General features: G+C 42.4%; 1 protein-coding gene, 2 non-coding genes and 2 pseudogenes across 6 annotated transcripts; 3 read left to right on the top strand and 2 right to left on the bottom strand.

The window, feature by feature from the left end:
- The first annotated feature begins 38,417 nt into the window (after positions 1-38,417).
- Positions 38,418-39,167, top strand: LOC128585237 (ran-specific GTPase-activating protein-like; annotated as a pseudogene).
- A 12,002-nt stretch (positions 39,168-51,169) lies between these two features.
- On the bottom strand, positions 51,170-51,275 carry LOC128592688 (U6 spliceosomal RNA). The gene has a single exon (XR_008381974.1). It is a non-coding gene; the product is annotated as a U6 spliceosomal RNA (small nuclear RNA).
- Positions 51,276-53,403: 2,128 nt separating this feature from the next.
- GPBP1 (GC-rich promoter binding protein 1) lies at positions 53,404-134,899 on the top strand. Of its 3 annotated transcripts, none has more exons than XM_053590291.1 (13): positions 53,404-53,509; positions 55,022-55,987; positions 62,072-62,174; positions 87,682-87,801; positions 104,261-104,384; positions 104,842-105,065; positions 108,699-108,765; positions 119,934-120,118; positions 121,350-121,490; positions 122,892-123,059; positions 123,555-123,742; positions 131,523-131,625; positions 134,410-134,899. In XM_053590291.1, exons 4-13 carry the CDS (start codon positions 87,739-87,741, stop codon positions 134,566-134,568), a joined length of 1,422 nt encoding a protein of 473 aa, XP_053446266.1. In that variant the 5' UTR covers positions 53,404-53,509; positions 55,022-55,987; positions 62,072-62,174; positions 87,682-87,738; the 3' UTR covers positions 134,569-134,899. The 3 variants fall into 3 exon arrangements, with proteins under 3 accessions (XP_053446266.1, XP_053446265.1, XP_053446267.1); XM_053590290.1 differs by lacking the exon at positions 53,404-53,509 and adding an exon at positions 53,536-53,806; XM_053590292.1 differs by lacking the exons at positions 53,404-53,509; positions 62,072-62,174; positions 87,682-87,801 and adding an exon at positions 53,536-53,806.
- On the bottom strand, positions 86,011-86,142 carry LOC128593311 (small nucleolar RNA SNORA51). Its single transcript, XR_008382323.1, has one exon. It is a non-coding gene; the product is annotated as a small nucleolar RNA SNORA51 (small nucleolar RNA).
- On the top strand, positions 131,657-132,602 carry LOC128585221 (28S ribosomal protein S35, mitochondrial-like; annotated as a pseudogene). The gene has a single exon (XR_008379951.1). The product of XR_008379951.1 is annotated as a 28S ribosomal protein S35, mitochondrial-like (transcript).
- Positions 134,900-144,179: the final 9,280 nt, after the last annotated feature.

The following is a 144,179-nucleotide window of genomic DNA, read 5'->3' as shown; positions in this document are numbered from 1 at the left end:
AGCTCCTCTGAGACCTTTCTGGGCAATCAGGGAAGGCTTCCATAAAAAACTAACATGACCTGTGACCTGAAGAATGAGTAGCAGTTAATTCAACAAAGAAAGGAGGGCAGAATTTCCCAGCCAGAGGAAATAGCAAACGTAGGAGCTGTGAATGAGGAAGGAACATAACGATGGAAAGGGATGGAGAGGCCAGTGTGGTATGTTGCGTGACCCGAGACGCGAACGAGCAGCAGCTTTGCTGTAGGTGTAAACTCGCTCCTGTAATTATTAAGTCAAGAAACAGACTATACACCGTGGGATGGCATATAGCAAAGTTCTTTATTCCAAGTTTAAGTTTTATACTCTTCCAGTCACGTACACACCTAATCCATTATCTATTAGCTGAATTTTAATTTGAAAGGAAATATTTATCATATCAATGTAACCACTTGTGTAGTAAATCTCTTCCTCTAAACAGTGACTAGTTTTCCGAGCAGGGCACAAAGACGAAAACAGCTATAGGGGAACAGAGTTAACAGAAGAATATCTTCAAGCATTCACTCAGTTTACTCAGTATGAAGTAATGATTGTGACCTTCCTTCAGGGCAGAGCACCTATAGACCTCTGACAATATGTTGTTAACATATGTCTACCCTCTGGCCCGTATCTCTGAGGAAGGGCGGCATGCCCTTGGATCTCAGGCTTGTACTGCTTCAGAGAAAAGGCCTAAGGAATTTTTACAATTCCAAAAAAACCTAACTCTGTGACTAACCCAGGGGGGTCCAAGCCTCTTAAGCCTCTGGAAGAAAAGCATGTCATTTTAAACTCACACTGAATTTACTTTGTGTGCTTGATGTAGGATAAGTTTATTTCTAAATATTATCCTACATGGTAGACGCAGGGTGAGGTGAAAACGGAGAAGCAGTTTCCTATAAACTGTATTAAGGGTTTGCTCTTTGGATTTAGAGCCATAGGATACAACTGAGATTTTTTAAGCACAATGGGAGTAAGGGAGTGGTAATATTATCAGATTTATATGTGCACAAGCTTGTTTTTTCATTTGTTTGTTTTTAGAGATAGGATCACATTATGTTCCAGTCACTGGCTGGAAGGCAGTGACTAGTGACAGGTGCAGTGACAATGCTCTATCGCCTTGAACTCCTGGCTTCAAGGTTCCTCCTGCCTCAGCTTCCTGAGTCCTGAGACTACAGGCCCACTCTACTGTGCCCATCATCTATATATATGTATTTTAGGGCAGCGCCTGTGGCTCTGTGAGTAGGGCGCTGGCCCCATATACTGAGAGTGGCAGATTCGCACCCGGCCAAACTGCAAAAAAATAGCCAGCCTGTAGTCCCAGCTACTCAGGAGGCTGAGGCAAGAGAATCACCTAAGCCCAGGAGTTGGAGGTTGCTGTGAGTTGTGACGCCACGGCACTCTACCGAGGGTGACAAAGTGAGACTCTGTCTCTTAAAAAATAAGTACATACATACATACATACATACATGTATTTTAAAAACTTAGCTGGTTCTTTGAGAAAAGCAGTAACTTAAAAAAAAATTAGTTGGTTATTATAGGGAGAATAGATTGAAGGTTATCAGGAGTGATACAGGAGAGGAAGTACAGAGCCCCATGCATGCCAAGAAACTTATCTTGAATCTAATCAAGATGATAGATCTAACTACAAGTTTATAGGGAATATGGGAGAGGAATATGTTGTTAAACGGTGCCATTGGCTTGGCGCCCGTAGCTCGGTGGTTAGGGCACCAGCCACATACACCGGGGCTTGTAGGTTCAAATCCTGTGGGGGCCTGCTAAACAACAATGACAACTACAACAAAAAAATACCTGGGTGTTGTGGTGGACAGCTATAGTCCCAGCTACTTGGGAGGCTGAGGCATGAGAATTGCTTAAGCCCAAGAGTTTGAGGTTGCTGTGAGCTGTGACGACATGGTACTCTACTAAAGGTGATACAGTGAGACTTGGGTCTCAAAAACAAAAACAAAAAACAGTGCCATGAACATACAATCAGCCAAATCCAGAATATGGGATATTAAGGACAAATGACCTGGTTTCCTCACAAAATAAATGTGATTAAGAGGAAGAAAAGAAGGAAGCAAATTAATATGGATCCTGATTAAAACAAATCAACTGCAGAAAGATATTTTGATACAATTGGGCAAATTTGAGCATCTGTCGGGTGTTAGATGATATTAAGAAATAATTTTTTGTGTGGCTTGGCACCCGTAGCACAGTGGTTACGGTGCCAGCCACATGCACTGAGTTTGGCAGGTTCAACCCAGCCTGGGCCAGCTAAACAACGATGACAGCTGCAACAAAATAAAAAATAGCCGGGCATTGTGGCAGATGCCTGTGGTCCCAGCTACCTGGGAGGCTGAGGCAAGATAATCACTTAAGCCCAGGGGTTTAAGGTTGCTGTGAGCTGTGACGTCACAGCATTCTACCAAGGGTGACATAGTGAGACTCTGTCTCAAAAAAAAAAAAAAGAGGGCAGCGCCTGTGGCTCAAAGGAGTAGGGCGCCGGCCCCATATGCTGGAGGTGGCAGGTTCAAACCCAGCCCTGGCCAAAAACTGCAAAAAAAAAAAAAAAAACAAGAAAAGAAAAGAAATAATTTTGGAGGCTGGGTGAGGTGGCTCATGCCTATAATCCTAGCACTCTGGGAGGCCAACGCGGGTGGATTACTTAAGCTCACGAGTTTGAGACCAGCCTGAGCAAAAGTGAGATCCCCATCTCTGCTAAAAATAGAAAAACTGAGGCAATAGGATCACTTGAGCCCAAGAGTTTGATGTTGCTGTGAGCTATGACGCCATCACACTCTACCCAGGGTGACAGCTTGAGACTGTCTCAAAAAAAAAAAAAAGACAAGAAAAGAAAAGAAATAATTTTTTTTCGTTAGGTGTGGTAATGCTATTATAATTTGTTTTAAAAAACAACTAACTTGGGTGGCGCCTGTGGCTCAGTCGGTAAGGCACCGGCCCCATATACCGAGGGTGGCGGGTTCAAACCCGGCCCCGGCTGAACTGCAAACCAAAAAATAGCTGGGCGTTGTGGCAGGCGCCTGTAGTCCCAGCTACTCGGGAGGCTGAGGCAAGAGAATTGCTTCAGCCCAGGAGTTGGAGGTTGCTGTGAGCTGTGTGATGCCATGGCACTCTACTGAGGGCGATAAAGTGAGACTCTGTCTCTACAAAAAAAAAACAAAACTAAATTTTTATGTTATATCGTTTTGAAAGACTTGGGGCAGGACCCCCCACTCTGTCCTGAATGACGACGACCCCAATCAACCACAAGAGACAGCACTTGATGCAATCAGCAAGAGGATTTTATTCCAGCATGCTGGGGCTTAACTCGCAACTCTTTTAGGAGCAGAGGAGTCAAGCCCTGAACAGCAGGTTTTACAAGCTTATAAAGGCAAAAACCACAAAGTAGGGAGGGGTAGCAGACATAGCAGGGGCTTTAGGGAGGGGTAGCAGACATAGCAGGGGCTTTTCCAGATAAGAAGAACTCTGGTTCATTACTCATCTGTCTTAAGACAAGATCAGCAGTTAAACATTTGCTTAGCTTTTTTCTTTCAGAACCAGTTACCGGTTATCTGCTTCAGCTCGGGCCTATTTCCTAGGACAGTTACAAAAGGTCACATTCTTATGGTAGGGGGCGAGAAGTGCTGCTACATGGCTGTTCCCCCCCCCCCTTTTTGGATTTGGTAGTACTTTCCTTCAGTTTCACCTGCAAATTCACATAAATGGATTTAAGATTTGGTTTAAAATACTCTGGAAAAGGGCAGCGCCTGTGGCTCAAAGGAGTAGGGCACTGGCCCCATATACCAGAGGTGGTGGGTTCAAACCTGGCCCCAACCAAAAACTGCAAAAAAAAACAAATGCTCTGGAAAAAAGAAAAAAGAAAGGTAGAACAGCTAGCAAAATGTTAACAATTACTGAAGCTGGGGTGAATGCTCCAGAAGTTGGTGGGTTATTATACTATTGTCCATTTTTGTGTGTATTTGAATGTTTTCATTATAAAATTTTTGTTTGGGCAGTGCCTATGGCTCAGTAAGTAGAGCACCGGACCCATATACCGAGGGTAGCGGCTTCAAACCCAGCCCCAGCCAAACTGCAACAAAAAAATAGCTGGGCGTTGTGGTGGGCGCCTATAGTCCCAGCTACTCGGGAGGCTGAAGCAAGAGAATCGTGTAAGCCCAAGAGTTAGAGGTTGCTGTGAGCCGTGTGATGCCACGGCACTCTACCGAGGGCGGTACAATGAGACTCTATCTCTACCAAAAAAAAAAAAAAAAAATAGCTGGGCATTGTGGTGGGTGCCTATAATCCCAGCTACTTGGGAGGCTGAGGCAAAAGGATCACTTGAGCCCAAGAGTTTGACGTTGCTGTGAGCTAAGATGCCATGGCACTCTACCAAGGGTGACCAAGTGAGACTCTGTCTCAAAAAACAAACAAAAAATTTAAAAATTGTTTTAATTTTTTTTTTTTTTTTTTTAGAGACAGTCTCACTTTATTGCCCTGGGCAGAGTGCCATGGTGTCACAGCTCACATCAACCTCCAACTCCTGGGCTTAGGTTATTCTTTTGCCTCAGCCTACCAAGTGTGGGGACTGCAGGTGCCTGCCACAATGCCAGGCTATTTTTTTTTTTTGTAGAGACAGAGTCTCACTTTATGGCCCTCGGTAGAGTGCCGTGGCCTCACACAGCTCACAGCAACCTCCAACTCCTGGGCTTAAGCGATTCTCTTGCCTCAGCCTCCCGAGTAGCTGGGACTACAGGCGCCCGCCACAACGCCCGGCTATTTTTTGGTTGCAGTTTGGCCGGGGCCGGGTTTGAACCCGCCACCCTCGGTATATGGGGCCGGCGCCTTACCGACTGAGCCACAGGCGCCGCCCAGTGCCCGGCTATTTTTTAGAGATGGGGTCTCACTCTGGCTTAGGCTGGTCTTGAACCTGTGAGTTCAGGCAATCCATCTGCATCGGCCTCCCAAGTGCTAGGATTATAGGCGTGAGCACTGCACCAGGCCTATAAAAAGTTTTTTAAAGATAAAGTCTTTTTTTTTTTTTTTTTTTGTAGAGACAGAGTCTCACTGTACCGCCCTCGGGTAGAGTACCGTGGCGTCACACGGCTCACAGCAACCTCTAACTCCTGGGCTTACGCGATTCTCTTGCCTCAGCCTCCCGAGCAGCTGGGACTACGGGGGCGCCCACCACAACGCCCGGCTATTTTTTGGTTGCAGTTTGGCCGGGGCTGGGTTTGAACCCGCCACCCTCGGCATATGGGGCTGGCGCCCTACTCACTGAGCCACAGGTGCCGCCCTAAAGATAAAGTCTTAAACAATAGAAATAAAATTAAAGATGACTGAATTTTATTTATTTATTTATTTATTTATTTATTTATTTATTTTTGAGACAGAGCCTCAAGGTGTGATACTGGGCAGAGTGCCATGGTGTCGTAGCTCCCAGCAACCTCCAACTCTTGGGCTCAAGCTATCCTCTTGCCTCAGTTTTTCTATTATTAGTAGAGTCATGGGTCTCAATTTTTGCTTAGGCTGATCTCTAACTTGTGAACTCAAGTAATTCACCCACTTCGGTCTACCAAAGTGCTAGGATTACAGGCATGAGCCACCATGCCCAGCCAAGATGACTGAATTTTAATAACTGAAAACCATAAAGCTGTGGAATCTACCCAAGTTATCACTGAAGGACAGAAAAGCAAAGTTCCCCAACAGCACCACCATCAACTACAGCCACCACCAGTGAAATAATAATTGGAAAATAATGAAATCATTTCATTTCTATGTTCTTCTTTCTGTCCTGCTGCCCACCCCACCCCAAAAGAGTGGATACAGTAAAACAAACTGGAATTCTGTCCAGTCGCCTAGTCCAGGGGCAGCTTGGACTAGGGAAGCAGAAGTGGAGATAGATTAAAATGTATATGGGTTTGACCTGGGCACAGTGGCATGTGCCTATAATCTCTTCTATCCCAGAGACTGAGGCAGAATGATAGGATTGCTTGAGCTGAGGAGTTGTTGATCAGCCTGGGCAACATAGCAAGACCCCATCTCAAACCAAAAAAAGAAAAAAGGCTCGGTGCCTGTGGCTCAAGCAGCTAAGGTGCCAGCCACATACATCTGAGCTGGCGGGTTCAAACCCAGCCCAGGGCTGCCAAACAACAATAACAACTACACCAAAAAATATCTGGGCATTGTGGCGGGCGCCTGTAGTCCCAACTACTTGGGAGGCAGAGGCAGGAGAATCGCTTGAGCCTAGGAGTTGGAGGTTGCTGTGAACTGTGATGCCACGGCACTCTACCCAGGGGAACAGCTTGAGGCTCTGTCTCAAAAAAAAAAAAAATAGGTTTGTTCACAAAGGTACTATTTATAAAGTTGCAAATATAGGAGAGTCCACAAGGGACAGTGCAGTGATCAACTGCTGGTGGCACCCTGGATGTTACCTTCCCCAGTGCAGAGACTTGAGGCAGGGTTCATTGGATGAACCCAGGGGGAGTGTCATATAAACTTGACTTCCTTTAGAAACCAGGTGGCTTTCAGTATCTAGGGTACAGCAAACTTGAGGCAACCTGAGAGATGGAGCCAGAGGAACCAACACTCTGACCTCGGGCTTCTCCCTCTGACCACTGCAGAGATCATCAGTGGCTGGCCTCAGTGGGAGACCGGCATAGCAACCTTCAGTGCAGTCCTCACAGGCCTCCCCTGGGGCCTTGAGCAGGCAGAGCAGCAGGACAGGGAACTGGGAGGGCAAAGGCAACCTCTCCAGCACATGTCACAGTTTTGCATGACGTGTGACGTGAGGTTCACTGTGATCTGAACGCTCCCTACTCGTCTTGCCTCTTCCCTAGCCACAAAGGGTAAAGGAGTCTAACGCATAACTGCAAAGGTCCAGAGGATGAAACAGTTAACTGGGTAAAGCATTTGATTTGACATAGGGCTTGACTATAGTAGGCACTCAAAAACATTACCACGTCCTTCTGAACACCATTCCCTCTTTCTTCCCAGGTATACTAGAAACCACATCTGTTTCCTTTTGTTTTGTTTTGCTTTGGTTGGTAACCCCACTACCAAGCACAGCATCGGAAACACAGTGGGTAGTCAATATGTATTTGTTCAGTGAAGGAGTGCTTACTGAGTATCTGCACTAGGTGTTTCAATTTGCATCCTCTCAAGTACTGCAGCAACCCTATATAGCAAGTGTCATACTTGTTTAAGGAATGAGGCTAGTTGAGGCTCAGCAAGTCTCAATGATTTGCCCAAGGCAGACCAAGCTTTAAAGTCAGGCCTGTCGGGCGGCGCCTGTGGCTCAGTCGGTAAGGCACCGGCCCCATATACCGAGGGTGGCGGGTTCAAACCCGGCCTCGGCTGAACTGCAACCAAAAAATAGCTGGGTGCTGTGGCGGGCGCCTGTAGTCCCAGCTACTCGGGAGGCTGAGGCAAGAGAATCGCTTAAGGCCAGGAGTTGGAGGTTGCTGTGAGCTGTGTGATGCCACGGCACTCTACCGAGGGCGATAAAGTGAGACTCTGTCTCTACAAAAAAAAAACAAAACTAAATTTTTATGTTATATCGTTTTGAAAGACTTGGGGCAGGACCCCCCACTCTGTCCTGAATGACGACGACCCCAATCAACCACAAGAGACAGCACTTGATGCAATCAGCAAGAGGATTTTATTCCAGCATGCTGGGGCTTAACTCGCAACTCTTTTAGGAGCAGAGGAGTCAAGCCCTGAACAGCAGGTTTTACAAGCTTATAAAGGCAAAAACCACAAAGTAGGGAGGGGTAGCAGACATAGCAGGGGCTTTAGGGAGGGGTAGCAGACATAGCAGGGGCTTTTCCAGATAAGAAGAACTCTGGTTCATTACTCATCTGTCTTAAGACAAGATCAGCAGTTAAACATTTGCTTAGCTTTTTTCTTTCAGAACCAGTTACCGGTTATCTGCTTCAGCTCGGGCCTATTTCCTAGGACAGTTACAAAAGGTCACATTCTTATGGTAGGGGGCGAGAAGTGCTGCTACATGGCTGTTCCCCCCCCCCCCTTTTTGGATTTGGTAGTACTTTCCTTCAGTTTCACCTGCAAATTCACATAAATGGATTTAAGATTTGGTTTAAAATACTCTGGAAAAGGGCAGCGCCTGTGGCTCAAAGGAGTAGGGCACTGGCCCCATATACCAGAGGTGGTGGGTTCAAACCTGGCCCCAACCAAAAACTGCAAAAAAAAAACAAATGCTCTGGAAAAAAGAAAAAAGAAAGGTAGAACAGCTAGCAAAATGTTAACAATTACTGAAGCTGGGGTGAATGCTCCAGAAGTTGGTGGGTTATTATACTATTGTCCATTTTTGTGTGTATTTGAATGTTTTCATTATAAAATTTTTGTTTGGGCAGTGCCTATGGCTCAGTAAGTAGAGCACCGGACCCATATACCGAGGGTAGCGGCTTCAAACCCAGCCCCAGCCAAACTGCAACAAAAAAATAGCTGGGCGTTGTGGTGGGCGCCTATAGTCCCAGCTACTCGGGAGGCTGAAGCAAGAGAATCGTGTAAGCCCAAGAGTTAGAGGTTGCTGTGAGCCGTGTGATGCCACGGCACTCTACCGAGGGCGGTACAATGAGACTCTATCTCTACCAAAAAAAAAAAAAAAAATAGCTGGGCATTGTGGTGGGTGCCTATAATCCCAGCTACTTGGGAGGCTGAGGCAAAAGGATCACTTGAGCCCAAGAGTTTGACGTTGCTGTGAGCTAAGATGCCATGGCACTCTACCAAGGGTGACCAAGTGAGACTCTGTCTCAAAAAACAAACAAAAAATTTAAAAATTGTTTTAATTTTTTTTTTTTTTTTTTTAGAGACAGTCTCACTTTATTGCCCTGGGCAGAGTGCCATGGTGTCACAGCTCACATCAACCTCCAACTCCTGGGCTTAGGTTATTCTTTTGCCTCAGCCTACCAAGTGTGGGGACTGCAGGTGCCTGCCACAATGCCAGGCTATTTTTTTTTTTTGTAGAGACAGAGTCTCACTTTATGGCCCTCGGTAGAGTGCCGTGGCCTCACACAGCTCACAGCAACCTCCAACTCCTGGGCTTAAGCGATTCTCTTGCCTCAGCCTCCCGAGTAGCTGGGACTACAGGCGCCCGCCACAACACCCGGCTATTTTTTGGTTGCAGTTTGGCCGGGGCCGGGTTTGAACCCGCCACCCTCGGTATATGGGGCCGGCGCCTTACCGACTGAGCCACAGGCGCCGCCCAGTGCCCGGCTATTTTTTAGAGATGGGGTCTCACTCTGGCTTAGGCTGGTCTTGAACCTGTGAGTTCAGGCAATCCATCTGCATCGGCCTCCCAAGTGCTAGGATTATAGGCGTGAGCACTGCACCAGGCCTATAAAAAGTTTTTTAAAGATAAAGTCTTTTTTTTTTTTTTTTTTGTAGAGACAGAGTCTCACTGTACCGCCCTCGGGTAGAGTACCGTGGCGTCACACGGCTCACAGCAACCTCTAACTCCTGGGCTTACGCGATTCTCTTGCCTCAGCCTCCCGAGCAGCTGGGACTACGGGGGCGCCCACCACAACGCCCGGCTATTTTTTGGTTGCAGTTTGGCCGGGGCTGGGTTTGAACCCGCCACCCTCGGCATATGGGGCTGGCGCCCTACTCACTGAGCCACAGGTGCCGCCCTAAAGATAAAGTCTTAAACAATAGAAATAAAATTAAAGATGACTGAATTTTATTTATTTATTTATTTATTTATTTATTTATTTATTTTTGAGACAGAGCCTCAAGGTGTGATACTGGGCAGAGTGCCATGGTGTCGTAGCTCCCAGCAACCTCCAACTCTTGGGCTCAAGCTATCCTCTTGCCTCAGTTTTTCTATTATTAGTAGAGTCATGGGTCTCAATTTTTGCTTAGGCTGATCTCTAACTTGTGAACTCAAGTAATTCACCCACTTCGGTCTACCAAAGTGCTAGGATTACAGGCATGAGCCACCATGCCCAGCCAAGATGACTGAATTTTAATAACTGAAAACCATAAAGCTGTGGAATCTACCCAAGTTATCACTGAAGGACAGAAAAGCAAAGTTCCCCAACAGCACCACCATCAACTACAGCCACCACCAGTGAAATAATAATTGGAAAATAATGAAATCATTTCATTTCTATGTTCTTCTTTCTGTCCTGCTGCCCACCCCACCCCAAAAGAGTGGATACAGTAAAACAAACTGGAATTCTGTCCAGTCGCCTAGTCCAGGGGCAGCTTGGACTAGGGAAGCAGAAGTGGAGATAGATTAAAATGTATATGGGTTTGACCTGGGCACAGTGGCATGTGCCTATAATCTCTTCTATCCCAGAGACTGAGGCAGAATGATAGGATTGCTTGAGCTGAGGAGTTGTTGATCAGCCTGGGCAACATAGCAAGACCCCATCTCAAACCAAAAAAAGAAAAAAGGCTCGGTGCCTGTGGCTCAAGCAGCTAAGGTGCCAGCCACATACATCTGAGCTGGCGGGTTCAAACCCAGCCCAGGGCTGCCAAACAACAATAACAACTACACCAAAAAATATCTGGGCATTGTGGCGGGCGCCTGTAGTCCCAACTACTTGGGAGGCAGAGGCAGGAGAATCGCTTGAGCCTAGGAGTTGGAGGTTGCTGTGAACTGTGATGCCACGGCACTCTACCCAGGGGAACAGCTTGAGGCTCTGTCTCAAAAAAAAAAAAAATAGGTTTGTTCACAAAGGTACTATTTATAAAGTTGCAAATATAGGAGAGTCCACAAGGGACAGTGCAGTGATCAACTGCTGGTGGCACCCTGGATGTTACCTTCCCCAGTGCAGAGACTTGAGGCAGGGTTCATTGGATGAACCCAGGGGGAGTGTCATATAAACTTGACTTCCTTTAGAAACCAGGTGGCTTTCAGTATCTAGGGTACAGCAAACTTGAGGCAACCTGAGAGATGGAGCCAGAGGAACCAACACTCTGACCTCGGGCTTCTCCCTCTGACCACTGCAGAGATCATCAGTGGCTGGCCTCAGTGGGAGACCGGCATAGCAACCTTCAGTGCAGTCCTCACAGGCCTCCCCTGGGGCCTTGAGCAGGCAGAGCAGCAGGACAGGGAACTGGGAGGGCAAAGGCAACCTCTCCAGCACATGTCACAGTTTTGCATGACGTGTGACGTGAGGTTCACTGTGATCTGAACGCTCCCTACTCGTCTTGCCTCTTCCCTAGCCACAAAGGGTAAAGGAGTCTAACGCATAACTGCAAAGGTCCAGAGGATGAAACAGTTAACTGGGTAAAGCATTTGATTTGACATAGGGCTTGACTATAGTAGGCACTCAAAAACATTACCACGTCCTTCTGAACACCATTCCCTCTTTCTTCCCAGGTATACTAGAAACCACATCTGTTTCCTTTTGTTTTGTTTTGCTTTGGTTGGTAACCCCACTACCAAGCACAGCATCGGAAACACAGTGGGTAGTCAATATGTATTTGTTCAGTGAAGGAGTGCTTACTGAGTATCTGCACTAGGTGTTTCAATTTGCATCCTCTCAAGTACTGCAGCAACCCTATATAGCAAGTGTCATACTTGTTTAAGGAATGAGGCTAGTTGAGGCTCAGCAAGTCTCAATGATTTGCCCAAGGCAGACCAAGCTTTAAAGTCAGGCCTGTCGGGCGGCGCCTGTGGCTCAGTCGGTAAGGCACCGGCCCCATATACCGAGGGTGGCGGGTTCAAACCCGGCCTCGGCTGAACTGCAACCAAAAAATAGCTGGGTGCTGTGGCGGGCGCCTGTAGTCCCAGCTACTCGGGAGGCTGAGGCAAGAGAATCGCTTAAGGCCAGGAGTTGGAGGTTGCTGTGAGCTGTGTGATGCCACGGCACTCTACCGAGGGCCATAAAGTGAGACTCTGTCTCTACAAAAAAAAAAAAATAAATAAAGTCAGGCCTGTCTAACTCTAAAACCCGTGCTCTTTGCCCTGCACCCTGCCCTGCTGCACGCACTGAAAGCTTTCTGGCCAGCAGAGCACACTCTGATCACTTCACTGTGAATCCCAAAGGTTGGGTCTCCATTGCCAAGGCGACCACTCACTTTTCATCTAACAATAGCCTCCTGGAGCACAAGGTCTTTGTATCATCTTTGTGTGCCCATAAGACACCTCATTTAGCTGGGCCTGGTGGCTTATGCCTGTAACCCTAGTACTTTGGGAGGCCGAGGCAAGTGGATTGGTTGAACTCAGGAGTTCAAGACCAACCTAAGCAAGAGCAAGACCTCATCTCTAAAAATAGCCGGCACCTGTAGTCACAGCAACTCGGGAGGCTGAGGCAAGAGGATCTCTTAAACAAGAGGTTGTTGTGAGCTATGACACCATGGGGCACTCTACCGAGGGTGACAGAGTGAGACCTGGTCTCAAATCACAAAATAATAAAGGGTGGTGCCTGTGGCTCAGTGAGTAGGGTGCCGGCACCATATACCAAGGGTGGCAGGTTCAAACCCAGCCCCGGCCGAACTGCAACAAAAAAATAGCCGGGCGTTGTGGCGGGCGCCTGTAGTCCCAGCTGCTCGGGAGGCTGAGGCAGGAGAATCGTGGAAGCCCAAGAGCTGGAGGTTGCTGAGTCCTGTGACGTCATGGCACTCTACCGAGGGCGGTAAAATGAGACTCTGTCTCTACAAAATAATAATAATAATAATAAGACACCCCATTTATTGGGGGTCTTATTGATCTACTGATTTAAATAATGATTTAAATAATGCAATAAAAAGTGAGACTGTCTTCTTTTGCTCTTGCTAACGCTGCTTCCAGGGCACGTGTTCATTCCTGGAGTCCAAGGAGCTCCATCTCCAACTCCTAGTCTGGAAGAAGCAGGCCGTACATTTATTAGCAATTTCATTGCTGGGCATTGTTCTAGATGCTTACTGTTGGGGGGCCTAACACAGCCACACACAAACTCTTCCCTCCACCTTCCTAAGTCAAAGACACAAAGGATCTGGCTAGCCCACCCCCTGAGAAGTTCACACCAAAAGACCCTAACCTAACAGGCAAGCTGTGGAATTCCCCCATTGCCTATAGCCTCTTATAAAAGTGTCTCTAACTGCTCCCCATCTTCCTCCCCTACACAGACCTTATCTTTGCACTGCCCAGGTGGGTTATCTCCCCTGAATTCTGATCCTATCTGTTGCAGCCTCATCCCTGGGCACCATTGTTTAAACTTTTCACTTACTATGGAATAACTCATTTAATCATCATTACAAATCTATGGGATAAAAATTATCATTATCTCTATATTATACTTAAGAAACTGAAGTACAGAACAGTTAAGGGAGCTTGCTCTAAGTCACACTGCTAGAAAACAAGCCAGGGGCGGCGCCTATGGCTCAAGGAGTAGGGCGCCGGTCCCATATGCCGGAGGTGGCGGGTTCAAACCTAGCCCCGGCCAAAAAAAAAAAAAAAGAAAACAAGCCAGGATGTCAAATCCAAGCAGACTGATCTGGAACTGGTACTCTTATTTATTTACTGAAACAGAGTCTTACTCTGTCACCCTGAGTGGAGTACCATGGTGTCATAGCTCACAGCAACCTCAAACTCTTAGGCTCAGATGATCTTCCTAACTCAGCCTCCCAAGTAGCTGGGACTACAGGTGCCCGCCATAATGCCCCACTAATTTTTCTATTTTTAGAAAATAGAAAATGTTCAGGCTGGTGTTGAACTTTTAAGCTCAGGCAATTCACCCACTTCGGCCTCCCAGAGTGCCAGGATTACAGGGATGAGCCCCTGCACCCAGCCTAGAACAGATACTCTTGAATTTTGAATTAACCACCCTTACCTTTTCTGTCCTGTCCCCCATCGTGTGGGCACCCCTGCAGCCTTCTCTTCCTAACCTGCAGCACTTCCTTCTCCCCCCACCATTACCTTAGACGCCACCTTCAAATTGTGTTGGATGTTAATGACTGCTCACAGGTAAAAGTGAAACAAAATGTCCTGCCAGCATCTTCCTTGTCCGCTTGCTTGGCACAGATCAGTCTCACTTTCTTATCTCTGTCAAGCACATTTAGAGATAAAGCTGCTGAAAAGGGTTCACTTGAGCTTTTTCCTCCCTCTCAGGAAAGATGTTTGGCCTGGATGCTCCTGGTAACAAACCAAAACCCAAACCTTCAGGGCAAAGTGCTGTTGAAGAAAATTGAGGTGAGAGATACAAAGCCAATGGCATAAAAGCTACACCAGTCTGCAAATCTTTGCTAGCACAATGTTAATTTATTGAAATGATCTCTAGCACACTAAGTTATTGAATGGAACCAAAATAGTAATAAACTCAATTTTAAATTCATGATGTTAATTTATGTTCTTTTACAATTCAATAATTACCACCTATTTTCTCGCCTCACACAGCCATCTTTCCCCCTTTTTATTCTTTCACTGAATTTATAACACAAAATAAACATACTTAATGTGGATTTCACACATCTTTACTGTTGTCTGTATGAATAGCTATAAATTTACAAGAAAACAGTTATGAGTTGCTGTGAAACCCTTTCCAGGTTGAGTTTTCCAGAAATAGATGCTCTGACAGATGTCAGCATGCAAGACCTTTGTAAGGGAATGTTTGCAGGATCAACACCATGGTACTCTACTCAGGGTGACAGAGTAGGAAGGAGAAATCCAACCATGCCATGCAAGCCCAGCACCAGCCTCAGCTGACCCATAGGGTTGAACTTCAGGTTGATGGCTCCTCAGATCTATCCAGAGTTGGGTTTGAGGCAGAACTTTATGCCTCCATACTTGTTAGTCATTGGCTGCAGGCCAGTCCAGAAAGATCTGCTCCTGGATCAGGAAGTTTTCTTCAAGTCCAGGCCATCAGCAAAGACAGCTGAGGGCTGTCTTCCCCTAGCACTCTTGTCAGTTAGGGGAATAAGTCTTTTATTCCTCAGTAGGGATCTGGTGGTGCATGACAGCACCTGCCACAGAAATTAGTTAATTGTAACTCATCGTTTAGTTTCCAAACTCTAAGAAAAGTCATATCACTGCATCTGCCAAGCCACAACAAATTTCATCATTCAAGTCAAGTCAGCATTTTTTCAGGCCCTATTGAATTATTCTGAGACATGGCAGAAGCAAAGATCTTAAGATAAGGTTCGTCCCTAATGTCGAAGGAAACATTCAGTCAGTGTGCCTACCCATGGACTAGGAACAGAAGGCTTTAATATCCAACTGAGTTTGAGAACCCATGCCCTATGGATACTGAGGGATGATTACATGTACAACTAAGTGTAGTACAAGGGTGTTGCATGAAGAGCCACAGAATAGGCAAGGCGAAGTGCATCTGAAGAACAGAAGGAGAGGCTGGCATGGAGGCTCACAACTGTAATCCTAGCACTCTGGGAGGCCAAGTCCAGGAGTTCAAGACCAGCCTAAGCTACATTAAGGACCCCTGCTCCCACCCCCACATACATACAACCTGTCTCTATCAGTAGAAAAATTAGCCACATATCGTGGTGGGTGCTTGTTGTCCCAGCTACTCAATAGGCTTAGGTGGGAGGATTGCTTGAGTCCAGGGGTCCAAGGTTGCTATGAGCTAGGCTGACACCATGGCATTCTAGCCAGAGCAACAAAGTGAGACTCTGTCTCAAATAAAAAAATGAGGCTGGGCACCCATAACTCAGTGGTTAGGGCACCAGCCACATACACCAGGGCTGGCAGGTTTGAACCTGGTCCAGGCCTGCTAAACAACAATGACAACTATAACAACAACAACAACAACAACAACAAAAATAGCCGAGCATTGTAGCAGGCGCCTGTAGTCCCAGCTACGTGGGAGGCTGAGGAAGAGAATCACTTAAGCCCAAGAGTTTGAGGTTGCTGTGATGCCACGGCATGCTAGCGAGGGTGGCATAGTGAGACACTGCCTCAAAAAAAAAAAAAAATCGGGGGCGGCGCCTGTGGCTCAGTTGGTAGGGCGCCGGCCCCATATACCGAGGGTGGTGGGTTCAAGCCCGACCCTGGCCAAACTGCAACCAAAAAATAGCTGGGCGTTGTGGCTGGTGCCATGGTCCCAGCTACTTGGGAGGCTGAGGCAAGAGAATCGCTTGAGCCCAGGAGTTGGAGGTTGCTGTGAGCTGTGTGAGGCCACAGCACTCTACCGAGGGCCACAGAGTGAGACTCTGTCTCTACAAAAAAAAAAAAAAAAAAAATCGGGTGGCACCTGTGGCTCAAAGGAGTAAGGCACTGGCCCCATATGCCGGAGGTGGCAGGTTCAAACCCAGCCCTGGCCAAAAACCGCAAAAAAAAAAAAAAAAAATCCATGTATCCTATAAAGATATACAACTATTATGTACCCATAATAATTTAAAAGAAAAGAACTTTTTTAAATGATAGCAATAAATTTTATTTAATTACACTTATTTCTCCCAAAAATAGAAAAATTATCGGTTACATCATTAGTGTCAGAATACTGTCAGATCCACATCAAGTAGCCAGAATGCTTACTTAAATCCATTTCACATGAATTTTTCAAGTTTGAGGGTTTCTTCAGGCTCCACAACATAAGCAGCTTTGTCAGGCACCCCAGCTATCCTACAGAGTTGCTGGATAAGCCTCATTTCACAGGAACTTGTATCTTCTCTTCTTCTTCCTTGATTTGAATTGGATACAATTTAGTGTGCCTCACTCCTTATAAACTGGATTCTTCAAGGTTTTAGGTCTCTAGCCTGAAACTGCCATGTTACTGCAGATACCTTGTCCTCAAATGTTATTAATGCTCCATCTATCTCCCAATTCATTTCTGAGTATCTTGCTGCTAAATCTCTCTCATTCTATCTGCCCTGTGCAAAGATGAGATAAAAATAAAAATTTCTACCACAATGTCTCTCAAAGGAGAGTGGAACCTGGTAAATAAAGCCTTGTTATTCTGTTGAACATTTGGGTGGGTTTAGATATGCAAAAGTGGGCCCAGCCCTTAGTTCAGAAGTAGGCACCAATGAGAACTTTTTTCTGTGTAAAGAATAAGAATTTGCTAGCCGGGCATTGTGGCGGGTGCCTGTAGTCCCAGCTACTCGGGAGGCTGAGGCAAAAGAATTGCTTCAGCCCAGGAGTTGGAGGTTGCTGTGAGCTGTGTGAGGCCACAGCACTCTACTGAGGGCCATAAAGTGAGACTCTGTCTCTACAAAAAAAAAAAAAAGAATAAGAATTTGCATTTCGGGATTGGAAACCAGGAAGGAGAAGAGTACTGAAATGATAGGGGACCAGGATAGAGGGGGAGAGATAAGCTTGGGGGAGTCAATAGAACAATTCTTGGGGAAAGGATTTTATTTAAAAAGTGTCTGGTATCATGTAGAAAGAGTTCACATTGTTTTCTTTCTTTGTTTTGGGTTTGTTTTTTTTTTGAGACACAGTCTCAAGCTGTTGCCCTGGGTAGAGTGTTGTGGCATCATAGCTCACAGGAATCTCAAACTCTTGGGCTAAGCAATTCTCTTGCCTCAGCTTCCTAAGTAGCTGGGACTATAGGCACCCACCACAACAACCACGGCTATTTTTTGTTGTTGTCGTTGTTTAGCAGGCCCAGGCTGGGTTTGAACCTGCCAGACTTGGTGTATGGAGTCAGTGCCCTACACACTGAGCTACGGGCACCGCCAGAAGGAGTTCACATTGTTGAACTATAAATATCCACACCCCATTCCACTCACCAAATTTTCACCAAACAAAAATGCCTCATGTTAACAGATACACGTATCTGTGGAGGTAGGTGTGGGGTAGAAAAAGTGGTGTTGTTATGAGCATCTAGGAGGCTGAGATGGGTGGATTGCTTGAGCTCAAGAGTTTGAGTGGGCAGCGCTTGTGGCTCAGTGGGTAGGGCGCCAGCTCCATATACTGAGGGTGGCGGGTTCGAACTGGGCCCTGGCTAAACTGCAACAAAAAAAAATAGGCAGGTGTTGTGGTGGCGCCTGTAGTCCCAACTACTCGGGAGGCTGAGGCAAGGGAATCGCCTAAGCCCAGGAGGTTGGTGTGAGCTGTGACGCCAAGTACTCTACCAACCGAGGGCAATAAAGTGAGACTCTGTCTCTAAAAAAAAAAAAAAAAAAAGTTTGAGTAAAGAGGCCTAGACAAGAGTAAGACCCTATCTCTAAAAAATTTAAAAAAAAAAAATTTAAGCTGGGTGGCGCCTGTGGCTCAGTCGGTAGGGCGCCGGCCCCATATACCAAGGGTGGTGGGTTCAAACCCGGCCCCGGCCAAACTGCAACCAAAAAATAGCTGGGCGTTGTGGTGGGCGCCTGTAGTCCCAGCTACTCAGGAGGCTGAGGCAAGAGAATTGCTTAAGCCCAGGAGTTGGAGGTTGCTGTGAGCTGTGTGAGGCCACGGCACTCTACCGAGGGCCATAAAGTGAGACTCTGTCTCTACAAAAAAAAAAAAAATTTAAGCTGGGTGCACAGTAGCTTGTGCCCAAAATCCTAGCACTCTGGAAGGCCGAGGCAGGTGGATTGCTTGAGCTCAGGAATTCAAGACTAGCTTGAGCCAGAGTAAGACCCTCTCTCTAAAAAATGGCCAGTGTTGTGGCAGGCGCCTGTAGTCCCAGCTACTCGGGAGGCTTAGGCAAGAGAGTCACTTGAGCGCAAGAGTTTGAGGTTGCTGTGAGCTATGATGCCATAGCACTCTATCAAGGGTGACAGTGAGACTTTGTCTCAAAAAAATAAAATAAGGTAGGGGGCGCCTGTGAATCAAAGGGGTGGGGTGCCGGCCCCATATGCCGGAGGTTGCGGGTTCAAACCCAGCCCCGGTCAAAAACTGCAAAATAATAATAATAATAAATAAAATAAGGCTTGGCCTGGCCACAAACACCGGGCCTGGCGGCTTCGAACCCAGCCTGGGCCTGCTAAAACAACAATGACAACTACAACAATAACAAAAAAAATAGCCGGGCATTGTGATGGGCACCTGTAGTCCCAGCTACTTGGGACTACAAGAGGCAAGAGAATCACTTAAGGGTGTCGCCTGTGGCTCAAGGAGTAGGGCACCGGTCCCATATGCCAGAGGTGGGTTCAAACCCAGCCCAGGCCAAAAAAACACACACACAAAAAAAGAGAATCACTTAAGCCCAAGAATTTGAGATTGCTGTGAGTTGTGACATCACAGCACTCTACCAAGGGTGACATAGTGGGACTCTGTCTCAAAAAACAAATAAATAAAATAGGCCAGGCATGGTGGCTCACACCTGTAATCCTAACTCTCTGGGAGGCTGAGGCAGGTGGATAGCTTGAGCTCACCCAGTTAGAGACCAGGCTGAGCCAAAAGCAAGACCCCATCTCTACTAAAAATAGAAAAACTGAGGCAAGAGGATTTCTTGAGCCCAAGAGTTGGAGGTCGTTGTGAGCTATGATACCACTGCACTCTACCCAGGGCAACAGCTTGAGACTCTGTCTCAAAAATAAGTAAATAAATTAATTAATTAATTATAACTAAATAAGAAAAAAATGTTTTGTTTTGTTTTTTAAGTTTTGAAAGAAAAAACTTGTCAGCTCAGTACCTGTAGCATAGTGGTTACAGCATTGGCCACATGCATCAAGGGTGGCAGGTTCAAACCCAGTCCAGCCAAGCTAAACAACAATGACAACTGCAACAAAAAAACGGCCAGGCATTGTGACGGGTGCCTGTAGTCCCAGCTAGTTGGGAGGCTAAGGTAAGAGAATCACTTAAGCCCAAGAGTTTGAGGTTGCTGTGAGCTGTGATGTCACTGCACTCTATCAAGGGTGACAAAATGAGACTGTCTCAATAAAAGAAGAAAAAACTTGCCAATTAATCCGATCTCATATAATCTCTCTCTTGTCCCTGACTTTTTTTGTTTGTTTGTTTGAGACAGAGTCTCACTATGTCACCCTCGGTAGAGTGCTATGGCATCACAGCTCATAGCAACTTCAAACTCTTGGGTTTAAGAGATTCTCCTGCCTCAGCCTCCCAAGTAGCTAGGACTACAGGTGCTTGCCACAAGGCCTGGCCATTTTTCTTTTGTTGTTATTGTAGTTGTCATTGTTTAGCAGGCCCAGGCCAGGTTTGAACCTGCCAGCCCTGGTGAATGTGGCCAGCACCCTAACCACTGAGCAATGGGCACTGAGCCATCTTGTCCCTGACTTTGACCCTGGTCAGCAACTTTCTCCTTTTCGTTAATCTCATTCTGGGGTTCCTGGATTGTTTCCTCTATAAATTTTTGTTCCTAGTCTAGTCAAGTTGTGCACATCAGACCCCACCTGGGTCCTCTATATCTCTAGGACTTTCCACAATGAACCAGAACCGCTTGCATAATCACCCTTTCAGGGTTCATGGATGCTTTCCTCAATAGTGAAGGTAGCTCTTGGCTGCCCTCTTCTGGGATCAGGTCTCCCAGCCATCCAATCCAGTTGACCAACAACCCTTTATTTTTATTTTTACTTTTATTCTTTTTGAAATAGTGTCTCACTATCACCCTCTGTAGAGTGGAATCACAGCTCACAGCAACCTCAGACTCTTGGGCTTAAGTGATTCTCTTGCCTCAGCCTCCCAAGTAGCTGGGACACAAGTGCCCACCACAATGTCCGGCTATTTTTGTTGTTGTTGTTGCAGTTGTCATTATTGTTTAGCAGGCCTGGGCCAGGTTCGAACCTGCCAGCCCCAGTGTATGTGGCCGGTGCCCTAACCACTGAGCTACGGGTGCTGAGCCAGACCAACAACTCTTTAAAACAGTCTCATACCAATGGGGGTCAGGGACTTACCCCACTGTTGTCTTGTTGTTATACATTTGTTTATGCAGGGAGTTATGGTTTCATCATTTAGGACTTGTTATTAGAATGTTACCCACTTTCGGGTGGCGCCTGTGGCTCAGTGAGCAGGGCGTCGGCCCCATATACCGAGGGTGGCGGGTTCAAACCCAGCCCTGGCCAAACTGCAACAAAAAAATAGCCGGGCATTGTGGTGGGTGCCTGTAAGTCCCAGCTACTCGGGAGGCTGAGGCAGGAGAATCACCTAAGCCCAGGAGTTGGAGGTTGCCGTGAGCTGTGTGACGCCACGGCACTCTACCGAGGGCCATAAAGTGAAACTCTGTCTCTACAAAAAAAAAAAAAGAATGTTACCCACTTTCACATGTCAGTACACTAGGATCAGCAATTCTGAGACTTTTCTTATTGAAAGTGATGAGTTGTTTTATCTCAAAATGGCATTGGTAGGCCAGGCCCTGTGGCTCATGCCTATAATCCTAGCACTGTGGGAGGCCGAGGTGGATAGATTGCCTGAGCTCACAGGTTCGAGACCAGCCTGAACCAGAGTGAGACCCTGGCTCTAGAAATAGCTGGGTGTTGTGGCAGGCGCCTGTAGTCCCAGCTACTCGGGAGGAAAGAGAATTGGCTGAGCCCAAGAGTTTGAGGTTGCTGTGAGCTGTGAGCTTTGTCACTCTACTGAGGGTGACAAAGTAAGACTCTGTCTCTAAGAATAAATAAATAAAATAAAAATAATAAAAACAGATAGCATTATCTGGTACTATAAGGTTAAGTCATCTTATCTAAAAATGTCCCATGTAGGTTATATGTCATAACCACTAAACAAATCTGTAAAGCTTTTTTTTTTTTTTGTAGAGACAGAGTCTCACTTTATGCCCTCGGTAGAGTGCCATGGCATCACACAGCTCACAGCAACCTCCAACTCCTGGGCTTAAGCGATTCTCTTGCCTCAGCCTCCCGAGTAGCTGGGACTACAGGCGCCCGCCACAACGCCCAGCTATTCTTTGGTTGCAGTTCAGCCGGGGCCGGATTTGAACCCGCCACCCTTAGTATATGGGGCCGGCGCCTTACCGACTGAGCCACAGGCGCCGCCCCCTATAAAGCTTTTTTAATTAATTAATTTTTTTTTTTCAGACAGAGTCTCTCACTTTGTTGCCCACCCTCAGTAGAGTGCCATGGTGTCATAGCTCACATCAACATCAAACTCTTGGGCTTAGGGGCGGCGCCTGTGGCTCAAGGAGTAGGGCGCCAGTCCCATATGCCGGAGGTGGCGGGTTCAAACCCAGCCCTGGCCAAAAAACCAAAAAAAAAAAAAAAAAAAAAACTCTTGGGCTTAAGCAATTCTCTTGCCTCAGCCTCCCAAGTAGCTGGGACTACATGTGCCCACCACAATACCAGGTTATTTTTTTTTTAATACCAGGTTATTTTTACAGACGGGGGTCTCATTCAGGCTGTTCTTGAACCCAAGGCAATCCACCTGCCTCAACCACCCAGAGTGCTAGGATTACAGACATGAGCCACTACACCTGGCCCTAATTAATCAATAATTTATTTAGGTAAAACATACATATATAATTCACCACTCCCTTAAAGATTTTTCTTTAGGGCGGCGCCTGTGGCTCAGTGAGTAGAGCACCGGCCCCACATGCCGAGTGTGGCGGGTTCAAACCCAGCCCCCGCCAAACTGCAACAAAAAAAATAGCCGGGTGTTGTGGCGGGCGCCTGTAGTCCCAGCTGCTTGGGAGGCTGAGGCAAGAGAATCACGTAAGCCCAAGTGTTAGAGGTTGCTGTGAGCCGTGTGACCTCATGGCACTCTACCCGAGGGTGGTACAGTGAGACTCTATCTCTACAAAAAAAAAAAAATAATAAGATTTTTCTTTAATTTTAAAATATTAAAGGGGTACACGTTTTGGTTACATAGTTTGTTTTGTACATTTCAGCTCAAAGTTATGTGTGTCCTTCACGCAGTATACCTGTTAGGTGTGAATTAACCCAGGTCTTCCTCCTCCATCCCACCTACTTGATTCTTATTGAGTTTTACTTCCCTGTAAAACACACATTGTGTTGATCGACCAGTTCCAATTTAGTATTGAGAACATGTGGTGTTTGTTTTACATTTTGATTTTCCATCGTTTAGATCCTTCCAGATTGTTACAAAAGATAATAGATCACCATATCACCATTTTTTATGGCTGAGTAGTACTCCATGATATACAAATACCACATTTTATTAATCCATCATATATTGGGGCATCTGGGTTGTTTCCACATCCTTGCAATTATGAATTGTGCTACCTCAAAATTTTTTTTTTTTTTTTTTTGCAGTTTTTGGCCAGGGCTGAGCTTTGAACCTGCCACCTCTGGCATATGGGGCCGGCACCCTGCTCACCCAACAATGACCTTTTTTTTTTTTTTTTTTTTTTGTGGTTTTTGGCCGGGGCTGGGTTTGAACCCGCCACCTCCGGCATATGGGACCAGTGCCCTACTCCTTGAGCCACAGGCGCCGCCCTACCTCAAAATTTTTTTAAAAATAATTTCTCGGCTCAGTGCCCATAGCACAGTGGTTACGGGGCCGGCCAGATGCACCCAGTGTGGTGGGTTCAAACCCAGCCCGGGCCAGCTAAACAATGACAACTGCAACCAAAAAATAGCTGGGTGTTGTGGTGGACGCCTGTAGTCCCAGCTACTTGGGAAGCTGAGGTAACAGAATTGCTTAAGCACAAGAGTTTGAGGTTGCCATGAGCTGTGTCGCCACAGCACTCTACTGAGGATGACATAGTGAGACTCTGTCTCAAAAGAAAAAAATAATGTCTCAAAAACACAAACTCAAATGGGGGGTGGGGAGGAAAGTGAAGAGGGAAGGAGGGAAGGGGATTGGTGAGTTCTCACCTAACAGGCACAATGTAAGGGTATATAGCACACCTCCTGGGAAAGGGGCACAACTACAACTTGGACTCTACCTAACAAACACAGACAATATAACCTAATCATCTGCACTCTCATATTAATCCGAAAAAAAAATTTTTTTTGAGACAGAGCCTCAAGCTGTCACCCTGGGTAGAGTGCTATGGCATCACAGCTCACAGCAACCTCCAACTCCTGGGCTTAAGTGATTCTCCTGCCTCCACTAAGGCAAAAAGATCGCTTGAGCCCAGGAGTTGGAGGTTGCTGTGAGTTATGATAATGCCACAGAACTCTACACAGGTGACAGAGTGAGATTCTGTCTCAAAAAAAAAAAAAAAAAAAGAGGATTGGCGTCCATAGCACAGTGGTTACATACACCAAGGGTGGCAGGTTTGGACCTGCCTGGGCCAGCTAAACTGCAACAACAACAACAAAATAGCTGGGCATTGTGGCAGGCACCTGTAGTTCCAGCTACTTGGAGGCTGAGGCAACAGAATCACTTAAGCCCAAGAATCTGAGGTTGCTGTGAGCTGTAATGTTACAGCACTCTACTAAGGGCGACATAGTGAGACTCTGTCTCAAAAAAAAAAAGAAGAAAAGAAAAGTACATAGATTCATGGGAGCTGAAATTAGAGACCATAAATTTGTAATAGGGCCAATCAGCATGGTTCTGGGATTCTCTACAAGAAGTTCCCAATGTAAAGCAATAATCCTCTGAAAACAAAATCACTAGCAAGGAGTGGAGTCCCTGGTGTTCTAGTGGCTGAGAAAAAGATTAAAAAAGCATGTGAGCAGGCAGTGGCTGTGGCTCAAAGGGGTAGGGCGCCGGCCCCATATACCAGAGGTGGCAGGGTCAAACCCGGCCCCAGGCAAAAACTGCAAAAAAAAAAAAAAAAAAAAAGGCATGTAAGCAAGTGGGGACTTGCGATCGAGGCTGGGTGCCCATAGGTCAGTGTTTAGGGCACCAGCCACATGTTCCAGGCTTGTGGGTTCAAAGCCGGGTAGGGCCCTGCTAAAAAACAACAAAAAAATAAAATAGCTGGGGGCGGCGCCTGTGGCTTAGTCGGTAGGGCGCCGGCCCCATATACTGAGGGTGGCGGGTTCAAACCCGGCCCCGGTCAAACTGCAACAAAAAAATGGCCGGGCGTTGTGGCGGGCGCCTGTAGTCCCAGCTGCTCGGGAGGCTGAGGCAGGAGAATCGCGTAAGCCCAGGAGTTAGAGGTTGCTGTGAGCCGTGTGACGCCACGGCACTCTACCCGAGGGCGGTACAGTGAGACTCTGTCTCTACAAAAAAAAAAAATAAATAAAAAAAAAATAAAATAGCTGGGTGTTGTGGCGGGCGCCTGTAGTGGCAGCTACTAGAGAGGCTGAGGCAAGAGAATTGCTTGAGTCCAAGAATTTGAGGTTGCTGTGATGTGTTGTCACAGCACTCTTCCGAGGGTGACAAGGTGAGACTCTGTCTCAATAAAAATAAATAAATAAAATGCAATGGAGATATTTTTTCATGAGATAATCTGATGTAGTGATAGCAATTCATCAGCATTTCTAACAGAATAAAACTGTAGGGCGAGTTCTCTTCAGTCCAGGAATTCCCCTGAAGTGGAAAGAGGAGGAGGGCTAAGGAGTAGGCAGGAGCTAGGAAGCACACAGAGAGGAGTGGTATGGACAACCCTGCAGCCTCGCCCTGTGGGGAATTACAGGGTGCTCCCCAACGGGAATCTGGGAACTTGTGAGGGTGGTTGTGATAGTCACAAAGATAGCATTTAGTGAATTTTAGATTTAGTCAACCTGTCACTCAGTGGGGAGGGCGCCGGACCCACATACCAAGGGTAGCGGGTTCAAACCCAGTCCCAGCCAAACTGCTATAAAAAATATCCGGGCGTTGTGACGGGCACCTGTAGTCCCAGCTACTCGGGAGGCTGAGGCAAGAATATCACCTAAGCCCAAAAGTTGGAGGTTGCTGTGAGCTGTGATGCCACAGCTCTCTACCAAGGATGATAAAGTGAGATTCTGTCTCTAAAATAAATAAATACATAAATAAAATAAAAAATAAATAAATTTAGTCAACCTAACTGTCTTTAATATATAAACACTAAGTATTTCTGGCATGACTTTAACGTACCCTGAATTTTCTGAGAAGGCAATTACCAAATAAACTGAAGAATTATACTTCTTTTATGGGAAACTTTACCAAGAAACATTCAGAACTTCAGAAAATAATGCCACTGGCTCGCCGCCTCTGGCTCAAGCAGCTAAGGCGCCAGCCACATATACCAGAGCTAGTGGGTTCGAATCCAGCCTGGGCCCACCAAACAACAATGACGGCTACAACCAAAAAATAGCCAGATGTTGTGGCAGGTGCCTGTAGACTCAGCTACTTGGGAGGTGGAGGCAGGAGAATCACTTGAGCCCAAGAGTTTGAGGTTGCTGTGAGCTTTGATGCCACAGCACTCTACCCAGGGCAACAGCTTGAGGCTCTGTCTCAAAATAAATAAATAAATAAATAAATAAATAAAAATAAAAAATAAAAAAACACTCTAAAAATATATATATATATATTTCCGATACTTACAGTAAAGGGGAAAACAAAATATCATTTAAAGAAAAGGCAGGTGTTAACATCTGTGGAGCTGAGACCCACTTCTCTAGCATAAGAGTTTTACTGGGGGGCAACAGAGTCTCACTCTGTCACTCGGCCAGAGTGCCATGGAGTCATAACTCACAGCAACCTCAAACTCTAGCTCAAGCGATCCTCCTGCCTCAAATGTCCGAGTAGCTAGGTCACAGTCTTGTCCCACAATGCCTGTCTAATTTTTCTAGTTTTGGTATAAACAGAGTCTTACTCTTGCTTAGGCTGGTCTCAAATTCCTGAGCTCAAGCAATTCACCTGCCTAGGTCCCCAGAGTGCTAGGATTATAGGCATGAGTCACTGCACCTGGCCTACAAAAAAAATAATTTTTAAAATTAGAAATTCTCAAAGTGGTTGGGTGCAGTGGCTGACACCTGTAACCCTAGTACTCTGGGAGGCCAAAGTAGGTGGATTGCCTGAGCTCAGAAGTTCAAGACCTGCCTGAGAAAGAGTGACACCCGATCTCTAAAAGTAGCTGGGCGTTGTAAGGCTGGGCGAGATGGCTCACGCCTTTAATTCTAGCACTCTGGGAGGCCAAATGAGGGTCGATTGGTTAAGCTCACGAGTTTGAGACCAGCCTGAGCAAAAAGCAAGACCTCTGTCTCTACTAAAAATAGAAAACACTGGGTGGCGCCTGTGGCTCAAGGAGTAGGGCGCCTGTCCCATATGCCGGAGGTGGCGGGTTCAAACCCAACCCCGGCCAAAAACCACAAAAAAAAAAAAAAAAAAAAAAAATAGAAAACACTGAGACAAGAAGATAGCTTAAGCCCAAGAGTTGGAGGTTGCTGTGAGCTATGATGATGCCATAGCACTCTACCCAGGGGACAGTCTAAGACTCTGTCTCAAAAATAAATACACATAAATAAAATAAAAATAAATAAATAAATAAATACAAATAGCTGGGCATTGTGGATGGCGCCTATAGTCCCAGCTACTTGGGAGGCTGAGGCAAGAGGATTATTTCAGCACCAGAGTTTGAGCTACGTGAGCTATGACATCACAACACTCTACCAGGGCAAGAAAGTGAGACTCTGTCGCAAAAAAAAGAAAGAAGAGGGGGCAAGACACGATTGCAAGAGGGACTTTACCTAACAATTGCAATCAGTGTAACCTGGCATTCATTGAGTGTACCCTCAATGAATCCCCAACAATAAAAAAAAAAAAAGAAAGAAGAAATTGAACATGCCCTTCCCCCATCAAAGCCATATATGTATAACATATTTGAGCTTAAGGAAGAGAACTTGAATTAGTGAGAACTTAGAATATAGATTATTTGAGTAGAATGGCCTTTTAGTTATCTGGAAGTGACAGTAAAAATACTAAGTACTGGCGTGGCACCTGTAGCTCAGTTGAGTAGGGCGCCAGCCACACACACACACACACACACACACACACACACACACACACGGAAGGTGGCGGGTTCAAGCCTGGCCTGGGCCTGCTAAAACAACAAATGACAACTGCAACCAAAAAATAGCCGGTTGTTGTGGCAGGCACCTGCAGTCCCAGATAATTGGGAGGCTGAGGCAAGAGAATTGCTTAAGCCCAAGAGTTTGAGGTTGCTGTGAGCTGTAACGCCACACCAAGGGCGACACAGTGAGACTCTTTCTCAAAAAAAAAAAAATACTATGTACCATGCTTGAGATTTTGTCTTGAAACAGACAAGAACCATTTTTTTTTTTTTGAGACAGAGTCTCAAGCGATCACCCTAGGTAGAGTGCTGTAGCATCATAGCTCACAGCAACCTCCAACTCTTGGGTTCAAGTGATCCTCTTGCCTCAGTTTTTCTATTTTTAGTAGAGACGAGGTCTCGCTCTTGCTGAGGCTAGTCTTGCACTCCTGAGCTCAAGCAATCCACCCACCTCATCCTCCCAGAGTGCTAGGATTACAGGCATGAGCCATCACACCCATCCCCAGACAAGAACTATTCTACAGAGAGAGTTGGAATGCACAGGACTGGGATGGAATAAAGTAGTTTTCTGCTTGTACTCTATGAAATCTAACTTGTTAAACTACTCACATGACTTGGGGCGGCGCCTGTGGCTCAGTGAGGGCAGCGCCTGAGATGGGTGCCAGCAGCCTCATCACCCCCATAAGATGGATACCGCCTGTCACCGACATGCACCAAGGGGCTGTGTAGGATAAAAGACGAAAGGACAAAAAAGATAAGAATACCGTAACTCTGAAATGATGACAGGCACCATTACTCTTAGATCGTCCGGATGGGGCCAGAACAGGATAAGATAAGAATGAATGGGCCAAGTACTGTCATAATAAGAGTTAACGAGCTAAGTGGGTGACTGACAAGTAGTTTTACTTATCCATTAGTTGCTATATCTGCATTATGTTACCTTATTGTTATCTAACTACCCTTTATGTTACCTATTGGATAAACCGCTAAATTGCAAGGTTTGCTTCTGTAAAAGGGGTCATCATGACCCCATGCTCTATTTTTGCTTCTTGTGCCAACTTTCTTTTTACTTCTAATTACAAAGGCCCACCTTTGCCAACTTTCAGACTAGAACAACCCCAACTTCAGACCCCTCAATGCTCTCTCACTTAGTTGCTTTAGACTTTGCTGAGACAGCCCTGCGGTTAACAAAATACTCCTTTTTGAAATTCTAATTTGAGTCAGTAGTCCTTATCTAGCCCCATAACACGCCAGCCCCACATACAGAGGGTGGCAGGTTCGAACCCAGTCTTGGACAAACTGCAACAACAACAACAAAAAATAGCCAGGCATTGTGGCTAGTGCCTGTAGTCCCAGCTACTGGGAAGGCTGAGGCAAGAGAATCACCTAAGCCCAAGAGCTGGAGGTTGCTGTGAGCTGTGATGTCATAGCACCCTACCGAGGGTGACAAAGTGAGACTCTGTCTGTAAAAAAAATAAAATAAAATAAGAAAACCCATTTACCTATTTTTTTTTTTTTTCTTTTTGAGAGCTGAAACCCGCTTGAGGCCAATCACTGGGAGGAGCAGAGGAATGTCTTTTGTTCTTTGTGTACCAGGAGATAGCTCAGGGGAATCCTCTGGGTGGAGGTCAAGAGATTAATTTAGCTGAAGGTGACAGCAGGTCATAAAATTGTTTCAGTGGAAGACGGGAAGAATCTGGGAAGAAGCCATGAGATTGTCTTAGCCCAAAATGGGATTATGGGATTGACCAGAACCTTTAAAAGCTCTGTGCTTCTGTTCAAAAGGAGGCCACTGGCCCAGCATGGTGGCTCACACCTGTAATCCTAGCACTCTGGGAGGCAAAGATGGGTGGATTGCTTGAGCTCAGGAGTTCAAGACCAGCCTGAATAAGAGCAAGACACTGTCTCTTCTAAAAATCAAAAAACTGAGGCAAGAGGATTGTTTAAACCCAAGACTTGGAGGTTGAAATGAGCTATTATGATGCTATGGTGGAGAGTGACAAAGTGACACTCTAGCAAAAACACAAACAAAAAAGCACAAGGGGGACACCGTTTTCTTTTTTGTTCTTGTTGTTTTGTTTTTTGAGACAGAATCTTACTATGTCGCCCTGGTAGAGTGCTGTAGCATCACAGCTCACAGCAACCTCAAACTCTTAGGCTTAAGTGATTCTCTTGCCTCAGCCTCCCAAGTAGCTGAAACTACAGGCACCCTCCACAACACCCAGCTATTGTTTGAGTGTAGTTGTCATTGTTGTTTGGCAGGCCTGAACTGGGTTTGAACCTGCCACTCCAGTGTTTGTGGCTGGCACCCTAGCGGCTGAGCTATGGGCTCGGAGCCAGGACACTAATTTTTTTTTTGTTTTGAGACAGAGTTTCACTATGTCGCCCTTGGTAGACTGCCATGGCGTCACAGCTCACAGCAACCTCAAACTCTTGGGCTTAAGCATTTCTCTTGCCTCAGGCTCCCAAGTAGCTGGGACTACAGGCATGGTCACAATGCCTGGCTATTTTTTTGTTGCAGTTGTTTAGCTGGCCTGGGCCGGGTTGTGGAACCCGCCACCCTTGGTGTATGTGACTGGTGTTATAACCACTGTGCTATGGCCACGCTAAGCCAAGGACACTGGTATTTTTGAGACAAAAGTCTGCTGACCTCCTCATTTGCCAGCAAATAAATAAACTTTTCTCTCCTCAAAGCAATTGTCCCCATATCATTTTTCTGATATGGCTTCAAGGGACAAATGCCCGCCTTTCAATGACAGTGGGTGTCATTGATATTTATTTTCCAGAATCAAATTTTGACGTGTATAAATGTAGATGAGGCCATGGGTATCTTGTGTGCTGTTGCATCATCAGCACTTAGCCTAGTTCCTAGGTCAGAGTAGGTTGTATAGACTTCTAGTTTAATGGATAAAATAGTAAGTTTTCTGCATGTAAGGAAAAGCAAAGAAAAACACATAAAATCCCTTGTAAAGTTATTTTCCTGTTTTAGTTTCTTTTTTTTTTTTTTTTGTAGAGACAGAGTGTCACTTTATGCCCTTCGGGTAGAGTGCCATGGCATCACACAGCTCACAGCAACTTCCAACTCCTGGGCTTAAGCGATTCTCTTGCCTCAGCCTCCCGAGTAGCTGGGACGGGAGCCCGCCACCATGCCCAGCTATTTTTTGGTTGCAGTTCAGCCGGGGCCGGGTTTGAACCCGCCACCCTCGGTATGTGGGGCCGGCGCCTTACCGACTGAGCCACAGGCGCCGCCCATGTTTTAGTTTCTTGCTAATTTTATTTTCTCATTCAATCTGCTCTTCTCTCAATTTCTGATTCACCAACTTGTTTTCCTCAAGTGATCACCTACTTTCACCTACTTTTTTAACACTTCTGGAAGGTTAGCTGACTTCATCCTTTTCAGTAGAAAAGAATGCTAACTGCAAGGAGACTTCTCAGATTCCCTTTCATTCTGCTGAAGTGAAAAGAGCTTCTGCTCTTGATGATAGAGGAAAATTGGATAGGATAAATTGCTTCCATTTAAATTTATTTTCCACAAAAGGGATCCTGCTTTAAAGGGAAACTTATTTATAGATAGAATAAGTGAATTTGATGCTTCTTTGGGCTACCCATGCTATTGACACAAAAAGAGAGAAAAATACCACAATTTTGTTTTTTTTTAGAGAGACAGTCTCACTTTATTGCCCTGGGTAGAGTGCTGTGGCAACACAGCTCACAACACTCTCCAGCTCTGGGGCTTAGCTGATTCTCTTGCCTCAGCCTCCTAAGTAGCTGGGAGGTTGAAGCAAGAGAATTGCCTCTCTCTAGGGTGGTGCCTGTAGCTCAGTGGGTAGGGCGATGGCCATATACACGGAGGCTGGCAGGTTTGAACCCTGCCCAGGCCAGCTAAAACAATGACCACCACCACCACAACAACAACAACGGCCGGGAATTGTGGTGGGTACCTGTGGTCCCACAGCTACTTGGGAGGCTGAGGCAAGAGAATCACTTAAGCCCAGGAGTTTGAGGTTGCTGTGAGCTGTGATGCCACAGTACTCTACTGAGGGTGACATAATGAGACTCTGTCTCAAAAAAAAAAAAAAAAGAGAGTGAGAGAATGGAAATGTGCAAAAAACAGTAGTATGAGGTGAAACAAATGAAAAGCCAAGAACCTATATTGTTCACTCACATTGCCAAGCAAAGTTGGGGGTGTATACATGTAGGTTGGGGGAGGGTGAGATGACTGTAAAAAGCTTTAAATAAAGTGGGTATTTAGTGATCCATATACTAAGTATATAGCATATATAAAAATATTATCTGATACATAACTAGGTAGTCATGTTACATCATGTTTATAAAGAATGTTCATCACAGGATTAGCTTTTCTTTTTTGACACAGAATCTCAGCCTGTCCCCCCTGGGTAGACTGCCCTGGTGTGTCATATTATCTTTCCTTTTTTTTTTTTTTTGAGACAGAGTCTCAAGCTGTCATCCTGGGTAGAGTGCCGTAGCATCATAGCTCACAGTCACCTCCAACTCTTGGGCTGAAGCGATCCTCTTGCCTTAGTTTTTCTATTTTTTTAGTAGAGAAAGTGTCTCACTCTTGTCAGGCTAGTCTGGAACTCATGAGCTCAAGCAATTCACCTGCTTCAGCTTCCTACAATGCTAGAATAACAGGTGTGAGCCACCTCACCCAGCCATTGGACTTGGGCTGGTAAAAACTGACTTGAAGGGGCGGCGCCTGTGGCTCAGCGAGTAGGGTGCCAGCCCCATATGCCGAGGGTGGCGGGTTCAAACCCAGCCCCGGCCAAACTGCAACAAAAAAATAGCCGGGCGTTGTGGTGGGCGCCTCTAGTCCCAGCTGCTCAGGAGGCTGAGGCAAGAGAATCGCATAAGCCCAAGAGTTAGAGGTTGCTGTGAGCCGTGTGATGCCATGGCACTCTACCGGAGGGCGGTACAGTGAGACTCTGTCTCTACAAAAAAAAAAAAAAAAATTGACTTGAAGATCAAAACTGGGGCCTCACATATGCAAAGTAGGTGCTCTGAGCTACATCCCCAGCTCTCACAGTATTAGCTTTAATTAAAAAACGTTAAATACAGGCTCGGCGCCTGTAGCTTAAGTGGCTGGGGCACCAGCCGTATACACCAGAGCTGGTGGGTTCGAATCCAGCCCGGGCTTGCCAAACAACAACTACAACCAAAAAATAGCTGGGCATTGTGGCGGGTTCCTGTAGTCCCAGCTACTTGGGAGGCTGAGGCAAGAGAATCACTAAGCCCAAGAGTTTGAGGTTGCTGTGAGCTGTGATGCCACGGCACTCTACCCAGTGCGACTCTCTCTCTCTCTCAAAAAAGTTAAATACAATGTAAATGTCGATTGATATGGGACCAGTTGTTTAAATAAATCATGACACAACTGTACTAGGAATAGTAGGTAGCCATTACAGGTAATAATGTAGATTTACAATGATTGACCTGAAAAGGTGGTAACAATATAAAAAAATACTAATTATTAGACTGTAATCTCAATTTTATAAGATATTATCCATCTACGGGGGGAGGGGGAAGGAAAAGCATAGAGAGGAAAGGAGGGAGAGGGGTGGGGCCTTGGTGTGTGCCACACCTTCTGGGGGCAAGACACGATTGCAAGAGGGACTTTACGTAACAAATGCAATCAGTGTAACCTGGCTTATTGTACCCTCAATGAATCCTCAACAATAAAAAAAAAAAAAAGATATTATCCATCTAGACAAGGATTTCTCAACCTTATGCTATTGACAGTTTGGGCCAGATAATTCTTTGCTGTACTGAACATTATAGGATATTTAGTAGCATCACCATTACCTACATATCTGTACAAACCAAATATCTCACATTACCAAATTTCTCTGGAGGTGAAACCCAATTCGAAATCACTCTTCTAGATGCATATAGATAATCAGTTGCTTTAGCTATCATTGTAATAACGACACGTTCCAGCTCCCAGGCTTAACTTTTTCAATTCATCCTCAAATTTATTTCCAGAATAATTTTTTTTTTTTTGGAGACAGAATCTCACTGTGTCACCCTTGGTAGAGTAGTATGGCATCACAGCTCACAGCAACCTCAAACTCTTGGGCTCATGCGATTCTCTTGCCTCAGCCTCCCAAGTAGCTGGGACTACAGTCATCCGCCACAACACCCAGATATTTTTTGGTTGCAGTTGTCATTGTTGTTTGGCCTGGCCGGGCTCGAACCCCCACCTTTGGTGTGTGTGGCTGGTGCCCTACTCAGTGAGCCACGGATGCCGAACTAATTTCCAGAATTTTTTTTTTTCTGTAGAGACAGAGTTTCACTTTATTGCCCTCGGTAGAGTGCCGTGGCATCACACAGCTCACAGCAACCTCCAACTCCTGGGCTTAGGTGATTCTCCTGCCTCAGCCTCCCGAGTAGCTGGGACTACAGGCGCCTGCCACAACGCCCGGCTATTTTTTTGTTGCAGTTTGGCCGGGGCTGAGTTTGAACCCGCCACCCTCGGCATATGGGGCCGGCGCCCTACTCACTGAGCCACAGGCGCCGCCTTCCAGAATATTTTTTATTAAAAGTAAATCTGGTTCGAAACTGCCAGCCTCGGTGTATGTGGCTGGCGCACGAGCTGCTGAGCTTCAGGTGCCAAGCCGTCTTTTTCTGTTTAATTTAACCAAAAACTCCTTCTATAAAAAAAGTCAAATTACTGGGCGGCGCCTGTGGCTCAGTGAGTAGGGCGCCGGCCCCATATGCCGAGGGTGGCGGTTTCAAGTCCAGCCCCGGCCAAACTGCAACAAAAAAATAGCTGGACGTTGTGGTGGGCGCCTGTAGTCCCAGCTACTCGGGAGGCTGAGGCAAGAGAATCACGTAAGGCCAAGAGCTGGAGGTTGCTGTAAGCTGTGTGACGCCACAGCACTCTACCAAGGGCAGTAAAGTGAGACTCTGTCTCTACAAAAAAAAAGTCAAATTACTTTGAATAGCATAAAGATTCGTTAAGATCAGGTGATGCCTGTGGCTCATTGGAGTAGGGCGCTGGCCCCATATGTCAGATGTGGCGGGTTCAAACCCAGCCCAAGCCAAAAAAAAAAAAAGATTCCTTAAAATCAGCACCTCATCCACTCTGTTTTCTTTTTTTTTATTTTTATTTTATTTATTTATTTATTTTTTTGTAGAGACAGAGTCTCACTTTACCGCCCTTGGTAGAGTGCCGTGGCGTCACACGGCTCACAGCAACCTCTAACTCTTGGGCTTACGCGATTCTCTTGCCTCAGCCTCCCGAGCAGCTGGGACTACAGGCGCCCGCCACAACGCCCGGCTATTTTTTGTTGCAGTTTGGCCGGGGCTGGGTTTGAACCCACCACCCTCGGCATATGGGGCCGGCGCCCTACTCACTGAGCCACAGGTGCCGCCCACGCCCGGCTATTTTTTTGTTGCAGTTCAGCCGGGGCCGGGCTTGAACCCGCCACCCTCGGTATATGGGGCCGGTGCCTTACCAACTGAGCCACAGGTGCCGCCCTCTGTTTTCTTTCTTATCTTTTCTTAACCACGATCTATTTTGTAAACTATTACTGATTGTGTCTCTCTTCTGTTCTTTTTCTCTTTTCTTTTTTTTTTTTGAGACAGAGTCTCACTTTGTCACCTTCCATAGAGGCGCCTGTGGCTCAAAGGAGTAGGGCGCAGGCCCCATATGCTGGAGGTGGCAGGTTCAAACCCAGCCCCGGCCAAAAACTGCAAAAAAAAAGGAATTTCATTCGGCTGATTTACATAGATGTTTGTCACTGACCCATGTTCCTGAGCTATGAATATGAGTGATAAACTATTAATAAATAAAAAAAAAAAAAAGAAAGCCTTCTCGTTAGCTGGGTGCCTGTAGTCCTAGCTATTTGGGAGGCTGAGGCAAGAAAATCGCTTAAGCCCAAGAGTTTGAGGTTGCTGTGAGCTGTGACGCCACAGCACTGTACCTAGGGTGACGTAGTAGTGAGACTATGTCTCAAAAAAAAGAAAAAAGAAAAAGAGCCTTCTTGTGATCCTCTGCAAAAGAGATAAGGGAAATGAGACTCCAGGAAGAGATAGACGCTAAGAAGATACAGCAGGAATCAGGTGAAAGATAACGGCTGGGACTTCCCTGGCTGCCTTTCTGTTTCTCCTACATACCATGGGTCTCCCTGCTGAAGGTCATCACAAATACTGTTTCTTTTGCCTGGAACACATGTCCTCTCCCACTTTCTGCCACTGATTCTTGTAAGCTTTTAAGTCTCAGCTTAAATGTCACCTCCATAGGAGGCTTTTCTGACCTACTCCCCCTCTACTCTGCCTCACAGCACTGATTTTTTTTTTTTTTTTTGTTTGTTTGTTTTTGGCAGGGGCTGGGTTTGAACCTGCCACCTCTGGCATATGGGACCGGCACCCTACTCCTTGAGCCACAGGCGCTGCCCAATTTTTTTTTTTTTTTTTGGTCAGGGCAGGTTTGAACCCAGCTCCTCCAGTATATGGGGCCGGGGTCCTACTTCTTGAGCCACAGGCGCCACCCAAGTAGTGATCTTAAATATAAATTAAACGGTCACTTGGATTTATGGGTTTTTATTTTTGTGGGGCTTTTTTAGAGACAGAGTCTCACTTCGTCGCCCTTGGTAGAGTGCTGTGGCATCACAGCTCACAGCAACCTCCAGCAGCTCTTGGGCTCAGGCGATTCTCAGGCCTCAGCCTCCAGAGTAGCTGGGAATGCAGGAGTCCACCACAATACCCAGCTACTTTTTTTGTTGCAGTTTGGCCGGGGCCAGGTTTGAAACTGCCACGCTCAGTATATGGGACCGGCACCCTACTCACTGAGGCATAGGCACTGCCCTGGATTTTTGGTTTTCAAAGAGCCTTCTAGGCAGTCCGTGTGTACCTCAGACAGCAAGGACGAATTGAGGTTGGCAAACCCATCAAGGACAGTAATTACCATGGCTTCCAGTGCTTTGGCCAAACCTCAGATGCGTGGCCTCTTGGCCAGGTACCTGCGGATTCATATTGTTGGAGCATTTGTTGTATCCCTGGGGATTGCAGCTTTCTATAAGTTTGCTGTGGCTGAACCAAGAAAGAAGACATATGCAGATTTCTACATAAATTATGATTCTATGAAAGATTTGGAGAACATGAGGAAGGCTGGTGTCTTTCAGAGCGTAAAGTGATTTTGAAATATAAAGAGTTTTTTTGAGACAGAGTCTCATTATTTTGCCCTCAGTAGAGTGCTGTGGCATCACTCTCTCAGCAACCTCAAACTACTGGGCTTAAGTGATTCTCTTGCCTCAGCCTTCCAAGTAGTTGGGACTATAGGCACCCGTCACAATGCCCAGCGATTTTTTTTTTTTTTTTTTACAGACAGAATTTACTTTGTCGCCCTCGGTAGAGTGATATGGCACCACAGCTCACAGCAACCTCCAGCTCTTGGGCTTAGGCGATTCTGTTGCTTCAGCCTCCCAAATAGCTTGGACTACAGGCACTTGCCACAACGCCCAGCTATTCTTTTGTTGCAGTTTGGCTGGGGCTGGGTTCGAACCCGCCTTGGTATATGGGGCTGGCACCCTACTCACTGAGCCACAGGTGCCGCCACCCATGTTTTCTATTTTTGCTAGAGATGAGAGTCTCACTCTTGCTCAGGCTTATCTTGAACTCCTGAGCTCAAGCAATCCACACACCTTGGCATCCCACAGTGCTAGGATTATAGGTGTGAGCCACCCTGCCCTGCCAAGATTTATGTCTTAACCTGTGAACAAAATAGATACTGTGTGAGTTTCATCCTTCAGGCTGTAAGAATTTGGAGGTGGGACCTGTATCTTCATTACTTCTATATCCTCAACAGATAGCATAGCAACAGCATCTATTATTATTATTATTATTTTTTTTTTTTTAGAGACAGAGTCTCACTTTATCACCCTTGGTAGAGTGCTGGTGCGTCACAGCTCACAGCAACCTCCAACTCCTGGGCTTAGGCAATTCTCTTGCCTCAACCTCCAGAGTAGCTGGGACTACAGGCACCTGCCACAATGCCCAGCTATTTTTTTGTTGCAGTTTGGTCGGAGCTGGGTTTGAACCCACCACCCTCTGTATATGGGGCAGGCACCCTACTCACTGAGCCACAGGTGCCGCCCAGCAATAGCATGTAATATAAAATAAATCTGAGTTGAAAACAATTTTTTTTAAATTCTGAGTTTAGCGGAGCCTGCGATGACCAAGCCAGCCCAGCCGCCACCGCCGCGCCCCCATGGCGGCCACCAAGATGTCACCTGTATTTTACAGATGAGGAAACGGGCAGTTTCTCCCAGGCCACTCTGCATGTGGTGGCCAAGTTTCTGGAGCCCCTGCCAGTCTCTGCACAGCTTTGATGGATGTTTGTGAACGATACTCATGAGGACTACGATACCTCCGCTGAGAACGCAGATGAGTCCAACCATGACCCACAGTTTGAGCCAATAGTTTCTCTTCTTGAGCAAGAAATTAAAACGCTGTAAGAAGATGAAGAAGAGCTTTTTAAAATGCGTGCAAAGCTGGGCGGCACCTGTGGCTCAGTGAGTAGGGCGCCGGCCCCATATACCGAGGGTGGCGGGTTCAAACCCAGCCCCGGCCAAACTGCAACAAAAAATAGCGGGCGTTGTGGCGGGCGCCTGTAGTCCCAGCTGCTCGGGAGGCTGAGGCAAGAGAATCGAGTAAGCCTAAGAGTTAGAGGTTGCTGTGAGCTGTGTAACGCCACGGCACTCTACCCGAGGGCGGTACAGTGAGACTCTGTCTCTACAAAAAAAAAAAAAAAAAATGCGTGCAAAGCTATTCCGATTTGCTTCTGAGAACTATCTTCCAGAATGGAAGGAATGAGGCACTGGTGACGTCAAGCTCCTTAAGCACAAGGAGAAAGGGAGGAGAAAGGGACCATCTGCTTTTGCATAAGGAGGGACAAAACCCTGAAGATCTGCGCCAACCACTACATCACACCGATGATGGAGCTGAAGCCCAGTGCGGGCAGTGACCGTGCCTGGGTCTGGAACACCCACGCCGACTTCGCTGATGAGTGTCCCAAGCCGGAGCTGTTGGCCATCCGCTTCCTAAATACTGAAAATGCACAGAATTCAAAACAAAGTTTGAAGAATGCAGGAAAGAGATGGAAGAGAGAGAAAAGAAAGCAGGATCAGGTAAAAACGATAATGCTGAAAAAGGAGATGAAAAGCTAGAAGCTCTTTCAGTGAAGGAGACCAAGGAGGAAGCTGAGGAGAAGCAATAAACCCTCTTATTTCCATTTCCTTTCTTTTTTCTTTCTAAAATTTTGCTCTGCCCCTCCTTTTCGGTATTTTTATTCTGTTTTGTTTTTACAAGGGACTTTATATAAAGAACTGAATTCCAACATTAAGGTTGGAGTTTTTTTCTAAGTTTTTGTCCTATTGAAGACAACTTCAGAAAATCCATTCCCCAGTCATGAAAATGTACTGTGCTAACTTTTTTTTCCATAGTGGAAACACTTATTTATAGTCATCAAAAATAGCAAAACAAAAAACCCATTTGGAACCTGAAAAAAAAAAAATCTGAGTTTAACTGAGCTAGGACTCAAACCCAGGTCTAACTCCAAAGCTCACACTCTTTGTGCTACTACATGGATTCCAGATTAATCTGAGTCTATTAAAGTAAAAATAGTAACATTATTAAGGCAAATGGCAGAACAGATCACATCTAACTAGGATCTGGTTCATCATAAGTGATCAATAAGTAATGTCATTTTTTTTTTTTTTTTTGCAGTTTATGGCCGGGGCTGGGTTTGAACCCACCACCTCTGGCATATGGGGCCGGCACCCTACTATTTTGAGCCACAGCACTGCCCGAGTAATGTCATTTTCACTATATCTCCCTGTTAAAACTATATCCTTAGCTCAATGATTCACCTACTTGCATATTATCATACTTTTTCCACCACTGCCCTCTGCTCCCTTTCCAAACATACTCTGTAAATTCAGAAATGTTAGCTGGGTGCGGTGGCTCATGCCTGTAATCCTAGCACTTGGGAGTCTGAGGCGGGTGCATTGCCTGAGCTCGAAGGATCGAGACCAGCCTGAGCCAGAGTGAGACCCCCCCCAAAAAAAATAAGTAAATAGCTGGGCGCTGTGGCAGGTGCCTATAGTCCTGGCTACCTGGGAGGCTAAAGCAAGAGAATAACTTGAACCCAAAAGTTTGAGGTTGCTGTGAGCTAAGATGCCAGGGCACTCTACCAAGGGTGACCAAGTGAGACTGTGTCTCAAAAAAAAAAAAAAAAAAAAAATCAGAAATGTTAATTACCACATAGTTTATAAGAAAAATAGTAGATACAACCTAAATGTCCTTCCATAAGGCACTAATTAAATAAGGTAAATTCTCCCAATAGACGATTATACAATTTTTTTTTTTTTTTTTTTGTAGAGACAGAAGAGTCTCATTTTATCACCCTCAATAGAGTGCTATGGCGTCACACAGCTCACAGCAACCTCCAACTTCTGTGCTTAGGCAATTCTCTTGCCTCAGCCTCCCCAGTAGCTGGGACTACAGGTGCCTGCCACAACACCTGGCTATTTTTTTGTTGCAGTTTGGTTGGGGCCAGGTTTGAACCCACCCCCCTCAGTATATGGGGTCAGCACCCTACTCACTGGGCCACAGGCACCACCGATTATATAATTTTTAAAAATAATAAGTTGCCAGGCATAGTTGCCTGTTCCTGTAATCCCAGCTACTCAGGGATGTGAGGTAAGAGTTCAAGGTAAGCCTCGGCATAGGCGGGCGTTGTAGTAGGCGCCTGTAGTCCCAGCTACTTGGGAGGCTGAGGCAAAAGAATAGCCTAAGCCCAAGAGCTGGAGGTTGCTGTGAGCTGTGACGCTACAGCACTCTATTGAGGGTGACAAAGTGAGACTCTGTCTCTAAAAAAAAAAAAGGTAAGCCTAGGCAACACAGCAAGATCCTTGTCTCTACAAAAAAATAATAAAATTAGCCAAGCATGAGTGTGTTCACCTGCAGTCCCAGCTACTAGGGAGACTGAGCAGGGAGGATTGCTAAAGCCCAGGAGTTCAAGGCTGCAGTAAGCTATAATAGTGCCAGTGCAGTCCACCCTGGGTGACAGATCAAGAGCCATTGTGAAACAACAACAAAAAACAAATTAAAAAGCGTCTGAGCGGTGCCCGTGGCTCAGTGAGTAGGGTGCCAGCCCCATATATCGAGGGTGGCAGGTTTGAACTCAGCCTGGCCAAACTGCAACAACAAAAAAGAAAGCCAGGCATTGTGGCGGGCACCTGTAGTCCCAGCTACTCAGGAGGCTGAGGCAAGAGAATTGCATAAGCCCAAGAGTTGGAGGTTGCTGTGAGTTGTGACAGCACAGCACTCTACTGAGCACAACAAAGTGAGACTCTGTCTCTTAAAAAAAAATTAAAGAGTGTCAAGTTATGGGCAGCGCCTGTGGCTCAAAGGAGTAAGGCACCAGCTCCATATGCCGAAAGTGGCGGGTTCAAGCCCAGCCCTGGCCAAAAACTGCAAAAAAAAAAAAAAAGTGTCAAGTTATTTATGCTATACTATCAAGTTTAAACAATAAATTGCAAAATGTTATATATATTTATAATCCAATTTTAGTAAAATATATGTGTAAGTATGCATAGGAAAAAACTAGAAAAATCACAACAAATTATAACAAATTACTCATAAAGTTTAATTTTTCTTTTTTTTGAGACAGAGTCTTACTTTGTCATCTTCGGTAAAGTGCCGTAGCGTCACAGCTCACAGCAACCTCAAACTCTTGGACTTAAGCGATTCTCTTGCCTCAGCCTCCCGAGTAGCTGGGCCTACTTTTTGAGACAAGGGTCTCGCTCTTGCTCAGGCTGGTCTTGAACCTGTGAGCTCAGGCAATCCACCCATCTCGGCCTCCCAAGTGCTGGGATTACAGGTGTGAGCCACTGTACCTGGCATATTTTTCTTTATTTGAGACAGAGTCTCACTATGTCGCCTTTGGTAGAGTGCTGTGGCATCCCAGCTCACAGCAATCTTAAACTCTTGGGCTTAAGCAATTCTCTTGCCTTATCCTCCCAAGTAGCTGGGACTACAGGCAACTGCCACAACGCCTGGCTATTTTTTTGTTGTAGCTGTCATTGTTGTTTAGCAGGCCTGGGCTGGGTTTGAACCCACCAGCTTCAGTGTATATGGCTGGTGCCCTAGGCACTGAGCTACAGGCACTGAGCCTAAGTGACTTCTCAAATCATAAAATGTTATCATATTAATTCTATAAATGTTAACAAAAGCTGGTTAGAGTGAAGACAGCTTCTGGTCTCACGAAAGTTGAATTGATAAGATTACTCTAATTCTGAAGCTTGAAGACTCAATACTAGGTACCAAAATGAGAACCTTTTGGTTTTGCTTCCCTTATTTCCTTTGATTGGCTTTTGATCACATCCCTGTATATCCCTACATGCTCATTAGCCAATTAGGCCTAATATTATGAGAGGTATTAACTTACTTAAATAGAAAGGATGGGAGGGTTGGCAATTACTTGCATTGAGAAGCAATTGATTCAATAAAGTTTCTAAAGGATATGATTAATTTCCTTTCCTAAAATGCATACTCAGAGTTATAAGTGGAGGATGCCAACCAAAAATGAACTTGGAAACCTAGTAAGATAAACACTAGGGACAGTCTACATCTTGCCTTTATTTTTCCCTTTCCAAACAATCACTCATTGGCCATACCTCCCCATTCTTTCCACTCCAGATGCTAGTGAGACTGAAAACAGGATTTGGGGTTTGCAGTTTATTTTGCAAATATTAATAAACTTATAGAAAATACACCTAAGCACTTGTCTCACATGTTTATTGTATAAAGATAGAATCAGGAGGCAGCAAGGTGATCCAGCTCTGGACTTGCTTTCTTTTTGGTTCTTGGCCAGGGCTGGGTTTGAACCCGCTACCTCTGGCATATGGGACCAGTGCCCTACTCCTTAAGCCACAGGCGCCACCCTGGACTTGCTTTCTACTTGTGTAATCCAGAATTTTATAAGGTGCAGGGGGTGTGGGTGTGGTAGGTGGGGTCAATTATGCCCCAGGGAGGCTGTGGGGGAGGAGGCGCACGGGGGAGGGGCAGACGTGGCTCACTCCTATAATCCTAGCGCTCTGGGAGGCTGAGGCAGGTGGATAGCTTGAACTCACGAGTTGGAGACCAGCCTGGGCAAAAGGGAGACCCCCATCTCTACTAAAAATAGAAAAACTGATGCAAGAGGATCACTTGAGCCCATGAGTCAGAGGTTACTGTGAGCTATGATGCCATGATACTCTACTGAGGGTAACAAAATGAGTCTGTCTCAAAAATTAAAAAAAAAAAAAAAAATTGAAATACAAGAATAAATCTTTTTGGCTCAGCACCCATAGCTCAGTGAGTAGGGAGCTGGCCACATACACTGAGGCTGGCAGGTTCGAGCCCGGCCTGGGCCTGCTAAACAACAATGATAACTGCAACCAAAAATAGCCAGGCATTGTGTTGGGCACTGTAATCCCAGCTGCTCAGGAGGGTGAGGCAGGAGAGTCGCTTGAGCCCAGGACTTTGAGGTTTCTGTGACGTGTGATGCCACAGCACTCTACCGAGGGTGACATAATGAAACCCTGTCTCAAAACAAACAAACAAAAAAATCTTTTAAAACACTACAGAATGTATTCTTCACTTTACCTGCAATAATTACATATTCGCATTCCTGCTGTAGGTTTAAAATCATAAATGCCATGCACAGAGACAATATTTTGGAAGTCACACATTGGAGAGAATATTTAAACATTTTTGCTGCTAACTGGGATCATGGAAAGGGTACTTGCATACCTCCCAGCACAGAGGGACAAGAAGCAGAGTTGAGAGTGCCAATTACAGAAACCAGGCCCTGCAGAACTGGTGTAATGAAGAATATTTGTCAACCCAGGCAGGTGGTCAATTCTCCAGCAATTAATCCTATATGTAATTTAAAAACTCATCAAGGCTTGGCACCAGTGGCTCAAGTCGCTAAGGCGCCACCACATACACCTGAACTGGCAGGTTCGAATCCAGCCCGGGTCCACCAAACAACAATGATGGCTGTAACGAAAAAATAGCTGAGCGTTGTGGTGGGTGCCTGTAGTCCCAGCTACTTGGGAGGCAGAGGCAGGAGAATTGCTTGAGCCCAGGAGTAGGAGTTTGCTGTGAGCTGTGATGGCACAGCACTCTACACAAGGTGACTGCTTGAGGCTCTGTCTCAAAAAAAAATTCAAAAAATAAATAAATAAATAAAAACTCATAAAAAGGAAGAAAATGTTCCTTTTGAAATATTTAAATATGGTGTATTTTAATGGATTAAATTGGGAAATAAAAAACTGTTAGGCTCAAGTGAATCTCTTGCCTCAGTCTACCAACTATCTGACACTAAAGACACCCAGCCACAATGCCCAGTTATTTTAGAGATGAGGTCTTGCTCTGGCTCTGGCTGGTCTTGAACCCATGAGCTCACAGGCAATCCACTGGCCTCGGCCTCCCAAGTGCTAGGATTACAGACATGAGCCACCGTGCCTAGCAACTTTTTATCTTTTTTTCTTTTTTGGTAGAGACAGAGTCTCACTTTATGGCCCTCGGTAGAGTGCTGTGGCATCACACAGCTCACAGCAACCTCCAACTCCTGGGCTTAAGCGATTCTCTTGCCTCAGCCTCCCGAGTAGCTGGGACTACAGGCGCCCGCCACAATGCCCAGCTATTTTTTGGTTGCAGTTCAGCCAGGGTTGGGTTTGAACCCGCCACCCTTGGTATATGGGGCCGGCGCCTTACTGACTGAGCCACAGGCGCCGCCCCGCAACTTTTTCTCTTTTTGAGACAGAGTGTTACTATGTCACCCTCTTACTATGTCAGTAGAGTCCTGTGGTGTCACAGCTCACAGCAACCTCAAACTCTTGAGCTTAAGTGATTCTCTTGTCTCAGCCTCCCAAGTAGCTGGGACTACAAGGGCCCACCACAATGCCCGGCTACTTTTTGTTGTAGTTGTCATTGTTATTTAGCTGGCCTGGGCTGAGTTTGAACCCCTCACCCTTGGTGTATGTGGCTGGTGGCATTAACTACTGTGCTACAGGTGGTGAGCCAACAAGTTTTTTTCCCCACTACTATACTAATGAGGATAAATTGAGCAAACTTTATTTATTTATTTATTTATTGTGAGACAAGAGTCTCACTTTGTCATCCTTGCTAGAATGCTGTGGTGTCATAGCTCACAGCAACCTTAAGTTCTTGGGCTCAAGTGATCCACTTGCCTCACTCTCCCAAGTAGCTGGGACTACAGGTGCTGTCTACAACACCCGGTTAATTTTAGAGACGGGAGTCTCACTCTTGCTCAGGCTGGTCTCTAACTCCTGTACTCAAGCAATCCTCCCACCTCTGCCTCCCAGAGTGCTGGGATTATAGGCATGGGCCACCGCTGCCTTTCCCCTGGCCCTGAAACACAAGGATCAACACAGATGAACACAACATTGTGAAACTTGCCAGAAGAGAGAAACGGTGTCAAATATTTTTGATCATACCAAGAAAAAAGGCTCTGTGAGTTTCTGATGTTTTCCAAGATACTTGAATCTCACCTAAGACTGTGAACAGCCAAAACACAATAGCAGGACCACAACTGGTAGTAAACACAGACTAAAACGAAATTTTGGTACCTCAGCCACTCAGAGACTTGTTAGCGGTGCTGGAGCATGGGTACAGCAGCTGGTGGGTTCTGGATGCTTGGATCATCCAGCCAGCAACAATAAAAGATCAGCAATATTGTGATTACCATGAGCCTCAATAAATACTCAATGAAACCCCATTTATTGAGGCCTACTATGGGCTAAGCATTTTTTTTTTTTTTTTTTTTTGTGGTTTTTGGCCGAGGCTGGGTTTGAACCCACCACCTCCAGCATATGGGACTGGCACCCTATCCCTCTGAGCCACAGGCGCCGCCCTGGGCTGAACATTTGTTTAGAGCAGGAGATGCATAGAACAGTACCCCTGAATAGGTTCTCACTTTATGGAAAAGGGGATAAAAAGAACAAATAGATAAAACAGTGATAAAAGTGGCGGCGCCTGTGGCTCAGTCGGTAAGGCGCAGGCCCCATATGCCGAGGGTGGCGGGTTTGAACCCGGCCCCGGACAAACTGCAACCAAAAAATAGCCGGGCGTTGTGGCGGGCGCCTGTAGTCCCAGCTGCTCGGGAGGCTGAGGCAAGAGAATCGCTTAAGCCCAGGAGTTGGAGGTTGCTGTGAGCTGTGTGAAGACATGGCACTCTACCGAGGGCCATAAAGTGAGACTCTGTCTCTACAAAAAAAAAAAAAAAAAAAAAAAACAGTGATAAAAGTGAGATTAAATCTACATAAAGGTGTAGAGAAGGAAGTTTTGAGCTTTAGCTGCTAGTTATTTGAACAGGTCTCCTAGGGCTATAACAAATAAGAATGTGCAAAGTACAAAAGCAAGCAGAAGGCTCAGTGCCTGTGGCTCGAGCAGCTAAGGCACCAGACACAGACACCTGAGCTGGCGGGTTCTAATCCAGCCCGGGCTCGGCAAACAACAATGACAGCTGCAACCAAAAAATAGCTGGGCGGGCGTTGTGGTGGGTGCCTGTAGTCCCAGGTACTTGGGAGGCAGAGGCAGAAGAATTGCTGGAGCCTAGGAGTTGGAGGTTGCTGTGAGCTGTGACGCCATAGCACTCAGCTGTGACGCCATGGCACTCTACCCAGGGTGAGAGCTTGAGGCTCTGTCTCAAAAAAAAAAAAAGTGAGCAGAAGTGGCGGCGCCTGTGGCTCAGTGAGTGGGGCGCCGGCCCCATATACCAAGGGTGGTGGGGCCCCAGCCAAACTGCAACAAAAAATAGCTGGGCGTTGTGGCAGATCCTATAGTCTCAGCTGCTTGGGAGGCTGAGGCAAGAGAATCACTCTAAGCCCAAGAGTTAGAGGTTGCTGTGAGCCGTGTGATACCACGGCACTCTACCGAGGGTGGTACAGTGAGACTCTGTCTCTACAAAAAAAAAAAAAAAAAAAAAACAAAACAAAACAGGGGGCATCCTAAGAATTGCAGATAGCGTGCAGCTAACACAAAGACAAAAGGTGAGGTAATCATGCATTTAACAAATATTGGGGAGTTCATAATTTGTATGGCTCTTGTGTACATGTAATAGATTTGTTAGGTTTAAAAAAGAATCATTGGGATATTTACACTGTGGTGGAAACTACTAGTTGCTATGGACAAATATGAGTGAGACATGGTCACTGTTTTCAAGAATCTTTGAGTCCAGTGGTAGAGAAGTAAGCACAGGTTAAGAAATTAAGCAATTAGGCTTGGTGCCTGTGGCTCAAGCAGCTAAGGCGCCAGCCACATACATCTGAGCTGGCAGGTTCGAATCCAGCCCGGGCCCGCCAAACAACAATGATGGCTGAAACCAAAAAATAGCTGGGTGTTGTGGCAGGCGCCTGTAGTCTCAGCTACTTGGGAGGGAGAGGCAGGAGACTTGTTTGAGCTCAGTAGTTGGAGGTTGCTGTGAGCTGTGATCCACAGCACTCTACCCAGGGCGACAGCTTGAGGCTCTGTCTCCAAAAAAAAAAAAAAAATTAAGCAATTAAGGCCAGGTGCCAGGTGACTTACACCTATAATCCTAGCATTCTGGGAAGCTAAAGAGGAGGGATTGTTTAAGCTCACAAGTTCCAGACCAACCTGAGCAAGAGGGAGATCCCATTTCTATAAATAGAAAAACTAACTAGGCTCAGTGCCTGTGGCTCAAGTGGCTAAGGCACCAGCCACATACACCTAAGCTGGCAGGTTCGAATCCAGCCTGGGCCGCCAAACAACAATGATGGCTGCAACCAAAAAATAGCCAGGGAGGTGGTGGGTTCAAACCCAGCCCCAGCCAGAAACTGCAAAAAAAATAAATAAAGAAAAAAGAAAAAAAAAAACCCAAATAGCCTGACATTGTAGTGGGCACCTGTAGTCCCAGCTACTTGGGAGGCAGAGGCCAGAGAATCACTTGAGCCCAGGAGCTGGAGCTTGCTGTGAGCTGTGATGTCACAGCACTCTACATAGGGTGACAGCTTACGGCTCTGTCTCAAAAAAGAAAGAAAAACTAACTGGGTGTTGTGGCTGGCACCTATAGTCCCAGCTACTTGGGAGTCTGAAGCAGGAGGATCACTTGAGCCCAAAATCATGAGGTTGTTGTGAGCTATGATGACGCACACCATGATGCAGGGCAACAGAGTGGACTCCCTTTCAGGAAAAAAAGTGGGGGAGGCTCTGCATTGTGGCTCATGCCTGTAATCCTAGCACTTTGGGAGGCCGAGGGGGGGTGGATAGGTTGAGTTCAGGAGTTCAAGACTAGCCTGAGCAAACGTGGAACCCTGTCTCTACTAAAAATAGAAAAACTGTGGCAAGAGGATGGCTTGAGCCCAAGTTAGAGGTTGCTGTGAGCTATGACGCCACAGCATTCTACCCAGGGTGACAGCTTGAGACATCTCAAACAAAAGGCTGGGTGCAGTGACTCATGCCTGTAATACTAGCACTCTGGGAAGCCGAGGGGGGTGGATTGCCGGAGCTCATGAATTGGAGACCAGCCTGGGCCAGAACAAGACTCATCTCTAATAACAGTAGGGCGTTGTAGGGGATACCTGTAGTCCCAGCTACTGGGGAGGCTAAAGCAAGAGAATCTCATAAGCCACGAGTTTGAGGTTGCTATGAGCTATGATAAGCACTCTACCTGGGGCGACAAAGTGAGACTCTGTCTCAAAAAAATAAAAAAATAAAAAAATTAATTAGGCTTGGCGCCTGTGGCTTAAGCGGCTAAGGTGCCAGCCACATACACTTAAGCTGGAGGGTTAGAATCCAGCCTGGGCCCACCAAACAACAATGACAGCTGCAACCAAAAAATAGCTGGGCGTTGTGGCGGGCGCCTGTAGTCCCAGCTATTTGGGAGGCGGCACTCTATTCAGGGCGACAGCTTGAGGCTCTGTCTCAAAAAATAAATACATAAATAAATAAAATAAATTAAGCAATTATAATCTAGTGTAATAATGAGCAGCGCCTGTGGCTCAGTGAGTAGGGCACTGGCCCCATATACCGAGGGTGGCGGGTTCCAACCCGGGCCCGGCTAAACTGCAACAAAAAATAGCTGGGTGTTAAAAAAAAAAAAAAATAGCTGGGTGTTGTGGCAGGTGCCTGTAGTCCCAGCTACTTGGAGGCTGAGGCAAGAGAATCACCTAAGCCCAAGAGCTGGAGGTTGCTGTGAACTGTGATGCCACAGCACTCTACCGAGGGTGACAAAGTGAGACTTTGTCTCAAAAAAAAAAAAAAATCTAGTGTAATAATTATTTGGGGATGATAAGGAAGGCTTGGATATCTTTGGAGGACCAAGACAGAGGTAGACATTAGTAGATAATTATTTATAGAAGTAATGGGAACAAAGAAGAGAGATACCAGGTTTAGTTTTGAAGAATTCAAGAATGTTTCCTATACAAATATTTTATTCTGCTTCTCAATTGTTGCAGATCTTTGGACAATTAAGTTCTAAATATTAAATTATCATAAAATAGCACCTTCAAATAACATAACAGTGTATAAAGCAAAAAGTCCTGCTGACTTGATGAATATTAAAAAGTTATTCTTTTTAAACATACAGACTTCTCAAAAATCACAGTGGTGATCTTGGTATACATATTGTTCTGCCACACACTTTTATCTCATAAAGCATTGAACATGTCTGTTTGTATGTAGTGGTTTGCCCTGTTTTTTCGAACAAGGTATTGTATAGATGTACTTTTTGTTTTTCCTATTCTTTTCTTTTCAAACAGAGTCTCATTGTCACCCTGGGTAGAATGCCGTGATGTAATAGCTCACAGCAACTTCAAACTCTTGGGCTTAAGTGATTCTCTTGCCTCAGCCTCTAAAGTAGCTGGGTCTACAGGTGCCTGCCATATTGCCCAGCTATTTTTTTGTTGCAATTGTCATTTTCTTTAGCTGACCCTGGCCAAGTTCAAAACTGCCAGGCTTGGGGCATGTGACCAATGCTGTAACCACTGTGCTATGGGCACCAAGCCAGACAGTCTTGTTTTGTCACCTTTAGTAGACTGCGGTGGTGTCATAGCTCATAGCAACCTCACACTCTTGGGCTTAAGTGATTCTCTTGCCTCAGCCTCTAAAGTAGCTGGGTCTATAGGCGCCTGCCATATCGCCCAGCTATTGCTCTTTAGTTGACCCTGGCCGAGTTGAGTTAAAACTGCCAGGGTTGGGGGGGTGGGGGCATGTGACTAACGTTGTAACCACTGTGTTATCACCTTCAGTAGACTGCGGTGGCGTCATAGCTCAAAGTAACCTCTTGGGTTTAAGTGAGTCTCTCCGCTCAGCCTCCCAAGTAGCTGGGACTACAGGTTTCTAACACAACATCCTGCTATTTTTAGAGATGGGGGTCTCGCTCTTGCTCAGGCTGGTTGGAACTTTTGAGCTCAGGCAATCAACCTGCCTTGGCCTTCCAGAGGGCTAGGATTGCAGGCATGAGCCACCTCGCTGGACCTTCTTTTTTCTCTTTTTCTTTTTGAGACAGAGTCTCACTTTATTGCCCTCAGTAGAGTGCCAGTAGAGTGCTATGGCATCATAACTAACAGCAACCTCAAACTCTTGGGTTCAAGCAATCTCTCGCCTCAGCCTCCTGAGTAGCAGCCACTCCAGTGCCCCAATATTTTTCAAGCCGGGTCTAGATCTTGCTCAGGCTTGTCTGGAACCCCTGCATTCCACCGCATCAACCTCCCAGGGTGCCAGGATTACAGGTGTGAGACTGAGACTGGCTTTATTTTAAGTAGCTTTTTATTTTTATTTTATTTATTTACTTATTTTTAGAGACAAGAGTTTCACTTTATAGCCCTTGGTAGAGTGCTGTGAGGTCACAGCTCACAGCAACCTCTCACTCCTGGGCTTAGGCAATTCTCTTGCCTCAGCCTCCAGAATAGCTGGGACTACAGGCACCTGCCACAATACCTGGCTATTTTTTTTTACTGTTGTTGCAGTTGGGCCAGGACCCAGGTCGAACCTGCCACCCTGGGTACATGGGGCCGGCGCTCTACTCACTGACAGGCACCGCCTGGTATCTTATTTTAATGACTTAATTTTTTTTTTAGACAGAGCCTCAAGCTGTCTCCCTGGGTAGAGTGCAGTGGCATCAGAGCTCCCAGCAACCTCCACTCCTGGGCTCAAGTGATTCTCCTGCCTCAGCCTCTCAAGTAGCTGGGACCACAGGCACCCGCCACAAAGCCTGCTATTTTTTTTTTGGTTGCAGCCATCATTGTTGTTTGGTAGACCGGGCTGGATTCGAACCCGCCAGCTCAGGTGTATGTGGCTTAGCCACTTGAGCCACAGGCACCGAGCCAATGACTTTAACATTTTTATAAAAGTCAAATTATCTTTCAGAAAGCCTTAAAGAGTTTCATTCTTTGATATGGTTAATGCAAATAAACGCCAATTTCTTTTTTTTTAATAAATGCCAATTTCTTATATACTCATGTAAGTTTTGTTTTTTATATTTTTGTAAAATTTTTACATTAACTGTCATCCTTATCCGGGGCAATGCTAATCTTCTCTATATCATTCTAATTTTAGTATAAGTGCTGCAGAAGGGAGCATCTCATCTAAGTTTTTAGTCTTTTTAAATCTTTGCCAAATCGCTAGATAAAACGTTGCATACTACTTTTGGTTATATTTTTCATTTTTTCTGAATTTTGGTGAGGAGAAATATATTTTCATACAATTACTGATCCTCCTCTCCCAGTATATATTTATACATATGTGTAGCTTGTTCATGCCCTTTAATTTTTTTGAGCCATTGTGGTTGTCTTTTTCCTTAGTCATCTGTAAGCTAAGCACTCTTGATATGTATTTGTTACGTAAATCAAATATTTGATACTAAATTAAAAATATTAATCCACTTTTACGGGTACAATTGTTTTTCCATTTCACTGCTTGTTTTTCAACTTAATAGTGTGTTTTTTAATTATATGAAAGGCACAACTTGCGTGTGTTCAAACTACTGGGTTTTTCTTTTATTCTTTTTTTCCTTTGGTTTACATCACGCTTAGAAACAAAAGCATAAGCAGGTCTGCTCTCAATACATAAATTACTTCTACCGAAGCAACGTGGTGTGATAGACCAGAGTTGAATGTGGTACAAATTGCGGCATCGGGTTTCCATACTGCGTAACGGTAAACACATTAATCTGGGGCGGCGCCTGTGGCTCAGTGAGTAGGGCGCCGGCCCCATATGCCGAGGGTGGCGGGTTCAAACCCAGCCCTGGCCAAACTGCAACAAAAAAAAAAGCCGGGCGTTGTGGCGGGCGCCTGTAGTCCCAGCTGCTCGGGAGGCTGAGGCAGGAGAATCGCGGAAGCCCAAGAGTTAGAGGTTGCTGTGAGACGTGTGACGCCACGGCACTCTACCCGAGGGCGGTACAGTGAGACTCTGTCTCTACAAAAAAAAAAAAAACAAAACAAAAAAAACCCCACATTAATCTGTACCAGTTTCCTCATCTGCAAAAAAAAAAAAAAAAAAAAAAAAAGAGGAAAACACCACCCACCTCAGAGGTCCATACGGGGATTAAAATGCCTAACATAGGGTGTTCAGCAAGTGTTAATTAATTCCCTTTCCTTACCACCCAGCCGGGCATTATTAATTGCCAAAAATGGCCATCTCCCAAGACCAAAATAAAAAGGTTGGGAAGTGTAAATTTTGGTGAGTTTATATTCCAGCAGTCTTTCAGGGATCTTTTAGAAGCAGCTCACTAAACTACAAACCTCATGATGCACATAAACGAACCATAAAGTTTCTGAGTATGAAGTCCTTGCGGCTTGGGAGAGGGCGAAAGCCAAATACCTGTCCTTTTATTTTCCAGAGTTCCCCTTGTTAAGACACCCTCTCCCCACATTCCCTCTAAGCAAACGTGGTTGTCTTTCCCCTGGAATTCGGATTTCCCCGGTTTGAAAGTGAGTCTTCAGTTATAAGGAGAAAAGGTATCACAATTAGAGAAACAACTGGGCACTGACCATGACACTCTTAAAAAAAATCGTATGGGCTATGCAGAGTTCTGATACCTCTGTTGAAATGATCCATTTATCGGAGCTTTACTAGAGAGAAAAATGATCATTAGCAGGATTATACCTAGTAGTCATTTTTTGCCTTTTGAGAATCTGGGCCTTGTTCCCAGCGAGTCTCGCTTCCTCAGCCACCGGCCTCCCAAATACACGATTGAAGTCCGACACGCTCCGCATTTGCGCGCGCTCGCGGATCCACGGCTTCGTGGTGCCCAGTCACTCCCGCGCCAGCACGGCCGCCGCTCCGCCAGCTCAAGGCAGTGTACGGACGACGCGTCAGCTCCGATTCACCCGGGCTCCAGCGCGGTACTCGGCGAGAGGCGCGCGCCGCTGATCCTCCGAGCTTGGTGCCGGGGAAGACGTCGCAACGCGCGCCACCCGAGCTCGAGCGGCCGCCTCTAGCTCCCCGCGGCCCTACCATCTTCGGCTCTGGGGCGGCCCCGGGCGGGGGGAGGGGCGGAGGAGGGGCTCCTTCGGGAGCGGCGGGGAATTCCCCCTTTCACCGAACGTTCCCGATTGTTCACCATCCACACGTCAGCAGCAGGGGGTAATCCCCGACTCCAGCTGCTCCTGACGTCACCGCGCGGAGCCACCGCCCCTAGCGCGCCCCTGCTCCCGGGCCTCCTCGAAGCCCCGCCCCCAATCGTAACCACGCCCTCTTCCCTTCCTCCCGCCGCTCTACGTAGAGGGCGGAGCTTCTCTGACCGGGGCTTGAGCGGTTGCTTGGGCCAGAAGGTTCTCTGGTGGAGGCGCTCTTCCTGCTGCCCCGCCCAGTAGGTTCGTTCGCACCGCTTCTTCCACACCCTTTCTCCCTCCTTCTTTTCCTCGCCCCGCCTTCCCCTCCCCAGACTTCTCTTCAACCTCTCTATTTCTTTCCCCGCCTCGCCACCTTCCACGATCTCGCGAGACTTGGCCCAGAACATTGCGGATCGGGTCGGCGCCATTTTGGGACTGAGACTGGTTGTGGGGGAGGGAAAAGCGGCAAAAGGGGATTATTCAAAGTACCGAAAACCTCCTCCCGGGATCGAGCGCAGCGGCACCCCCAGGCCAGGGGCACCTCTGGTGGGGCAGAAGGTAACACCGTTCCCTGTGCTCCATGCCGGAGTCCGGGGAGAAGGGGGCTGCCCGTGTCGGCGTTGGGGTTGGAGGGGTCGGGAGCGGCGTTGGCGGCGCGAGGTGTGAGGCTGCCCGGGACTGGGGGTGCTGTGGGAAGCCAGGAGGAGAGAGGAGCGAGGTGCGGAGAGGCCCCTCTGGTATCCTCTCGGCGCGGTGGAGCGGAGGTGGCGGTTGTGGAAGGGGGTGGGTGGCTTAGCCTTGGCGTCTGGGGGGGGTGTTTGGTGTTTGGCGGAGGCTGGGAACGAGTCCGACGCCCTCCTCGCTCGCTCTTCCTCGGGCCTCTTGCACACGCCCGCCTCCTTTTGCATCACCTCTCAGAGGGCTGAGGGAGTTGAGGCCGAGTTGTGGCCTGAGGTGGTTTCCTCAGCAGCGCCCCTTCCCTTCCCGCCTCTCCCGGGTCCGTGCACTGGCGGTGGACTGGGGCGAGGGCTCCCCCGTCTCCCTGAGTCCTGAGGGGTCTCAGGGGTCCGGTTCTTCTTTGCGGAGAGCGCCTTTCTGTGGTTTATGATAAGGCCCGGTACTTTCCACCCCCTCAGTTTGGGGAGAAACCTGTTTTCTTAATTCAAGGAAATGGGAACCTACACCTTCTGTCTGCCCGCTGCCCTCAGAAGCGGGGAAGTCTCCTCTTCAGAAGAATTTAAGAAACCTTGCCCCGCTTTCTGTCCACCTTTCTGGCCTTAGTGGGAGAAATATGCCTCCCCTTTTAGACATTCTAATTTGGAGGGAGCATCTTTCTTTTGTATACTCTCCATTCTGTAAGTTACATTTACTAATGTTCCGATGGCAGCCCACCTGTCAGTTCTTTATCCTTTGGTCCATTGTTTAGAGAAGGTTTTTTGTAAGCTTGTGGGCCAATTTCATAATTTTAATATTTAAGAAGTATAAGAAGGTGCGCTTATATAATCCCTCAGTGTTGTGTTGTACCCCTTTCGCAGTTAAAATCAATATTTGCCCTCCATCATACCATCACCCACTGTTTTTCACTGCCATTGCTCGAAGTCCTTTCATTTTGTATACTTTTTGGGTGCTTGGGCAAAACCCTTTCCCAGACTTGTAGGATTATAACGATGTGAATTTCTCTTCAGAGGTTGACTCTTTGAAGTGCTGATTGATTTTTTAGTTCATCATTAAAACTCAGTGTGTAATTTACGTTTTTTTATATAACTTTTACAGGTGATTGAATTACTCAGATATGAAGATCATCTTCTAGGTTTTGTGTAAAAGGCCCGGATAATTTCAAGTGGCCATTTTGGAGTTACAATGTTTTTGGATAATTTTGCCCCAGAAGTTTATTAAAATTGGCAAGAGTCGTCTTTGAAGTGAATTGATAGTAGTGAACAATTGAACAAACTACTTAAAGGGAGACCCAGGCGTTTCTTCAGTATTTTTGATTCAAGCGGATTATATAACTGGTTAAAGTATTTCAGCTGGTGGTATTTTTTTTTTTTTGCCCCCTCCCTTCCCTGTTGTTGGTGTTCTTCAGCCAAAACTGTAAGATATGTTTGAGTTGTATACTGAATAGTTTCACCAGTTTCAAATGACTGTTTAAATATTGCTGAAGTTTCATGGCAGTTTATTTTTACCCTTATTAGCAGTTTTAGGAATTTTTGACCTCAGTCCTTTTCATGTCACAATGGGACAGCTTTTCTAAATGAATACATTGAAAGAATACAGAATTTTTTTCCTTTTATCTTTTATTTACATGGAAATTTAAGATGTTGCTGTTTCCCAGCAGCATGGTAGTATTGAGATAGCTATGTGTGTCTCTGTATGTCATGATATTTAGGAATGCTCTTCAGATGTGAAATTTTCTTTTTGTTTTTGCTTTTTGGCTCATAAATTGGATATTTCATCTGGAGTGGATAAGTACAACCGTGGCAAGTACATGGAATAACACAGAAGACTTCTTGATCTTAAATCCGAAGAACTTGGCTAATTCTGGATATAGCCATATGAAAACTTTAAAACAGAAGTATGGGTAGCTGACTTGAAGTAACTCTATGTCAAATAGTCATAGGTTAAGTATCTTCAGAGAACTTGCATATTATTTCAGAGGATACAAAATAAAAAAACAAACTGGAAAACATAAAGATTACAGAGAAAAAACCAACACCTTCCTGTGCAGTCCTCTTGGAATTTGTAAGTACTGTTATGGTGAGCAAATCAAATGTTCATTCGTAAACTGTAAGAGTTGGTTTATCCCATGTTATTCTTGGAAGCTTTTCTGTTTCTTGCAATAATATTGCTTGACTTCAGTTTCCTGGACAGCCTGAAAACAACTATTATGCATTGTTTTCATAGAAATGCAGAAAACAAGACTTAAGAATTTTTCAGATTCAAACAGTTCTAAGTTAAAAACTTTTGTACTTTTAAAGTAAAAAAACTAAATTCATATGCCCAGCATTTTAGGCCTTATGAATCCATAGAGTGGAAGAAAGGTGGGAAAAAACGAACAAATACTTCACATGTCTTGATAGTTTACATTCTGAGTGTGAGTTTAAAACTGCATTCTAATGCAGTTTAGTGTTCAGTTCAGAGTTATTTAGTTGTTTAAGACTGTAATATAGGCCTTGGTTTTTAATCAGATATTTCACAGAATAGCTGTCTTCAGATATAACTGTTCCTAACATTTTAAAATCCATTGTAGAAATTAACTTTTTGAAACAGCTTAAAGTGGTTTTGTGGTGCAACTTACTATGTTAACATTTTACTACCTAAAAGAAAAGTAACTACCAGGAACAGAAACAAAGAGGAGTTGAATAGGCTGATTAACTTAAGAAAATACTAAGTATTCCTTTTTTTTTTTTTATCCCAGGAAGGTTATGGTGGTTTAACTTTATAAAACAAGCTTTATATATTTTTTTGAAAATTATATATGATAAAGGTTTATTATCCGGAGCTTAGAAAGAATGTCTGCAAATAGAAAACCCAATAAAAAAATTGAGGATTTAAATAGTTTTTTTATTGGGGGAGGGGAGATTCGTTGAGGGTACAGGAACCTAGTTTGACTGCATTTGGTAGGTAAAAAACAAAACAAAACACTTTTTAAGAAAGAAGTTGTAAATATTAACTGCTGTAATTGAAGTTCCTTTTGACAAATGGGAGAATTAACTTTTAATATTTGCATTTTTCAGGATTGAATGGTGTTTTCAGTAACATTTTCAGTGAATGATAGGCATTCGGTAGTGTTTTTTAAAGAGATATGCTAGTACGGGAAAGGGTGGAAAATAGGAATTACCATGGATCATGAGATTAGAGAATGAAAAGTATTCATTATCTTGATTTTGTTGATGATTTCACAAGTGTATATGTATGTCAAAACTTAGTGTACATTTTACATATGTAAAGTTTGTCATGTATCCCACAGTAAGTGGTATAAAATTGAAATACACTAAAACTCATTTTTAAACTATTAATGAACACATCAATGTAACTAGAATTAGTAAGAATTTATTATGTTTAATTATCTTTCTGAGATAAAAGATTGTAATTTTTGAACACTTTACCAAGATGGCCTAATAACTTGTCATTTGCTCATTTATTTTGAAATAATTTTTTTGCGAAACTGTTGGATCTTGGTAGCTTACAGAGCTAAAGAGGTAGTAGGGTCTAAAAGAATATAGAAGTCGGGCGGCGCCTGTGGCTCAAAAGGGCGGCGCCTGTGGCTCAACGTGTAGGGCGGCGGTCCCATATGCCGGAGGTGGCGGGTTCAAGCCCAGCCCCGGCCAAAAAAAAAAAAAAAAAGAATATAGAAGTCTTCAGATACAGAATTTTCTGCTTTAAAATAGGAAATTTAGTTATTCTGCCATAGTCATTTAGGTTACATGTGTTTTCTCTGTTAGATCTTCACGTAGTAATTGTAATTGTGTTTCCGCCTTGATTTTTGAAATTGGTGAGAATTATCTACTTCCCCTTTAATTTGAGAGAACCTGTATTTTATGCATTCCTAGTGATTTTTTTAAGTTACCTGTTAGAGATTATGTATTATAAATGTGATTAAGAAATTGAACTGGAATCAGGTGACCTTTATAGAAAAGAACCATATGACACTTAATATTAGTGATTGCTTTCTTTTAAATTGTTTGTCATGATGCTATTACTCTAAGCAAGAGTAATAGGATAGTAATCAGGATAAAAATTATTCTTGAGATCAGAGTTTTTTTTTTTTTTTGGCCAGGGGTGGGTTTGAACCCACAACCTCCAGCATATGGGACTGGCGCACTACCCTTTGAGCCACAGGTGCTGCCCAGATCAGAGTTTTTAACATTACACTTTGTTTTTAGTTTTGCAGTTTTTGGCTGGGGCCGGGTTGGAACCCACCACCTCCAGCATATGGGGCCGGCGCCCTACTCCTTGAGCCACAGGCGCCGTCCTTAACAATACACTTTATAATCCTTTAATAGTTATTTGTGAATTTTGCTTGCAATAATGGTACAATGACAGAGTTAGTTAAACGGTTTGGTAAATATTTTCAGTTTTTTATTTTCTGGGAGTTGAAGTAGATACAATTACTAGTTACCCTGTTTCCCCGAAAATAAGACAGTGTCTTATTTTAAGGTGTGCTCCCAAAGATGTGCTAGGTCTTATTTTCAGGGGATGTCTCATCTTTCCTGCAAGTAGGTCTTATTTTCGGAGAATGTCTTATTTTCGGGGAAACAGGGTAGTAAATGGAGCAATTGCTGGACTACTTTCTTCAAAAGGTTACCTTTTTCTCCTATCTCTCTTATTTCAGTTTTTCCCTCTTTTCTCTAGTGTAAACCATAGGTCTAAAAATAATAATTATAAATAACATTTATAGATGATGGTGTCATGTGTTTTACTGTGTACTTTATATGTAGTATGTCTTAGTACTTAATACACCCCGAGGAAAGTACTATTACAGTCACAGTGGTGTAGATGAGAAAAATTAAAATTTGGGGTGGCTGGCACTGGGAGAAAGTTGCATGGTTAGAGAAGAGGAATTTTGATGACTCTACAATCTGACTCTACAGCCCACATTGTTAATCACTTTGCCATACATACACTGCTTTCTTGTGTTGTTAAGTATTAGGTGTTTTATGCATTCATTCTTTTGAACGTTATGCTTGATATTTTTGTTTTTCTTTCCATATACTGATGTTCTTTGGTTGATGTTGATTACAAACTACTAGTGGTGTTTGCAAATAAGCTAAGAGAATTGAATTTACTATTAGTTATTTGGGAGATAACTATTTGGTTAGTTAAAAACTAAAATATGATTTTAGGTTATACCTCATACACCCATAGCCTTTTTGAACAGATAAGGAACTAAATGCATATTGGCTTTGTTTTACTTTTTCTTTTTGTGAGACAGAGTAGCGTGCCTTGGCATCACAGTTAATAGCAACCTTCAACTCTGGGGCTTAAGTGATTCTATAGCGTCAGCCTCCTAAGTAGCTGGGACTACAGGCACCCACAGCAACGCCCAGCTATTTTTTTGTTGTTGTAGTTGTTGTTGTTTATCAGGCCCAGGCCTGACTCAAACCTGCCAGCCTCTGTTATGTGGTCGGTGCTCTAACCATTGAGCTACGGGCGCTGAGCCACTTTTCCTCCATTTTTAAATTGAAATTAGCTTTAGCTTAAAGTTGCCGATATATTAAAACTGAGGAAGGGAGGAGTAATGGTGAGAGAACAAGGATGACTAAAAGAAAAAAATGCATTTGGGAAATTTATAGGAGAAAGGGATATTGATGGGATCTTGTCGTCTAAGAATAAAAAAGGATAGATTATAAATTGACGTCAGATTATTTGACCCAACCAACATTTATTTTTCATGAAAATTATTTAGATAATAGTTTTGATCCAGGCAAGGTAGTGATGTAGAAAAAGAGTAATGACTTGGAAGTTCAAAAGGAGATTTGGTTTAGGTTGGATATACAGTCTCTAGAAAAAGGCTCCTATGAATTTGTATATTCATTTCTTTTGACCTTAGTTTTTTCATTAAACTGATGGAAATACCGTATATGGAGGCATTTTATTAATTGTGAAGTATAATACAGGTGTAAAGTTTTACTCCTATCCTAATATTTGAAGAGTCTGCTTAATACGTTTTATTTGTCAGATCAGTATTTATCTTAGTCTCTCAATTTCTTCTATCTCCTGTTTCTGTTAATGGGATTACCTGCATCGCATTCATAGTAACCTGAAGATTTCTCCCATAGCTTATGACATACAGCTATGCCAACACATTTCTTTGTAGTTTTCTTTATTAGCTGAGTCATTGAGTAAGGAAGCAACTTACTACTTCATCTCTTTGCCTTAGTTCATGTTCTCCCCTTTGAAAAGTCTTCTGGGACCAGAGAAACCTACCCAAAATATAGCTCTTGATTTTGTTACTTTAACAGCCCTTATTGGGGTATATTTGGCATGTTTAGAAAGAACAAGTCGGAAGGAGAAGTATTCTTGGCTATTTTTCTTTTTTCTTTAAATGTTTTTATACGTCAGGGGTTCTCAACATTAATTCTTTTGGGGGACATGGATGGGAATGGGAGACAGTTGTTTCTGAGAATTTGCTGAAATTGATAATTTTGTGGGCTTTTTGATGGGTTTCTCTTTTCTTGTTTTTTTTTTTTTTTTTCTTTCAGTTTTTGGCTGGGTTTGAACCCACCACCTCTGGCATATGGGGCTGGTGCCCTACTCCTTTGAGCCACAGGGGCCGCCTGCTAGATGGGTTTTTCTGGGGAATAGCTTCATTACTTTCTGCAGGACTCTGGTGAGAAACAAAATGTTAAGAATTACTGATAAACGTTTTGTGATTGTCCTTTCTTTAAATTTTACGTGGTAGTTTCCCCCTTTTTATCAGTTGCCTCACCACCCATCACAATATTTAGGAACTTTTGCTCTCTATCTCCCAAATAATTACTAGTTTCTGCAGAGATCTTATTAAATTTCTTGTTCTTAGGTTATTTTCATTAGGCTTGGTGGATGCAGTATTTCTTTTGGTTTTTCATTTTCTGTACCTTCAGTTTTGAAATTATATGTTTGAAACCATATTTAAATTTTTCTCCTTTATGTAGAGAGTAAGTTTTTTCTTTTTCTTTTTTTAAGAATAAGTTTTAAGGCTCAGTGCCTGTAGCTCAGCAGCTAGGGTGCCAGCCATACACACTAGAGCTAGCAGGTTCAAAACCAGCCCGGGCCTGCCAAACTATGACACTACAACCAAAAAATAGCCGGGCGTGGTGGCGGGTGCCTGTAAGTCTCAGCTACTTGGGAGGCTGAGGCAAGAGGATCACTTAAGCCCAAGAGTTTGAGGTTGCTGTGAGCTGTGACACCACAGCACTCTATCCAGGGTGACAGCTTGAGACTCTGTCTCAAAAAAGAACAAATAAGCTGTGAGCTTGAGACCCTATGGTATTCTACCGAGGGTGACATAGTGAAACTGTCTCAAAAAAAAAAAGTCGTAAAACTCAGATTACTCCTTTGAAACAGAACTTGCAAATTATATATATATATATATATATATATTTTTTTTTTTTTGCAGTTTTTGGTTGAGGCTGGGTTTGAATCTGCCACCTCCAGCATATGGGACTGGCGCCTTACTCCTTTGAGCCACAGGCACTGCCCGCAAATATATTTTAAAAATTCTTGTTTTTTTTTTGTTTGTTTTTTTGTAGAGACAGAGTCTCACTTTATCACCCTCGGAAGAGTGCCGTGCATCACACAGCTCACAGCAACCTCCAACTCCTGGGCTTAGGCGATTCTCTTGCCTCAGCATCCTGAGTAGCTGGGACTACAGGCGCCCACCACAACACCCGGCTAGTTTTTGTTGCAGTTTGACAGGGGCCGGGTTCCATTCTGCCACCCTTGGTATATGGGGCCGGTGCCCTATTCACTGAGCCACAGGCACCACATAGTTCTAAGAATTTTTAAAATAGGGTGGCACCTGTGGCTCAGTGGGTAGGGCGCTGGCCCCATATACTGAGGGTGGCGGGTTCAAACCCGGACCCAGCCACCTGGAACAAAAAATAGCCGGACATTGTGGTGGACACCTGTAGTCCCAACTACTCAGGAGGCTGAGGCAAGAGAATCGCCTAAGCCCAAGAGCTGCAGGTTGCTGTGAGCCATGACGCTATAGCACACTACCGAGAACAATAAAAATAAAAAAAAAAATTCTTAAAACTAAAAAAAAAGTTGTCTATTTAGGCATGCTAGTAGAAGAAATAGTTTGTTCAGTGAATGTAATTTTTTCTTTTTTTTTCTTTGCAGACAATCTCTCTCTTTCAGGTTAGAGTACAGTGACATCATATCATACCTCACTGCAACCTCAATCTCCTGTGTTCAAGAGATCTTGCCTCAGCCTCTGGAATAGGTGATTGCCAGATACCTGAGTAATTCTTCTATTTTTAGTAGAGACAGGGTCTCACGCTTGGTAAGGCTGCGCAGTCTTGAGCTCAGGTTATCCATCCACTTCGGCCTCCTGCAGTGCTAGGATTACAGGTGTGAGTCACAACACCTGGCCTGATTTTTCTATTATTATTATTATTTTTTTTTTTTGTAGCAGTGGGGATGGCCTCAAACTAGCTAGCTAGCCTCAAGCTATCCTCTTTCCTGTCTCCCAGAGTGCTAGGGTTACAGGTGTGAGCCACTGTGCCCAGCCAAACATAACTTTTTTTTTTTTTTTTTTTTTTTGAGAGAGTCTTACTTTGTCACCCTTGGTAGAGTGCTCTGTGGCATCATAGCTCACAGAAACCCCAAACTGTTGAGCAGTTCTCTTGCCTCAGCCTTCCATATCTGGACAACAGGTGCCTGCCACAACACGTGGCTATTTTTTGTTGCATTTGTTTAGCAGGCCTGGGTTGGATTCGAATCCACCAGCTCTGGTGCATGTGGCCACCACCCTAACCACTGAGTTGCAGTCGCTGAGTCATAAGTGATATTTTTGAAACCATTGCCTTCTGTGCCCAGAGCTTACATATCTAATCATTATGGCTCACCCTTAGGAAAATACTGTATTGTTTCAGAAATTAAGAATATACTTCCTGGTGGTGTCTGTAGCTCTGTGGGTAGGGCGCTGGCCACATACACCCAGGTTGGCGGGTTTGAACCCAGCCTGGGCCTGCTGAACAATGACAACTGCAACAAAAATAGCTGGGCATTGTGGCAGGCGCATGTAGCCCCAGGTACTTGGGAGGTTGAGGCATGAGAATTGCTTAAGCCCAAGAGTTTGAGGTTGCTGTGAGCTGTGACTTTACAGCCCTCTACTGAGGGTGATGAGGGTGACATAGTGAGACTCTGGGTAAAAAAAAAAAAAAAAAAAAAAAAATATACACACACACACACACACACACACACACACACACACACTTAGCCGGCAACTAGGGTTTTTTGGCCCTTTTTTTTTGTTTGTTTGGGAGGGAGGAAGGAAGGAGTTTTATTTTTTCTAAATGAGTGTGATACAGTTGTGACATATTCCTCATAAGGTTTGTTTTCATTCAGGGATATTTCTGTATTGTTTTATTACTAATGATTATATAGTATCTTGGTTTGCAGTATTTTTTTTTTTTTGGCTGGGGCTGGGTTTGAACCTGCCACCTCTGGCATATGGGGCCAGTGCCCTACCCCTTTGAGCCACAGGCACTGCCCAATATAGTATTTTGGTTTGGAAAGTGCTTTTCTCAGTTACCATGTACAATAACTGCTATTTCCATTCACTGGTTTAAGAAACTAGCTTGAGTAAATTTTCTTTTTTTTTTTGAGACACAGTCTCACTTACTAACCCTCAGTAGAGTGCATGGCGTCACAGTTCACACCAACCTCCAACTCCTTGGGCTTAGGCGTTGCCTCAGCCTCCTGAGTAGCTGGGACTATAGGTGCCCGCTATAATGCCCGGCTATTTTTTTGTTGTAGTTTGTCCAGGGCTGGGTTTGAACCCACAACTCTTGGTATATGGTGCCGGCGCCTTACCCACTGAGGCACAGGTGCCACCTGAGTAAATAATTTATCCAAAGTCCTTAGTAAGTGGCAGAGCCAGAATTTCAATTCTCTAACCTTCTGGTACAGCTGCGTTCTTTAGTGTTCTAAGTATTAGCTCTTATTCTAGAGCACTGCTATCGGATAGAACTTTATAAAATGCTGGAAACATTTTTCTTTGTCTGTGGTTGTCATTGTAGTAGTTACCAGCCATATCATTTTTTATTTTGTTGGCAGTTTTTTGGCCAGGGCTCGGTTTGAACCCACCACCTCTGGTATATGGGGCCGGTGCCCTACTTCTTTGAGCCACAGGTGCCACCCAGCATATATCATTATTGAGCATATGTTGCTAGTGCAGATGAGGAACTGAATTTTATTTATTTATTTATTTTTGAGACAGTCTCACTGTGTCACCTTCGGTAGAGTGCCGTGGTGTCACAGCTCACAACCTCCAACTCTTGGGCTTTAGCGATTCTCTTGCCTCAGCCTCCCAAGTAGGGATAGCTCCCTCACAATGCCCAGCTATTTTTTGGTTGTAGTTGTCATTGTTGTTTGGTACGGCAGGGCTGGGTTCGAACCTGCCAGTTCCTGCAGCTGTGACTGGCCCCCTAGCTGCTGAGCTATCGGCGCCCAGCTGAGGAGCTGAATTTTAAATTTCATTTTAGTTACTTAAAATTTAACCCCTGTGGCTCAGTGAGTATGGCTCCGGCCCCATATGCCGAGGGTGATGGGTTCAAGCCCAGCCCCGGCCGAACTGCAACAACAACAAAAAAAAATGGCCGGGCGTTGTGGTGGGCGCCTGTAGTCCCAGCTGCTCCGGAGGCTGAGGCAAGAGAATCACATAAGCCCAGGAGCTGGAGGTTGCTGTGAGCCGTGTGACGCCACGGCACTCTACCGAGGGCAGTAAAGTGAGATCTATCTCTACAAAAAATAAATAAGATAAAAAAATTTAACCTCTGTGATACAGGCGTGGTGGCTCAATGCCTGTAATCCCAGCACTTGGGAGGCTGAGGCAGGTGGATTGCCTGAGCTCCCAGGTTCGGGACCAGCCTGAGTCAGAGCGAGACCCTGTCTCTAAATAATAGCCGAGTGTTGTGACAGGCGCCTATAGTCCCAGCTAATTGGGAGGCTGAAGCAAGTGGATCACTTGAACCCAAAAGTTTGAGGTTGTTGTGAGGTTATGATGCCATGGCACTCTATCAAGTTTGACCATATGAGACTGTGTCTCAAAAACAAAAAAAGAAAGAAAAAAAATTTAACCTCTCTGGCTATGCTGGCTGTGGTATTAAACAGCTGAGTGCTAGAGTTCTTCTATAGAATGCAGATACATACACCTTTTATGACATGTCCTTTTTAAAGCTTCTTATACCATACTGTAATAAAATACCTTCCTACATGTGTAGTAAGATCAAAATAATATACAGTAATCAAAAAGGTGAATAATAGAAAAGACATTTACAATAATGTATTTTTTATTTTTTTATTTTTGAGACAATCTCACTTTATGACCCTCGGTAGAGTGTTGCGGCGTCACAGCTCACAGCAACCTTCAATTCCTGGGCTTAGGCGATCCTCTTGCCTCAGCCTCCTGATACAGTAATGTATTTTGTTAAGTAGTGCCACAGTGGCCATCCTAGAAAACATACGTCATGGCACTCAGGACAAAGTGAGACACTGTCTCAAAAAGAAAAAAAACAAGAACACTAAGAGTGTTTCTTTTAAGAAGGGCAACTGGAGGCTCAGTGCCGTGGCTCATGCCTGTAATCCTGGCATTCTGGGAGGCCAAGGCAGGTGGATTGCCTGGGCTCACGGGTTCGAGGGCAGCCTGAGCAAGAGTGAGACTCCGAGATCTCTTAAAATAGCTGGGCATGGTGGTGGGCACCTGTTGTACCAGCTCCTTGGGAGGCTGAGGCAAGAGGATCACTTAAGCCCAAGAGTTTGAGGTTGCTGTCAGCTGTGATGCCATGCCACTCTACAGAGGGTGACAAAGTGTAAGAATGTGTCAAAAAAAAAAAAATCTGGCTCAGTTCCCGGAGCACAGTGTTACATACACCGAAGGTGGAGGTTCAAACCCTGCCTGGGCCAGCTAGCCAACAATGACAACTGCAACAAAAAATAGCCAGGCGTTGTGGGCGCCTGTAGTCCCAGCTACTTGGGAGGCTGAGGCAAGAGAACTGCTGTGAGCTGTGATGCTATGGTACTGTACCGAGGGTGACATAGTGAGACTCTGTTTCAAAAAAATAAAAAGGGCAAATGGGCCAGGAATGGTGGCTGCTGCCTATAATCCTAGCACTCTGGGAGGCTGAGGCAGGAGAATTACTTGAGCCCAGGAGTTAGAGATTAGCCTGAGCAAGAGTGAGATCTCTACAAAAAATAGAACAATTTAGTCAGGCTTGATGGTGTGTGTTTGTAGTTCCAGCTACTTGGGAGGCTGAGGCAGGAGGATCATTTGAGCCCAAGAGTTTGAAGTTGTGGTGAGCCTCAATGATGCCACTGTACTCTACCTGGGGCGAAAGAGCAGAGACTGTCTGAAAAAAACAAAAAAAAGACAAATCACCCTTACAGCGTATTTGAAAATCTGTATGGGTCTGTCTGTCTTCTAGGTTGATCACAACTGTGGCACTACATATTGAAATACGTTATTGTGTCTTCTTCTTTTTTTTTTTGCTGAGACAGAGCAACCTCAAACTCCTGGGCTTAAGTGATTCTCTTGTTTCAACCTACCAAGTAGTGGCTGGGACTACAGGCGCCTGCCACAATGCCCAGCTATTTTTTGTTGTAGTTGTCATTGTTTTAGCTGGCCTGGACCAAATTTGAATCTGCCAGCCTTGGTACATGTGGCTGGAGCTGTAACCACTGTGCTACTGGCGCCAAGCCATAAGTGTCTTTTCTATTATTTGCCTTTTCGATTACATGTTTGGGTAATTATTTTGATTTTATGCACATACGATATTTTATTTCCATATGGTAAAGGGGGCTTTAAAAAGGACATGTCGGGCAGCGCCTGTGGCTCAGTCGGTAGGGCGCCAGCCCCATATGCCGAGGGTGGCGGGTTCAAACCCGGCCCCGGCCAAACTGCAACCAAAAAATAGCCGGGCATAGTGGCGGGTGCCTGTAGTCCCAGCTACTCGGGAGGCTGAGGCAGGAGAATCGCCTAAGCCCAGGAGTTGGAGGTTGCTGTGAGCTGTGTGAGGCCATGGCACTCTACTGAGGGCCCTAAAGTGAGACTCTGTCTCTACAAAAAAAAACGACATGTCATAAAAAGTGTATGGATCTGGATTCTAGACTACCATGGCCTCAGCCTAGCTCATAGCAGCCTTAATCTCCTGGACTCAAGCAATCCTCCTGCCTAGCCTCCTGAGTAGCTGCCACTATTCCTGGTTAATTTTTCTGTTTTTTTTTTTTTTTTTTTTTTTGTAGAAAACAGGGTCCAGCTCTTGCTTAGGCTCTTCTCAAAAGTTCTAAGCTCAGTGGAGCCTTCCTCCCTTGGCTTCTCAGAGTGCTAAGATTATAGGTGTGAGCTATTGTGCCTGCCTAATTAATGATTTTGTAATTTTAGAAAGTTGATTAGCCTTTGCAATGCAAATTACAGTCTATTTTGTTGTAAATAGTTGTAAAAGTTACCTTTAAAAAAAGGAATAAAATCTTTTTATTGTGATACATCATACCGGAACAGAAAAGTGCTTGCCTCCGAATTATATATATCATAAAATACACATTTGTAAGTATCACTGAAGTCAAAAAATAGTGATGACAGCGCCCCAGAATCTTTAAAATTCCTCTCTCAAACACATCTTCTCTTTTCCTGAAAAATAACCACTGTCCCGACTTTGAATCCCATAGATTAGTTGTTTTTTCACTTTAAATAATGGAATTGTACATTATGCATGCTTTTGTGTTTCCCGGTTTTTTTCCTTCAAAGTTATGTTTGTGAAATTTTTCTGTATGATTTTGCATATTGCTGTTTTCATTATTTTTCATTACTGTGTAGTATTCCCTTTTGTGATACATTGCCATTTAATTAATCAGCTCCCTATACTGTGTTTTTTAACAATGGGCTAATACAAATAATGCTGTCACAGCATTTTTTAGATGGCTCTTGGTACACATGTGCAAACATGTTTTTAGGCATATACTTAAAAATGGAATTACTGGATTATAGAGAATGTGTTTGGTTTTAGTACAAACAATACCAAATTGTTTCAAAAACAGAATAGTTTTAGTTTAATTGAGTTCTTGTTGCTCTACATCCTTGCCAATACTTGGCATTGTTGACTCTTAATTATAGTAATTCTGGTGGGTGTGTGGTAGTATCTCATTATGGTTTTAATTTGCATTTTCTGATTTATTAATGAGGCTGAACACTTTTTGGTAGTTTTTTTGGCACTTAGCTGTCCTTTTTTGTGAAATGAAAGTTATAACGTTAAAAGTGAATTCTGTACCAGAATGTGAATGAAAAGACTAGGCTTCATTAAGAACTAGCTGTGACACCCTGGGCACAAGACCTTTAAGGCATAGTTTCTTTTAAATTTGTAAAATGGGGGTTTAAAACCTTTTCCTTGTAAACAATGATTCTCAGTATTTCTATTTCCTTCTGTATGATGTTTTCTTTTGTTACTAATTTTCTATTTCTACCTCTTCTAAAGGTGAATTCTGTTACCATAATTTAGATGAAAGGATAGGAGTAAGATTTTTTTTTTGGAGGCAGAGTCTCACTCTGTTGCCCTGGGTAGAGTGCTGTGGTGCCTTAGTTCACAACAGCCTCAAACTCTTGGGTTTGTGCAATCCTCTTGTGTCAGCCTCTGAAGTAGTTGGGACTAAGGCACCCACCCCAGTGCCCAGCTGATTTTTCTATTTTTAGTAGAGGCGGGATCTCAGTCTTGCTCAGGCTAATATCTAACTCCTGAGCTCAAGCAATTCACCCACCTCTGCCACCCAGAGTGCTAGGATTACAGGCATGAGCCACCACACCCAGCCTAAGACACAGTATTTGAATTTCATTAGAAAGTAGTTGTGACACAAAGTCAAGATTTCTACTTTTTTTTTTTTTTTTTTTTGTAGAGACAGAGTCTCACTTTCTGGCCCTCGGTAGAGTAGCGTGGCCTCACACAGCTCACAGCAACCTCCAACTCCTGGGCTTAAGTGATTCTCTTGCCTCAGCCTTCCGAGTAGCTGGGACTACAGGCACCCGCCACAGTGCCCGGCTATTTTTTTTTTTTTTTTGGTTGCAGTTTGGCCGGGGCGGGCTTGAACCCGCCACCCTCGGTACATGGGGCCGGCGCCCTACCGACTGAGCCACAGGCGCCGCCCTGATTTCTACTTTTCTTTGCTCATCTACTGATGTGGAGTTTCAATAAAAACAGCCAATTATGGAATTAATTTGCTACCAAATCTGGATTTCATATTCTGATAATTTTATGATGTACATTCTCTTACAGCACTTGTTTTTCACTTATTTTGTGGTGGTTTTTAGCATGAGATGTTATAAATGGCAAATAAACACGTGGTAGTGCTAAAAGAACTAGAATTTAAAAAACTGGTGTAGTCACTTTTAAAAAAGTAATTTATATACTAGTTTACACCTTATAGTGTAAGACTTTGCTACCTCTTTTCTTCCTGTGTTTGAGAACTAGGGATCCCAATAAAGTTTCAGTTTTCATGGGCAGAGCAGGAACTTTAGTTTATTGAAGGAAGTCCAATGGGCATCCTGTTGCTTGAAGGTGATGAGGTCTCCCACTGATACAAGAAATTTTTTTTTTTTTTTTTGAGACAGAGTCTCACTGTGTCACTCTCAGTAGAGTGCGGTGGCATCAGAGCTCACAGCAACCTCAAACTCTTGGGCTTAAGCAATTCTCTTGCCTCAGCCTCCCAAGTAGCTGGGACTATGGGTGCCTGCCACAATGCCTGGTTATTTTTTGGTTGTAGTTGTCATTGTTGTTTGGCAGACCTGGGCTGGATTTGAATCTTCCAGCTCCTGTGTATGTGGCTGGCGCTCTAGCCCCTAAGCCTTTTTTATTTTTATTTTTTGAGACGGAGTCTCACTATGTTGCCCTCCATAGAGTGCTGTTGCGTCACAGCTCATGGGAACCTCAAACTCTTGGGCTTAAGCAATTCTCTTGCCTCAGCCTCCAAGAAGCTGGGACTACAGGCACCCACCACAACGCCTGGCTATTTTTTTGTTGCAGTTGTTGTTGTTTAGCAGGCCTGGGCCGGTTTGAACCTGCCAGCTCGGTGCATGTGGCCGGCGCCATAACCACTGTGCAGTGGGTGCCTGATGCAAGAAATTATAAAAGGAAAATTTTAGCTTAAAAATTTTGCTTTGTAATTTTTTTTTTTTTTTTTAGACAGTTTCACTCTGTTGCTCAGGTTAGAGTGCCATGGTGTCAGCCTAGCTCATGGCAGCCTTAAAGTCCTGGTGGGACTCAAGCGATCCTCCTGACTCAGGCATCGGAGCTGGGGGAAGTGCCTGAAACAACGCTTGGCTAGTTTTTCTATTTTTTTTTTTTTTTTTTTTAATGAGACAGCCTCAAGCTGTGTCATCCTGGGTAGAGTGCTGTTGCATCACAGCTCACAGCAACTTCCACCTCCTGGGCTTAAGCGATTCTCTTGCCTCAGCCTCCCAAGTAGCTGGGACTACAGGCACCTGCCACAACAACTGGCTGTTTGTTGGTTATAGCTGTCATTGTTTGGCAGGCCCAGGCTGGATTTGAACCCGCCAGCTCTGGTATATGTGGCTGGCGCCTTAGCTGCTTGAGCTACGGGCGCTGAGCCTAGTTTTTCTATTTTTTTTTGTAGAGGCAGAGTCTCAGTTTATCGCCCTCAGTAGAGTGCCGTGGTGTCACACAGCTCACAGCAACCTCCAACTCCTGGGCTTAGGCGATTCTCTTACCTCAGCCTCCCGAGTAGCTGGGACTACAGGCGTCCGCCACACACCTGGCTATTTTTTTGTTGCAGTTTGGCCAGGGCTGGGCTTGAACCCACCACCCTCGGTATATGGGGCCGGCGCCTTACCCACTGAGCCACAGGCGCCGCCCTCTATTTTTATTTATAGGCGGGATCTCTCTTGCTCAGGCTGGTCTTGAAGTTCTGAGCTCTAGTGATCCACCGACGTGGGTCTCCTAGAGTGCTAGGATGATAGGCATGAGTCACCATGCCTGGCTTTATGCAACATGTCTAATGACCATTGATACTTAAGAAAAAGGTGATAAAAAAACCGGTAGTTTTGTGTACGTGAGGGGTACTTATTAAACAACTGGTATGTTGTAGGGTACTGGAAAGCCAAATATCTTTGTGGTGTTGGAAGCCATGATGGTTCCTTATTTAAGTTTTTTAGAGAATCTACTATTTTATTTCGGTGTTGGCTGCTATGTTGTGTGTTTGTTCACATACTGTAGACTGTTGCACATTCATATTTTTTAGTTATTTTCATCTCCTTTCCCATTCTGTCCTTCATATTTGCAGTGTCTACATTTTCATAGTTCTAAATTATTTTAGCATTCTATGGAACAAATCATCTTCCTACTGTGTTCCGTCTTTCACAGTGTATTCTAGACCTTGAGTTTCACTGTTTTGTTTCATCAGTTAGTATGCCTCCATTTAGTTAATTCCAAAAATTCCATGAAGTGGCTCACGGCTTCCTTACCATTATCACTGTTTTACTCTGTTATTTTTCTTTTTAGTAGAATCATTGGAGTTGGGATGCCATCATGAAATCCTATTGTACTTGTATTGGATACTAATGAAGAAAATAAACAAATTGAGTATCTTGTAAATCATAGAGTATTTTTATATTTTTACTTTTTTGTTAATGGCAGTGATCTACATAGTTTCCTTAGTTTTCTGTAGGTTTTTTTTTTTTTTTTTTCTGAGACAAAGTCTCACTTTATCGCCATCGGTAGAGTGCCATTGTGTCATAGCTCACAGCAACCTCCAACTCCTGGGTTTAGGTGATTCTCTTGCCTCAGCCTCCTGAGTAGCTGGGACTACAGGTGCCCCCCACAATGCCTGGCTATTTTTTGTTGCAGTTTGGCTGGCCCTACCCACTGCACCACAGGCACTGCCCAGTTTTCTGTAGTTCTTTACAAATATTTATTAGTAATTATCGATTATTTTGGAATTCCAAATGTTAACTGTTTTCACATTTTGGTTTTTATTCATTTAGTTATGAATCCTTATATTCAGTATGACTTTTCAGTTGAAATACTTTTGTGCTTTAAGTATTTGTATTTTAATAGGTATCTATTAAAGAAAAAAACTTAATATATCTCATGATAATATAGTGGGATTTGGCTAGGCATGGTGGCTCACGCCTGTAATCCTAGCACTCTGGGAGGCCAAGGCTGGTGGATTGCCTGAGTTCAGGAGTTTGAGATCAGCCTGAGCAAGAACAAGAGCAAGACCCCATCTCTAAAAATATAGCCAGGTGTTGGTGGTGTGTACTTGTAGACCCTGCTACTTTGTAGGCTGAGACAAGAGCTTGAGGATGCTGTGAGTTGTAATGCCACAGCAGTCTACTGAGGGTGACGAAATGAGACTGTGGAAAAAAAAATGGAATTTGATATGAATAATCATGTTTTGGACTCCGTTAAATGATTTTCAAACAAAAGCAAATAGCACATTTACAAGGGTGGAGAACATACATTAAAATTCTATTTTGTGGTCTTTTAGGATGCTACTGTATTAATTTCAGAATATTTGTATTTTGTTTGTATAAAACATACAGAATACCTATTGTGTATAACAGTATTCCTGTGAGGTGAAGCTGGTGGTCTTCCTGTTTTGTGTACAACAAAAGTCAGCTGTGTTGTATTTGTTGGGTTTCATCTTTATGGCTTGTAATTTTATTTTATTTTACTTATTTATTTTTTTGAGACTGAATTTTACTTTGTCACCCCTGGTAGAGATGCTGTGTCATCAGCCTAGTTCACAGCATCCTCAAACTTTTGGAGTTCAGAGGATCCTCGTGTCTTGGCCTCCTTAGTAGCTGGGACTGACAGGCTTGTGCCACCATGCCCAGCTAATTTTTCTAGTTTTAGTAGAGACAGCGTCTCTCTCTTGCTAAGGCTAATTTGGAACTCCTGAACTCAGTGATCTCTCACCTTGGCCTTGCAGAGTGATACTCAGCCAGGTTATGGTATATGTTATATCCCTGGAATTAGAACTAGGCCTATACATTGAGATGTACAAACATCATTGATGGGTAGAACCTTACAAGGATACTGAGGAGTGATTGCCATAAGGAAACCAGTAGTGTGGTGCTTTGGGTTAACCTTGAGAAGGCAAGTGGCTGTGTCAGTAATGTTAAGTGAATTGGAAGAGTTAAGAATTTAAGGTGACCCTTCTATTTGTTTTACACTTTTGCTACCAGGTTTATTGTCTGAAAGCACATTTCCAGACAAGTAATTGGAACTTTAAATTCCTAAGTACTCGCCTTACCTGCTGAAGTAAGTTCTGGTTTTTTATATACCTGAATGCTGCTTAAGGCCCTCTAGCTACTGTCCCCAGAGTACTTCCCTTGAGTTTAGAGATATCATACCTGAAGAATACCAAGTCGTGATTGGTTGACCTATTTGTTCTGGCTTGACAGGTTGAGAGTTTAGTGACTAGATATATTAGTTTCAGATGTATTCATACCAGAATTGTTTCGTATCATTTAGAAAGGAAGCTCCCAATAGTTGTTTTAAGCAAAAGACTTGTTCAAAAAATATTTCTTACTTGAAATTAACACAAAGTTACCATTTCATTGCTTTTATTATTCTCTTTCTTTTTCCTTTTCTTTCTTTCTTTTAAATAAGAATTTAAGAATTATGCTGCTGGTCAATGCCTGAGTTACAGGCAGAGAGAAACAGTGATAAATTCCATTTCCTTTATTAGTGCTTGAGAAGATAATTTCATTTTCTGTTTAATTAAAATAATGTAAAAGATAGTTTTGTATCTTGGGCCAATTAAGTTTGGAAGTAATAAATAACAAAGACTTTATATCTTAAGGCAGCAGTTTTCAACCTGTGGGTGGTGACCCCTTTGGGGGGGTCGAACAAGACCATCCTGCTTACCAGATATTTACATTGTGATTCATAATAGTAGCAAAATTACAGTTATGAAGTAGCAATGAAAATAATTTTATGGTTGGGGGTCACCACCATATGAGGAACTGTATTAAAGGGTCGTTACATTAGGAAGGTTGGGAACTGTCTTAAGGGATGGTACATTATTCTTGGTAAAACTTGATGATTATTGATTCTACTGTTATGAATCTTGCCTTTTTTTTTTTTTTTTTTTGACAAAGAGTCTCACTTTGTCACCATTGGTAGAGTGGTGTGGCGCCATAGCTCACAGCAACCTCAAACTCCTGGGCTTAAGCGATCCTTTTGCCTCAGCCTCCAAAGGAGCTGGGACTACAGGTGCCTGCCACAACGCCTGGCTATTTTTACAGATGGGGTCTCACTCTGGCTCAGGCTAGTCTTGAACCTGTGAGCTTAGGTGATCCACGCACCTTGGCCTCCCGTGTGTTGGGTTACAGATGTGAGCCACTGTGCCTGGTTCCTGTTAATTCTTTTTTTTTAATTTATTTTATTTTATTTTATTTTTATTTTTTTGTAGAGACAGAGTCTCACTTTATGGCCCTCGATAGAGTGCCGTGGCCTCACACAGCTCACAGCAACCTCCAACTCCTGGGCTTAAGTGATTCTCTTGCCTCAGCCTCCCGAGTAGCTGGGACTACAGGTGCCTGCCACAACGCCCGGCTATTTTTTGGTTGCAGTTTGGCTGGGGCTGGGTTTGAACCCGCCACCCTCGGTATATGGGGCTGACGCCCTACTGACTGAGCCACAGGCGCCGCCTCCTTGTAATTCTTTTTGGTGCTAAGTTTACCCTAGAAATACAGACTGACTTTTGTTCATGTTAATATTCCAGTAAGTAACTTAAAGGTTAAAACGTGGTTATATTACAGTACAATGCAAAAATTTCGTGACTTTGTAAAAATTAAACAGGACTTGAAGACACATTATTTTGGTTACTGTCTGAAGTATTTTGGAAAGGGCAGGAGAATGGCTTTGTTAACTTACTGATTTCTATGGGAAAGATTGAGAGAGCCACAGGAAGTGAAAAAGCATAGCTTTTGAGGCAGGATACAAATGTGAACCCGGGTTCACATTTTTGGGGTACTGTCATTTATTGCCTGTGTAGCTTTAGAGTAACTTATTTAAATAAATCTTCTGTAATTCTTCTGCTTTTTTGTTTGTGTTGATCTCAGCATTTTTTTTTAATTAGCAGCATACTTTTTAAAAGCATGTCTGTTTACATTGTTTGACAAAAATCACAAAAATACATTATAGTGGGTACTATACAATAACTATTTCAGAGAAAAAACAATTGCTTATGCCTACAACTTTTCTGAGAGGATTTGAGGGAGCATTCTTGTTTTACAATTGAGAGTATCTTTGTTAGCAGTTAGGAGCATGACTGCCCTCTTGAGCCTTATATTTTCCAGGGCTTATCCCAATTTGCTCTTAGGAGCTGTTCAGTAAATGAGTTCATTTGAATTTAACTTCATCCCAGTTAGTCCATACTGCTTGCAAAATTAGACCTTTATCAATGAAAAGGATCCCATAGGCTGATTACAGAAAATCTCAGGGATGACTTAGCCTGCTTCAGTTATATGAGGAAAGAGCAGTTTAGTAAGTAGAAATTTGTTTTGTTTTGTAGAGTAAGGCATAAGACTACTTTTTGTAGCAGTGAATTTTATATGAAAATTAAGTTGGTTCATTATAAGTTTTGAAGTTCTTCAGTTATGTTTTGTATGTTATATCTTTTTTATTTTGAGACAGTCTCACTATGTTGTCCTTGATAGAGTGCCGTGGCGTTGCAACTGACAGCAACCTCAAACTCTTGGGCTTAAGCAATTCTCTTGCCTCAGCCACCCAAGCAGCTGGGACTGCAGGCGCCCACCACAATGCCCGGCTATTTTTCATTGCAATTGTCATTGTTGTTTAGCTGACACGAGCTGGGTTTGAACCCTCTACCCTTGGTGTATGTGGCCGGCGCCCTACCCACTGAGCAACAGGCACCGCCCTGTATGTTGTATCTTTAGGTACATATCTCAAAATAGAGATGAAAAAAAAATTGTTTCCAGAATGTATTAATGCTGTTGTAACCTAAGTGTAGAATTTGATAACTAACTAGATATTTTGGTTTGTTTTGAGACAGAGTTTTACTGTGTCGCCCTTGGTAGAGAGCCGTGGCTTCACAGCTTAAATGATTTTGGGCTTAAATGATTTTCTTGCCTTAGCCTCCCGAGTACCTGGGACTACAGGCACCTGCCATACCGCCTGGCTATTTTTTTGTTATTGTTGTCATTGTTGTTTTAGCAGCCCCTGGCTGGGTTCGAAGCCGCCATCCCTGGTGCATGTGGCCGACGCCATATCCCCTGAGCTACAGGTGCCGACCCTGGATACGTTACTGTTTTATGACAAAAACTCTAAAAAATAGGCAAGCAGAATACTTTACTACCTTTAGAGGCCATTTTCTTTCTTTTCTTTTTTTTTTTTTTTTTTTTTTGAGACAAAGCCTCAAGCTGTCGCCCTGGGTAGAGTGCCGTTGCACCACATCTCAACAGCAACCTCCAACTTCTGGGCTCAGCCTCCCAAGTAGCTGGGACTACAGGCGCCCACCACAACGCCCAGCTATTTTCTTTTTTCTTTTTTTGGTTGTAGTTGTCATTTGTCAGGCCCTGGCTGAATTTGAATCCGCTGGCTCTGTATGTATGTGGCTGGCGCCTTAGCCGCTTGAGCTACAGGTGCCGAGCTTAGAGGCCATTTTCATCAGGCAAGGTTTTTTCTTTTTCTTTTTTTTAGACAGAGTCTAAAGCTCTCATCCTGGGTAGAATGCCGTGGCATCGTCATAGCTCACAGCAGCCTCTAACTCTTGGGCTCAAGTGATCCTCTTGCCTCGGTTTTTGTGTTTTTATTAAAGATAGGGTCTCACTCTTGCTTAGGCTGGTCTCGAACCCGTGAGCTCAAGCAGTCCACCCGCCTCCTCAAGTCCAACTGCTGGGTTCCCAGAGTGCTAGGATTGCAGGCATGAGCTACCACACCTAGCCTTTTTCCTTCTTTGAATATTAGAGTATTTATCCTCCTTTTCTGATATTCATAACTCTTAGTGTTTACAAAAGATTTCTAGATTTTGTTTGTCACTAAATCAGAATCTACAGGAGAGGGGAAAGGGAAGTCTCAATCACTTAATATTCAGTAGATGCCCACTAAATGCAGGTGTTAATAAAATCTTGGTACATTAAGACAATGAGACAATTGAGTGGAATAAAATTTCAAAGTATCATTTTTTTTATTTTTGTAGTTTTTTTTTTTTTTTTAGAGACAGTCTCACTTTATCACTTTCGGTAGAGTGCTGTGGCATCACAGCTCACAGCAACCTCCAACTCCTGGGCTTAGGCGATTCTCTTGCCTCTGCCTCCTGAGTAGCTGGGACTACAGGCACCTGCCACAATGCCTGGATGTTTTTTTGTTGCAGTTTGGCTGGGGCTGGGTTTGAACCCACTACCCTTGGTATATGGGGCCAGTGCCCTATTTTTGTATTTTTTTTTTTTTTTTGAGACAGTTTCATTATGTTGCCCTAAGTAGAGTGCTATGGCGACACAGCTCACAGCAACCTCCACCTTCTGGGCTTAGGTGATTCTCTTGCCTCAGCTTCCTGAGTAGCTGGGACTTCAGGTGCCCGCCACAACGCCCAGCAATTTTTTGTTGCAGTTGGCTGGGGCTGGGTTCAACCTGCCACCCTCGGTATATGGGTGGCTGGCGCCCTACCCACTGAGCCACAGGCACCTCCCCAAAGTATAGTTTTTATTTATTTATTTTTCGATAGTAGCATTAATTATGTTAGGATAAAGTATAGTTTCTAAAAGTTAAAACTGGCTCGACGCCTATGGCTCAAGAGGCTAAGGTGCCAGACACATACACCTGGGCTGGCAGGTTCAAATCCAGCTGGGGCCCACCAAACAACGACAGCTGCAACCAAAAAATAGCCGGGCATTGTGGTGGGTGCCTGTAGTCCCAGCTACTTGAGAGGCAGAAGCAGGAGAATTGCTTGCACCCAGGAGTTGGAGATTGCTGTGAGCTGTGATGCCACAGCACTCTACCCAGGGCGACAGCTTGAGGCTGTGTCTCAAAAATAAAAAAATAAGAGAACCATGACTCATAAAAATGTAGGATGAATGTGTTTCATAGCTTGATTGCGTTTTAGTTATTTTCGAATCAGGATCTCTCTGTGGCAATGGTGCTTGAGTGCAGTGGCATAGGCACAGTTCACTGCAGCCTCAAACTCCTAGATTCAAGCAGTCTTCCTGACTTATTAGCCTCTAAAGTAGTTTTTATGCATGTGCTACCATACCTGGTTAATTCTTTTTACTTTATTGTAAAAATGTGGTCTCACTGTTTTGTCTAGATCAATTATTTATAGATCCCTTGTAATGGCTTTTCTCATGTTTAGATTCAGGTTGTATGTGTTTGGACCCAAGAATATTACAGGATTAAAGTGCCTGTTTTGTTAAGTGTCACGTAGTATGCAATTTCAAGTTCTGTTATTGATGATGTTCAGTTTGATCTCTTGATTGAGGTGACATTTGGTAGGCTTTAGTAAATAAATTAGAAAGCTGTAATTAATATTTTTTGGAATGTACTTAAGATTAAAGTTGTATGATAACCTGTTCGTCAAGTGTTTATGTTTTTATATTTATCTGGATTCATGGTTTCTTATTTTATTCAAGAGGTTATAACGCAGTACCGTACTCATATTTTTTAAAATTGAGGTAGAAGTCATATTACATAAAGTTAACCTCTGAAAGTGTTCAATTCATTGGTATTTAGTACATTCAGAATCTTGTAAAACCACCACCTCTATCAAGTTTCAGAATGTTTCATCATCCCAAAAGAAAAACCTGTATCTTTCAAGCAGTCACTCATTTCACCCTCCCAGCAGTCAGTCCCTGGAAACACCAATGGGTTTTTTTGCTACCTGCTTATTAACACGGTATTTCATGTTATTGGGATTATATAATATGTGATCTTTTGTTTTTGGCTTCTATCTCTCTATATATATTTAGAGACACAGTCTTACTTTGTCACCCTTGGTAGGGTACTGTGGCTGTTACAGCTCACAGCAACCTCCATATCTTGGGCTTAAGCCATTCTCTAACCTCAGCCTCCCAGGCAAGTGGGACTACAGGCGCCCACCACAATGCCCGGCTGTATTTTTGTTGCAGTTTGGCTGGGGCCGGGTTCGACCACCCTTGGTATATGGGGCCGGTGCCTTACCCACTTAGCTACAGGTGCTGCCCTGTTTTGGGCTTCTTTTACTTCTTAACATATTTTGGGTGGTGCCTATTGCTCAGTGGATAGGGCACCAGCCACATACACCCAGGCTGGCCCCGGGCCAGCTGAACAATAATGACGATTACAACAAAGAAATGGCTGGGTGATGTGGCGGGCTCCTGTAATCCCAGCTACATGGGAGGCTGAGGCCTGATAATTGCTTAGGCCCAAGAGTTTGAGATTGCTGTGAGCTGTGGCGCCAGTTCTCTAGGCTAGAACTCCATGACCTCAGCTTAGCTCGCAGCAAACTTCTGGGTTTAGGCATTCATCCTGCCTTAATCTCTTGAGTGGCTGGAACTACAGGTGCATGCCACCACTCCTGAATCAGTTTTCTGTTTTTCATCAATCTTGCTCCAGCTGGTCTCAAACTCTTGAGCTCAAGGTAGCCTCCTATTTTGGCCTCCCAGAGTCCTAGGATTACAGCTGAGTCACCTGAATAAAGCAGCTTAGCATTGCTTTATAGATTTAGCGTACAGTTTTTAAGACCATTTTTTTTTTGAGACACAGCCTCAAGCTGTTGCCCTGGGTAGAGTACTGTGGCATCACAGCTCATAGCAACCTCTAACTCCTGGGCTCAAGCGATACAGCTCATAGCAACCTCTAACTCCTGGGCTCAAGCGATTCTCCTGCCTCTGCCTCCCAAGTAGGTGGGACTACAGGCGCCTGCCACAACACCTGGCCGTTTTTTGGTTGCAGCCATCATTGTTGCTTGGCGGGCCCTGGCAGAATTCAAACCTGCTCTCTCAGGTGTATATGGCTGGCGCCTTAGCCGCTTGAGACAAGACCTTCTTGATTAGATTTACTTATAGGTATTTTATAGTTTTAGATGCCGTTGTGAATAGAATTGTTTTCTTAATTTCTTTCTTTTTTTTTTTAAGAGACAGAGTCTTACTTTGTCGCCCTCAGTAGAGTGCTGTGGCGTCACACCTCACAGCAACCTCCAGCTCTTGGGCTTAGCCGATTCTCTTGCCTTAGCTTCCCAAGTAGCTGGGACTACAGGCTCCTGCCACAACACCCAGCTATTCTTTTTGTTGTAGTTTGGCCAGGGCTGGGTTCGAACCTGCCACCCTTGGTATATGGGCCCAGCGCCCTACTCACTGTGCCACAGGCGCCAACCCAATTTCTTTGATTTTTATTCCAAGCTTACATGTAAAACTGTGTTAATGTATCTTGCAGTGTTGCTGAATTTGTTAGCTCTAGTTGTTTTTTCCTAGATGCTGGAATTTTTGTATATAAGATTGTGTCATCTGCAAATGGGAATGATTTTACTGGTTTCTAATTTTGATTCCTTTTCTCTTTTCCTTATTTTGATTTAGAGATGGGGTCTTGCTGTGCACTTGGGCGCGGCAGTACAATGGCTATTCTCAGGCATCATTTTTGTATACTACCTCAGCCTTCAGAATAGGTGGGACTACTGATGTGCACCCTAACCCTGCTAATTTTTTGCATTTAAAAAATTTGTTTTGAGTCTTGGCGCCTGTGGCTCAAGTGGTTAAGGCACCAGCCACATACCCCTGAGCTGGCGGGTTCAAATCCAGCCCGACCTGCCAAAGAACAATGATGGCTGCAACCAAAAAAAATAGCCAGGCGATGTGGCAGGCGCCTGTAGTCTCAGCTACTTGGGATGCGGAGGCAGGAGAATCACTTGAGCTCAGGAGTTGGTGGTTGCTGTGAGCTGTGATGCCCCAGCACTCTAACCAGGGTGACAGCTCAGAGTCTCTCATCGTGTTGTTAGGCTGGTCTTGAATTCCTAGACTGAGGCATTCCTCCTGCCTCAGTCTCCCTACATGCTTGACCCACTGTCCCCAGCTCCAGTTTGCTGATATTTTAAGATTTTTACTTTATACTGTGCCCATAGTTAGAATTCCTTAGGTATTGTTTGATCATTTTGGGTGTATTTTTTTTTTTAAGACAGAGTCTCACTATGTTACCCTCAGTAGAGTGCTGTGGTATCACAGCTCACAGCAACCTCAAACTCTTGGGCTTAAGCGATTCTCTTTCCTCAGCCTCCCAAGTAGCTGGGACTACAGGCGCCTGCCACAACTCCCGGCTATTTTTTGTTGCAGTTGTTTAGCTGTTGTTTAGCTAGCCTGGGCCCGGTTTGAACCTGCCACCTTTGGTGTATGTGGCTGGTGCCGCAACCACTGTGCTATGGGCACCGAGCCTTTTTTGGGTGTTTTTGATGGGCTTGGTGGGTTATTTCATTTTTATTTTTAGAGATAGAGTCTCACTTTGTCACTCTTGGTAGAGTACTGGGGCGTCCCAGCTCACAGCAACCTCCAGCTCTTGGGCTTAGGCAATTCTCTTGCCTCAGCTTCCCGAGTAGCTGGGACTACAGGTGCCCACCACAATGCCCAACTACTTTTTGTTGTTGTTGCAGTTTGGCCGGGGCTGGTTCTAACCAGCTGCCCTCGGTATATGGGGTCGGTGCCCTACTCACTGAGTCACAGGTGCCACCTTGGGGGTTATTTTTAAAGCTTATTTTTAAGTTACCTGAAATATGAACTAATATAAAGATAGTCTGGCCAGGTGTGGTGGCTCACACCTATAATCCCAGCACTTTGGGAGACCAAGGTGGGTGGATTTCCTGAGCTCACAGGTTCGAGGCCAATGGATTGCCTGAGACTACAGGAGTGGTGGTGAGTGCCTATAGTTCCAACTACTTGGGAGGTTGAAGCAAGGGAATTCCTTGAGCCCAAGAGTCTGAGGTTGCTGTGAGCTATGATGGCTCTGCATTATACCATGGGTGATAAAGTGAGAAAAAAAAAGTAGTGCAAATTTGGTAGGTTCAAAAATAAAATATCGGGCTCGGCGCCCGTTGCACAGTGGTTACAGCAGTGGCCACATGCACCGATGTTTACCCAGCCTGAGCCAGGTAAACAATGACAACTGCAACGAAAAATAGTCCCGGGTTATGGTGGGTGCTTGTAGTCACAGGTGCCTGTAGTCTCGGGTACTTGGGAGGCTAAGGCAAGAGAATTGCTAAAGCCCAAGACTTTGAGGTTGCTGTGAAGCTTTGGCACTCTAATGAGGGTGACACAGAGAGAAATCACAAGGCAGGAAAAGTTTGATTTCTTGTCTACTTTGTGTCAAAGTGTATTATTTTTCAATCTGAAGGATAGTATTTTGTACTTTTATTTATTTATTTTTTTTAAATTTAGGCATGTGGGGTGGTGCCTGTGGCTTACTGGAGTAGGATGCCGGCAGTGGTGGGTTCAAACCCAGCAAAATAAATAAAATAAAAAATAAATTCAGGCATGGTTTCTTTTCTTTTCTTTTTTTTTTTTTTTGCAGTTTTTATCCAGGGCTGGGTTTGAACCCGCCACCTCTGGCATATGGGGTGGGCACCCTATCACTTTGAGCCATAGGCACCGCCCCCTTTTTTTCTTTTTTAAAGTATTGTGGCCATCGTCATAGCTCACAGCTCCAGCTCTGGGCTCAAGTGATCCTCTTGCCTCAGTTATCCTATTTTTAGTAGAGACGTGTGGGGGGGGGTGTCTTGATCTTGCTCAGGCTGGTCTCGAACTTGTGAGCTCAAGCAGTCTACCCTCCTCAGGCCTCCCAGAGAGCTAGGACTATAGGCATGAGCCTCTGCGCCTGGACTCAGGCATGTATTCTTAAAGACATACACTTAAGCTTTCTCCCTAGGACTGACTTTTCCCCTGGGGAAATTTTTATTGTCGATGGATTTCATCCATCAGTTTATGAACAGCTTGTAAATTGGATGAGATGGAGAATTAGCGTTTTGATCCTTGCAGTATTCTTTTCTTTTTTTTTGTAGAGACAGAGTCTCACTTTATGGCCCTCGGTAGAGTGCCATGGCATCACACAGCTCACAGCAACCTCCAACTCCTGGGCTTAAGCGATTCTCTTGCTTCAGCCTCCTGAGTAGCTGGGACTACAGGTGCCCGCCACAATGCTCAGCTATTTTTTGGTTGCAGTTTAGCCGGGGCCAGGTTTGAACCCTCCAACCTTGGTATATGGGGCCGGCGCCTTACCGACTGAGCCACAGGCGCTGCCTGATCCTTGCAGTATTCTAACTCATAAATTCTTATGTCCACATGGGACCTTAAGACCTTAATACATATAATGGAATCTGTTAGGTGGTTTCTAATGCACTGTGGAATCTTGATTTCTTGGATTGTGCTTTTTTAGGGTGGGGGTAGTAGTCTTCTTGTGTGCCAGTATTCTCCTGTGTATGCCAGTCTCAGCATTTTCATTTGGTTCATTTCTAATGTTCTTGTTTGTTTGTATTGGGTTGCCATAACCAAGTACCAGAGACTAAGTGGCTTAAATAGCAGAAATTTTTTTTTTTTTCTTTTTTGCAGTTTTGGAGGCGTTAAATTCAAGATCTGGGGGTTACCAGAGGGTTGGTTGTTTCCTAAATCTCTTTCCTTGGCTTGCAGATGGCCACCCTCTTGCTGCCTTTTCATAGGATCTTTTTCTTTTCTCTGGGCTTGGCATCCTTGGTGTCTCATCCTTTATAAGAGGAAATGTGGGCACCACATTTAAGGACACAGTCTGACTGGAGTTGGACCCACTCAGATACCTTCACTTTAAGTTAAAGACCTTATCTGAAAATACTGCTGCATTCTGAAATATTGGGGGTTATGACTTCAATATATGAATTTGGGTTGGGGCATACATAGTTCAACCTATAACCTTATTACACAGGAAAGGAAGATGGAATGAAAATCAGATAGCACATTTAAAATGAGTGGAGTGGAACTTGAAATATCACTCTGTACCTTTTTTCAAATCATGAATGAACTCCTTCATTAGCCAATCAAAATACTTTATTCATTAAGAGCTAGAATTATGGCCCAGCGAGGTGGCTCCCACCTGTAAATCCTAGCACTCTGGGAGTCTGAGTCGGGTGGATTGCCTGAGCTCATGAGTTCCAGATCAGCCTGAGCCAGAGCGAGACCTCATCTCTAAAATAGCTGGGCGTTGTGGCTGGCGCCTATAGTCCCAGCTACCTGGGAGGCTGAGGCAAGGGGATTGCTTATGCCCAAGAGTTTGAGGTTGCTGTGAGCTATGATGCCCCGGCACTCTACTGAGGGTGACAAAGTGAGACCGTCTCAAAAAGAAAAAAAAAAAGAAAAAAAACTGGCTCCGTGCCTATACCTCAGTGGTAGGGTGCCAGCCACATACCAATGCACCTGGTGGGTTGGAATCCAGCCCTGGCCTGTCAAACAAGCATGACAACTTCAACCAAAAAATAGCTGGGCATCATGGCGGGTGCCTGTAGTCCTAGCTACTTGGGAGGCTGAGGCAAGAGAATTGCTTAAGCCCAACAGTTTGAGGTTGCTGTGAGTTGTGACAGCACAGCACTCTACCGAAGGCGACAAAGTGAGGCACTGTTCCAAATCAAACAAACAAACAAAAAAACCCAAAATAAAACTAGATTTATGTTAAAATTTATAAATACATTGCAGAAACAAATAGGTGATTTTTTTGGTTTGTCTCTAGACATAATTTTCAGTGTATAACTTTTCACTTTTTCATATAATATTTTCTTTAAATTTTATTTTTTATTTAAAAATTTTTTTGGGGGGGACATTCCATGACCATGGGTAGAGCGTGGTAGCCTCTTAGTTCTCAGCAACCTCAAACTCCGGTGTTCAAGTGATCCTATTGCCTCAGCCTCCCCAGTGGCTGAGACTATAGTCACCGACCACCATGCCCAGCCAGTTTTTATATTTTTAGTAGAGATAGGGGTCTTGCTTAAGGGATCCACCTTGCTTAGCCCCCCTCCCCCCCCACAGTGCTAGGACTATAGGCCTGAGCCACCATTTTGGGCTTACCTTTTTATTTTAAACGATAAACCTTTTTTTTTTTTTTTTTTTTTTGAGACAGTGTCAGGCTGTTGCCTTGTAGAGTGCAATGGCATCACAGCTCACAGCAACCTCCATCTTGGGCCCAAGCGATACTGTCTTGCCTCAGTTTTTCTATTTTTTAGTAGAGGTGGGGTCTTGGTTTTGCTCAGGTCTTGAACTCATGAGCTCAAGCAATCCACCCACCTTGGGCTCCCAAAGTTGCGGGTTTACGGTTGTGAGCCACTTCACCAGGCCTTAGATGATAAACTTTTAAATTTTTTTTGTTATTTTAAATTCTCTGGAGCTTTTTGTGAATTTTTTTACTGGATCTATAATTTTAAAGAGTTTTCTTTTTTCTTTCTTTTTTTTTTTGGTAGAGACAGTCTCACTTTATGGCCCTCGGTAGAGTGCCATGGCATCACACAGCTCACAGCAACCTCCAACTCCTGGGCTGAAGCGATTCCCTTGCCTCAGCCTTCCGAGTAGCTGGGACTACAGGCGCCAGCCACAACGCCCAGCTATTTTTTGGTTTGCAGTTCGGCCGGGGCCGGGTTTGAACCCACCACCCTTGGTATATGGGGCTGGCGCCCCACCGACTGAGCCACAGGCGCCGCCCAATTTTAAAGAGTTTTCAACAAAAAGTTGTTGGAAAAATATTTATCAGCACAGTTTAATATTTGATAAAAGAGATAATATAAAATTCCTTTAAATTCTAAAATACTTTTCATTTTTCATTTTTTTACTTTTCACAAGACTTCTAAATGTAATGCAGATAAAGAAATAGAACTCCTGAATGCCTGCCTGTATTTTTGTGATGTGTGGTATATTTTGATCAAGTACACTTTTTTTTGGAGCAGGGTGAGGACATAAGGTCTCATTCTGTTGCCAACACAACTCACTGCAACTTCTATATTCTGGCCTCCAGTGGTATTCCTGCCTCAGCCTCCCAAAGTGAAAGGATTACAGGCAAGAGCCACTACATACAGCCTGACAATCTTAAAACTTAATTGTTTCCTTTTTTTTTTCTTTCTTTCTTCCATGTTCCCGCATTCACAATACAGACTAGGCATGGGGTGTGGGCAGGGGTGTACATAGGGCAGGTTTACTCTGCCTCCTCTTTCTATGCAGTCAGTATAAGAACACAGCATGTGGTAAGCACCAGGAGGTCTTCATTAATGTTTTATTGGACTTGATCTCAGGTTTTTCAGATTGTATCAGGGATTCTCTCCCTTAATCTTTATGATCATTTTCACGTCCATTGTGAGTTGTTATTATTTTGGAGTCAGTCTGACTCTGTTGTCCCAGGCTATAGAGTACCAGGGCCTCAGCCTAGTCACAGCAACCTCAAACTCTTGGGTTCAAGGGATCCTTCTGCCTCAGCCTCCCCAGTAGTTGGGATGACAGGCACCCCACCATGACACTTGGCTAATTTTTCTATTTTTAGTAGAGACACGGTCTTGTTTTTGTTCAGGCTGGTCTTGAACTCCTGAGCTCAGGTAGTCCAACCCCTCCCCCCCCAGCTTCCCATAATGTGTACAGTGATATTTTTGATCATTTGTTAAAATTTCACTTTGCGGTTTTTATGCAGTTATAAATATAAAGCCTTATGCTAATTTGTTATTAGTAAACTTACATATTTTCATGTTTAGAAATTTTGATTTAGGAAGATTGACGAATACTCTAAGCTCTATATGGAAATGAGAACAGTTGCCCCGTTGACTTCTGCCTTATTTTTAAAAACATCATGAATTTAATATGTTTAGATTCTGGTCTGGTCTTGATCCCCAAACCTTTATTGATTCTGTTCAGACAACCTCCGGAAAAACTAAAGTTAGAATGGAGAAGAGTAGTTTCTAAAGTATTTTTAAGACTTATTTGTGATAATTGTTATTACAAAAAACATTTTGTTATGGAAATTTTCATACATTAAGTAGAGAGAAGAGTATGCACTTCTTTGTACCAACATACAGCCTCAGCATTTACAGACATAGGGACAACCTTGTTTCAAATATAACCTATCAGCATTCCCTGGTATATTTTAAAACAAAGTCCAGATGGTCTTTCTTTTAAAACATCATAACTACCATGCCATTACCACATCTAAAATGATTCTTTAATGCCATTTAATAAGACATCCAGCTTTTATGTTCACATTTTTGCTTTTTCATACTTTTTAAGGTTGATTTTAAGTAGGGAGCCATACTTTGGTCCACACATGTATTTGATGAATTATCTATTAATTGCTGTTATTTGTTGGAGAAACTAGAATATTTGATTTGGAATAGCCTATGATCTAAATTTGGAAGATTACTTCTCCTACTTGTGCTTTAACTTGTTACTCTAAGTTGAATTTCCTACCATTGGTAGAGTTAGATCAGATTTCATATTTCAGGGCAAGAATACATCATAAATGTACTCTGTACTTTTTATGAAAAATAATCAACTTTAAGTTTATAATTTAAGTTTTGACAAATGTGAATGATTGTATAACCACCACAATCACAAAAAATACTCAGCCAAAAAATTCCTTTTGCCTCATGTAGTCATCACCTTCCCCCAATGATCAGTTTTTTTCACTGTAGTTTTTGCCTTTTCTAGATTTTTCCCTTATAAATGGAGTTTTATAGTAGTAAGTTAATTGTACTTTAAAGGAGATCATTTTTGGCCAGGAGCTACAGGTCTAATTCCTTCCATTTTTGTATGACAGGGACTTGCCATGAGGTGTTGAAGCCTTGTTTCACTGAGTTGGAGAGACTGGACCTAAATGGCGCAGCATGACTTTGCTCCAGCCTGGCTTAATTTTCCTACTCCACCATCATCAACAAAGGTACTCTTTCCTGCATCTCTCTCTTTTTGTCTGCCTCTCTCTCATTCATGTTCAACACAAATGAAATTAAAGTGTGAAGGCTTAGTATCTTTGCAGAGAAGTACATTTTTATATTAAGTTATTTCATATTTAATTGGTTTTATTAAGTCAGTTTTCAGTGTATCATCGACATGCTAAACCATTTACTTTTAAATTATCCTTTATATCAGTGTTCCACAAATTTTAATTCATACCAGATACTTGGAATATTACTTATTATACATACTCCCTTTTTCTATATTGTTTTTTTACTATCTTTTATTGATTGCCTTTTTAAGTAATAATGCCGTCCAACATATGTGGTGTACTTTAGTTGCAAAGTGCTTTGCCAAACATTATCTAATTTGAGCATAATTTCAAGAACGTGGTGATTTAGAATTATTCTTCATCCTTGCGATATTCATTTTAAATATTGACCTTCTTTGTCTACTTGGGCAAGTGAAATGGATGAGTTACAGAGAGTAAAGGCCGTGTGCACAGGGAGGGATGGAGGTGATTTTATCAAGGCTCTCTTTTTTTTGTCTGATCTTGTCATAAAGCTGTCTGCCTCTTTTGATATGATACCCAGGTGTTAAGCTCCCTTAATTGCTAGCTGATGGCTCTATTGTTTTCAGCAGTACTCCAGGGTATAAATTGCTCTTTGTTCAAATTCAATAGAAGTAGACTAGGCGTGGGTTTTGGGGCCAGTCTACTGAGGTTTGTTCTGACCCCATTGGGGCTCCTTTTAGCTCTTTCCCTAGTTCTTTCTGAGTTAGTTGGTCTCTTCATTGAAAGGAGATGACAGGCTCCTTCTGTTTTCTTACCATCAGAATCTCCATTATTTCTGAAATCTTCCTTAGCCCTGACTTTTTCCACCTTGTTTTAAGTAAAGTCATTTCCTTTGAGGTCTATATCTCACCCTGGTAAAAATCTCAGAGCCACTATTCTAAAGTACAGCTTGCCAGTCTGTGTGGAACTTCTGTCCTGTCTAGGCCTTTCTAGGCCTTTCTTTCCAGTGTTTATAACTAGAGCAAGGGCGGTTGGAGCCTACTTGTCTTTTGAATCTGGTGTGGAGCCCTCACCTGTGAGTATGAGATGGACAAAGAAAAGGAACCCTAATTTCTTGACTTCACTCACCATAAATTTAACTCTTCATTTAAGATTTGAGGGGATGAGAAATGCTGGGAGCCTGCCCCTTTGAGTAATCTTTTATGCCTTGTTTAGGAAATGAAAGGAGGGAAACCTGTCTTCTTGAGTCAGTCCTCAAGTACCACAGGACTCTTCAAGTTCTGAATTTTAGTATTTCTAAACAAGCACTAGTAAAAGCCATTAATAAACAAATGTAAATGACATACCACAGCAGCTGGCCAATATAGATCCTAAAGTGTGGGCAGATGGGGTACCGCCAGGGCAAAAAATGTGAAACCTCCTGGGCGCAGTGGCTCACGCCTGTAATCCTAGCACTCTGGAAGACCAAGGCGGGTGGATTGCTTGAGCTCAGGAGTTTGAGTCCAGCCTGAGCAAGAGCTAGACCCCCATCTCTAAAAATAGCCAGGCATTGTGTCAGGTGCTTGTAGTCCCAGCTACTTGGGAGGCTGAGGCAAGAGAATTGCTTGAGCCCAAGAGTTAGAGGTTGCTGTGAGCTATGACGCCATTGATATTCAACCCCAGGGTGACTGAGTGAGACTGAAGTCCACGTCAGGCCTGGGATGGGACTCCCTCAAGAGGGCAGAGTACATCCTCTCACCCTAGAGGAATAGGGGTTTAGCTCCAATTATACAACTAAAAAATAACAATGCTAGTGATGTGTTCTTCTCCTTATAACACTCCCATTCTTGCTGTACAAAAGTCAAATTGAGGTGGATCCAGATCAAAGGGCAGTAAATGAAATAATGGTTCCTTTGCATCCAGTGCCCACAATAACCCTTACACTCTCATATCTTAGATTCCTCCTGAAGCCCAATAAATTATTACTCAGCTTTAGATTTGAACGATGCCATCTTTACTACTCAGTTTCACCCGGAGTCTGAGCCACTTTTTGCTATTGAATGGACAGATCCTACCCTAGGCATTATTTCCATTTAATGTGGGGACTGTACTGCCCCAGGGATTCTGAGATAGTCCTTGAATTTTTGGGACTGCTCTGAGTAAACTTCTCAGAGAGCTGAACATAGTGCCTCTGAGTGTCTTTATTTGGTATGTAGATGACTTACTAATCTGTGACCCTTCATATAAATCTTAAGTTGAGGACACTGGACAGGTATTATATTTCCTTAGGGAGGAAAGATTTAAGGTATCAAAGGAAAAGGCTTAAATGTACAAACTTGAAGTTAATTACTTTGGCGTGTCCTTTTTCTTTGGTGAGAGGAGGCTTTCATGTGACAGACTCAAGACAGTTTGGTTCCTCACTAGCTCCTCTAGAAAAGAAAAAAAAAATGCTTAAGAGAGTTCCTGGGAATGACAGAGTACTGTCAGATATGGGTTTCTTGATATAGAGAGTTTGCTAAGACCTTACACGTTGTTTTAAAGGGGGAAGATGTGGAAGGACTGACATGCGGTAAAGAACACGAAAAGGCTTTCCAAACCTTAAAACAGACCCTTTTGAGTATACGTAATCTAAAACACTGAAACTTCTGCAGGTTAATTTTGCTTTCTGTTTATGCTGCCTGTGCTGCTCCAGTTTTATTTTCAGTTTCCACTCACTTTTGCTTTCAATTACCACTGTTCCTTGGTTGAACTTTGTAGCTTAGCCAAGTAGTGGAACCAGGTCAGCTGGGTTTGGGGAACTGGGACGCCCTCCCTTCCCATGCAAACAATTGGATAGTCATTGACAATTATTCTAAGGACACATAGGAAATGAAGAAACATTTTCTCAAGAAAATCAACTAAAACTTGGTAAAAATTTTTTTTCTTTTTTTTTTTTTTTTTGAGACCGAGTCTCACAATGTATGTTGTCCTCAGTAGAGTGCTATGGTGTCACAGCTCACAGCAAACTCAAACTCTTGGGCTCAAGCGATCCTTTTGCCTCAGCCTCCCAAGTAGCTGGGACTACAGGCACGAGTCATGACACCTGGCTATTTTTTTGTTGCACTTGTTTAGCTGGCCTGGGCCGGGTTTGAATCTGCCACCTTCAGTGTATGTGGCTGGCGCTGTAACCACCGTACTACAGGCGCCGAGCCAACTTGGTAAGAATTTCTATACTGGTCTTCTAATAACCTCCTTTACTTTTTCTCTGGAGATAATGTGTTTTAAAAACTTGGAGGAGGCGGCGCCTGTGGCTCAAAGGAGTAGGGTGTCAGCCCCATATACTGGAGGTGGCAGGTTCAAACCTGGCCCCGGCCAGAACCTGCAAAAACAAACTTAGAGGGTTTTGAAGTCTTTCCTTATGGAGGACTTATTTTGAAGACTTACTTTTCAAATAAATGAGGTTTTGAATGGCACATGACTAAGATTTCATGAGTAATGTGAACTTTATAATATTGTTATGTATCAGGAGGCACTAATTTAAAAAGTGTTTATTTTCCTTCTTTGTTTTTACACAGCATGATAAGAAATATTTATTTTAGGCTCAGTGCCTGTAGCTTAGCGGCTAGGGCGCCAGCCACGTATACTGGAGCTGGTGGGTTCAAATCCCAGCCTGGGCCTGCCAAAGAATAATGGCAACTGCAATCAAAAAATAGCCGAGCCTTGGGGCAGGCACCTGTAGTCCCAGCTACTTGGGAGGCTGAGGCAAGATAATTGCTTAAGCCCAAGAGTTTGAGGTTGCTGTGAGCTGTGACGCCATGGCACTCTACCCAGGGCGACAGCTTGAGATTCTGTCTTAAAAAAAAAAAAAAAAAAGTTTATTTTACTTAAAAGTATCAGGCAGAAGTATTAAAAATAGTTTTGTTGTTTTTTTTTTTTTTTTTTTTGTAGAGACAGAGTGTCACTTTATGGCCCTAGGTAGAGTGCCGTGGCCTTACACAGCTCACAGCAACCTCCAACTCCTGGGCTTAAGCGATTCTCTTGCCTCAGCCTCTAAGTAGTTGGGACCACAGGCGCCCGCCACAACGCCTGGCCATTTTTTGGTTGCAGTTTGGCCGAGGCCGGGTTTGAACCCACCACCCTCGGTATATGGGGCCGGCACCTTACCGACTGAGCCACAGGCGCCGCCCTAAAAATAGCTTTTTAATAAAGAGTTTGACAATATACAAAAATAGAATAGTTTTTACAGATATATTTACAAATACCCCAAACTATCATAGAGCATTGAAATTGTCATCTGTTTTCCAATTCTACTAAGAAGAAAGTGCAGTGCTAGAAAATGGGCTTTTGGGATAGATTATGTACCACTAGTGATTTTTTTTTTTTAAAACTAGTAGTCTGACTGCAGAGTGCGAAATACCACTATATTTCTTCTGATAAAAGGCATAATGTGATGTTTTTGATTAGGCCACCTACTTAGTATGAGGAGTGTTAACGAAAATTTGCCTGAACATCTGACACTTGTCCCTTGAAGCTGCATTAGAAAAAAGAGGGATAAGTAGTTTGAGAAGAAAGAAAGAGAAGTTTTTTATTTTGCTGGTGAAGGAGGAAAATGGTAGACAGTTGTCTCAGAATCCAAATTCCTGCTTTTAAGCAGAAGCACAGAACTTTTAAAGGTTCTGATCCTGGGCGACGCCTGTGGCTCAAAAGGATAGGGCGCCAGCCCCATATGCCGGAGGTGGTGGGTTCAAACCCAGCCCCGGCCAAAAACTGCAAAAAAAAAAAAAAAAAAAAAAAAAAAGCCAATAAAGGTTCTGATCCTATAATCCCATCTTGGGCCAAGATACTTATGGCCTCTGATGAGATTCAGCCTATCTTTGGTTAAGACAGTCTGGACCAAGCAGGAACAGATGGCTCACATCTATAACGCCAGCACTTGGGAGGCCGAGGTGGGTGCATTGTGTGAGATCACAGGTTCGAGACTAGCCTGAGCCAGAGTGAGACCTTGTCTCTTAAAAGTAGGCAGACGTTGTAGCAGGCTCCTGTAGCCTGAGCTACTTGGGAGGCTGAGACAAGAGAATCGCTTAAACTCAGGAGTTTGAGGTTGCTGTTAGCTATGACACCAGGGTACTCTACCAAGGGTGACAATGTGAAACTCTGTCTCACAAAAAAAAAAAAGAGAGAGTTTGGACCTCTACCTGGATTAATCCCATCTTCAGCTATCTTCTGTGGCACTAAAAACAAGAGATAATTCCTTGCCTTTCCCGACCACTGGCTTGAGGCAGGGTTTCAGTTCCCCAGAATTTGGGGAGACAGAACATACTTTTCTTCTTTCTTTCTTTTTTTTTTTTACAGTTTTTTGGCTGGGGCTGGGTTTGAACCCACCACCTTTGGCATATGGAGCCAGCGCCCTACTCCTTTGAGCCACAGGCACCGCCCCAGAAAATAACTTTTCAAGGCCATTTCCTTTGCAACAGGAGCTTTTGGTTGGCCTTCTAATTTCGGCTAGTGTGCAGATATAAAACAACTACAGGTGATCAAATTCACCTGTTAATTGTCTACGTATTTTCCTTTAAAGAGGAAATCAGAATAGAAGGAGGCCACACAATTAAGAATTTAGCTCTTGGGCGGAACCTGTGGCTCAATGAGTAGGGAGCTGGCCCCATATACCGAGGTTGGTGGGTTCAAATCCAGCCCCGGCCAAACTGCAACAAAAAAATAGCTGGGTGTTGTGGTAGGCGCCTGTAGTAGTCCCAGCTACTGGGGAGGCTGAGGCAAGAGAATCACCTAAACCCAGGAGTTGGAGGTTGCTGTGAGCTGTGATGCCAGCGCATTTATTAATAAATAACAGTTTATTTCCTATCATTTCTGAGATTTTTCATAGTAATTTATGTTTTTGGTACAGTCAAGCTATGTAGCTACATTCATTTACTTTGAAAGTAATTGATGCAGGTCTTTTGGCTATTCTAGAATATAAAACCTGTGTAGAAATGGCAAAAACAACCCATTTCTTCTCTCTCTGCAACATAGAAGAATTTCTATGAGCAGATGTGTGGAAAGTTTTTTTGCACACACCAAGCAGTCCTCCAGCATACTCTACAACTGGGTATCCTGTAATTCATTTTAATTCTGACTGGTATGATCTACCTGGAGATAGTGTCAGATTGCACAGGTTGAGTGCTCTGAGGTGCTGAGTCCCATGAGATTGCCCCGACTTCAGATGTCAGTTGCAAGTCTGGAACCCCTGTACTTTTTTCTCTTTCTTCTTCTTCTTCTTCTTCTTGTTTTTTTTTTTAGTGGTAAGATAGGATTTTATTAGACATAAAAGAATACAGCAGTAAAAAAGCACCAGAGCTTCTGGCAAAGGGGAAGAAAACCTAAGTTGGAAATTCCTCCCACGGGCCCTTTGTCTAGGGGTCTATATTACATTTTGGCCAGGACTTGGTAGGCGGAAAAACGTCTTTTCCAAGTTAATAAGTACATTAACAAATGAATGAAGGCAGTCTCTCCTTTACTAGGGCAAGGTTATCAGGTCCTTGCAGTTTTTATTTCCTGGAAGGGATTAGGGTGTCTGCTCCCTTCTCAGGGTGGAACCACCCCAAACAAGTATGGCTGCTTTGTTCTTGACCTTGCCAGAGCCCAGAGGGTGTGGCCTAGAAAGGGCAGCCAGTTTGTGCCTAGAGAGGGGGTCTGATTTCTGAGCATATCTGGGCCTAGAGAATTGGGGTGTGGGGGGGTCCGTGTGTCAGTGGGACACACCTGTACTTCTTACTAGCTACAAACTAGGGTTTCTGTGACCCTTTGTCCTTGGGATTGATTAATTTGGTAGGATGCCTCTTAGAACTCAGGAAAACACTTGATCTTTGCCAGTTTATTGTAAAAAATAACTGAAGAATAAATGGATAAGGTGAGGTATTGTGTGGGATGGAGCTTCCATGCCCTGTCTAGGTGTACTACCCTCCCATCACCTTCTTGTGTTCTACTGTTGATCAGTGGGTGAGGCTGAGTTCAACCCTCTAATCACTTAGTCTTTTTGGTGACTTAACCCTATCCAAAGGCTAGCTAGATGCCTCACCTTAAATACTTCAGTATAAAGTCTTTTGTTACCACAGGGGCTCACTATGAATGGCAAAAGATACTCCTATCACTCTAAAATCTTCAAGAGTTTGAAAAAGAAGCTCTATGATAGGAGTCTGGGCTAGGAGTCGTTTTATGTCTGCACACATGAAATATATTTCATGTTACTGCACACACTGTCAACACAGAAAGCAATTCTAATAATTACTTTGTCTTCTACAGTGCTCTGTGCTTAAAAGGTACAGCCAGCTTGAGTCTCCTTTATCCAATATATTTAGGACTTTGAAGTGCTTTGGATTTTTTCATATTTTGTAATATTTGCTCTGTACCTGTTGAGCATCCTAATCTGAAAGTCCAAATGCATTTCCTTGTAGCATCTAAAAGTTTAAGATTCTGATTTAGTTCCACTATGGAAAAAAGAATAGACATTTTAAGAAGCAATGTCAAAGTGTGAAACTCTTCCATCATTACCCAAGACCTTGGAATTGATTACAATCAATTCATGTCCCTTAGTAATTGTCTTTCACTTTTTTCTTTTTTTTTTTTGTAGAGACAGAGTACCACCCTCGGTAGAGTGCCGTGGCGTCACACGGCTCACAGCAACCTCTAACTCTTGGGCTTACGCGATTCGCTTGCCTCAGCCTCCCGAGTAGCTGGGACTACAGGCGCCCGCCACAACGCCCGGCTATTTTTTTGTTGCAGGTTGGCCGGGGCTGGGTTTGAACCCGCCACCCTCGGCATATGGGGCCTGTGGCTCACTTTTTTTCTAGTAGTTCAAGGTGTTCGCCGACGAAGAGGATCTGGCCGCCTGTCACTGTCAGCTAATACTCAGAAATATTAATACAGGGTTAGGTCCACTACACTTCGTCAGAAAACTGGGATTCTGAATACTGAGAGTAGCCTCTCCACAACTGTTGTTCTTCTCTTTCCAAAATTACAGTTTTGTACATCAGAGTTGAAAGTGAAGATTATGTTAACCTTTATCTTAAACAACAATGGGCAGAATCTGTGATCCATAGTAAACAGTAATCAGTATAATCCATGACCCAAAGCAATATTCTAATTCAAAAATGAATCCCCTAAATCAGTCTAAACTACTCAAGATAGGCATGTTTAGGGTAGGAGCTAAGTCTATAAAACAGTAAGAATTGGGAGACAAGAGATGAAGGAAAGGCAGGACCTAAAATGACCAGACCAGCTGTGTCATGTGTGCCCCTAGTATGACAGACTCCATCTTATTTTTACTATATGTGGTTTCAAAAGGGATTAAGAGTTTTTTTTTTTTTTTGGAGACAGAGTCTCAAGCTGTCGCCCTGGGTATGGTGCTGTGGTGTCACAGCTCATAGCAACCTCAAACTCTTGGGCTGGCGTCACAGCTCACAGCAACCTCAAACTCTTGGGCTTAAGCAATTCTCTTTCCTCAGCCTCCCAAGTAGCTGGGACTACAGGCACTCGCCACAATGCCCAGCTATTTTTTTGTTGCAGTTGTTTAGCTGGAACCCAGGCCGGGTTCGAACCTGCCACCCTTGGTGTATATGGCTGGCGCTGTAACCACTGCTGTGGGCGCTGAGCCAGTTCTTACAACACTGTATTCATTTTGTTTTTTAAAGAGGGCAGGGTCTTCCTCTGTTGTTTAGGCTGGAGTTCAAGAAGCTTGGTCATAGCTCACTGTAACCTAGAACTTCTGGGCTCAAGCCTTCCTCCCACATTAGCCTCTTAAGTACCTGGGACTACAGGTACATGCCATGCTCAGTTAACTTAATTTTTTTTTTTATTTTGTGAAGATGGGGTCTCACTTTGTTGCCCAGGTCAGCCTTACAAAATTCTTGGCCTCTCAGTGTGCTGTTGGTAGAGCTTGAGTCACAACACAAGGCCCATCATACTTTTAAACAGGTCTTATGTAAACAGTTTAGAATTCAGAAAATTATTCTCCAGTAAGTGCTTAGTCGGGTACTAATAAATTTTGCCCATGATATATGTTGAAAAAGATGCATTGTAGTGACAAAATTCTTCTAGATAGTAGAATTTTATAGTGTAATGGTACATCTTAGCAATTGTTCAATGTCACCTTATTTCATACATATGGGTTACTTGGAGGGTTAATTGACTCGTTTTCACTAGTCTGAGCCTTGATTAGAATCCAGGATGCTCTTCTGTGTTTTCCATAGGACTAATTTGGAATTTTGTAAAATTATTAAAATTTCAATTCATTGACTATAAAAATGGACTTTAAGTTAGGGAATGGAGATTTATATTGATTAAGCTACTGAAATCACTTTTTGTTAGGAAATCTTGTGTTTGTCCCATTCCCTCTTGTGTATAGGTCCCTTTAATTTGCTCCTTGTCTCTCCCTCACCTCCCAGTTGGTCTCATCTATCCTTTTTATTGGGTTTCGTTTTTTTCCAGGCCTGCATGGATGCTTATGAGTTTCCTGCTTATCTTGTTACTCGTTTTTCTGTTGTTTTATAAAGCTTATCAATAAAAATTGTCAACATTTGAAAGTTACAAAACATTAAAAAAAGCTATTAATCTTGTCTTCATAAAAATGGTAACCTGCAAGCTGGGTGCGGTGGTTCAGGCCTGTAACCCTGCACTCTGGGAGGCTAAGGCAGCTGGATCACCTGAGCTCAGGAGTTCTAGACCAGCCTGAACACAAGGGAGGCTCCATCTCTACTAAAAATAGAAAAAACTAGATGCCTATGGTGCTGGCTACTGGGAAGGCTAAGGCAAGGGGATATCTTGAGCCTAAGAGCTTGAGGTTGCTGTGAGTTATCACGCTATGGCACTCACTGCAGGGCACAGAGTAAGACTCTTGTCTCAAAAAAAAACCATACCGACTTGCAGTTAAGATTGATAATTGTTAGTGTATGGTGAAATCCCTAGTACTTTCTAGAAAATTAACTGACTCTTGATTAACCTTAATGGTGATGGGTTTTTATCCTTTTTTTATTATTAAATCATAGCTGTGTACATTAATGCGATCATGGGGCACCAGTTTTTATTCTTAAAATTTGGAACTGCCTATTCTAAATTCTTCAAAATTGCCTATAGAGCATGGTTATCAGTTTGAACGCTTAATTAGCAATATTTGAGATTTTTTCCCCTTACGTAAAGTGATTTTAGTGATCGCTTTTAGGGATCATCCTTCTTCTGGTGTGCCTTTTTTATTCTTTCGTGTCCTGTTCTCTCCTGTAGACATTTGTTTGCCCAGGTTGTTTCCTGTTTTTAATCTTGTCTTCAATAAGTGGAACTAGACATTAATCGTTGCTGCCTTCTTTATTGAAACTTAATGGGCAAGTTTTTTTGTTTGGTTTTCTTTCTTTCTTTCTTTTTTTGATTAGGAAAGAGGATGTGAAGTCTCGAATTAAGAGTAAAAACATTTTCAGGGCTGCCAGGCTGTAATTTTGAGCTGTGTAGAATTTTAGCCCCATCATGTGGTGAGATTTTAAATTGCATGTGGTTGATTATATGGCTTTTGAACTGTTTGTAACCCATAGTGAGAAGTAAAATAATATTGCGATTTTGTATTTAGGTAAATACAACTAAAACAATTTCATGTACCTATGGTGTACTAATATTTTCTTTTGTTTTCTCCTGTTTTTTTATACTTTATGTTTTTATTTTATTTATTTATTTTTTATTAAATCATAGCTGTGTACATTGATATAATCATGGGGCATCATTTACTAGCTTCACAGACCGTTTACCAAGTTTCACGTATATCCTTGTAACATGCACCGCTGGTGTAATACCACCATTGTTTTCTTCTGTTCATATTTAGTCTGTTAAAATGCCAGTGGTGGCTGATTGATTTCATTATCCATTAAAAGGTCCTAACTTACAGTTTGAAAAGTAACATTTAGGGCCAGGCCCGGTGGCTTACAACTGTAATCATAGCACTTGGGAGGCTGAGGCTGGTGGATTGCCTGAGCTTACGGGTTCGAGATCAACCTGAGCTAGAGCGAGACCTCGTCTCTAATAATAGCCAGGCGTTGTGGTGGGTGCCTGTAGTCCTAGCTGCTTGGGACCTGAGATAAGAGAATCACTTGAACCCAGGACTTTGAGGTTGCTATCAGCTGTGATGCCATGGCACTCTACCAAGGGTGACAAAGTGAGACTCTGTCTCCAAAAAAAAAAAAAAAAAATTTTTATAATTGAAGGAACACTGAACAGAAGTGGTTACAGATACTGAAAAATTTAGACAGCCAGAAAATTCTGTTTAAAATTTTTGTTACCATTGACTTAATTCTCATAAGGATGACACAGTAATCTCTGTAAACAGGCTGTTACATATTTTCATAGTAATAATTATTTGTAGAAAGAAGGAAGACTCCAAGGGTGTGGTAGATGAGTAGCAGGAAATAGAAACAGAAAGTAGATGATTTTTATTTATTTTATATTATTATTATTTTTTGAGACAGAGTCTCACTTTGTCGCCCTAGGTAGAGTGCTGTGGTGTCACAGCTCACAGCAACCTCCAGCTTTTTGAGCTTAGGCAATTCTCTTGCCTCTGCTTCCTGAGTAGTTGGGACTACAGGCGCCCCCTGCAATGCTTGGCTATTTTTTTGTTGCAGTTTGGTCCGGGCTGGGTTCGAACCCGCCACCCTCAGGTTATGGGGCCAGCGCCCTACTCCCTGAGCCACAGGTGCCACCCCTGGGGATTTTTTTTTTTTTTTAATTGGATGCAAGATCTATCTTTATTACACAGGCTAATCTTAAATAAGCCTCTGGCTTCAAACTCCTGAGTAGCTGGGTCTACATATGTGTGCCACATCACACTGAGCCTTTTAAAACAGATAAAAGTAGTGAAATTCTACTGCACTAAACGCATTTTTATGTTTAGATTGAGTGTCCTGTAATCTCTATAGCTAAAGTTTAATAGTACTTTTTTGATCTTTCTGTAGCAGCATTTAAAAACCTGATTAGTGGGGTGGTGCCTGTGGCTCAGTGAGCAGGCCGCTGGCCCCATATACCGAGGGTGGCAGGTTCAAACCCGGCCCCGGCCAAACTGCAACAAAAAAATAGCCGGGCGTTGTGGCAGGTGCCTGTAGTCCCAGCTGCTCGGGAGGCTGAGGCAAGAGAATAGCGTAAGCCCAAGAGTTAGAGGTTGCTGTGAGCCGTGTGACGCAATGGCACTCTACCCGAGGGTGGTACAGTGAGACTTTGTCTCTACAAAAAAACAAAAAACAAAAAAAAAACCTGATTAGCGTTTTGGTGCCCGTAGTACAGTGGTTACGGCGCTGGCCACATGCACCGAGGCTGGTGGGTTTGAACCCGGCCTGAGTCCGCTAAACAACAATGACAATTGCAACCAAAAAGAAAAATAGCCAGGTGTTGTGTCAGGTGCCTGTAGTCCCAGCTACTTGGGATGTTGAGGCAAGAGAATCTCTTAAGCCCAAGAGGTTTTTTTTTGTTGTTGGGTTTTTTTTTTTTTTTTTTTTTTTCCCCCTCTGGAGACAGTCTTACTATGTTGCCCTCAGTAGAGTGCTGTGGTGTCATAGCTCACAGCAACCTCCAGCTCTTGGGCTTAGACGATTCTCTTGCTTCAGCCTCCCAAGTAGTTGGGACTACAGGTGCCCACCACAATGCCCGGCTATTTTTTTGGTTGCAGTTTGGCTGCGGCGGGATTCAAACCCACCACTCTCCGTATGTGGGGCCAGTACCCTACTCACTGAGCCACAGGTGCCACCCGACTTGCATTCTTGACGTAGAAACAAGAATGTTGGGCGGCGCCTGTGGCTCAGTCGGTAGGGCGCCAGCCCCATATACCGAGGGTGGCGGGTTCAGGCCCGGCCCCAGCCAAGCTGTTACCAGGAAATGCCAGGCGTTGTGGCAGGTGCCTATAGTCCCAGCTGCTTGGGTGGCTGAGGCAAGGGAATGCTTGAGCCCAGGAGTTGGAGGTTGCTGTGAGCTGTGTGAGGCCACGGCACTCTAACCGAGGGCCATAAAGTGAGACTCTATCTCTACAAAAAAAAAAAAAAAAGAAGCAAGAATGTTCTGTTGCTCAGGGTCCGTGGTATGTTGCAAGTCTCTACAACATATCCATCAGCTCTACATATTCTTTGGCTAAATTTAAATTTTCATATTACTTTGACAAAGTACACTGATCACTTTGTCAGTCACTTTGATTAATCTGACAGAGATTAGAATCAAGTCCATTTAATTTGTTTTGTACAGCATTTAGTTAAGGCTACCATTAACATTCTGAACAATAGGGCAAGGTCAGGAAATAAGTTCTGGGGAGGGACAAGTGAAGGATGAGGACAAGTAGGTGACTTTTAGCCCCAGATAAAATTTGGGATATGGTCTGAGGCTACTCTGTTATCTATTACAGTTCAATCAAGGGAGCTTTAACCTGATTTTTGGTGTTATTGCCTATAATTATGGGGGTAATAGATGGGCCAAGTAAACATTCTGTAGTTAATTCTTTTTTTCAGGTACAAACATAACCAACCAAAGGGTTTGAGATCTGTTGTAAAACTTGATTCAGATTATTATAACATTAGTTTGTTGGCGGCGCCTGTGGCTCAGTGAGTAGGGCGCCGGCCCCATATGCTGAGGGTGGCGGGTTCGGACCCAGCCCCAGCCAAACTGCAACAGAAAAATAGCCGGGCGTTGTGGCGGGTGCCTGTAGTCCCAGCTGCTCGGGAGACTGAGGCAAGAGAATCGCCTAAGCCCAGGATTTGGAGGTTGCTGTGAGCCTTGTGACGCCACGGCACTCTACCCGAGGGCGGTACAGTGAGACTCTGTCTCTCCAAAAAAAAAAAAACATGGACAATCACAAAGTAGTTGCAGCGTTAGTTGCCACTCAATACCATAACCTAAAATTGCCCAGATATCTGGGTAGTAAGCATATGGCTGTTTTTTTTTTCTTTTTTTTGAGTCAGGATCTCACTCTGTTGAGAGCTGGATTGCAATATCCTGATTATAGCTCACTGTAGCCTCAAACCCTTGGGCTCAAATGATCTTCTTGCCATAGCCTTCTAAGTAGCTAGGACTGTGGGCATGTGTGCCAGCACACCTGGCTAATTTTTCATTTTATTTTTTGTTGAAACAAGGTCTTGCTATGTTGCCCTGGCTTCAGATGATCCTCCTGCCTCAGTCTCTCAAAGAGCATATGATTTTTTATCAGTCAGAATGAGACAAGGATGTGGTGGTCAAGTGTTCAAGTGCAGATTTAGGGGCTGCCATGAATGGCATCAGGCATAACAGGATAGTTAAGTACTTAGCTATATCCATGTGAAATTTTCTGGTTTCAAAGCATATGGATGGAGTTTTTTTTTTTTTTTTTTTTTTGGCAGTTTTTGGCTGGCGTCGGATTTGAACCTGCCACCTCCGGTATATGGGGCCGGCACCCTACTCCTTTGAGCCATAGGCACCACCCCATATGGATGGAGTTGACAGCAATATTATCTCTTAACTATTGTTTAATCCACGCTGCAGCACACTCTGTTCATCTCTGTACCTTCTAGGGTAAGGTATTCTCTCCCCAGGTTTTGGAATTTACTCTTTCCTAAGCCTGGAAGTTGTGGTGTGTCCCATTTTCAATAGCTATTACTGAAAAGTCACTCCTGCTTATACCTAGACTTTTTCTTTTTTTCTTTTTTTTTAGAGAGAGTCTCATTTTGTCACCCTGGGTAGAGTGCTTTGGCATCATACCTCAAACTCTTGGGCGTAAGTGAACCTCTTGTCTCAGCCTCCCAAGTAGCTGAGACTGCAGGCACCCACCCCAATTCCCAGCTGGTTTTCTATTTTTAGTAGATACGGGGGGTCTCACTCTTGCTCAGGCTGATCTTGAACTTGTGAGCTCAAGCAATCCCCCCACCTTGGCCTCCCAGAGTGGTAGGATTATAGGTGGGAGCCACTGCACCAGGCCTTATAACCTACAATACCTAGACTTTTTATCTGAAGATATTGGATATGAATGGTATGAGGGCATTTTTACATAATTTGCACTGATATCCTTTACATTGGTTCATGTGGGTTACTGCAGGGGGAATAGGGGAGCAGTGCACTCAAGCAGATAGTCAGGGTATTCATATGAGATCTAGGATTATGTTGAGAATCAAGTGGCCAAACCAGATTAAGTGTGAATTCCTTAGGTTCCTTTTGTGTTCCCTTTTGTGTCCAACCCAGAGGGTTGGCCTGAACAACAGCATGTTCAGGGATGATCAAGGCATATTCTGAATTTTAAAAGTATGTAATCTTGGGCGGTGCGTGTAGCTCAGTGGGCAGGGCACCAGCCCCATATACCTAGGGTGGCGGGTTCAAACCCGGCCCTGGCCGAAGTGCAACAACAACAAAAATAGCTGGGCATTGTGGCTAGCGCCTGTAGTCCCAGCTACTTGGGAGGTTGAGGCAAGAGAATCGCCTAAGCCCAGGAGTTGGAGGTTGCTATGAGCTCTGACACCACAGCACTCTACCGAGGGCAACAAAGGAAGACTGTTTCTTTTTTTTTTTTTTTTTGAGTCAGAGTCTCACTATGATGTCCTCGGTTGAGTACCCTGGCATCACAGCTCACAGTAACCTCAAACTCTTGGGCTTAAGAGATTCTCTTGTCTAAGCCTCCCAAGTAGCTGGGATTAGGCACCTTTCACAATGCCTGGCTATTTTTTATTTATTTATTTTGTTGTTGCAGTTGTTGTTGTTTAGCAGATGGGGACAGGTTTGAACCAGCCTGCCTCCGTGTATGTGGCCAGCACCCTAATCACTTAGCTATGGGCCCCGAGCCTCCATTACCACTTTCTTTCTCAAATGTTTTTGGGAATTTTTATTCCATGGAGATGATCTGTTTTCTCTGTTAAAGTGTCTAAAATGCTAGTTTTGATTGTGATTTTTATCAGATTTCATGGATTAATACTGGAGCTAAATAACTTTTAGAAATAGGACTTTCCGGTATTTTGGGATAAACATTCTGTTATTTTGATAGCTTTTTAAAAGCTTTAGTTTGGAGAAGGGAAGTTTGGAAATAAAGTGGAGGACTTAAAACAAGTTTCATTTGATAATTTTTCTGATGTAGAAGAAAAGCTTGAGCTATGGTGAAAATGTTTATACAAGCAGTGTGTGATACAAATTATCATTATGGGGTTATAAGAGAAATGTGTGTCATATTTTAGCTTGTTTCCCTTATAATGAATGGCATTTTCCCTTTAAATTTGTTTTGGAAAAGTAGATGATGTTGAACTCTTTCAGAAAAAGCATGCTTGGTGGTGGAAAATAGACCAAAAATGAATTCTGTCTTACGTTTTTAGAGTTACCCGGTTATCAGATACCTTGAGAAATACTATGAAATGTTCCCTTGCCATTTAAAATTCTTGAAAATAAGAGTATTATAGTTTTTAAAGTTACATTTAGCTTTACTTAAAAGTATATGTACTTGTATGTTTATAATCTGTTTCAGTCGTCATTGAATTTTGAGAAGCATTCTGAAAACTTTTCATGGACAGAAAACCGATACGATGTGAATCGTCGACGACACAACTCTTCAGATGGCTTTGATTCTGGTGTTGGACGTCCTAATGGAGGTAATTTGCTAAGGAATGATAGGGTTAAGGATAAATTTTCTTCATGCTCCTTTAAGAAAGTTTATTTTTAATTTTTATTTTATTTAATTTATTTAAATTAAATTTAATTCAATTAATTTATTTATTTTTAGAGGCAGAGTCTCACGTTCTCGCCCTTGGTAGAGTGCTGTGGCATCATAGCTCACAGCAAACTCTAGCTCTTGGGCTTAGGCGATTCTTTTGCCTCAGCCTCCTGAGTAGCTGGGACTACAGGTGCCCACCACAGTCCTCCGGCTATTTTTTGCTCCGGCAATTTGGCCAGGGCTGGATTTCGAACCCACCACCCTCGATATATGAGGCCGGCACCCTACTCACTAAACCACAGGCGCTTGCCCCCCTTTAAGAAACTTTTGATTGTGGTTCAGTTTTTAAGCATAACTGCCTTTGTATTTATGTTACTTTTTGTTACCAAATAAAGGTAACTTTGGAAGGAAAGAAAAAAATGGATGGCGTACACATGGAAGAAATGGTACTGAAAACATAAATCATCGAGGGGGATACCATGGTGGAAGTTCCCGTTCTCGTAGCAGTATTTTCCATTCTGGAAAAAGCCAAGGACTACATGAAAACAACATACCTGACAATGAAACTGGGAGGAAAGAAGACAAGAGAGAACGCAAACAGTTTGAGGCTGAGGATTTTGTAAGTTTCTTGTAATTTTAGTACAGATAAAATTCCTGCAAATGCTATCAAGGTATTCTTAATGATGTTTTATCAGCACAGCTCATTTTCTGCAGGGTTCACACACAATAGATTTTTTTTTTGAGATGGAGTCTCATTTGGTCACCCTCGGTAGAGTACTGTGGTGTCACAGCTCACAGCAACCTCAAACTCTTGGGCTCAAGCAGTTCTCTTGCCTCAGCCTCTCCCTGTAGCTGGGACTACAGGTGCCTGCCACAACTCCAACTATTCTTTTTTAGGGGAGGGAGTTTGCTCTTGCTCAGGTTGGTATTGAACCCGTGAGCTGAGGCAATCCACCAGCCTCAGCTTCCACAATAGGCATTTGCCCAATTATTTTTCTCCAGAATTTTCTTTTATTCTTTTTATTTTGTGAGGTCTTTTGTTCATTCTCTCCTTACCAGCCGCTGTCTACTTTCTCTTTCTTTCCCCTCCCCCCCCTTTCCTTTTTTCTGGTTTCTTTCCTTTCCTCTCCCCCTTCTTTCCCCTCCTTTTTTTTTCTCCCACTCCCCTCGCTTCAAGCCTCCCCCCTTCCCTCCCCCCTCTCTCCCCTTGTTTCCCTTTCATTTTTTTTGCCTTGTCAGGCCTGCTTATTTTATTTCCAAGTCAAAATTTATTCCCAAAACAAAATTTTCTTAATTTTTAAGTATGTGTTATATTATATTCTTACTATAAAGTGAGCAAGAAAAAGTGTTAAAAAAATATAAGAGAAAATATATTTATTTACTGATCATGAAGTGGAAGTGGGTCATTATAAAGATCTTCATGTTATGTTGCCTAGGTTGGCTCCCATCGTCAAGCAGTTTTCTAGCCTCAGCCTCCCAAAGTGCTAGGATCGCAGATGCAAGTACTATGCCTGGCCTGTTCCCTATTACAATCCTAGACCTGGACTATAGATGCAGAGTGTAATTTCTAATAGTATGTTTTAATTTTATTTATTCAGCATGTATTAAATAGTACTTTATTTATTTATTTTTTGTGAGACAGGGTCTCACTTTGTTGCCTTTGGTAGTGTCATGGTGTCATAGCTCACAGCAACCTCAAACTCTTGGGCTTAAGTGATTCTCTTGCCTCAGCCTCCTAAGTAGTGCCTGCCGCAATGCCTGTCTGTTTTTTAGAGACAGGGTCTTGTTCTTGCTGCGTGTGGTTTAGAACCTATGAGCTTAGGCAGTCCCTCCCAACTTGGCCTCGCAGAGTGCTAGGATTATAGGTGTGAGTCACTGCACCCAGCCTAAATAGTACCTTTCAGTCTGTGTTCCTGGGTAATATGAAAAATACTTGATAATAATAATGGAAATTTAGGACTTTTAGAAATTAAATGTATCTACCAAGATTAGCTTTAGCATACCAATTCAATGCTCATCTCTTTTTTTTGGAGACAGATTATCAAGCTGTGGCCCTGGATAGAGTGCCATGGTTTAGAGTGCTGTCAAGTCACAGCTCACAGCAACCTCGAACTCTTGGGCTTAGGCGGTTCTCTTGCCTCAGCCTCCCTAGTAGCTGCCAGGCTCCTGGCTATATTTTGTTGCAATTGCCCTTATTTTTTCAGCTGGCCTGGGCTGGGATTGAACCTGCCAGCCTGGATATGTGGCCAGCACCCTACCCACTGAGCTATGGGCGCTGCCACTAATCTCATTTTTTTTTTTTTTTGAGACAGAGCCTAAAGCTGTTGCCCTGGGTTGAGTGCTATGGCATCACAGCTCACAGCAACCTCCAACTCCTGGGCTTAACAAATCTCTTGCCTCAGCCTCTCAGGCAGCTGGGAATACAGGTGCCTGCCACGATGCCCGGCTATTTTTTTTTCTTCTCTTTCTTTTTCTTTTTTTCTTCTTCTTTTTATTATTATTATTATTATTATTTTTTTTATTGTTGGGGATTCATTGATTTTTTTTTTTTTTTTAGAGACAAGAGTTTTGCTTTGTCCCGCTCGGTAGAGTGCTGTAGTGTCACAGCTCACAGCAACCTCCAGCTGTTCGGCTTAGGTGATTCTCTTGCCTCAGCCTCTTGAGTAGCTGGGACTATAGGCACCCGTCATGACGCCCGGCTATTTTTTGTTTGCAATTTGGCCAGGGTTGGCCTTGAACCCACCACCCTCGGTGTGTGGGGCTGGCGCCCTACTCACTGAGCCACAGGTACTGCCCAGCGGCTATTTTTTTTGGGGGGGGGGGTTGTAGTTGTCATGGTTGTTTGACAGGCCCCGGCTGGATTCGAACCTGCCAGCTCTGGTGTATGTGGCTGGCACTGTAGCCGCTTGAGCTATAGGCGTGGAGCCCACTCATCTCACTTTTTAATAGTCCTGAGCATCACTTGTTGAAATAAGAGTTTTCACTTTGCTTTGAGAATGAATATGTTCTCTGAAGTATATAGTGATAAAAACATAAAGGAAAGAATTGGAGTCTAGGTGCAGTAGCTCATGCTTGTAATCCCAGCACTTTGGGAGGCTGAGGCAGGATGATTGCTTGAGGCCAGGAGTTCAGGATTAGCCTGTGCAACTTAGTGAGACTCTATTTCTACAAAACAATTCAAAAATTAGCTAGTGTGCTGATATACAAATATAGTGATAGCTTCTTGGAAGGTTAAGGTGAGAGGATCACTTGAGACCAGGAATTTGAGGCTGCAGTGAGCTATGATCATGCTACTGCACAGTCTGAGTGACCAAGTGGGACTTTGTCTCAAAAATAAAATGTAAAAAATAATTGGGAAATGGTCTGATTTTCCTTATTGACCTTGACGTTATGCTAAGGAGAGATTATTTCTCAGACTGATTCAGAGACCCAGTCTCTTGAGTTTTCTTTGTTTTTGTTATTCAATCTTTTCTCAGATAGTCATGGAATAGGGGAATATTAAAGACACTTATTTTCTCGGACTAGCAGTGAGTATGGATAGTAACCATTTCAGTGATTGGTATAGTAAGCTGGAAGTAAGGCTTATAAAATAATTTTTTTTTTTTTTTGAGACAAGAGTCTCACTCAGTTGCTCTGGGGTTGAGTGTCCTGGCTTCATAGCTCATAGCAACCTCAGACTCTTGGGCTTAAGTGATCCTCTTTCCTCAGCCTCCCAAGTAGCTGGGACTACAGGCTCCCGCTGCAACACCTGGCTATTTTTAGAGATGGGATCTTGCTCTTGTTCAGGCTGGTCTCAAGCAATCTGCCTGTCTCAGTTTCCCAGAGTGCTGGGTTTATAGGTGTGAGCCACTGTGCTTGGCCCTATAAAGTAATTTTTAATACAGGTCAAGTATTATTTATCTCAAGTTCTTGGGACCAGAAGTGTTTGAGATTTCAAATTTTTCTGGATTTTTGGATTATCTGCATTATGCTCAGCAGTTCAGTGAACCTCATCTGAAAATCTGAAATCCAGAATGTTCTAGTGAGCATTTCCTCTGGGCATCAAAGCGACATTCAAAAAGTTTCAGATTTTGAAACACTTCAAATTTTAGATTTGTGGACAATGGACACTCAGCCTGCTGTCACAGCTGATTATATTAGATTCCATATTTATAGAATGTATAATTTTGAGATTGCTTTTAAAGGATTTGTCTTAAAAATGTGAAGTGTTTCAAATATTTGTTTTAATTTTTCTCTGTACACTTTATTCCAGCCATCTTTAAATCCTGAATATGAGAGAGAACCAAATCAGAATAAATCTTTAGCTGCAGGTGTATGGGGTAAGTAATGCTTGATCTATCTTTGAGGGGCATAAAATGTTAAATATTTGTAGATTTCACTTTTTGTGTTTTTTAAAATAAGGCTAGAATAAAACTTTTCTATTTGTTTTGATGTGCTAAGCTACAAAAAAAGGTAGCACATGTTAGAAGTATACTCAGCTTTAATTTGCGTTTTTTTTTAAATGATTGTAAGTTAATGTAATAACTTGATAATCATTTTGAGAGCACCCAAGATAAACAAAAAACTTAGTTTAAATTAATTTTAGTTATTACATGTTGAAAACTTAGTTAACTGTAAGATACAAATACTTCAGTTCATAGTGTGACATGAAGTTAATTCCTTTACTTATGAAAATGATTATACGTATGACTTTTAGAAATAATTGTATCAATTTTCCGTATGACTTTTAGAAATAATTGTATCAATTTTCTATGGAGCTAACCTGTATTAGAAATTATTTGCCTCTTAGAGTTTTAAATCTTAATGAGAATTTTTCTGGTAATAGCTCCCTTTTCTTTAAACCGCTATGAATTTAATTTGATAGCATCTTAGAAAAGATTAAACTGCACCTATATAGTACAAATTAGATAGTTTTTTAAATACTCAAGTGAAGTTTAAAATAATGGAAAATTTTATGATGTAGAGATTTGACATCTCAAAATAATTTAATTATTTGAGACCAAATTCAGAGGTGCTGTATCCACTTTGGAACTTGTACACATGTTCATTTGTATTTTTCTATTGAAAAATCAATAACTTACTAAAACAAAAGGATTGTGGCTTATGACAGCATATTAGTCCTAACAATGAAGGCATTATTTTAAACTTTGCCACTTCCTGTGCTTTATTGTATTTATGGGGTGAAACTGGGGAATTATTTTGTTTTCTTTTTATCTCCCTCTTGATTTAAGGGCTTTTTGAGGGTGGGGGTTGGGGGTGGTCAGACACTTTTGTTAGAACCATGTGAATGGCATTGTTTTTTCTGTATTGCAAATTAGTATTTCTACCACTCTCCCCAGGCCTACACGCCCAGACACACACATACCCAACCAAAAAAATCTCCCAAGCTCCTCTCTTAGGTATGTTTCCTTATTATTCAGTTTTTTTGGGAACAGCTGATTGCATAAGAATATAGAACCACCTGGAAGGTGTTAAATAGAATCTCTAAGAAATTAGGAATAATTTGGATTTGATTAGAATGAAAGTAAATTTAAAAATTAAGAATGTCAGTGAGTGTTTGTCATATAAAATTACCAATAGATACTATTGGTACTGATCCTTGGTTGACTTCATAATTTTAGGAATGATTTAAAGGAAAAGACTTGAAAATAATGAGAATAAAATGTATAATATAAAGATTTTGGTTCTACTGTTTCAGGGTTGGTCTAACGATTTTGAGTACTAGTTGAAAAGATGTTTAAAAGGAAGATGTACTCTTTACTGTGTTTAGGTAAATTAAGAAATGTCTCTGCTTAAAAAATGGTTAATTGTGGCATGTTAAATTCCCCATACCTCCCATAGGAATACAATGAAACTCTCATTGTATTACACCTTACTATTCCTCTCTCACTTTCCCCCCTGGGTTCCCAAGTATTGTTTTCCCAATTGCAACATTTAAAATAGCTATGTTCCTGAGGAAGACGAGAGAATTTTAGGAAAGACTTCAATAGAACTTATCTAGTGCTACTTCCTTCCAGGTAAGTAAAAATTTACTAACGAAATGTAGTATATATGAAAAGAAAAAACAATTTGTTCATGAAACTATAATTCTGTAGATCAAAAATTGGCAGAGTCGGGCGGCGCCTGTGGCTCAGTCGGTGGGGCGCCGGCCCCATATGCCGAGGGTCGCGGGTTCAAACCCAGCCCCGGTTCAAACCCAGCCCCGGCCAAATTGCAACAGAAAAATAGCTGGGCGTTGTGGCGGGCGCCTGTAGTCCCAGCTGCTCGGGAGGCTGAGGCAAGAGAATCGCTTGAGCCCAGGAGTTGGAGGTTGCTGTGAGCTGTGTGAGGCCACGGCACTCTACTGAGGGCCATAAAGTGAGACTCTGTCTCTACAAAAAAAAAAAAAAAAAAAAAAAAAAAAAAAAAAAAAAAAAAAAAAAAAAAATTGGCAGAGTCCATAATACCCAAAACTTTACAAAATATCTTGAGGGGAAAGTAAGCTATTTCAAAATAAAGTTAACATGAGCTTAATTTCTACTTAGAATTAGTTGGCTTTATTGGAAACTCCTTCATTTAGCTTGTGTCTGAATTTATAGTATTTTTATCTTAATCAGGATCATAATTTTTGGGTGCATAAGATTAATAGTTATTAGATAATCTACATATCCTTAATAATTTAAAAGTAAAGCATGAATTCAAGGTACTTCAGTGTGCCTGTGCGAATTTCAAAATCATTTGGGTGACTGAATTATTTGGGATGGGGGAAGAGGTGTGTTTGAGTATATGTAATTTGAGCTGTAATTAGTGGCTGTTGACTTGTCATCTTTTTTTAGAAGTTTGTAGACATTTTTTGTGTCAGTGCCTGAGAATGTCAACCTTCTGTTCTTTGCAAAGCATAACGTTTAAAGTATTAAATAATGACAATGTCAGTAACTAAAATTATGCGTAGTCTTGTTTTAACTCAGCATTTATATTTGCTTCTGTTGTTTGATAATTTGAACTTTTCTGATTTTTGCTCAGATTAGTTCATAGCATAAAAATCACCGCTTAGGATTTTTGTTTTCCTGACCATTCTAAATCAAAGTAGTGACTTTGTGACTGATCAGAAAGGTAGGTTGATTTTCTTTAGAAGTCCGATAATCATTAGCCCCATAACATACAGATTTTGTGGCATGATTGCATCAAATGAGGTAGATCAGGTAGGATCATGATGGAAATGGGTGGGATTGTTTCTAGGAACGTGTGTAAAACAGAACGGAAGGGGAAATTCTTGATAATATTCAATTTGGATCATTGTGGATATATTTTTTATATATATATATATATATATGAACCATTTTACTTTTCTTGAATGTCTTTCTTACATGACAACAGAATTTTTTTTTTTTTAGAGACAGTCTGACTTTATCACCCTTAGTAGAGTACTACTGTGGCGTCGTAGCTCACACCAACCTCCAACTCCTGGGCTTAGGCGATTCTCTTGCCTCAGCCTCCCAAGTAGCTGGGACTACAGGTACTTGCCACAATGCCCAGCTGTTTTTTGTTGCAGTTTGGCTGGGGCCGAGTTTGAACCCGCCACCCTCAGTATATGGGGCTGGCATCCTAGCCACTGAGCCACAGTGCCATCCATGACAACAGAATTTTAAGAACAAAAAAGAAAAAACGCATTTGCAAGATGAGATGGGGAAATTAACAGGATTTAGTAGATTTAATAGATTACTTGACACAAGTAAATTGTTTTTGGTCAGAATTAGACTTAACTACTCAGTCATCATGGAAGATGTTTATATTTGTGAAGTGTCTTTCTCTAAGCCTGTTCTTTATGTGAGTGATGTTGAACCTAATTAAAGGAAAAGTGCCATATCAATTGCTATTGATATAGATTGTTAGTGAAACTCATTTGATTAAAACTTCACACTACTGTAAACAAAAAGAGTTTGTTACTTAAAAACTTTGAAAACCAACAAATTCAAACAGTATCAGTCTTTAATTTTTTAAAATTTGTTTGTTTTTAGACAGAGTCTTACTCTATCACCCTTGGAGTGTGCTATGGTTCATAGTCACATAGCAACCTCAAACACTTGGGCCACAGGGGTCCTCAAACTACAGCCTGTGGGCCACATGAGGCAGTGTGATTGTATTTGTTTCCGTTTTGTTTTTTTACTTCAAAATAAGATATGTGCAGTGTGCATAGGAGTTTGTTCATAGTTTTTTTTTTTTTTTTTTTTAACTATAGTCCAGTCCTCCAATAGTCTGAGGGACACTGGCCCCCTGTTTAAAAAGTTTGAGGACCCCTGGGTTAGGAGGTCCTCTTGTCTCAGCCTTCTAAGTAGCTGGGACTACAGGCTCCCTCCACTATGCCCCGCTATTTTTAGGGACCCTCTCCCTCCACCCACTTCCGCCTCCCAGAGTTCTGGGATTACAGGCATAAGCCACTGCACCTGGCCCAGTGTCAATCTTTATAAAAAATCTAAACATATTGTTTGTAGTGTATGATCCAGATTCTTTGTGTTTGATATTTGTATATCATTGTCTTATGTGTATGACCAAGTTTTCTGTTCAAATTAATTTGAAAACTTGATTAATTCAGATATTGTTTACCCTTCACTTAGCTACATACCTGTGTTTATGCATTTGATTGCCTTCTTTGTCAAGATAATGAGGAAACTTAAATTAGTAACTGGCATCAATGAGATGGTGACTTTGATGTCATTTGGTGTAGTGCACACTTTTAATAATGGTATTTTCTGTTGGAATGGTAAACATTTCAAAATATCTGGCATAGGAATACTTTAATTTCCATTTTCTCCAATAATATGCTTAAGATTATTGGCTTTGGAATCAGACAGATATGAGCCCTAACGTTATATATTTTACTGCTTATTTAGGTTTGGGGCTTTTTTTTTTTTTTTTAAGACAGTCTTACTCTGTCACTGTGGGTAGAGTGTCATGGCATCATAGCTCAACAGCAACCTCAAACCCTTGGGCTCAAGCGATCCACTTGGCTCAGCTTCCCAAATAGCTGGGACTATAGGCACCAGCCACACACTTGGCTAGTTTTTCTAATTTTAGTAGAGATGGGGTCTTGAACTCTTGAGCTCAAGCAAAGTGCTAGGATTACAGGTGTGAGGCACTGTGCCTGGCTGGGGCAGATTTTTTAATCTGTGAGTGAATATTTTTATTTGTGAGATGAGGATGACAAAAAATCACAATGAAAACACTGTTAAGGTTAAATTATCTACTATGTAAATCTCTGATCATGTCATCATATTTAACAAACATTAATTATGTCATTTAAATAGAATAAGTAGAGATTCTAGTTGAAATTTTATTAAAAGGCAAAAAAAGGATTTCTAGGTGGTAGACCAGAGTGTGAAGTAGTTAGTATAATAATTGAATTAGAAAATTTTATGTATATAGAAGGTAGCTATATATAGAATATAGTGAAAGACAGAAAAAGTGAACAATTGAAGTGTGTGGCCAATTTACTTTGTATCATATATGGCATTATTTTAATTCTAATTTGTCTTGCTGAGAATTGTGCCATTTCTCTTTCATCACTGATTTTGTATTTAAAGAACATATAAATTCTTACATTCATAGGTTTGGGCACAGATTGGATAACAAGACAATAAAGTGATATTTAAGGCCAGTTATTGCTAGATGACAGATATTTGTGAGGATAGAAGGGAATAATGATACAAAAATCTAAAACTTACTTGTGTTTAGGTGTTCTAGACTTAAATTTGAATATGAGAAAATTTGTTTTAATGAGCTTGAGGTCATAAGCACATGGGTCTTATGGAAGGAAATAATGACAGTCACTTATTTTCTAATTCTTTTATATAGATGCTAAGGTCTTTTTTCAATGTATGTTTTTGAAAAGTATAAATAGTTTGGGTCTTTTTCATGTAGTTGGCCAATTGACAGAGTAGACATTGGGTACTGTTTGAATCTAAGAGCTTAAATACTAGGAAAGTTTGTTCCAGGAGAATGGGTGGAGAATAATCTATTGATAGAGGAGCCAATTTGTAAATGATATAGAATGGATATAAATAACTCTTAAGTTTGCCTTTTAGTACCATCGTCATTACTCATAGGTGATTGGTTTTTTTTTTTTTTTTTTGTAGAGACAGAGTGTCACTGTACCGCCCTCGGGTAGAGTGTTGTGGCGTCACACGGCTCACAGCAACCTCTACTCTTGGGCTTATGCGATTCTCTTGCCTCTGCCTCCCGAGCAGCTGGGACTACAGGCGCCTGCCACAACGCCTGGCTATTTTTTTGTTGCAGTTTGGCCGGGGCTGGGTTTGAACCCGCCACCCTCGGCATATGGGGCCGGCGCCCTACTCACTGAGCCACAGGCGCCGCCCAGGTGATTGTTATCATTAAGAATACTTTTCTTGGGCAGCGCCTGTAGCTCAAACGAGTAGAGCACTGGTCCCATATGCCAGAGGTGGTGGGTTCAAACCCAACCCTGGCCAAAAACTGCAAAAAAAAAAAAAAGAATACTTTTCTTGAGACAGGATCTCACTCTGTTGGCTTAGGCTGCAGTGCACAATAATAACTCCTTACAGCCTTAAACTCCTGGGCTCAAGCCATCCTCCTCCTTTGGCCTCCTAGGTAGCTAGGACTACAAGTGTGTGCAAACATGACCAGCTTATTTATATTTATTTTTTTGTAGAGAGGGGGCCTCGCTATATTTCCCAGGCTGATGTTGAACTCCTGGCCTCTCAAAGTGCTTGTAATTACTTAAATATAAAGCATTTCACAGTAACTCTGAGACAAGAACTATTTTCCATTTTATAGATGACAGATTAAGTAAGTTGTACAAGGTTATACAGCCAGTAAGGTTGGAACTAGTATTCAAATTCTGATAAATCTCATACAAAAGCACATAGTCTTTAACCTCTATTCTGTAATATTTAATTATGAGTGGTAAATAAGCACAGTAACTGTCTGTGTCTCTTTCCTCCCAATCCTTGTCATCTTCCTTCATGTACCTTTGTCCTCTCTTACTTTGTTACCTACTCTTATGATTGATTTCTTAGGTTTCATCTTTTTTCTTTATGAGTTATCACATCATTCTTTGTACTGAAGACCTCATTGGGTAAACAGCCAGAATATTTCTTGCTTCTAAATGTTTAGGAATTCAGTTTTAGGAAAGACGAAATTTGTGGTCACAAACTGTATTGAGGCTTAAAGGCAGTATATACCTGCTTGCTTTTATCTAGTCTCCATATCTTCTACCTTCTAGTTTTGATCAGTCATTGATTGTGTTTATAATTTTTTTTTTTGTGAGACAGATTTTCACTGTGTCATCCTGGGTACAGTGCTGTGGGGGTCACAGCTCACAGCAACTTCCAACTCTTAGACTTAAGCAATTCTCTTGCCTCAGCCTCCCAGGAAGCTGGGAGTATAGGCACCTATCATGACGCCTGACTGTTTTTTTGGTTGTAGTTTTCATTGTTGTTTGGCAGGCCTGGGCTGGATTTGGATTCGAACCCGCCAACTCTGGTGTATGTGGCTGGTGCCCTAGCCACTGAGCTATAGGCACCGAGACAAATTTTTTGTTTTTTGAAACTGAGTTTCACTCAGGCGCCCTGAGGTTGAGTGCCATTGCATCATAGCTCACAGCAACCTCAAACTCTTGGGCTCAAATGATCCTCCTGCCTTAGACTCCCAAGTATCTGGGACTAAAGGAGTTTGCCACAAGGCCCAGCTGTTTTAGAGATGTGATCTTGCTCTTGCTCAGGCTGGTCTTAAACTCCTGAGCTCAGCAGTTGGCTGCCTTGGTCTCCCAGAGTGCTAGGATCATGGGCGTGAGCCATTTTGTTTACAACATTTTATTTCTCCATGTGTACTTTACTCCTCCATGTGGGATCATTCTCCTGCCTAAAGTAAGGATCTTTTTTGTTGAATTATTTGATACTTATCTGTGTAAAAAAGTTCATTTTCTTTCCTCTGCCTTTTTTTTTTTTTGTAGAGACAGAGTCTCACTTTATGGCCCTCGGTAGAGTGCCATGGCATCACACAGCTCACAGCAACCTCCAACTCCTGGGCCTAAGTGATTCTCTTGCCTCAGCCTCCCGAGTAGCTGGGACTACAGGTGCCCGCCACAACGCCCAGCTATTTTTTGGCTGCAGTTCAGCCGGGGCCAGATTTGAACCCGCCACCCTCGGTATATGGGGCCGGCGCCTTACTGACTGAGCCACAGGCACCGCCCTCCTCTGCCTTTTTTAAGTCTTAGTCTCTTTAAACTGAAAAAAATTTTTTTTTAAGTTCTCTATCTTAGAAATATATACTGGTGACCCCATTCCAATTATATAGTATTGTATTTGGTTTTCTCCTTTCTAGAAGGGAGGCTCGGCACCTGTGGCTCAAGCGGCTAAGGCGCCATACACCTGAGCTGGAGGGTTCAAATCCAGCCGGGGCCCACCAAACAGTAATGACAGCTGCAACCAAAAAATAGCCAAGCATTGTGGCAAGTGCCTGTGGTCCCAGCTACTTGGGAGGCGGAGGCAGGAGAATTGCTTAAGCACAGGAGTTGGAGGTTGCTGTGAACTATAATGCCACAACACACTAACCAGGGCAACAGCTTGATGCTCTGTCTCAAAAAAAAAAAAAAGAAAGAAATCTAGAAGGGAAAGAAGATAATATAAACCTGAGTGCTTTGTTAGCCATTTTGAACTGAAGTCTTCATCACTCATGTTTTAAACTTACTTAATTGTGGTGCGGTGTTACAACCTGCCCCCTGATTCGACGCTTGGAGTCCCTGGAGATGAGACCTTATAGACTCTTTACTACCCTTTTACCTTTCCCAATATCATTCTTAAGATTCCTGGGTTTTGTTTATAGATGCACATTAAGATTTTCTCTTTTTTAAATTATTATTAGAGACAGGGTCTCACTTTTGTCATCCTCAGTAGAGTACCTTGGTGTCATAGCTCACAGCAACCTCAATTCTGGGGCTTACGCTATTTTCTTGCCTCTTCCTCCCAAGTAGCTGGGATTACAGGTTCCTGCCACAACACTCGGCTAATTTTTGGTTGTAATTGTCATTGTTGTTTGGCAGGCCCGGGCTGGATTCGAACCCGCCATCTCTGGTGTATGTGGCTGGTGCCCTAGATGCCGAGCCTATTACATTATTAATTTTAAGGATTTTTTTTTTTTTTTTTTTTTGAGACAGAATCTCACTTATTAACCCTCAGTAAAGTGCTATGGCATCACAGCTCACAGCAACCTCCAAATCCTTGGGCTTAGGCGATTCTCTTACCTCACCCTCCCTAGTATCTGGGACTACAGGCGCCCGCCAGAACCCCTGGCTATTTTTTTGTTGCAGTATGGCCAGGGCTGGGTTTGAACCCGCCACCCTCAGTATATGGGGCTGGTGCCCTACGCACTGAGCCACAGGCACCGCCCAATTTCAAGGATCTTTTTTTTTTTGGCTGGGGCTGGGTTTGAACCTGCCACCTTCGGCATATGGGACCGGCGCCCTACTCCTTGAGCCACAGGCCCAAGGATCTTTTAAAATACTTTATACATTGATTAGCGTAGCTTGTAATGTTCTTCATTGTTCTCTGAGATTGTTATTTTTTTTTGTTGTTGACTTAATTATGTAATATCTTCAGAATAAGCCATATATTGGTGTGATAGACTTTTTGTGTCCTTACTTGCCAGAGGGTATCTTTCTTAACCTTTCACATTGGGCTTCTTTAGGCAGTTGATGAGTTGTAATGTTTACCCTAGAAGGGCAACAGTTATTTAATTTTTGGAAAGATGAACCCTTTCTCAGTTTGTTCAGGTCCTTGTTCTTTTATCCTTGAGCATTTCTTTTTTTTTATTAGAGACAGAGTCTCACTTTATCGCCCTCGGTAGAGTGCTGTGACTTCACAACTCACAGTAACCTCCAGCTCCTGGGCATAGGCAATTCTCTTGCCTCAGCCTCCCGAATAGCTGGGACTACAGGTGCCTGCCACAACACCTGGCTTTTTTTTTTTTTTTGGTTGCAGTTTGGCCAGGGGTGGGTTCGAACCCGCCATCCTGGGTATATGGGGCCGGCGCCCTACCCACTGAGCCACAGGTGCCGCCCTATCTTTGAGCATCTCAATAGGTAAAGCATCATAGCATCATATCAGCTTTATCTTTTAGAAAGTTTGAAGCCCTTGATGAACCTGAGAGTCCCTTCAGTTTTTCCTAGGAGTCCTTGTTTGGTTTTGGGTTTTGAGATAATCCAGTAGGAAGTTTGCTTTAGTTCATTTGGGATGGGACACCATTGCAAATACATCTACCCAGCTCACCAGTTCACATGTTCGTATCTTATTTAGTATGCAGAGTAATTTTAATTTTCTGGAATTTTTCTCTTTGAATTCCTTTTTTATTTTTTGTGAAGAGACAGGCTCTTTCTTCATCCCTGACTAAAGCTCAGTGGTACAGTCATAGCTAACTATAGCCTCAAACTCCTGGACTCAAGTGATTCTCCTGTTTCAGCCTCCCAAGTAGCTGGGACTACATAGGCACATGCCACCACATCCAGCTAATGTTTTAAAATTCTTTTGTAGAGGTGGTAGTTGTGCTTTGTTGCTCAGCCTATGCTCAAACTCTTGACCTTGAGTGATACTCCCATCTCAGCCTCCTAAAGTGCTGGGATTACAAATAGGAGCACCATACCTGCCCTGAGTAAATTGTTTTATTCTAAGCTTTTCAACTATGAAATTTATGCCTTCATTGGTTTTTTTGGTAAGGGAAGAAACATACATCACTGCAGTAATTGTGAATATGTGCATATGTAACATCTGTTTGGTTATACGTATACAGTGATTAAACTCTAGGAATAGTGTTTCATATTTCTAGCAACTATAGATGTCTTAAGAAAAGCCTGCCATTAGCGATTATTTTGTGTTTAGTAGTAGTGTTTTTTTGTGCTGTCTTTAGAAGCCAGGAATAAGTTGGTTGCCTTGACTCACAGGATTCCTTGAAGGTAGTTAAGTGGTCAGTTAAATATGTGAATGAATTGGTATTGTGAAAATAGAATTCTCTTTTATTAGTAATAACTGATATATTTATCAATAGAGGGAATGCAGTTTTGTATTGGCAATAACTTTGTAAGTAAAAAGAATGAAAAAATTGAAAAATTCTTTTCAAATGGAGGTGAAAATAGAAACATGTTATATTATGAGCATTATTAAGATGAATTTTGTAAGTTTTTATAAGTTAATGAAAATATGTTAAGAATGTAATTAATCTTGGTTTTGTCAACATTCTGGGCCACTGTCTAGCAGAATTTATATTACTAGAATTGTGCAGTTCTTGCTGTGTTCTATGGGATTATGTTGTAGCTGTATTTCTTAAACTGGAATGTAGCTTGTGTTTATTTAGCTTGATTATTTTACCCAGGAAGCAGCTGTTATTTTTAAAAATATTTGGACTATGCTATCTGTTTGGTGGTTTTATTTTATGCTGAAATTTGAAGGTGTGTTTGATCCTTGCTCGTGCTTTATTTATGCAGAATATCCTCCGAATCCTAAATCTAGAGCTCCAAGGATGCTGGTCATTAAGAAAGGTAATACAAAAGACTTACAGCTATCTGGATTCCCAGTAGTAGGAAATCTTCAGTCACAGCCAGTTAAGAACGGAACTGGTCCCAGTGTTTATAAAGGTTTAGTCCCTAAACCTGCTGCTCCACCTACAAAAGTAAGTTCTGAATTGTTACAAATGCAAATTTTGAGTTGATAACAATTTACTTTGAGGAAAAAGTCTTATAATTTTACTCTAAAGTGTTGGGAATATTTGTGGGGTGCTGACTTACAGGTAGGAAGAATTGGCCAACTACTTACCTTTTGTGTAAGAGGTATGTGTGTGGACGTCTACATGTGTTTTCTTATTTTAGTAGTAGTAAGTGAAATTTATAAGATTTTTGTCTCATAGTTGTACTGTGATATATTTGCTTAATTATAATGTTTAATGTTCTTTATGTGGTGCTGAGTTTTAGGTTTTTGAACGTTTTCTTTTTTTTTTTTTTTTGGTTTTTGGCCGGGGCTGGGTTTGAACCCCCCACCTCCGGCATATGGGACCAGCGCCCTACCCCTTGAGCCACAGGCGCCGCCCAAAGTTCTTTTTTTTTTTTTTTTTTGAGACAGAGCCTCAAGCTGTCGCCCTGGGTAGAGTGCCGTGGCATCATAGCTTACAGCAACCTCCAACTCTTGCCTCAACTTCCCAAGTAGCTGGCACTACAGGTGACCGCCACAACGCCCAGCTGTTTTTTCATTGCAGCCGTCATTGTTGTTTGGTGGCCTGGGCTGGATTCGAACCTGCCAGCTCAGGTGTATGTGGCTGGCGCCTTAGCCGCTTGAGCCACAGGTGCCGAGCCTTTTTTTGAACGTTTTCTTTCTTTGTTTCTTTCTTTTTTGAGACAGAGTCTCACTTTGTCACCCTTGGTAGAGTGCTGTGGCATCACAGCTCACAGCAACTTCCACGTCTTGGGCTTAGGCGATTCTCTTGCCTTAGCCTTCCGAGTAGCTGGGACTACAGGTGCCCGTCACAACACCTGGCTATTTTTTCATTGTTATTGTTGTAGTTTGGCTGGGGCCTGGACCTTGAACCCGCTACCCATAAGGGGCCAGCGTCCTACATGCTGCCCTTTTGAACATTTTCTTATCAGGTGAAAGAAACCTAACTTTAGGTTTGTAAAACTTTGAAAAATTACTGTTTAGTAGGGGTTTTTATTTGAAGACGAACCTTTAATTTTATTTGTAATAAAAGGAAGGGATAGAGAATCGTGTAGGGATGATGACATAATACAAAAATAATAATTGTTTTTAATGAGCCATATATAGTCTTTTTATTTTATAGCATTCACTTTGTTTTTCTTAAGTCTTCTATAATCTGTTTTTAGTTCCCATTAATGTTTATGTATTTTCTTTAGCCTACACAATGGAAGAGCCAAACTAAAGAAAATAAAGTCGGGACTTCTTTCCCCCATGAGTCTACATATGGTGTTGGCAACTTTAATGCTTTTAAATCAACTGCCAAGAATTTTAGTCCATCAGCAAATTCAGTGAAAGAGGTATGACATTAAAAATGACTCCTGAGGAATGTAATTGATGATAATTTATAAATTTGTTAAATGAATACATTAAAAAATATTTTAATTCCCTCAGAAAACTTGATTCAGATGTTCCTCTATTTGCTAGCTATTTTTGAACATAAGGAAAATAATCATTTTAAAAATTTTAAATAAAAATTTTCAACCATCTTAAAAGGTGGGGAAAGTATGTTGAAGCTTCCGTGTACCCATCGAGAAAAATACTTTTAAGTAAAAAAATTATTTATCAAAAAAAATCACACAAAAACCCAAAGTATCTCACAGTGCCAAAAAAAAAAAAAAAAAAGGAATTATTTTGAAAGTTCTAATTGTATTTGATATTTAAGATAAACTTAAGCTGTAGGGTGGAACCTTGACTAATAATGAAGGTTTGTGTCATATAATCATCTTGTTTTGGGACTGACAGAAATATTAGTGTTAACACTAAGGCAGGTTAAGAGAAGGAAGAAGAGGGAGAGATGGATATTGTTACTGTACTGATAGCTCAACTATTTGTTTTCATTTGATCAGGTTTTTGAAACTCTTAGATGAGGGAGTCCTCTGACTAGTTCAGGGACAAAAGACACAATTACATTATTATGCCTGAAATCTTTGGGTCCCATATTAGATCAGTGTAACTTTTCATACACTGTTTCTTATTTATATTCTCAGTCACAGAACTGAGGAAAGGACTAAACTTTTCTAGGTGCTTAATTATGTTTAGATTATTTATAATATCCACACGTTAATGCCAACAACTAAGCATTGTTACGGTTTATTTCCATGGGTGAAAATCCCTATGACACAGTGTTCTAACATTCTATTTTCTGTTACATTTCACTGTAAAAACTCCACAGAACCGAAACAAAGGGACTATAGTTAAATTTCATTTTTCTCCTCACTTCCCAGCCCTCTCAACAAAAATTTTCCATGGTGAAATACAATCTGATAAGCCCAATGTATATATATGTATACATAATTATAGAGTAGATCTTATTTGAATTGTTCAAATAGAACTGTTATTTGAATCCTAGAACTCTGTAGAACACGGTTTGAAAAACTTCTCTTGTATATTATGGAAATGTTTACAATTCTAGGGTACATTTATAAAATGTGACTTAGACTTTTAATTTAGAGTCATAGTCCTGAGTATTACTAATATCATTAACTTCATTATTTCTGGGACAAGGAAATACTTTTGTTGACTTATTCAACAGGAAAGAAAATATATAGGGATATAGAGAACTAGACTTTGGAATAGACTTACAAATCAATTTTGCATTGTGAATAAAGGTAAAACAGGAAGCTGTGGTACTTGTGAACTTTATATTGACATTAATTCCCAGGCTTATATAATTATCAGCATTTTTAAATTTCCTCTAGTGTAATCGCTCAAATTCCTCTTCACCTGTTGACAAACTTAATCAGCAGCCTCGTCTAACCAAACTGACACGAATGCGCACTGATAAGAAGAGTGAATTTTTGAAAGCATTGAAAAGGGACAGAGTAGAAGAGGAACATGAAGATGAAAGCCATGCTGGCTCAGAGAAGGTAATTGAATTGTAGTAATACTTGATTTGACATTATTACGTCATTGAAATACTTAAGCAATAATTAGGACTGTGGAATAAACTCTAATCATATTTTCATCTATCTGGAAAGAAGGCTAGGTAACCATTTGTGTCAATAATGACTTTAAATCTCTCTCATTGTAAAGTTCTAATGCAAAAATACATCTAAAAGTTGTTTATATCTGTTTTGTTTGTTTGCACACCCTCCGCCTCCCCCCACTTCTTGCCTGCCTCCCTACTTCTGGTTTTACCTTTCTTGAATAGATGTGAATACTTAGGGCCAGTAAGCTTTGTGTATCCTTCCCAGCTTAGTCTTCCATTTCTAAATTTCTTAATGTCTCCTGAATTTAGTAAGTATTACACTTACGTGTTCTTAATAGAAATATGTTGTATAGCTGGGATCTATTAAAGTTTTTAATAATTGTATTCTTTAGTATTCATCCTTCTTCTTTATTTTTAACTTCCTAAAAATCAGGATGACGACTCCTTTAATTTACATAACAGCAATAGCACTCACCAAGAAAGGGATATAAACCGGAACTTCGATGAAAATGAAATTCCTCAAGAGAATGGCAATGCCTCGGTGATTTCCCAACAGATAATTCGTTCTTCAACCTTCCCACAAACTGATGTTCTTTCAAGTTCACTTGAGGCAGAACACAGGCAAGTATTTATTTTTACATTTCTCTTTTTCTATAGAAAAAGATACATCTATACATTTTTTCTTTTTTTCTATAGACAGGATTTCAATTACAGTGTAATTTGTTAAATAGGTTTATTGAGATAAAATTTATATACCATAAATTTAACCTGTTTTAAGTGCATAGATGAATGGATTTTAGTATATGTTTTCATACTTGTATAAATGTCATCACAGTCTCATTTAGAACATTTTCATCACCATAGAAAGAAACCTTGTGTTTATTTGCACCTATTCATTTGCACTATGTCCTAGACAACTACTGATCTACTTTTGTGCATGGCTTCTTTCAATACACACAGTATTTTCAGGATTTCTTTGTATTGTAGCATGTGTCAATACTTTTTGTTCCTTTTTACTGATGAATAGTATGCTGTTTAGCTATACCAGTTTCTGTTCAATTGATGGATATCAGTCGTTTCTGCTTTTTGACTGGTGTGCATAATGCTGCTATAAACATTCAAAGAGTGTAAGTTTTTGCGTGACGTGTTTTGTTTTTGTTTTTGAGACAGTCTCACTATGTTGCCCTTGGTAGAGTCTGTGGCGTCACAGCTCACATCAACCTCCAACTCTTGGGCTTAAGCGATTCTCTTGCCTCAGCCTCCCAAGTAGCTGCAACTATAGGTGCCTGCCACAACGTCTGGCTAATTTTCGGTTGTCATTGTTTTTGGCAGGCCCAGGCTGGCTTCCAACCCACCAGCTCCAGTTTACATGGCTGGCACCCTAGTCACTGAGCTATAGGCGCTAAGCCTATGTGACATGCTTTAATTTCTTCCTTTTCCCTTTCTTTTCTTTGAGACAGTTTTCACTCTTTTGCGCTGGGTAGAACGCTTTGGCCTCAAATTAACTTAGCTCACAGTAACCTCAAACTCCTGTGCTCTACTGATCGTTTTGCTTTAGCCTGCCCAGTGGTGGGGACTACAGGTGCACACCACCACACCCGAATTTCTGTTTTTCTTTGTTGTTGTTGCTGTTTTTTTAAAGTAGAGATGGGGTGTCATTCTTTCTCAGGCTGGTCTCAAACTCCTGAGCTCAAGCAGTTCATCTGCCTTATCTTCCAAAGTGCAAGGGTTATAGGTGTGAGCCGCTATGCCTAGACTACATGTTTTTATTTCTATTGGGTAGGCATACTGCTAGGAGTTGATAATTGCTGGAAAATACGATAACTTTGTGTTTAACATTTTGAGAAACTGCCAAACTATTTTCCAAAATGACTTCCTTATTTTACCACCTCTTTAGTAATATAGGTTTAGTATCTCCATATTTTCACCAACACCTGGTACTATTAGTCTTTGATTATAGTCATTCCGATGGGTATGGGGTATAGTATCTCTTTGTGGCTTTTAGTCTACATTTCCCTGATGACAAATGTTGAATGTCTTTTTTTTTTTTTGAGAGATTCACTCTGTTCCATGGGTAGAGTACCAGAGTACCATGGCATCATAGTTCAAGCAACCTCAAACTCTTGGGGTCAAGCCATTGTCCTACCTCAGCCTCCTGAGAGTTGGTACTACAGGCACCTGCCACAATGCCCACCTGGCTACTTACTTATTTTTAGTAGAGACTGGATCTTACTCATGCTGGGTTGGTCTCAAACTCCTAAGCTCAAGCAGTGTATGTGCCTTAGCTTCCCAGAGTGCTAGGATTACAGGCATAAGCCCCTTGCACCTGGCTTGAATGGCTGTTTATGTACTAATTGGCTGGTTATCATCTTTAGGAGAAATAACCTATTAAAGTACTTTGTCTGTTTTTACACACGATCTTTCAAGGGTGAGAAGTGATTACTTTGTCCATTTTTAAATTACATTCTTTTATTATTAAATTGTAAGAATTCTTTATATATTTTGTGTATAAGTCTCTTACTGTATATATGATTTGCAGATATTTTTCTCCCATTGTATGAGTTTTTTTACTTTCTCAGTGGTGCCTTTTGAAGTGCAAAAAGTTAATTTTGTTGAAGTCCAGTTCCATCATTTCTTTTCCTCATATCACTTATGCAAATTTTCTGTATAGTGTAAGGTAAGAGTTTCATCGTTTCCTGCATGGACAGGCAGTTATCTGTCTGTGCGTGTGCGTGTGTGTGTTGTGTTTATTCTAAACTCTGAAGAGCACTCTCTGGTTCTGTCACAGTAGTCTTAACCATTTTTAGCATAGTACCCTGTTAAGTGGTTTAGTTATCAGAATGGAAGAGCATTCAAATCTATAGCATGCATTTATTTTTACAGTGAAGAGCAGATGCCTGTAGCTCAGTGGGTAGGGTACCAGCCGCATATACCCAGGCTGGTGGGTGCCTGTAGTCCCAGCTACTTGGGAGGCTGAAGTAAGAGCATCACTAAAGCCTAAGAGTTTGAGATTGCTGTGAGCTGTGACGCTACGGCACTCTACTTGAGAGCCACATAGTAAGACTTTGTCTCATAAAAAAAAAAAAAAAAAGCAGATGTTTTGTAGGAGTGACTTAACCCTTACTGTGTTTTTTAACAAAACCACATGGTTCAGCATTGGTACATAAAGGATTTGAGGAGTGCTGCTCATTTCCTTTTGAATAAAGTGTTAAAGGATTAAAACTAAAGGACAGAAAAATGTTAATTTATACACTTTTATTGTCATGTATTACTCTGTAATTATTTTGTGTAATCTGAATTGTTTCTCCCCTAAAAGTTCTTATATCTTCTAGGAGTAGGCCTAATGTGGAATGATACTTACTAATGGCCCAATTGATTGAATTTTTTTTACAAGTTCTCCTAGAATCTCATTTAATTCTAGGACAGTAGGAAACTGGTTATACCTGATTGTGATAACTTGTAGAATTTATTCATAATTTCTTTGTTTTCATTAAGAAATCTAACCTTCATATGGCCAGAAAAGTCCATTTTGTTCGCTACTGTATCTAGTGCTTAACTTGTCTAGCACGTAGAGTAGTGCTTGACATATATTGTGGTTTAATTTGTTAAATGGATAAAATAAAAGTTGTCGTGTTTTACTGTTTACTTTGTAAAACATTTATATACATATTAAATATATCAGTTGAATTTAATAATCAGGTGCCAGTAACATGATGCTCGAGGATAATTCTTTTGTTTAGATGTTAAACCAATAAATTAATCAGGCACATATATTATTAGTTTTATTGTGGAATGTCAGTAACTTTATCTCGGGGCACTGAGATTATCCTCAACATCAAAGGCATAGTTGGTCATCTTGTTGAGGTAAGCAATAAATGAATTAGTAGAAATGAGTGCTAGAGAAATTCAAGCGTACTAAGGGATATAGGACATTATGGCTTGGATACCAGTCAGAAAGTTTTAATCAGGATCTAAATTAAATCTTAAAGGATGAGACATAAATAAGGGGGGCAAGAGTATTGGATAGTCATTCTGAAAGAAAAAGGGATGTGAAGGAATGTTTAGAGTTGAGTCTAAACCTAGTTAGTTGTAAGGGTAGTGTGAGTGTTGGGTTTTTTGTTTTTGTTCTTGTTTTTTTTTAAGAGGCTATTAGTATCTTGACAGCAATAGAAAATTTACTTGATGGATTTAAAGATGATGTTTAAAAGTCAGGGCCTTAGAGATCTATCTATTCAAGCCTTTAATGTTTCAGGTGAAGAAATAGGGGAGTGAAGGAACTGATCTGTTTTATAACTGGTTTGTAGTAGGGTAGGAATTGTGACCTATGCCGTCTGATTTCTCATCCTATGCTTCTACAGTAAGGACTTTGAGTTCGTTTTTTGTTTTTTTTTGGAGACAGAGCCTCAAGCTATCGCCCTGGGTATAGTGCTGTGGCGTCACAGGTCACAGCAACCTCCAATTCTTGGGCTTAAGTGATTCTCTTGCCTCAGGCTCCCAAGTAGCTGGGACTACAGCCCAGGTTGGATTCGAACCCACCAGCTCTGGTGTATGTGGCTAGCGCTTTAGCTGCTTGAGCTACAGGCGCTGAGCCAGGATTTTGAGTTTGTTATTATGATGTAAATAATGTTAAAAGGTTATTCTTTAGGCACAGGGAAGCCACTGGAAATATTTACCACAGGATGGTAATTGTGACAGTGGTATTAGGATGATTTGGTGATAGTTTGAAAGACGTGAGAAGAAATTATTTAAATGAAAAGGCAAAGTATAGATGTTTGCTAAAGTAATATATTTATGCATCGATTAACCCTTCGTGGAGTGCTCAGAAATGAAATGTGCCAGTTGTGGCATGCAGATATCACCATTATGCTACACAGCATGCTTCTGGACAGTCTTTGGTTTCTTACTAGCAAAATAATTCACCCAAGTTAGTTACACTTTCCACTGTTTGTACAAGTTATTTTAGGCACAACTGTGAAAAATACTGAGAATGAAGCATATGATGTTTACAGACTCAAGTAAAGTAATATAATAGCAACATGTGTCCTCAAGTTTTTGTTTGCAAAATGAATAGTGCCTACAGGCGTTGTTAGCTGAAAGGAATATCTTCTTTGAACACCTAGGCATTGTTTGCCATCAGAAGGTTAAAGACAGGGATACATTCTGAGAAATACATGATGATTTCATGTAATGGTGATATCATCCATTGTGTGCATATCAGTGTTGGCATAGGCTAGTATTTCCTAGGCTGTGTGGTATAGCCTGTTTCTTCTAGGCTCAAAGCTGTATGATATGTTAGTGTACTAAATAACTGTAGGCAGCTGTAACAGTGGTAAATATTTTTGAATTTAAACACGTGAACATTAAAAAGTATGGTAACATTATAGTATCACAATCTTGGGATTATGTGTCATGTGCTTTCCATCTTTGACCAAAGTGTCACTGTACAGCACTTGATTCTAATTGAGGAGGAAAGGGAAATATATAGGTTTTTTTTTTTTTTTGAGACAGAGTCTTACTTTGTCACCCTCAGTAGCGTGCCATGGCATCACACAACTCACAGCAGCCTCCAGCTCTTGGGCTTAGGGGATTCTCTTGCCTCAGCCTCTTGAGTAGCTGGGACTACAGGCACCTGCCACAATGCCCGGCTATTTTTTTGTTGCAGTTTGGCCAGGGCTGGGTTTGAACCCTCCACTCTCAGTATATGGGGCTGGCGCCCTACTCACTGAGCCACAGGTGCAGCCCTGAAAACTGTTCTAGGAACAGTTGATAATTGTCCTGTTACAGCCTCACTTTTTTTTTTTTTTTTGGTCCATAGCCTCTGGAGAGAAGGTGGAAGAGGGGAGAATATAGATTTAGAAATAGTTGCCTTTTGTTACATTCTTATTTATTTATTTATTTGAGACAGAGTCTCCAGCTGTCGCCCTGGGTACAGTGCCCCCCTTGGTGGAGTTCTGTAGCATCACAGCTCACAGCAACCTCCAACTCTTGGGCTTCAGCAATTCTCCTGCCTCAGCCTCCCAAGTAGCTGGAACTACAGGCGCCCGCCACAACACCTGGCTTTTTTTGTTGTTGTAGTTGTCATTGTTGTTTTAGCTGGTCCAGCTGGGTTCGAACCCGCCAGCCTTGGTGTATGTGGCCGGCACTCTACCCACTGAGCTATGAGTGCTGCCAGTATATTCTCCTTTATAATAGTTAAGGTGGTAATTATTTTCATCTGCATTATTTAGTTACAGTTCACTTTGGAAAAGTAAAAGAAGCAAAAGTCTGAATCTAGCAAAAGCAGTTAGATTGTTCTACTAGTCTAGATCTGTAGACTTTGGATTATAAAAGTGGATATAAATAGCATTTCCAAGGGAGGCCTTCTTGGTTAAAGGGTAAAGACAAATGCATTGAAAAAGGTTAAGTGACTAAAAGGAATGAAATAATTAATGCTGATTGTAACATCTTGGTCCAGAGACAACGGGGTGCTGAAGCACAAAACAAAAATTCTCTTACGAAGGCATCAAGTAGGCAAGTTGTACTATGGGACCTTGACAGCGCTTCTGCATGTTAAGTTTTATTCAGGATCCATGAGTGCTGATGTTCTGTAGCACTCTAGGAAAATAGGTGTAAAAGTGTACAAGCAGTTTATGGGTGACAGGTATTAGTTGAAGAAGTAGTTATAAACACAAGAAGCCTTCAAAAAGTTGAAAATGGAAATATATGGCAAAAAAAAGTTTTCTCAACATAAACTCAACCAAATTCAACACACTTTTGTAAGCAATGGTACTAGCCATTTAGTCCATGACTAAAAAAAGTAGGGGTTCTAGGAATTCATCTATGTCAGTGTCATCTTTTTTATATCATTAGCTGAAGAAAAATGGGTGTACTTTCCAGATTATTTTTAAGATTAGGAAATGAAGTTTGAAGGAGCCAAATCAGGAATATAAGGTGAATGCCTAATGATTTCCCATTGAAAGTCTCCCTAAATTGCTCTTGTTTGATTAAGGGAATGAACAGAAGAATTGTCATGGTGGAGAAGAATACTCTGATGAAGCTTTTCTGGATACTTTTCTTCTAAAGCTGTGGTTAACTTTCTGAAAACACTCTCATAATAAGCTTTTGTTACCTACCATTCTTAGGCCTCTAAGAATATAGACAAGCAAAATGCCTTGTGTATCTTCTAAAATTTTGCCATGATCTTTGCTCTTGACCAGTCTGCTTTTGCTTTGCTGGACCACTTCTGCCTCTTAGTAGTCATTAATTGTGCTTTGTCTTTAGAAATGTACTGGTAAAGCAGTGTTTTATCTTCTGTTATAGTTCTTCAAAGAAATGCTTTAGGATCTCGATCCCATTTATTTAAAATTTCCATTGAAAGCTCTGTTCTCTTGGGCACCTGTTCTGGGCACAGTGATTTTGGCACCCACCACTTGAAAGTTTGCTCCACTTTAGCTTTTTGGTCAGAATTGTGTAAGCTGAACTAGTTGAGATGTCTGTGGTGTTGGCTATTTCTACTATAGCCACTGACCCTTTTCAGTTAGGGACACAAGCAAGATGATTTTTTTTCCTTATAATTTGATAAGGATGGTTTGCTGCTGTAGGCTTCATCTTCAACATCTGTTCCCTTTTTAAAAGAAGTTATCCAGGCTTGGCATCTGTAGCTCAGTGGTTAGGGCGCCAGCCACATGCACTGGGGGTGGTGGGTTTGAACCCAGCCTGGGCCTGCTAAACATCAGTGACAACAACAACAGAAAAATAGCCGGGTATTGTGGCGGCACCTGTAGTCCCAGCTATTTAGGAGGCTGCGGCAAGAGAATCCCTGAAGCCCAAGTGTTGGAGGTTGCTGTGATTGTGACACCATGGCACTCTATTGAGGGCAACATAATGAGACTCTGTCTCAAATAAAACAAAACAACAACAAAAAAGTTATCCATCTATAAGCTGGTGATTGAGGGTGGAGGGCATTGTCCTCATAAACTTTTTGTAAAATATCAGTGATTTCGGCATTCCTCTATCCAAGTTTCACCGTAAATTTGGTTTTTATTATTTCTTCAATTTGTAAAATAACTGCAATTGTTGGCTCACGCCTGTAATCCTAACACTCTGGGAGACTGAGGTAGATGGGTTGTCCTGGGCTCACAGGTTTGAGACCAGTCTGAGCAAGAGCAAGACCCCATCTCTGAAAAATAGCCAGGCCTTGTTGCAGGCATCTCTAGTCCCAGCTACTCAGGAGGCTGAGTCAAGAGAATCACTTGAGCCTAAGAGTTGGAGGTTGCTGTGAGCTATGACGGTACAGCACTCTACTGAGGGTGACAAAGTGATACTCTTTCTCAAAAACAAACAAACAACAAAAAAAACCCAACTAGAATTGTCCTACTTGTAGGAAGCTCTAGATTAAACAATTTCATCATCTTATTTTCAGATTGTTGAAGGAGATGGGCTGGCAAGAAGACAGTGAAAATGATGAAACATGTGCTCCTTTAACTGAGGATGAAATGAGAGAATTCCAAGTTATTAGTGAACAGGTAAGAAAAATCCACATCATAGGTCCTTGCACCATGGCGGCCGCCGCTCTTGCGGCGTGGCTGGCTCTACAGCCGGGGGCCAGAAGTTTGCGTGCATTCTCTATCGCCACGTCCCCACAGGTTCCGAGATTTAATCCGCAAAGAACATCCAAAACTGAACGGCCGCCGAAAAGAAAGGCACTGCCTCCAAGGACAGAGAAAATGTCTGTTGACCAGGACTGGCCTAGCGTTTACCCTGTTGCAGCGCCATTTAAACCCTCTACAGTACCTCTTCCTGTCAGAATGGGGTATCCAGTAAAAAAGGGCATGCCCATGGCCAAGGAGGGCAATCTAGAACTTTTAAAGATCCCTAATTTTCTGCATTTGACTCCTGTAGCAATTAAAAAGCATTGTGAAGCTCTTAAAAGTTTTTGCACTGAGTGGCCAGCTACACTGGACAGTGATGAGAAATGTGAAAAGCATTTTCCAATTGAAATTGACACTGCTGATTATGTTTCATCAGGACCATCTGTTCGAAACCCCAAAGCACGAGTAGTAACCTTAAGGGTGCCCTTTAAAGAGACAGAATTATGATTATGCAATGTATCTACTAACAGTTTTATATCATGAGTCTTGGAAAACTGAAGAATGGGAAAAAAATAAGACTGAAGCAGACATGGAAGAGTATGTTTGGAAAAACAGCTCCTCAGAAAAAAATATCCTGGAAACACTTCTCCAGATTAAAGCTGCTGATAAGAATACAGAAGTAAATAAAGAAGAGCTCCTTAGTACTAAAGAAGTTGAAGATTATAAAAACTGTGTTGTTAGTCTTAAGAACGAGGGGGACAATGAAAATTCCCTTTCTCAGTACAAAGAATCAGTGAAGAGACTATTAAATCTGACATGAATTACGAAGTAGAAAAATCTGCTTGATTTATTAATTTTATGGTATACATAATCAAGATCTAATTGGACATAAAATTGAAAATGTTAAAAAAAAAAAAAAAAAAAAAAAAAAAAAAAAAAAAAAAAAATCCACATCATACAAGTTCACTTTTAAATTGCCTGTCTGTAACTAGAAAAACAAAATAAATAGGTAAGCATTTGTTGGGGGGTAGGTTTTTTTGTTTTTTCTTTTTTTGAGACAGAGAGTCTCACTTTGTTGCCCTTGGTAGAGTGCTGTGGCGTCACAACTCGCAGCAGTCTCCAATTCTTGGACTTAAGTGATTCTCTTGCCTCAGCCTCCCAAGTAGCAGGGACTACAGGCACCCACCACAACGCCTGGCTTATTTTGGTTATTGTTGTCATGGTTGTTTGGCAGGCCCAGGCTGGATTCAAACCTTTCAGGTCTGGTGTATGTGGCTGGCTCCCTAGCAGCTGAGCTGCAGGCACCGAGCCTGGGGGGTGGTTTTAAACAGTTTGATTTAGGAATCTATCACTTTGTATTGTCCTCTGGCGTCATATTTCACAGCAGTCTCCAACTCTTGGGCTCAAGCAATCCTCCTGGCTCAGTTTTTTCTATTTTTAGTAGAAATGTGGTCTCACTTTTTCTCAAACTAGTCTCAAACCTGTGAGCTCAAGCTGTCCACCTGCCCTGGCTTCCCAGAGTGCTAAGATTACAGTCATGAACCACTGTGCCCTGTCACCCTCCCCCACCCCCCTTTTTTTTCATGTTTTACTTTTTTTATTTCACATTAATATGAGGGTACAATTAGGTTATGTTGTTTCCATTTGTAGGTAAAGTCCAAGTTGTAGTTGACCCCCTTTACCCAGGAGATGTGCTGTATACCTTTACATTCTGCCCTTTAGGTGAGAGTTTATCAATCCTCCACCCCTCTCCCCGACAGGTCTCCTAACTTGTTTTTTTCTTAAAGAGACAGTCTCACCAGGCACAAGAGATCTTCCACCTCAGCCTTCTAGCTCAGCCTGTGCAGTACCTGGGATTATAACTGTGCACCACCATGCCTGGCTGAGATGCCTTTGTTTTTTAAACAAGTCTGTAATGATGACTTCCTTAAACTGTTGGGTGTGTAATAGTTAATATAGGGTAAATAATAAGTCTATGATCAGTCATTTTCAAGACTTGTTGGGGATAGGGTGATCAGTAGAGAACATCATTTGCTTCTCAGCTCACCTTTTATCCTTTTCCTTGCAAGGATATTTTATATTCTAAAATATTTTGTTTTATGTCTCTTTAGTTTTTCTTTCTTTTTGTTTTGTTTTCTTTGTTTGAGGTAGAGTCTTGCTTTATTGTCACAGCTAGAGTACATTCCTGGGCTCAAGCAAGTCCTCCTGTCTCAGCTTCTTCAGTAGCTGGGACTTCAGGTGTGTGCCACCACGCCTGGCTAATTTTTCTGCTTTTGTAGAGAGGACGTCTTACTCCTCTTTCAGGCTGATCTCAGTTCCTGACCATAAGCATCTGTGCCCAGCTCCTAATTTTTTTCCTGAAAGAGTATTAGGAAATGTTTGATAAAGCATCAGGAAGCTGAGATGTTTTTCCTTATCAATTCTAGAATTTTTTTAATTGTTCTGTTCATACAGAGCCCATTTTCTATACAGAGATGTTATTGATATTGTCATCTTTAAAACATGTAAATGTTTTAATGTAATCCTTGAGGAAATTAGTCATGCTAATGTTATAATACAGTGGATTTGGACTTGTTCTAATTTTAAATTTTTTAAAGAGTGAATTTAATATATTGAGTCTCCCCCCCTACACTTCTAAAAATTGGTTATCTTTAATTATCATAGTATTCTTATTAGGTAAGAAACTCTTGGATAATTTGTTTGTTTTTGGCATTTTAGTTACAGAAGAATGGTCTGAGAAAAAATGGTATTTTGAAAAATGGCCTGATCTGTGACTTCAAGTTCGGACCTTGGAAAAACAGCACTTTCAAACCCACAATTGAGAATGATGACACAGAGACAAGTAGCAGTGACACATCGGATGACGACGATGTGTGAAGGATTTCCTAACAGCTTTAGAAATTTTAGTGTGATACATCTTTCATACAGTTTGGGGTGAATTGTAAAAATGAAGAACTATAATTTATGTAGTGAAATACCCCATTAGAAGATTTTTTTGGGGGACTTCAATATGAAGAAAACCAAGAATGTTGTGTTGGGCTGTGTTGAACATTATTTCTCTGTAAATGAATGTTGTAGAAATGAGGACTTTGGTTGATCCAGCATTGACTTTCTTCATCACTGCAGCATTTCTCTGACTAGCAATGTGACGATGTAACAAATGAGATTTTCTCATTTAATAATAAAAAATTGTGTAATGTTTTGCAAAGCTTCTGTCTTAAAATGTCCAGGTCTTAAGAAAAAAGGCAGCTTACACTGTTTTGCTTGCAGAGTCATATCTTTTCGTACAATGGAAATCCTCAAGTCCACTTTGTGTGCTCCTCGAACCCTCCCCCAAACAAACAAAAAGGAAAATGTAGCATGTTGGCTAAAACTGGAGCAAAATGCACTAAAACATTAATTTCCTGAACTCAAATGTTGTACTAGTCACCTTTAAAATATAGATTGCTCTTTAGCCATTTGTAGTGCAGTAAATGTTACAGGAAAGACTTGCCACATTTTCTTCCAAATTTTAAGAGGTGATTTTCAAGAGCTTTATTTGGATATGTTGTCAGACCAGGATTTTCAGAGTTGATGGAAAAGAGTCTTGTGGGAAAACTTATTTTGATAAATTATTACACATGCAGAAAAACTGATCACACTGACTGGATCTGTCCACAACATGGAAAATAAACTGGATTTTCAGAATGTTGTTGTTCTCTGTAGTGTTCAGATATTGGTCTCTAAACACAAACATGCTTCATTCACTTACTAAAACAAAGTTATACCTTAAAGTTATAGTTTATTAAAGATGGTGATCACTTTCTGAGGTTAGAAAAAGCTTGGCCTTTTCATAATCAAATGTACAAGGTTTTTAAATGAATGAATGTTAAGCAACTACTTTGTTTCATTTGCATATTAATTTGGAATCTTTTTTTATGTTCTGCTGACCAAAAGAGTATTTTGGCTCTGTGTGGATTTTGATTTTTCTGCTTTTGTTTACACTCGTTTGCCTTTAACCTCCATACTCATGTTTTTAAATATATTCTAATTGTAAAGAGCATAATCTTTTAGCAGAAACATTTGAAGTTTTATGTCTGACCTAATCTGAAGAGTTTGTTGTTTTTCAAAATTGTGTTTTCTCAGAAGGCTGCAGTATTTTTGCTGTTTCCAAATCAGTACCCTGCCCAGACTCTCCTACCTTCACCAGAAACTATATAGTTTGTTTTTCAGAGACTAAGGACAGGGAAGTTAAAGCAAAAGCAGCACAGGTGTCCACCTCCACACTCCTTGAGGATGAGTGAAGAGTGGCAACAAAGTATATATATTTCAAGTTAACTTTTAAAATAAGCTTATATAATTTGCCACGATTCAGTGTAATTAGCTATAAAGTTAAATGTAGCATTAGCCATAAGATAATCTAAAGCACACTTGGACAAAGCTGTTACCATATATTGAATGTCTTTGAGACTCTGAGATTGTTCTTTATTTGATTAATAGATTAATGAAGTCTATCAGATGTGAACTGTATTTGCTGAAATAAGCTATAAGGGACCTGAAAAATGTGGTTTACATTTAAAATCTACTTTATTGTGTATTTCTGCTTTCAGAAAAGATTCTGTAATTTCGTTTTTTTTTTTATCTTCAGATAATTCTTTCTGCCTTAATTACCATTTACCAGCAGTTGACTGATGTTTATTGTGCTTTCATGCATTGTGATATGGAATGTGTTTAGTAGTTTACTCTATAAATATGGCAAAGTACAATAGTATGATTATTCTATGTATTAAGTGATGGCATTAATAAGTTTGGTTCCTTAGGGAAGCCACAGATGTGTAATTAAGGAGAACTGTTTAAAGTTGAGCATAATTATAACTTGCTGTCTAAATAATGAGCAGCTGATAAAGAATGTAGACCGTATTGGTTAAAATGGAGCCCATTAGCATGGAAACTAGGTAAATTGTAGGTCTACTGAGAATTGCTGAATTCAGAACTAGGTCATTGAGGTTTGAAAAAAAGTAATTTCAGCTGCTTCAAATTCATTTTTCGTGGCAAGTTTTTTTTTTTTTTTTTTCTTAAGGACGCCTTTATTGAGGTATAAATGTAAAGGATACCATTTAAAGTTTTGATCCACAAAATGACAACCAAGGTAGTGAACATATCCTCCCCCAACCTTGCTTAGTGTCCTCTTTGTAAATTTTTCTCACTAATCCATTTTTTTTTATTAAATGCAATTAAGCAAAATTCTTAGGGTAATGATTTAAAATAGCATCTAAAATTGTATTTAGTTTGGTTTTAAGACGAGGTTTAGAATTTATATTTCCATAAATATATTTCTTTTAAAGTTGAAATAAACTTAGAAGTGTTGGCAAAAAAATCAGATTGATTTAATAAAATCAAACATTAACAATTAAAATTTAGACTGTTGAAAGATCTGGTTCATAAAAATGTATTTTCAGTTCTTTATTAGTGTTTATGTGTATTGTCATTAGAGTATGGTTATTAATCATATTTTAAGTTAGGAATATGTTAATCAACTTGTATTTCATAAAAAAAATCCCTAATCTGATATTAGAGTACTGGCATGCTTCATAATTTTTTACAAACTTCATTAGAGTTATTAAGGTGTGCTTTGTCAGCATCTAGATAATTAGGGCAGAAAAGGCACACAACTTGTGAAATTTTTCTGTAAAGCAAGGTTTTTGTTTTAGCTTACATAATAAAATTAGGGATGAATTGCTAGCAGTGCTAGGGCTTTTATACTTTATTTTTTATTTTTCTTAAGACCTACTTCTGAATCCAGAGCTAGGATTTTTAAAAATTAGAATTGTCACTAATTGACATCTGGCTATTTTGGCTTTTTCTTCTGAATGGTTACATGTTTTCCAAGGTTTTAACTGTTACTTGGCTGTTGAGAAGGTAGTACATTTCAAGCACCAGCAAAATCCCCACCAAATTTCCAGATGTTGCACAGATGCTTTTGATTATTTTTTGCTTCTTAGTATTGTTTTCTTTCTTTAGATAGAGCTGTTAATACGAGGACTTAACAAAAATGATGAGATTTTAGGGAGGGTTGTTACTGTTTTTATAGATAATTAAGGGGACATGCAGACCTGAAAAATGTGTAGGTCAGGTCTTGGGAATATGTAGAATTTACTTAGTTTAAAAAGGTTTTGTTACTGTGACTTTTAATTTGTGTAGTTAATTGCTGACATTCAAACTAATTCTTTAAATTCTTTCCACCTACTGTTTATTTGTAGAAGCCTAATTTGGTATAATAAAGTTAAGGGCCAGGCCAAGTGGCTCATTGCTGTAATCCTAGCACTCTGGGGAGGCTGAGGCCAGTGGATTGCTTTAGCTGAGAAGTTCAAGACTAGCCTGAGCAAGCATTGACCCCCGCACCCCCCACTAGAAATAGAAAATCTAGCAGGGTGTGGTGGTGGATGCCTGTAGTCCCTGCTACTGGGGAGGAGGCTGAGGCAAGAGGATTGCTCAAGCCCAAGAGTTGGAGGTTTCTGTGAGCTATGGTGACGTGGTGCTTTACCATGGGTAACAGAATGAGACTCTGTCTCCAAAAAAAAAAAACGTTATAATGCATCGTATCACTGGAGCTGGTTGAAGGACACAGCTGTAGCATGTTCAGTGCAGTAGTGTCCTAATTCTTGCGGTTTATGAGCATGTGTAGTAATGGTTCCCAAACTTAACTGCTTGCTGATAACTACTGAATTAAAAAATACCAGGGGCGGCACCTGTGGCTCAGTCGGTAAGGCGCCGGCCCCATATACCGAGGGTGGCGGGTTCAAACCCGGCCCCAGCCGAACTGCAACAAAAAAATAGCCGGGCGTTGTGGTGGGCGCCTGTAGTCCCAGCTACTCGGGAGGCTGAGGCAAGAGAATCGCTTAAGCCCAGGAGTTGGAGGTTGCTGTAAGCTGTGTGAGGCCACGGCACTCTACCGAGGGCCATAAAGTGAGACTCTGTCTCTACAAAAAAAAAAAAAAAAAAAATACCAGTGCTTATGTTAACACCCAAAGATGGTGGTTTAATTTAGATTGGCTTATGGCTGGGGCTTATGATAATCCCCCTGTTAATTCTAATATGTTGATAGTGTGATAGAAGAAGTCTCACTTGGTTTTGAAACTGAGTTTTGCTCTTTAATTAGCTCTGACCTTAATCCAGGTAGCTAACCTCTGAGGTTGATGTCTGTTCCACAGTATTACTGTGAGGATGAAAAGAATCATGACAAGTTCCTAATGTAAATCTGGGCTCATAGTCAATGTTCCATAAATTTAGCTGTGATTTTACAACTAGTTATTCAAGATTCCCTGTTGCACTTGTTTTTAAAGTTACATGCTAAACAGGTACTATTCTAAATTGGTTGTAAATGATGCAAAACATCCGAAGTTCTCATGGTGAACGAACAACTGAACTGTTTCATCTCTGTTTCATTTATTGGCCTTGGCGTTTATGCTCAGTTATGACTTAAGCTTGATCATTTGAATGTATTCAAACTTTAAAATGAGATTTACTGTTCTGAAATGTAGTCATAGAACTTTAATGGTAAATTGTATTCTTGTGAACTGATTACAAGGACGGACATCGGTGCTTTCGTATCTTTAAAAACGGAATTCGCTTTGTTGTATTTTGTGCTTCTTGTGGAAAGTAAGGTAAGTAAGCACAATTATAAGCTGGAATTTTAACATAATACCTTCATTTCTTCAAAGGTTTTTCCCTCATTTTGTGGAATACTAAAGATAAATATAATGGGCTTGGGAACTGCAACAAGAAGGAGGTAACCTTTTTTGCCGTAGCTACTTATCCTTTGTGTGTGTGTGTGTGGTGAAAAGGTACATACTTAGACTTGGTCAGCTGGACTTGGTTTAGGTGACCCTAATTTTGTTGGTAACATCCAAAGCCTCATAATCAGGAGCCAATGGAACAGGCACATACACAGTCTTCTTTCCATCAGGCCTGATCAGGGTGTTGACTTTGGCCCTGTCAAAGTCATGGAGCTTCTTCACAGCCTGTTAAATGTGATGCTTGTTCAATCTGACATCCACAGTGGACACAGGTGTGTTGTCTTCTGTTTTTTTTTTTTTTTTCTTTTTTGAGACAGAGTCTCACTTTGTTGCCCTCGGTAGAGTGCCGTAATATTACAGCTCACAACAACCTCCAGCTTTTGGGCTTAGGCGATTCTTTTGCCTCAGCCTCCAGAGTAGCTGGGATTACAGGTGTTTGCCACGAAACCGGCGTTTTTTTGTTGTTGTTTGCAGTTTGGCCGGGGCCGGGTTTGAACCTGCCATCCTTGGTATAGGGGCTGGCACCCTACTTGCTGAGCCACAGGCATTGCCCTGTCTTCTGTTTTCTTCATGGCAGACTCAGTAGTCAGGGATAGCTTCTTGATGGCATAGTTGTCGAACTTGTTTTTCTTGAGGGGACTCTACTGAGGATATTTGGGCTGCCTTTGGAGCCAGTGTCTTGGCCGCTGTAATGTGGGTGATGTATGGACCTTATTTTTTTGTGGATGTGGATACCTTTTAGCACTGTGCCTTCAGCTTTGGGACCCTTTAACACCATTTTGTGAAAAGGGACATAAAGGCTTTTTTTTTTTTTAAAGACAGTCCCATTGCCCCTGGTAGCGTGCTATGGTGTCATAGCTCACAGCAACCTCCAACTCCTGGACTTAAGTGATTCTCTTGCCTCAGCCTCCCCAGTAGCTGGGACTATAGGCACCCGCCAGAACACCTGGCTATATTTTTTTGTTGAAGTTTGGCCGGGGCTGGGTTTGAACCCGCCACCCTTGGTATATGGGGCTGGAGCCCTAACCATTGAGCCACAGGCACTGCCCATAAAGACTTTTTTAATAACCTAAAACAAGCTCACTAGGTCTAGGTGACACTGATGAATAGAGAAAATTATACCGTAGTTGTCAACTTTTGTGTAAGAAGCTTATGATTTTGTTTTCTCAATAAAGAGTATACTTTTGTCATAGTCTTAATGCCATTTTAATGTGGTTTTCTTTAATGGTTGGAGAAAAAAGTAGCAACTGATTAACCCACTTAAATTTCCCTTTAATCAAATAGTGTAAGAACTTACTATTGCTTTATGAGAAACGACTCGGTAAGATGAAGTATTCATTTTATGTTGAGTTAGAAATTTCTTCCTCAAATGTGGACTTAATTTCCTGGTAGTGTTTATTTAGCTTTTTAAAAATTATTTTGGTTTATTGAGTAGTAGAGTGAGTCATTTGCAGAATAGATAAAGCCTGTCTAATAAGAAGTGAGTCTAGGAAATTTTATCCCCAAATGGAGGCAACGAGGCCTCATGCCATCCATTAAAATGTCTGCAATTCCTTCTTTGGAAATTATTTTCTAAATTGGCTCTTGACAAGGTTTTTTTGTAAAAGGCCAGATAGTAAATGCTTTAGACGATGTGATCCCTTTTTAAATACTCAACTAAACCACTAAGAGCACTGAAATAGACAATAAACAAAAGATGTATCTGGGTTCCAATAAAATTGGGTGGCGTAATAGTTTGTTGGTCCAATCTTATAAATTAGAGCTTTGGCAATGTAAGGAAAGTGAAAATTCAGTTGATGGTATTTGATCTTTAGACCATTACTTATGTGATTTTCCAATCTTTACAAAAGACTTTTTTCCTCGTTTGTGAAACATGATTGTAATAATTGTATCCACACAGGATAAAATATAGTGCATCCTAAGTCAAAAGAAAAGAAATGGGCTCAGTTCCTGTAGCTCACTGGTTAGGCGCCAACTACCTGCACTGGGGTTGGTGGGTTCGAGCCCGGCCCGGGCCTGCTAAAACAACAATGACAACAACGAAATAATAGCTGGGTGTTGTGGCCTGTAGTCCCATCTACTTGGGAGGCTGAGCAAAGAGAATCACTTAAGCCCAGGAGTTTGAGGTTGTTGTGAGCTGTGACTGCATTGCACACTACGCACACCACTAGGGCAACATAGTGAAACTCTTGTCTCAAAAAAACATAATCAAGTAAAGACTATTGCTGAGAAAAGGGAAAATTCAGTGTAACATGGAGGCAGTTCTGTAAGTTAGTTTCTTGTCAGTAGCACACATTTTAGACTAACAACTAACTAGGCATGGAGAAGGGGCCAGTATTGAAATTTCTCCTGGTGGAGGGACGAGGTCTTGCGCATATTACGGAGGAAAGACATGAAATCAGTGTATAGGACCTGAAACCCAGGCATGAAAGATAAGAAATAACTTCCTCAGCCAATGAAACTACAAAATGATGCAGTTAAGCATCTTCAGTGATAACTACATGGGGTTTAAATCCTGAAAAAAAGAATAAACAACAAGTTGCTGCTGGAAGGACTGAGAACCCTACTAGACCTAGCTAGAAGCGGGGCTAAGCAGTCTTAACTGGCCATGTCAATCCAACCTTGACAAGAAGGGATCTGATTCAGGATGAAGAGTAAGTGGAGAGTGAAAGCCTCTACTAGTTTACATTTAAATGTGACCAATGACTTTGGTAGTAAATATTTCTTGGAACTGTAACTTACCAAATTAAAATAGTAAAGTCAGTAAAATGAAGGCAGGTTAGGCCAGTCTCTGTGCTGAGAGTACAAAGAATATGGATAATCATGCTAAAATTGATCACACCCTTGTAGGAGAGATTTAGCGAATAAGTTTTCAAGCATATGCTATGTACAGGGAAAAGTAGGATAACTTAAAATTTTTTCAGAGGATATCAAAATTGGATTTTAATGAATGGTTAATTTACTAAGGCACATAGGACAGAGGAGTATTTTAGGTAAAGGTCTTCAAAAGAATAATTCCAAAAATTCTCTAAGCAATGGCAGCATCACTAGAATAATTTGCATGCTGACCAAATACCTTCTGTGTGCCCCAAACTTTTGAGTGTTATTGATATAAGTACAGAGACCACTAACATTACTACTATGAAGACAGAAATATGTGGATGTTTCAATTTCACCATGTTAGGAGTTCCATTTGTTACATAAGATATGACAGTGAAAAAATTCTGAGGTAACACTGGTGGTTTGTCTTGGGTCTTAGCTATTCATTTGTTGTGTAAGTGTTCTGCTGAAATTGCTGTTGCTAACTTTGATAAATTTTCAAGCTGTTCTTTTTGAACTGGAGATATTTATGAAAAAAGGTTCAATCATCCTGGCATATTTCTGAATGTGTTATACCTCACAGATGTTTGTCTTGCTGAACCTGATTAGCACAGGCATCCTTGGGTCACAAAGATCCAGTGATCAACTGATTGCAGGATTTGGAGCCAGGTCAATCCAGATTTCTGGTCAGCCTGTATTGAAGAAAAGATAGATGCATGTCCAAGGGTCCCCAAAAGGCAAGTAGACAGCAGGAAGGAAACCTGTTTTCTAGTGTATGAAGGACTGTTAAGGAAAAGAGGGATAAAGTAGGTAGTTTTTGTGTAACTTTGGTTAAGGTATCTGGCTTGTTATGTGCCTCAAGATCAAGGTGTAAAATGGGATATTATCTGGAGCTATCTCAGTAATTGTTGGAAGGACTGAAAAAGAAGAAATATATGTAAAGCCATTAACAAGACCTTGGTACCTAGTCAGTGCTTAGCAATAGCAGCTTTTTTGTTTTTTTTCTGTGTAGATCCATGGAAAGAAATCTAGCAAGGTGTTTTTGTTTGTTGCATTGATGAACATGATTTTTATGTTTGCCAAGAAGTTTTAAACATATTCTCCACTGATTTTTGCATCAACTGCTGGGCTGTGAGTGAAAGGATTATTTTCAATTTAACTCAAGGAGAGCTTAGTAATTTGCCCAAAGTCACCATGAAGGTATGTGAGTGCACTGGAACTTGAATGAGCTCTTCTAATTTCCTGATTCAGTGTTTGTCTTAGTTTGTTTGGGCTGCTATAACAAATTCCATAACCTGTGTGGCTTACAAACAACTTAATTTGTTCTGAAGGCTGGAAGACTCAAGATCAAGATCCAGCAGATTTAGTGTCTGGTGATGAGTACCTGGTGCCTGCTTCCTATTCATAGACAACCATTTTTTTGCTGTGTCCTTACATAGTGAAAAGGTGAAAGCAGCTCTCTGATGTGGTTTTTTTTTTTAATAAGAACACTAATTCCATTCATGGAGGCTCTGCTCTTCTGACCTAATCACCTCCCAAAGACCCCACCTCCACATGCCATCACATAAGAGAATAGGTTTAAATATAATTGATTTTGGGTAGACACATTCTATAGCTGTGTTTTTTCCACCACAGACTACCTAAAGGAAGCAAGTAGGGCTGATCCAAAGATGTTAGAGAGATGCAGATACCAGCTCACTGAATGAAAAAGATCTTTCTACCAGAGTTCTTAAAAAATAGTTTGCTTCAGAGAGAGTGAGTAGTAGTAGTCCTGGAGCAGAAGCTGGGTGACTGATTTTTATAGATATTGTGAAGGATCTTAAACTCGGGGAAATCTTGACCTAGATGATCGTAATCGCCCGCTTTATTTAGGTTTTATGGTCTTAAGTGGAT

This window comes from Nycticebus coucang, chromosome 1, assembly GCF_027406575.1.
Source record: "Nycticebus coucang isolate mNycCou1 chromosome 1, mNycCou1.pri, whole genome shotgun sequence".
NCBI lineage: Eukaryota > Metazoa > Chordata > Mammalia > Primates > Lorisidae > Nycticebus > Nycticebus coucang.
This window is presented reverse-complemented; position numbering and strand designations above follow the sequence as displayed.

Coding starts and splice junctions, on each gene's coding strand:
- GPBP1 (XM_053590291.1), top strand. CDS start 87,739: ATGGCGCAGCATGACTTTGCTCCAGCCTGGCTTAATTTTCCTACTCCA. Junction 87,802..104,260: donor CTCCACCATCATCAACAAAG/GTACTCTTTCCT, acceptor AATCTGTTTCAG/TCGTCATTGAATTTTGAGAA. Junction 123,060..123,554: donor GCCATGCTGGCTCAGAGAAG/GTAATTGAATTG, acceptor CCTAAAAATCAG/GATGACGACTCCTTTAATTT.